This window comes from Anolis carolinensis, chromosome 5 (assembly GCF_035594765.1).
Source record: "Anolis carolinensis isolate JA03-04 chromosome 5, rAnoCar3.1.pri, whole genome shotgun sequence".
In the NCBI taxonomy this organism is placed as follows: Eukaryota; Metazoa; Chordata; class Lepidosauria; order Squamata; family Dactyloidae; genus Anolis; species Anolis carolinensis.
This window is the reverse complement of record NC_085845.1, coordinates 51,818,108-51,930,776: the sequence shown is the minus strand read 5'-3', so window position 1 is coordinate 51,930,776 and position 112,669 is coordinate 51,818,108. Positions and strand designations below refer to the sequence as shown.

At 38.5% G+C, this 112,669-nt stretch overlaps 2 protein-coding genes across 2 annotated transcripts; one reads left to right on the top strand and one right to left on the bottom strand.

Moving 5' to 3' along the window:
- Positions 1-10,538: 10,538 nt before the first annotated feature.
- On the top strand, positions 10,539-23,191 carry asic5 (acid sensing ion channel subunit family member 5; the record flags this gene model as incomplete). Its single annotated transcript, XM_016994191.2, has 9 exons — positions 10,539-10,855; positions 11,051-11,282; positions 12,339-12,461; positions 14,663-14,812; positions 15,438-15,585; positions 17,081-17,137; positions 18,992-19,160; positions 22,011-22,102; positions 22,910-23,191. Coding segments are annotated over 9 exons (1,479 nt in total), but the record flags the coding sequence as incomplete, so codon positions are not given.
- Positions 23,192-29,417: 6,226 nt separating this feature from the next.
- gucy1b1 (guanylate cyclase 1 soluble subunit beta 1) lies at positions 29,418-103,860 on the bottom strand. The gene is made up of 14 exons (XM_008111932.3): positions 103,710-103,860; positions 102,186-102,259; positions 68,621-68,721; positions 67,708-67,826; positions 61,935-62,132; positions 49,378-49,608; positions 48,819-48,935; positions 48,432-48,565; positions 46,230-46,427; positions 40,033-40,270; positions 35,115-35,255; positions 32,903-33,057; positions 32,616-32,742; positions 29,418-30,979 (listed from the first exon to the last, which is right to left on the bottom strand). The coding sequence occupies exons 1-14, from the start codon at positions 103,710-103,712 to the stop codon at positions 30,956-30,958; spliced, it is 1,860 nt and encodes a 619-aa protein (XP_008110139.2). The 5' UTR covers positions 103,713-103,860; the 3' UTR covers positions 29,418-30,955.
- Positions 103,861-112,669: the final 8,809 nt, after the last annotated feature.

The following is a 112,669-nucleotide window of genomic DNA, read 5'->3' as shown; positions in this document are numbered from 1 at the left end:
AGGGGGACTGGAACTCCACTCATGTGCTGTCTTCCTTTGAAAATGTTCCATTGGATTTAGTCCTCTGATGGGAAATGTTCATCAGAGCTCTCTTAGTCACATGTTTAGATTATAAATTAAAGTGATTCAAATACAGTTTGAAACTTAAACCATAAAGCCCATGTATGATATTTTGGTTTAGATTTTGCTCAGCCCTGTGAAATATAAATTACAGAAGAAAAGTCCACCCTGGACTTTTCACAGATATATAAACCTCCCTTGCCTAGTTTCCAACAGACCTCACGACCTCTGCCTGTCATAGATGTGGGCAAAACGTCAGGAGAAAATGCTTCTGGAGCATGGCCATAACCCGATGATTTATTTGTTATTACAGTTGACTTTTAATATTTGAGAGTTTTGCCCATTTGATTATTCATGGATTTGATTAATATAGTCTTTCTCTAACTCTATAGGTCCTCCAGTGCAACTCTCTTGTCAATGTCCACTGGAAGTTGTCCATGCAGTTGTGCTGGAGAACCTAGACATTTATAAAGAGATGTTCTCTCAGGCTGGGTCTACACTGCCATATATTCCAGTTTCAGAATGCAGATTAACTGCATTGAACTGAATTATATGGCAGTCTGCATTCATGTAATCCCATTCAATGCTGTTAATCTGCATTCTGAAACTGGAATATATAGCAGTGTAGATCCAACCTAAGTTTAAAAAAGCATATTGATTCACATTTTTCTACTTTGTAGGAATCCTGTGCCCCTAGCTTAACAAATCTGGATGGCTAACTGTATTGGTTTTTCACTGCCAGGGAAAGGGAGAGTATCGATGAAATTTTCTACCTCATGTGTCAATTTAATATGATTGACTGTGGACTTTGAACATTTGCATGCAGCAAATCATCTTAAACTAGCCCTATATAACTTTGTATGAGCATATCAAATAGCCCAACAAGAGTATCTCCTTCTGCCCTCATACTGAGTCGGAAAACTCAAACAAAGACTGAAGGGATAGTCATAGGCCTCTTCCACATAGCTGAATAAGATCTCATGTTATCTGCTTTGAACTGGGATATATGGCAGTGTGGACTCAGATATTCCAGTTCAAAGCAGATATTGTGGTTTATCCTGCCTTGATATTATGGGTTATATGGCTGTGTGGAAGGTCCCATAGAGCAACCATCCTTGATTTGATCCCTTTGAATTTCCAGATCTCAGAGGCGAGGCCTTCATTTTTTGGCCATTGAGGTGAAAGGATTGCTTTGAAAAAGGTGCTGATACAGCGTCCAAGCAGGCCGTCCAAATCCTGAACTGGTGCCTGGCTGCTGTGTCAGACTGGATGTGGAAGAACAAATTGAAGTTGAATTCAGACAAGACAGAGGTTCTCCTGGTCAGTCGCAAGGCCGAACAGGGTATAGGGTTCCAGCCTGTGCTGGATGGGGTTGCACTTCCTCTAAAGGCGCAGGTTTGCAGTTTGGAAGTCCTCCTGGACTCATTGCTGAGTCTGGAGCCCCAGGTTTCGGCGGTGGCCAGGGGGGCCTTCACACAACTCAAACTTGTGCGCCAACTGCGCCCGTACCTTGGGAAGTCAGACTTGGCCACAGTGGTCCACGCTCTTGTTACATCTCGTTTGGACTATTGCAACGCACTCTGCATGGGGTTGCCTTTGAAGACTGTTTGGAAGCTGGAACTAGTCCAACGTTATGCAGCTAGGTTACTAACTGGAGCACCATTCAGGGAGCATACAACTCCTCTATTGAAGCAGCTCCACTGGCTGCCTGTTAGCTTCCGGGCACAATTCAAATTGCTGGCTCTGGCCTACAAAACTTTAAACTGCTCTGGTCCAACTTACCTCTCAGAACGTACCTCCCCCTTAATCAGCTGTCCCGCAGATTAAGATCTTTGAGCGAGGCCCTGCTCTCAGTCCCACCACCATCACAGGTGCAGTTGGCAAGGATGAGAGACAGGGCTTTTTCGGTGGTGGCTCCACAGCCGTGGGACTCCTTGCCAAGGGAGATTAGGGAAGCCCCCTCACTAATGTCTTTTAGGAAGCAGCTGAAGACCTAGCTGTGGGATCAAGCATTTGGCCCATCCTAAGATATAAACTGATATAACCTGATGGATTCTATGAATTAATATTTATTCAAACGCGGACTGGCTCTGACTTTGACTGGAAACTTCCCTTTTGTAATGGTCACATGGTTTTAATTGTTTTATGTTTAGTTTTTACTGCTTGTTGTATTGTATGTGGCATTTGATCCTGCGATTTTGTAAAACTGCTCTGGGTCCCCCTAGGGAGAGAAGCGGTATATAAATTAAATAAATAAATAAATAAATACATACATACATACATAGGGTTGCTGTGAATTTTCCGGACTATATGGCTATGTTCCATAACATGGCCATACAGGCCGGAAAACTCACAGGAACCCAGTGATTCTGGCCATGAAAGCCTTCGACAACATGTTGATACATATTTTCTCATTTTGTTGGATAAGTTATTCATATGTGAATGACATGCTCTCTGCAGTTTTGAAGTGTATCATGTATAATGTTATCATTGAGGATTTTTTGTGTGTTTGTGAGGGGCGAATTGAGAAACTGTCAGAGAATCTGCTGTCTCCAAGGACATTGCCCAGGGGACACTGGATGTTTGATGTTTTACCATCTTGTGGAAGGCTTCTCTCACGTCCCCACATATCATTGGGGTTACATTTGCGATACCACCTTTTTGTATAATATGACCCAGATGGTCCCACTCCCCTGTGATATCACAAGGAGCCATCCTTAGATCTCAGGTTTAGCAATAGTTTTGACCCAACTAACCTTGAGATGGACATCAATATGCCTGAGGGCTTTGGACTGGGAAAGTAGACACAGAACATAATGGAACTTTTTCTCTCCCTCTTTTCATGTATGCAACTTAAATGTTGCCATTATCTTTGTGTACATTGTTATTTTCAAATATTTTGGAAACAATTGTATGTGAAACAGTGGTTTAAAAAAACTACTTTGGGAGTGGAAACGAAACAAAAGAAAGGATGTTTCTTGTAAATTACAGTATCAGTAAATAGTAAATTAAACCCACTATTCTGCAGATTCATTTGTAACTTATTTTCTTTTTGTGTTCATAAAATCTGGGTAAATCTGTAAAAGAAGATTTTATGGTAGCTAAAGTGCTCTCCCAATTCAACATTTCAATTAATTAGGGAGCTTTGCTGTAATAGTTGGCCTTTTCCCAATGGATCGTTGTGTTTTATAGCATTTTCCTTGCCAGATCATGATTGTTATGACAGTGCTGCTTGCAAAAGGATGATGAATATGGTTAGATTAGCAATCTCTCTCAGAAAATGAAGTATGGAAAATAATTTTAAAAGTTCAGCGAGTGATGTACCTTTATGAAGAATTTACTTCAAACAGCCTTTGTTACATGGTTTGCTTTTGTAGCTGTGAGTATATGCATCACTACTTGCAAAATGTGTACAAAGGGAAAATCCTACATTTAATCTTTCAAAAGAGAATACAATAATAGAATACACTTTAATAAACTTTATTTATAATCCACTCTATCTCCCCAAGGGGACTCAGCGGATTATAGGTACATGTATGGCAAACATTCAATGTCGTTATACAATTGATTGAGACAGACAGTACATAAACAGAGTCAAGGCTTCTTTCTTTTCATCTCCGGCATCCTGCTGTGTTTGACTCAGCCATGGGGAAGTGATGTTGTTCCATTTTTCTATGCTGAGGAGCTTGTAGTTCATGGATACTTTTCCTGGTCGGATTTTTGATGGCATGTTTTTCAGGGCACCTTTTACTTCCTCACCAAAGGAATATCTATTCATCTACTTACATTGTTGTTTTCAAACTGCTAAGTGAGCAAAAGCTAGACTGACAATGGGAGCTCACCCCGACCCAGGCTTGAACTCCCAACCTTCTGGTCAGCAGGATCTTCTATAGCAGGTGGTTTAAACTGCTATGCTTTCCTGGCCCTAAACAATGACACACAGAAACTGATCTAAAAAACTGTTACATGGCATATAATCATGGATTTTGCTAATCACTTTGGGGTGAAAAAGGGTTTTAAAAAGAATATGAACAGCTAACTTAAAAGTGAAAGAGATGGGGAATTGTCAGTGGACCAGTCAGTTACACTTTGGAGACTTCTCTCATGTCTTTCCTGTGATCAGAATATCTAAAGAGGCATATATATACATTGAATTATTCTGATTATTCTGAATATTGCTTTATTGGCATACTTACTTATTAGTAAAGGTAAAGGTTTCCCCCTGACATTAAGTCTAATAATGCCTGACTCTGGGGGTTAGTGTTCATCTCCATTTCTAAGCTGAAGAGCTGGCGTTGTCCATAGACACCTCCAAGGTCATGTGGCCGGCATGACTGCATGGAACGCCAGTACCTTCCTGCCAGAGTGGTACCTATTGATCTGCTCCCATTTGCATGTTTTCAAACTGCTAGGTTGGCAGAAGCTGGGGCTAACAGTGGGAGCTCATTCCACTCCCCGGATTCAAACCGCTGGCTTTTCGGTCAGCAAATTCAGCAGCTCAGTGGTTCAAGCTGCTGCGCTACTGGAGGCTCCTACTTACTTATTACTACTTGACAAAATACTTTTGTTCCAAAGTACTTGCACAACCTGGTACTGTAGCATTCCATAGACTATGATTGAATCTGGGCAGAAACTGTGAACACAGAAATTAATTATTCTAAACATTAGAGCTGAATTTTAATAGAAGAAGCATCTGATTTGTATGTATGATTATGAAAGCTGAACCATGAATAAAGCAGTTAGGAAGAAAGTCAACACATTTGAAATGTGCTGCTCAAGAAGAGGTCTAAGAATACCATGGACTGCTAAACTGCTAAATAGTGTAGGACCTGAGGAGAATACACTCTCTGAGAAGTGTGTGTGTGTGTGTGTGTGTGTGAGGAGTGACTTGAGAAACTGCAAGTCACTTCTGGTGTGAGAGAGTTAGCCGTCTGCAAGGACGTTGCTCACGGGATGCCCAGATGTTTTACCATCCTGTGGGAGGCTTCTCTCATGTCCCCGCATGGGAAGCTGGAGCTGACAGATGGGAGGTCACCCCGCTTCCCAAATTTGAACTGCTGACCTTTCAGTCAGCAATCCTGCCAATACAAGGGTTTAACCCATTGTGCTACCAAGGGCTCTGAGAAGTGGCAGTAAGCTTTTCCCAAGTCCCAGCGTAGGTCTAGAAAAAGACTTCACTATGTCTGTTATAGGTAAGGCCATTTGAGATGTGAGCTCCAGCACAACTGATGCAACACTTGAAGATATCAGGCAAAATTGGCCTCCTATTTATTTTTTTCTTGACTCTGCTTAACTGGCTTTTACCCAAATGTTATGCCCTCACAATGTTAAGCTTCTCTGGGTAAAAGGAGTGTTGCAGTCTGCCATAAAGATGAAAAGGCTAAATCTTTGGCATGCACATTTCCCCTTTCAATGCTTTTCATTTTCTTGTGTCCATCAGTCAGCCAAAAGGGGAGAATAGTAAGGAGAGAAGGAGGGGGAAGAGAAGAAAGGAGTTGTGCTCATAGAAAGACCATTTTATTTTGTCTGCCATGGTAGCCTGATTGCAGAATAGCACCTCTTCTACTGTAGACCTTGAGCCTGTCTCATTTGCCCAGCTCTGGGATGTCTGAGTACATCACATGGCTACTGATGACATTAAATTGGGCTCAAATCAAAACAAATCTTGAATTCCTAGTTGAGCAAGTCATTCAATAAAAGCCAAAAAGGGGGGAACCTCCCTCTTGATTAACCAATAGGAGCAGCAATAGACATTTGTTAGCAAAACATAATTTTACACAAGCAACTAAAGCCACATCTAATCAGAAATAAAATCAGTGTACAATTGTATCTTATCTTGTGATGATATTGCTGTAACACTAGTCAATGTGTAAAGTAGATGCAATGCAACAAATTTGAATGTCATGAAAGGCAAATCAGTTGTGCTATCAATTGTTGCTATTCCGTCTTTATAACTTTTTTCTTAAGGGGGTCATTTACCTGAAAAGTTCTGTGGCTTTTGAAGTTGTTCGTAGCCCATGCTTAAAGAATCCTTTATTTCTGCTTTGATTTAATAAAGCAATCCTTTAATACATCACAACGAAATGAAAACTAGTTTCTGGAGTTTGCTTTATGCTTTATTGGCATACTTATCTTCTACGATTTCTCCTCATTCTTTGAAATAAAACCATATTGTCAAAACCCAAAATTATTTTCTTCTAGCAGAGACTGGTTAAACATATGAATTAGCTCTGAAATTTGAAAGGGAAAGATGGGATATTTTGAACGATGCTTTGTCACGAAATATTAATAGCTCTATATGTTTCTCTATATCAGTTCTGCGCTTAAGTTTAAACGTTTCCTGTGTTCCCTGAGTATCTTGTAATTTCCGCAGTTACTGTGCCCTTTCCGTTTAACCTCCATTTCCAATTAATAGCCCACTTTAAGTAAATGGGAGATCCAATAACTCAAGGTTAGGCAAATACGGATAACAGTTGATGCAATATTAATAATCCAATCAGATACTCATTTTCAGTGGGAGGCATAAAGTTCAAGGTTTTACAAACTGGTTTGTAGCAAAGTGTGACAGCATCAGGGCAATTTCTGAAATGGCATTATTGCTTTAATTAAAATAAAAATGTATCTCTGTGACATGGTGTCCACTTTGTAGAAAGGGAAATATTCCTTGTTGCCTTAGGGCTGCCATGATGACTGGTTCCATCATCCATTTAATTTTGAATTCATAAATTGTTGTCCTGAGGAGCAGAAAGTAGGAATGGAGATTTCTGGAGAATCCTGTCCTTTTTTTGTTGAACTACTTCAAAAAGAACAAGAGTCTTCCTTAGGAAAAAAAAGTAAATGTTTAATAAATAATAACAATAACAACAACAGCAGCAGCAGCAACAACAACAACAATAGCAATAATAAGAGTCTTCTATAGAGGACCCCATCCCTTCCTCCAGGCAACATTTCAGAAATTTGAAATAAAATCAGGAAGTCTGCTTTATGTTATTGTCTTTTGTATTGTTGTTGATTTTATTGAGTTATGTTTTAATATATGGTTGGTTTTAATCTTTGTTGGATTGGGCATGTTCTTCATGTAAGGTGCCCCTAGTCCCTTCAGGGAGATGGAGGCAGGATGTCATCATCATCATCTTAAGCAGAAATGGACAACAATGACAGACCCTGCCTGTATTCCAAAGTGCTCGCTGTGCTTGTTCCTATATCATATCTTTCCTGATGGGCCATATACAGAATTGACACGAGATCTATATGTTATAAATGGGTACCTCGTGGCTTCAAAAGTATCTTTGATTATTTTGACTCTAGCAAAATGAAGGTGAAATATCAAGTTTAAAGGTTTAAACATTAGCTACTGGCAGATAGATAAACTTTTCAAGTTCTTCCAAGTTCTTGTTTTTTCTGCCCCGCCACAGACAGCAATATTGATATAACATTGTTTTGTACATTTTTCATTTGCACTTTCATCAAGTGACAGAATAATAAAATCATAGAGTTGGAAGGGAGCACAAGTGACAGTCTTTGACACGCAGGGATATATCCGGAAATATATATACCCAACCTCTGTTTAAAGTCCTCTGAAGATGGAGAACCCACCACTCTCTGAAGCAGTTCATTTCACTTTTGAATCACTCTTACAGTAAAAAGGCTTTCCTAAAGTTTGGGTGGAATCACATACTTGTAATCTGAACCCACTGGTTTGTGGTCAAGTCAACAATAAATAATGAACTTTGAAATTGTACATCCTGATTCATTATTTTGTTAATACAAGCATGAATATTTAACCAAAACAAAATTATTTTGGAACAGAAGACCTGTGTAGGGGAATAATGAGTAAGATGATGTTGATTGTTGCCAAACTATCTGCCTGCACAAATAACCTGGATAGTTCTGGATAGTCCCCTTGGGTTGAAAATACCAATAACAAATGCCAAGAAGGCAAAAGATTTTTAAAAGTGTTATTTGCCTGGACTGGATCCTGGATGAACATGCCTCCCTTATCACAAAAACCTGCTTAGCTAGGGCTGTATCTCACCCAGCTTTGCCCATCAGGGTTCTCAGGCCAGGAATTCTTTTGCACCTGTTCCACACATTCCTAAAGATGCTTAATGACCACTGTGGTCACATCTACACTGACACTATAATGAAATTTGAAAATTGTGTGGGAGGAACCATCTTTGCTGTGTGGGCAATTACACTGAGAGGTCTGGAACCAGTTTAAGGTCAGCTGGGTGATTCCATTAACCATGGAACCTGGCCTCAAACTGCTCTGTGGGGATTTTTTCTTCTAGTTCCAGGTTAGATGAGCATCAAAATTCTGGAGGCATAGGAAGTGGGAGGAAAAGCAAAAGTGACAGAAAGGAACCGAGGTAACCACTTGCCCATCCTCGGGGATTAATTCGCCGCCTGCTGCCCCTTGGGGCACTTTTCGGCAGCTCCCAATCCGGAGTCTATAATGTACTTCAGCAGGGTAAGTGTCTACATTGTGCTCCACAGTTTGCAGAGCTGATTTTGTCCTGAATAAACTGGCTGGTTATAGGGAGCACAGGACACCCCTGTTACAAATGCTCTGCTTCCAGGCACAATTCAAAGCACTGGGTGTGCTGTATGACTCAGAACCATTATCTGAAAGACTATATTCTTTCATATGAGGCAGTTTAGGTTTCAAGAAGAGGAAGGGGAGTAAAAAGGGAAGAAGAAAAAGAATCACAGCAATAGTCGGTAAATCTTCAAAGTACTTGCCTCTAGTAACAAAACATGGATTTGGTTGTCAGCAGCTTGCCACTATGCTCCCTCTAGTGTTATCCAAGGAAATCAGTTTAGACTTTGATCTACTTTTGGAGAATAAGTGGAATCTCAAAAGTGTAAAAAGGAAGGTCAATTACTTCCAAGAAGTACAACATGTATAAGACAATTAAAAGAATGTTAAAGAAGATCTAATTTGCCACACTGGATAGTATGAAATAACAACATTCTAGGTATCTCCTGGATACCTAGAATTTGCAGGGGAACTTTGTGGCCTGATGTGATCTCTGGGATGTTGTTGTCAACATGAGTACATTTCATTTGCTCTCTGAGATAGTTTCATCATTTTGTTAGTCCTAACTAGAGTACACCATTAAATATACTGGATTTACCTAAATGTTCACCTTCAGTTCAATAAGTGATTCATTAGATAAGATAGCCAGCATGGTTCAGCAGTTTGAGCACTGGACCATGATTCTGGAGACTAGAGTTGAAATCCTCTCTTGATTGTGAAAAGTCACCTTGGGCAAGTCACACATTATCTCAGGCCACATCTATACTGCCGTATAATGCAGTTTATAATGCATTTAAACAGTTAATCTTGCCAAGAAAACAATTTGAAGGTACACCATAACAAACTCTAGTTGGATTAACCAACAGGATTTCAGCTGATATTATCACTGAGGCAAATCTAATATGCAAGGTAGAATTCTTGTGTCACTATGTTCTCAAAAGAATATCTAATTGGATATGGTATTTCTGGTTTTTATGTGAGAAAAAATGTGAAATGGCAACAAAATGCAATATATTAGTGAAGTGTGTTATTTGAATACACAGGAAAAAAGTAGAAAATTCCATTCATTGATGAAAATCCCCAGTAGCATTTTGAAGAGTCTTCTGGTCTGCTGCTCTAAGAGTTATTTTTAAATTCCATTGACTCTCCCCTTGTATCTATTTTATGTTATTAGGCCTGTGCATTTGGTGTGTTTACTTTTAAGAAAATGCTACTAGTATAGCAACAGAGGTAGGTAAATTACCTCATGATGTGCATTTAATGTAATTTCCACCCCCTTCCTAATGTTATAAAAGCTATCAACTACTGGGCATTCTGTCACTGAATCATCTAATACATGCCCAATGGAGAAACTTAAAACGTTAAATTGTGTTCATGGCAAAGGTATGTAACCATTACAAAATTTTACCTTATATTTTTTGTGGGTGATTTTGATTGTATTCATTTGTTAAAGATATAATGAAAACAACACATATTTGTCTTACTTAAAAGAATAATATTAATCATAAGAGCCATAGAACTGGAAGACACCACAAAGGCCATCCAGTCCAATCCCCTGCTATGCAGGAACATTAAATCAAAACACTCCTGAAAGATAACATCCTAGTCTCTGTTTAAAACCTACCGTAGAAGGAACTTCCACAAAATATTTCTAGAAAACTTTCCCATTTCTACTTTTTCCGAAAAATCTACACTACTGGCTTTGGGATTCCTTTGTATCATTTAAAGGTGAAATGTAGTTATGTCTTTGAATATTTCCATGCTCTCATTCATAATATATGGTTTAGGAGAGTGTGACATTTGTAATAAACAAAATAAGGAAACTACACAATGAGCTGGTTCTGTGAAAGGGTCAGTATGCTAAATTATACAAAATCTACCTCAAGGAGTCTTTCTTATTTGGTCTAATAGGAAAACGATTTAACCATTTTTCTTGTCAAAATGTTCAGGGCTATTGGAAAAGGTCAGAGTATATTTAACCAGAAAATCACTGCCATCTTTGGAAGAAAGGAAGAAGTATGATTATGAATTTGCAACTTCCACCTCGTTCCATGGAGTGCATAATATTGTCCACACCAAGAGCAAGACACGGAAGGTCCTATGGATGTTAATAGTTGTGGGCTCAATTGTCCTTGTTTCCTGGCAAATCCGCAGCCGTTTCATCTATTATTTCAGTTGGCCCACCACCACATCAGTGGTAGTGCAGTATGTAGAAAACATTGAGTTTCCTGCTGTAACTTTTTGCAATATGAACAGGTAAGACATCTTTCACGTTCTTACATGCTATTATTTTCAACTTTCTACAAATACACAGTAGTCTTGTATTTCACATCTGTACAACGAAATGTTACAACATGTTAACTGCCTTGGTTCCTATAAGTCATTGATTATAACAGGTATTTAGAGCTGCCTAAGAGAATGTGAGATTTACACTGCATTTCTGGTTTGTAGGTTCCAAACCCAAGCAGTAGCTAACCTGGGCATCATTGTCTTCTTGTGGAGCATAGTGTCTGAGGTTCTTCATATGTTTCATAGCAGTGGCAAATTTGGTCAAGAGCTATCCAAGTTCCTTCAGGGCAATCAGAATTTCAGCATCAAAGAATTTACAAGGACTAATGGATTTTATCTGAATGCCAGCACGTTGCTGGATTGTGAATTTTTTGGCAAGCCATGTTTCCCAGAGGTAAGACCTTTTGCTTTATATTTTGGCCTTCCACTACCCACACATTGCTTTTGTTGTGGTTGTTGCTTTTATCCTAAGAGGAAATGAAAACACCATGTTAGGTCTGGAAAGAAGGGGGGAAAGCAAACATATAATTAATATTGACCTTGCTCAAGCTATTGAAGTGATATAATGCACCCATCGTGCCATGCAAAAGGGAAATGCCCATGTAATTTTCAGAATACATAATTCGAAGGATAGGAAAAGGATCACAGGCTTTTTGGGGATAACCATTACTATAATAATGGCATTTCCACATATTTATTCACATCAGGTTTTTCACAAAACCCAATATGGAAGGGCTTTTCTTTCTCTGCACATAGTATGCCAGTTTACAGCTCCCCCATCTAGACACCAAGGCTATAATTTCTTATTTAAAAATTGATAAGAGGATTACTGGAGAAACAAATCGAAATGCTTCAAAAACTCTGGATTCTAATTACTTGTAGTGATAATTATAATTGTATTCTATAGAGCCGAGGTAGGTGAATAAATAATGGTTTACAGCAGGTCTGTACAGCATATGGGCCATGGGCCACTTGCAGTCTGTCAAAGGATTTGGGGTAGCGTGAAGAGGCTGCTACTCTTACTGGGTCCCCTGCTGCCAGCACCCCTCCCACCCCTCCCAGTCACTTGGTGTTAAACTCTACCTCCCACAAGAAGCTGCACATATCCACGGTAGACATCCCTGTCTACCCCTAAGCTCCAGGCATCTCTCCAGCCACAGTTCGAAAGTGCAGAACACTGTCATCCTAAGTCATCATGAGCCCCAGCTACTGGGCGCTACTCTACTCATATGCATAGTTTGTAACCTAGAGAAGCCTATAAAAAAAACCCTGGAGGTGTGAGAGATGATGAAAAAGCTCTGGTTTTCAAGGAGAGATAAGAAAATTGATTTCCCTCTAAAACATTAGATTTCTGTTTTTCTGCTTACTCCATCTAGTACGCTATTGGCTACTATTCCCTTTAAGCAAAAACTATTAATTTCTCATTTGTCCCTTGCTTTCTTCATTAAAGGACTTTCAGCACGTGTTCACAGAATATGGAAACTGCTTTACTTTTAACCATGTTAATGTTCCAGCCAAAAGAAGAGTGACTCTTTCTGGAAGAGGCTTAAGTTTACTTTTTGATGTCAAACAGGTACAGATACCTCAGTGAATCTTGTCCTTTCATACCCAACATTTTCGTAACCCCAAGCAAAACCCTTGTTTTTCCTCCAGCAGGGCAGACAAATTACAGTCCAGATTTTGTTGAACTGTAAGTATCAATAGCCATAATCAACCTAATCAATAGTGAGAAATATTGTGATTGTAATTCATCAACATGTGGAGGACATATTTCACAGAGTCTTGTCCTACAACATAAGAAAACAAAGCACAAGACAACAAACAGGCAGTCATTAACATGTCATGATCTATTAAAGTTTTAAACATGTTGAGATCTACCTTGTTCATATTTTTCAAATGATACCAATGTTTGAATCATATGAAAGTTCCAGCTTTTTTTAAAAGGGACCTGTACACTGCATATTTTCTACCGTGTTTCCCTGAAAATAAGACAGTGTCTTATATTAATTTTTGCTCCCAAATATGCTCTAGGTCTTATTTTCAGGGGATGTCTTATTTTTCCATGAAGAAGAATTCACATTTATTGTTGAACAAAAAAAATGAACATTTATTATATACTGTACAGTAGTTGTCATCATAAACCAGCATGACCAGACAAACTGTGAATCCTATCAAGAATGTCTTGTTACTACCAATATTTCCATGTACAGCACTTTATGGTATGTACATTTATCGATCCTGCATGCTCTGGTGTTCTGTTGGGCGGGCATGCTTCCAAACAAAAACTTTGCTAGGTCGTACTTTCGGGGGAGGCCTTATATTTAGCAATTCAGCAAAACCTCTACTACAGGGGTCCTCAAACTTTTTAAGTGGAGCGCCGATTCATGGTCCCTCAGATTGTTGAGGGGCTGAATTATCATTTGAAAAAAAATGAACCAATTCCTATGCTCACTGCACATGTCTTATTTGTAGTGCAAAAAAACAAAACAACAACAACAACCCAGCAACAATTATTTATTTATTTATTTACTACATTTATACCCTATCCTCTCTCACCCCGAAGGGGACTCAGAGCGGCTTACAAGTTGTACGTACATACAATATATTATATTATTAGCATAGCACAATATTAGCATTATATAATACTATATTGTACTATACCATTATACCGTAATATTATTAGTAATATTACATTTAATATATAATATATAATTAATATTATCATATTATACAATATTATTATATTGTATTATTATTATTAGCTGCCCTGAGTCCCCTATTGGGTGAGAAGGGTGGGGTAGAAATACTATAATAAATAAATAAATAATATATTGTATTACATTATAATATTATTATCAATATTATATGTATACACAATATATTATATTATTACCATATCATTCATTTACAATATTTCATTTACAATATTAGTAAATGAAAGAACAATACAATATTTAAAAATAAAAATAATTTTAACCAACATACTGTAAACTTATCAGGATTGCAGTGGGAAGTGTGGACCTGCTTCTGGCCAATGAGATAATCAAGTAGGGTTGTTGTTGTTGTGCCTTCAAGTCATTTTAGACTTTGGATGAGCCTAAGTCTAAAACTGAGGGCGGGGGCCAGGTAAATGGCCTTGGAGGGCCGCATCCGGCCCCCGGGCCTTAGTTTGGGGACCCCTGCTCTACTAGGTCTTATTTTCTGGGGATGTCTTATTTTAGGAGAAACAGGGTAAGTAAGTACCACTACTTTTCACTTCAGTATGTAGGTCAGCTAAGACCAAACACCAGAAGCATGACTATATAGTTGTTGGATACTGATGTTAACTCAATGAAGAGTCAATAGCAATCCCTATGTCTTTCATTGATATTTTCCTATACCCAGAGGAATAGTCAGAACGAAAGAGAGATTGATCTTTTTTATATACAGATGGTAATAAGTAGATGACACATCATCCTGACAATGAAAGGAAATATTACTTTCCTTCTGTTACTTGCATGGAACATGGTTTATGCTATGGATAAAGGTTTATGATGCTTCTACCAAGAATGAAGATTTCTCTATAGCAGAATAGAAATTAGTATGGGAGCTTTTGAATTTAAGAAATGATAAGGAAAAATAAAGTGGTAAATTCTTTGAATTTGGCCGGCTGGTCAGTACTTGATATTGATAGTATTGCATCAGAGCAGTTTCCTACTGACTTCACTTGGAGATGATATGGAATTTCTCTTATTTATTTCTGCTATATGTTTGTAATGCCTTCTTCTATACTAGGCACAGTTCACTGATGATCCTGCTCTTGGATTTGTTGATGCTGGCATAACTTTTGCCATCCATTCACCAAAAGAACCTCCTAGATTTGATGGTTTAGGTATAGCTACACCAGTAGGCATGCATGCTCATGCGACCATTCGTCAGGTAAAGGTAAGCATTAAAATAAATCAAAGTAAATGGATTTCTATTGACTGAATGCATTGTTTAACCACTCCATAATAGAAGTTAAAATTTTCACCCATTTAAGAGTTTTATTCTCCTCTTCCCTTACTACCCATCCTCCCTACCTTACCATCATCCCTGCTGAAATGTTAATTTATGTTGTAGTGTGAATGATAGTGTGCAACCCATATATACATTCAATGAGACTTACTGCAGAACAGATATGTTTAAGAATGCATGATTTGGCTGCACTCCAAGTTGCAGAATTCAATTGAAATCAGTGTGTTTTGCTTTTGAAGAAATACTTTTAGTATTCATTGTTAATTCAATGTGCATTAGTAAATCAGTTTAACCCTTATGAAGGAAATCTTTTAAAATAAATGTAAGATGAGATATAATAAGAAAATAAAAAAAACCCCAGATCTGGTTGTATTGTGAAAAGTTTATCACCTCCTTTTAAAAAAGTGGTTATAATTGTTATAGTTTATGAGTTGGTTGTAGAATCTCCACCTTATTTGCCAAAATAACTTTTGTGGTTTTGAGCACTGTTCACCTAGGCTTGGGTAGGTGATTTGACTGAAGAAACATAGCACTTCTGTTTCCTTCATTCAAGACAATTATCCAAGAATATCCTTGGGGAGAATGTAATCCAAATATCAAGCTTCAGCATTACAAGATCTATAACACCTATGGATGTCTTCAAGAATGCAAGGCTCGGCATATACAGAAGTGGTGTAACTGTCTACCATTCATGCTACCAGGTAAAACTTGTCAGGTGCTGTACTTATTTTATAAAAGTTGTTCAAAGAAGTTCACTGAGATGATAGGAGTCACAATTTGGGGAAACTTTTTATCTATTTCGAAACTCATTCTGGGCACTATGACTGAAATGATGAGCCAGTTATATAAACTACAAAGAGATTATTATCACCATTACTATATTACTATGTATGAATTAATAAGTCATAATAGATAGTTTATGTAGACAAGGAGCAGTATCTAATAAAAGTATTTATTATAGATACTGCCTTATAGATCATTCAGATGTAGGTCTTTCATATTTAAGGGTATTACCCTTAGTTGTTTTTCTGCTCCTGCTGAAAGTCATCCCTCAGAAAAATAGACAAAGGTAATTTTCAACTATCCCATGCTTCCCACAATTTCCCATGTTGTTTCAAAATATTCCTCAATTCCAGAGAAAATCTGAGAGAAGATGTAAAGGGAGCAAGAATTGTGAAAAATTTTGTGCTACCGCTGATGGGTGTTTTCTGTCCATGAAAGACCACTAAAGTGACCATTTATTGTTGTTGTGTACCCTCAAAGTCCCATTCAACTTATGGCAACCCTCAAATGAATCTATCATTGGGTTTCCTGGAGCTGAGAATGTGTGACTTCTCCAAGGTCACTCCGTGAGTTTCAGTGGTGAGCAGGGGATTGAATCCTGGTCTTCTGAGTTTTAAGCCAATGGTCAAACCATTACACCATTCTGGCTCTCAATTGGATAATATTTGTATCAAATAGCAACTGGCACCTTCTGAGCTATGATACCAGAAGTCTATTTCTTGCTGTAGTACCCCAATGTTTGCTCATTGTAGAGGTTGAAATTCTTTACCTACCATGCGGTGATCCACTTTTTAAACAGTCCAGCACTCCCTCCATAACATGCAATAATGTATGTGCCATTGAAGGGTGGAGGGCTCCTCAGAGATACAGCCAGTTATTTTCCTGTAGCTGGACTGAATGCAATGATCTGAGGTACCTGTGGATGCATGTTGCAGGTTGTCCAGCTACCAAAAAAGCCACTCTCCAATGTCACAGAAATGGAGGAGCTGCATTGCTTAAAAGGTTAGGGTTAGGATTGAGGGGACAGATAAGAAGATAGAATTTTAGCAATATCCCAGAAATATGTTTTCTAATGCAAGATCTTAGTCAACACTATTATAGAAGTCACAGCTGAAGAAAGAAAGCTATTGGTGAGAATAAGATTGTTATTGATATGGCTCAAACTCAAAGGAGGCGTTTGATGAGCCTTCAGATGAAATAACACAGATATTTAACTCCCTTTGTTATGCCATAGAAATGTTGCACTGCCTTCCACTGTGAATGGAAAGAAAAGTATTATTTTGCTAGATAACTAGATTAGCAAAGAAGCATATTGAAATGTGTGTTATTTAAACCATTGTCTTTCTTTTCCTCCTCCTATCAATTCCCTTCTTTTCCTCTCCGTCCACACCTCTTCTGCGTTACGCTGGCTAGGAAATGGCACTGAATGTGACATGGAAAGATTTTATGATTGTGTTTCTCCTGCATTGTGTGAGTAAAACAAAATAGAAATAATAAAAATATTGCCCCAACTGATATAAACAATTGTGTCTTGAGTAATAGTTAGCTACATAGGTTGAAAATAGGTTGCCCTATTTTCATCTGTAGTGTTGGCAGTTGGCAACTACATGGATCAAGTGCCACATATATTTCATTTTGGCCCCAATCCCATTGAGCACTGGTGAAATGCAGAGCTAAAATCTAGTACAATATTCACAGAAATAGCTCAAAAGCATCCGCACTAGGCCAATGTAAAACATGCTTAAATTAAGCATAGCCTTGGCTGTCCCACTGTTGGTATGAGATTATGAAGCCAGTTTCTGCAAAATAGTATGGGGAGAAAAGAATGTTTCTCTCCCTATATAGTTTGAATGTCATGGTCCACAATCCCTTATTTTGGGTGGGGCTAATGGGAGCTGAAGTCAAATTCATCTAGAAAACCATAGCTTCCCCAACTATGATTTTCCCCACCTGTGGTTTCCCAGAAGATGTTTTTGTATTTATTTATTTACAGTATTTATATTCTGCCCTTCTCACCCCAAAGGGGACTCAACCACTATGAGGCTGAGCACTTTTTTGATCATAGTATTTCCTCCTTGTTCTTTGATCGCCAGCATTTTTATGGTGTCGTAAAATACTTCCCCCACTTTAAGCGGTGCCTAATTTCTCTACTTACAGCTCAGCTGTTTTTGAACTACTTCGGGGGACAGTAAGCTAGGCTTAACAGTCAGGTGTTCAATCCGACCCGGGCTTTGAACTTGTCATCTTCCGGTTGCAGTGATCTATTGATGCTGGCAATTAACCAGCTGTGCTCTCAACTCCCTAGAGAAATCATAGATAAGTGATTAATGACCTTATCAGATGGGCTTCTTTGCCCATCATATGCCGCTTCCTGCCCCCTTTCAAATGGAGCCCATTATACAACACACAGTGACTTCCGGCTGGGCTCCATGATGAAAAGGCAGAGCAAGTGGTGTACGCTGGAGCAGCAGCAACACGGGAGGCTTCCCATGTTGCCTTTGGAGCAATGGGGAGAAGCAGGACAGCAATGCTTCCCCTCATGGGATGGAGACAGAGTTGGGCAATGCGGGCAATGCGGTGTGTAGAGTGACGGGTTCTCCATGCTCCCTGCTGGGACCCCACAGATTCATCACAATGCATGGTGAATCCATAGTCTGTGATGAGGTCCTTAATCTGTGCTTTCATAAATGTATCATTTGTATGGTTTTGTTTTGATTTGATTTCAGATGTTCTGGGTACTCTAGAAAATTGAGTGGAAAAGAACAGCATTAATCTGTAATACACAGTCAAATCTTCTCATGATGTACTGTAAGATTTCCAATATAGATTCAGCTTCTCAAAAAAAGAAAGGAGGAAATGACTCTTGTGTTAAGTAGAGTGCATTATTTTCATAACCTCAAGTGTAAAACACTAGCTGCTTGCCAGATCTTTATCATCCTACACAAGATTACATTTTGGAACTTTCTGTATCTGATTACATTTAGAAAAAACTCACGGTTTTATTAATATTGCACTGCATCAGTGCATCTAAGGAAATGAATTAAAATTCATGAAAGCTTATGTTAAAATAAAGCTGTTAGTTTTAAAGGTGCCGCTAGATTCTTCCCCATTGTACTATCTTGTTTTATGCTGAAACGGATTAATGTGAAACAAATCCCAAAATCCTACACTTGAGAAAACATCCTCTAAAAAGATGCTTTATTTGATCTCTATTTTAAGAGGATAGGGAAACTTTTGGTTTTTCTGGTCAATTTTATTAACATTCTTTGTCAGATAAGCTTTTTTAAAGCAGACATTTATTCATGAAATTATTTCTTATTTTAGATAAAATAGAAATTATGGGATTGTGCTCATTAGGAACTCACAATTCCACTTGTCCAGTGCCGTGTGAGGAAACGGAGTACCCAACCACCATCTCCTATTCAACCTTTGCAAGTGAAAAGGCTTTGAAATATCTTTCTGCAAAGCTGAAGATAACAAAAGAGTATATCAGGTATTCTTATCATGGATTCTCATGTAAAGCCTGGCTGCCTGTGTTTGTATGTGTCTTCAAGTAGCCTGACAACTCACTGTGACACTGTGAATTTTAAAGGGTTTTCTGTGGCAAGGAATACTCAGATGTGGTTTTGCTAGTTCCTTCCACTGGAATATTATTAGTGTACATGGCTGAATCTGCTCAACTTCCAAGATCAGTGGCAATCTTATATCCCCCCCCCCCCCCCCCACACACACACACATTTATATTTGGCAGCAGACTTTCTGGTTTGGCTTGAAGATGTTTGCAGGAATGTTGTGTTTATGCAACATAGGACCACCAAAAATCAGGGAGGAGGGAAGGGCAGTGAAAAGAAATTGTGGGTACACGTACTTGGATCCATCATGGGAAACAAGGCAGAGAGTGCAACATTCTTGTTATAAAAGCACTTGAAGCATTATTTGCGGATCTGGAGTAGAAATTCCACAAGGGATGGTGATACAGCTTATTTATGGCAATAGTATGTGGACTAGAAAGACTCTGTTCTGTATGCTGTAAGTATGGCCTGGTGGGATGGAAGCCCTAGTGGAAATTGTGTCAGCTAATGCAGCTCTCATTCACCATTTATCCCTCATCAAGTCTCCCCCCAAATCTTCTGCTCTGGGTTGCCACATTACCTTGTTACTTGGATTTACCCAAATTTTGGGGTCATTTTTCCAGATATCCACAATCAGCTGACTCATTAGCATTTCCAACCAACTTCCCAATCCATGCCTTTCTCACATCACATGTCTACTGTCATGATATTCCAACCCCTGGGTTTCAAGATTTTGGGTTATAGCTTGATGGGATCAAGTAGAGTGCAAGTCAATAATGTTTTCTCCTTAGAGGCAAATAGCAGGCATTATTCTGAGAGTAACCATGACATAGAGACAAAGAAAATGATAAAAGTGGAAAAGTACCCCAGTGTGCTTATTCTGATTAAAAGTGTAGATACTTTAAATTAAAAAAGGCAAAAACAACATTCTGCTGTTACCTGTCATTTGGTTTTCCTAACATTTTTATTTAGCCCTTTGGCAGATCGATTATTATTCAGAAATGGAGCCCTATTTAGCAATTATTCAATGAAGCGTGACAAATTACCGGAAGATGTTTCTGTTCCCAAGTGATTAACCAATAGGAAGCAAGCAAACATATTAATGAGCGGACACAATAAATTATCTAGCAGTGTCACCAACTGATTTCTCAAAAATGTAAAAAGGTAGATTCAACTACGTGCAGGCTTATGTTAACGATACACAAGGCTTGCATTTCATTTATGTTTGGCAGCCTAATTAATATGTTCCATTAAAAGGGTGATTTAGGAAATTATGACACAAAATGTTCAGAATGGAGAATGTCCTTGAAGATAGAAGTGGTTGCATCAATTAATCCTTCTTTTTCAGGACTGAATAAAAATAGATTAATTTGCATTGTCCAGCAGGGTCTAATACCCACAAATAAAACTAAATTTAATTTATCTGAATTCAAAATTCAGGAAAAATGTAACTAATGGCTGGGGACCTGAACTTCTAAGGATGAATTTTGGATAAATAGCTCCCTAGCACACAAAGAGCTCACCAACAGCTCATTGATTTCTATCAAAGTCTCTGCTTCTTCAATTATGTCAATTTTGCCTATTATACAATATGGTAATTTCACTGTCAAGAACAATTTCCAACAGAGAAAGTGGAAGGGGTCTATCTCCAACATGCCCAGCAACTTACCTGTGCATCAATAAAACTTATTCCTGAGAGTTGGTTTTCAGAGCTGGTTTTCAGGCAGCACAGATGGTTGCAATAGAGAGAAGTCAAGATATTCCTTCAAGAATTATTACAACATTTAGTGTAGATCTTTATCATGTATACCTTTCTATTGAGTTGCTTTAAAAAAAGACAGATTGAGAGAGAGGCGATGATCCTGCTTCCCTGTCACCAACCCTTTCTCCCTGTTGGGGTTTGTCCTTTATGTAAGTCACCGCTGGGCCTTAAGTTCCTCCGAAAGGATCTTCTCTTATTTTCATGGCTGATGAAGATCTCCTTCGTGGCTGCTCTTTGACTCTGGAACACCCTTCCCAGGGAAGTTGGGGTGATTCTCTTTGCTGTCTTTTTATTGGTAGAAAAATACTTTTTTATTCTATCAGGCCTTTAAAACTCAAGGTTTTTAGAGTTTTGAGGATGCCATATAGTTTTGATTGAACTGCATTTTATCTTCTTTTTTAAAATTCTTTTTAGCTATAGGTTTTTAGCTGTTTTAATATCCTAAATAGTTTGATTCTATTTTAATACTGGCTTTGGAATGTTTTAGCTGTAGTATATTTGTTTTAAATTGTAAGATGCCTTGACACAGGGCGTAAGTGAAGATAACTGAGGGGGAGGGAGGAGGAGAAGCAGCAGTCAAGAGGCTTGTTGTCATGTCTTTCATGGGGAGTCAGCCACTCCCCTTCCGACATCGGCGAGACCAGTCACTCTCCTTGCAACAGTGTAGTAATGGTGAGGCCTCGGACCATATTTTACTTCTTGGGAACCACTGGTGGTCCATGGACCACAGGTTGGGGACCACTGCATTAGACCAATAATGCCAGTTAATCTGGACCTTGCCATAGTGTTCAGTGGTAGCCCATGTAGCTATAAGTTATGGATCTTCAGCTGGAATACTAAATAAAAACAACAACTCAACCAATGATGTTACTCTTGCAATTGAATTTAGGTAGTACGTTCAGGTAGTTTGCTTGATTTCTGTATTAAATGTGGATGGAGATAATTGGAAACAAGATGTAAATAACAAAAGTTTCAAGGATATAATTAAAAGTGTATTTTTTACCCCTAGGCATAACCTTGTATATATTGACATTAAATATCATGATTTGAATTATAAAATGACCCAACAACAGAAGGCATTGGGTGTATCTGAGCTGCTTGGTAAGTAAACCACAATCAAAAAGGGAAAAAAAGGTGTCAGCTTCAAAGTGCGTAATAATCACAGTCAAAATTACTTACAAACTAGAGCTTATTTGTTCTCACTGTTTTCCAAGTTTGCAGATAAATTTTGATATAGTACATAATCTTACTTTAATTTTTTAATAGTAAGTATCAATTTGTGTGCTAATATTGCACACAGTTATTCTCTTATGTTTGATCCACAGCATTTGGAAATATATTGTCTGGTCTTCATCCACAGCAAGTTAGACAAATGTGGTTCTCAATGAAATCAGTGGAACTTGAATTTGTTCCTGCATTTCAAAAGGATGCAACTGACCTGCATTGCATCGAACTCATTAGGTACTCATATGGGTTTTTTCCCATGTCAAGAGCGATTTGAGAAACTGCAAACCGCTTCTGATGTGAGAGAATTGGCTGTCTGCAAGGACATTAATCAGGAGATGCCCGTATGTTTTACCATCCTGTGGAAGGCTTCTCTCATGTTACCCCATGGGAAGCTGGAGGTGAAGGATGGGAACTCTCTCTGCTCCCGGATTCAAACCTTTCGGTCAGCAGTCCTGCCAGCACAAGGGTTTAACCTATTGCGCCACCGGGAGCTCCTACCCATATGGTAAGAGAAGCGTATCAACAGACTGGAATAGAAACACTCCTCATTCTGAATACATTTATTTGGAATCCAATCATGCTTATTTTGGTGGAACATCTTTCAGAGCAAAGTTGTGTTAACATTGCAAACAAACCAACAAAACAACTGTGAGACTGATGTATTTGTTGCTTTTGTTCCAGCTGATGTTGGTGGCCAACTGGGTTTATTTTGTGGAGCCAGCGTCATTACAGTAATTGAAATTGTGGAATATATTTTCACAAACTGCTGTTGGATGTGTGTCTTTCTTCTCCTGAAAGCACCCGAGATGCCGAATTGGAATGCTTCAAATGAAAATCAACAAACACAGAAGAGAAGAATACAAGAATGTTAAGTGCTTGGAGAGAAAGGATGAAAGACAAAAAAACTTTCTGTTTTATAAATGGCACTCATCTTGAAGATAAAACAAGGCAGAACTATGCAAATTGGACATTTAATGCTCTGCATTTGGACACTAACCTTATTGTGTGTCAGTGTATAATGGAGGCAGATCTTTATAAAGTTTACTTCTGGACTATTGTTCCCATAACCCTTTAGCCAGTATGAGGAATTCTGAGAGACATCATCCAAAAATGTTATTTTTCTCCAATTTCTGTGTTATGGGGCAGTGCAAGGCATGAAGGTGGAGATATCTGTTCATGAACAATCTCTGTCATTCAAGAGCATGAACTTGTTGCAAAATAACAAACCAGAATCTATCAGTCTCACAAAATTTGGGATTAATAAATGCTTTACTCTCGAAAGTAAACATGAAGTTCAACAATTTATATGAAAGAATGAATTACCTCTCTCTTTGCATAAACCACATAGTGGTGAGAGTAGATCAACAAAGCATATTTCATTTTGAAAGTTGTCTTTTTTCTGACTTCAAACAGACTTGCTGGCATAAGGGTTTAACCCATTGCACCACTGGGGGCTCCAAATAAAATTACATTATAACCAGGATTCTGCATCAAAAAATGAAGCCAGCTACACCAGTCTTGCATTCAATCCCGCTCCAACAAACTTGAGTTTGTGGCATAAATCTAATTACTAGTAAAACCACAAACCATCCATGCACCGTAGTGTGGAAAGAACAGCCCATAACCTTATTTGGTTTCAGGTGTAGGCAGACTGGCCTATATATGGGTCCAGATCAGTCATCAACAAACTCATCTATTTATTTGGGAGCAGGTCCATGAATGGAACACCGACATGGTCTCCCAGCCACCAGGGAGTGTAATTACTTTACATTTTATAAAAACCAACACTATGTTTACTGAACTGAAAAATAATGAGATATGACTATTATATAATAATCCATGCTTCTGTTAAGTCTTTCATTCCTCACTCATTCATTTTACAAAATTCTGGTATCACCATCAATTTCAGCTCATCACCAGCAGATGTCCTACTCGCCTTTCTCTTTTCCAAGCACAAAATGAGAAGAAAATTCATAAAGAAGCAAAAGATGTCACCCATAGGTATTTTTATGTATTTAATGATCCAATACATGGAAGCCAAGGTTATGATGTTTAGTGGAGGAAATTATAAATAATTGCAGTTCTTCTTTTACAGAGTTGATACTTTTGCCCACTTTAAAAAAGGCTTCTGTACACAGGGTCTTGGTATCAGAATCTGGAAAATATGCACCTGTACATGTAGTTTTATATCGAACTAGTAGTCCATGAGGATTCCCCAGTGGCATAGCAGATTAAACCCCTGAGCTGCTGAACTTGCTGACTAAAAGGTTGGTTGTTTGGATTCGGGGAGCGGAGTGAGCTCCTGTTGTTAGCACCAGCTTCTGCCAACCTAGCAGTTCGAAAACATGCAAATGTGAGTAGAATAGTTATCACTTTGGCAGGAATGCCGGCCACATGACCTTGCAGGTGTCTACGGACAACGCTGGCTCTTCAGCTTAGAAATGGAGATGAGCATCAACCCTCAGAGTCAGACACGACTAGGCTTAATGTCAGGGGAAAACCTTTACCTTTGCCTAGTAGTCCATGAGTTTTAGTAGAAGAAAAGTATGCTCATAAATAGTATCCAGATTTTTCATAAGGTACTCCCATTAATCCAAATTAATTTGATAAGAGACATCAGGATGGGCCGTACCTCTGAAACCAACAGCACTTTAGGTACCTCTCTATAACTAGGCTTCTGGGAACTCTATTTGCTTTGGGGAGGCCAGTTTCTTTTAGCATGAGAGCTTGAGTGTTGGAAGAGAAGGGTGTCTGGGGGACTGTTTGGGGACTTGCATTTGCCAACTCCTGTATTAGGCGAAGGCTAATATGATCATACATTTGCATGAGCATTTAGCTGGACAATGTAGAGAGAAGACTTATGAGAAGACTTCTTATGCTATAATGTTGAAATAATTGATTATATGAAAGACAAAATAAAAATACACCAATATTTCTGTGTTGTTGGCTTGATATTTTTTAGGTGGGGGGAATACAGTTTTGTACTTGTGACTCACTCCTTGAATTAACCAACAATTAGAATTCATAATATTTTCCAGGAAATGAAATTTCTGATAATTAAATAGCCTCAAACAATTAATTATATACTGAAGTGTTTATTTAAACCAATTAAGACTAATGAATGTGCTTTCTTGCCTATAAATATGCTCTCTATTCCCTCCTCTCCCAGCTGCACATCTCTTCTCTCATATTTTGACCATCCAACCTTTTCTATTCCATTTTCATGCATGCATCTTGAGCATCAAATCTAGATGTTTCTAGATTAGACAAATGCTCTAGATCAATTCAAATCTGTCTTTAGGCATGTTTATGGAACAGCAATTGATTTCCTTGGTAGACAATCTTTAGCACAAACTGGAGAGATGTAGGGCTTTATTACACAAAGCAGGTAACGACAATTATAGCAGAATGACAATGCCTTCATTATAAATGACATCATCCCTCTTCTGTTCTGTATGTGGGAGAGTGTTTGGAAAGTGTTCTTTTTTATTGACACCCACACAAATATGTTAATGACTTTTCCCCTGTTTCTGTTGTGCTATGATTTCCAGTATGAAAGTTCAATCATGCCTTTATGTTGATTTGGGGTGGTCAGGGGGGTACATTTTAAGTTGAAAAACTTCAACCCACCTCTAGTGATTGGGAAGGAGAAAGACTGAAAATTTCAATTTGATTTCCTTTCAATTAGCAGATAAATTAAAATTATTGAAAAAAATCTATAGAAGAAGAAAAAATTACCAAGTGAACACTCCAACCCCAACATCACACGGGGCTTGTCAGAGAAGCCAAAACTTTGCTCACTGTCCCTCCATCTCCATTTCCATCCTTGCTCCAGAGTCCTCCTCACTTGAGTATTCCTTGCTTAATTCATGGAGTTCCTGTAAACTGACAGATGATCCGAAGGCAAGCACACACACATATCCATTACACTTTCTGGAGTACCAGTAGTAAAGAGAAATGGTCTGAGGCCTAAAGGCTGATCATTTCCAACGAACAGGGCTCCATGATGAAATTTTGCAGCTGCGTGAACTTACAATAGTGAGGACAGTGTGTCCTTGAAAATGAAAAATGGAGCACAAAGGTCTCCATTTGCAGATGGACATTTGTTTTGCATCTTCTTAACCACATAAATGTTTTTGTCATGGTATTTATTGGAATGACTATTGCTCTAAAATATTTGCATGATTCAGATTTCACTGGAAGTATTTACAGTGTATTTGGGTATTGCTTATAGCAAAACATTGATGACATTGTGGCCCAAGTTTCTCTAAGTTAACTTCAATAGAAACTTGCATCATATTCCTTGCCAGGGGAGTGAAGAGTTAATTAAGTTTCTGTTTTGCTAAACATTCAGCCAATGTGGGCAATGTTATCTGATTTTAGATGAACTGACTTTTGAATAACATATTTGCATCATACCCTTCTTCTATGGAAATCTGAGGTTTCCAGCGAAGATTACAAAGAAGCAATATAGCATCTAATATGTAATTCTGTTCATACAGATGGATGTTGAATGAACACTAAGCCTCATGCAATCTCTGTGTATGATTTTACATGCAGCTGAATTAATAATCTGGCTTTATAAATATAGGCCTGAAGCACTATTTTAAGAAAAGCTTATCTTGTCACAAGACATTATGAAAATGGACAGTATGAAGAGAATAAGGCACATGAGTTAATTGTGGCAAAACTATAATGACATCTCAGATTTGTCAGTTACACATGCCTATTTCAAAACATATTGGTTTTTCCCTTTCTGGGCTGGTATGGAGCTTTAAAAGTGATTGTCAGTATTTAGCGTTTAATTATACATCATAGTATGAAGCCAGCGATACACCCTTCCTTGTTTGAAAATGAGCATTGAGAACTGGTGGGTAGTGGATTTTGTTCTTTTTGTTAGAAAAGAATAAGACAAATCTGGTCTACATGTGCCTGGTCTTTCTTCAGAACATCGACTCTTGAACATATGGCTTAATTAAGGTTTTGCATGAAAATTCTTGAGCGCAGTCAGGAAATGACCTTTTAAAAATAAAACTTGAAGAAATGATATAGGCTTCCCCTGTAAACTTCTATTTTCACACTAAGGACTTATTAACCTAAGAATCCCTATAAAGAAAGGATGTAGATCTTAGACCAAACAGTGCATTCCACCAAGATAGAGAAACATGAAAAATAATCAAGCACATTGTATGTATGTGTATATATATATATACATACACACAGAAAATTGGATCATACTTTGTGAGGTCAAGAGAGTGCAGTTTGAGCTAAGACCTTAACTATGATTTTTGCAAGCTGTTCTGACATGGGAGCCCCGGTGGTGAAGTGTGTTAAAGCACTGAGCTGGAGACCAAAAGGTCCCAGGTTCAAACCCCGGGAGCGGTGGGAACGGCCACTGTTAGCTTCAGCTCCTGCCAACCTAGCAGTTCAAAAATATGCAAATGTGAGTAGATCAATACGTACCACTCTGGCAGGAAGGTAACGGCGCTCCATGCAGTCATGCCGGCCACATGACCTTGGAGGTGTCTACGGACAACACCGGCTCTTCGGCTTAGAAATGGAGATGAGCACCAACCCCCAGAGTTAGACATGACTGGACTTAACGTCAGGGGAAACCTTTACCTTTTACCTTGACATTATATCTACAGACCTGTATAAACCTAAATACTACTATACTGTTATTTTTAATTTTTATTTTATATCCCACTCTTCAACTGTTAGCCAGCAGAATCTGCTTGCAAAACATGGCTGAAATGTGATCAGTTTTCTGAATCTGCTTAAATTTTTGTAACATACACAAGCTCACATCCCTGATCAAATGGGAACACAGTTTGTACTCCTGTGCATTTTTTATCATGTCAGAAGCAACTTGAGAACATACTGCAGGCAGCTTCTGATGTGAGAGAAGTTGCCCAGGGGATGCCTGGTTGTGTTAGCTGGGAAGCTTCTCCCATGTCCTTGCAAGCTAGTGCCGACAGACAGGAGCTCACCCCGTCTCGCAATTTGAACTGGCAACCTTTAGGTCAGCAGTTCAGCTGCACAAGGGTTTAACCCATTGTGCCACTGCAGCTCCTACTCCTGTGGTAATGCAGAGGGAGGAAAGAAGGCAGGAGGAGAAAGGCGAGAGACTTGGGAAGGGATGGAGGGAGGAGAAAGGGAGAAGAAGGAAGAGAGATCCGGCCAATTCACACAGAGGAAGCACTGTTGTGATGTCTGTTGGAATCAAAACAGCTGGTTGGCTCAGATAGGGGACGGGACTTGAGAGGTAGAAATGGGAAGGGTTGTTCCTCCTCTGCTGTTTTTGGGGCTTACATAGAGGTCTACAACATGGTCCAGCCTCTATTCTATTTCAGCCTTCACCACAAATAACAGCATGCCCCTTCCCCTCATTAATTTACTGACATACATTGATACCGCTGGGAATTTGACCTATAGAGATAACTTGGTAGGGAAGGGAAGATGCCTTCTTTATTGCAATGTCTACACTCTTGTTCTTTTGTGCACCTTGTTTAAATGTCAAAACTTCACTGTAAAGACACAATGGAACCCATCTCTCGAAGTCTCCTAAAGCGATCATGTGAGCAGGACCTCAAGGAACTGAGGTCTGGCCTAGGAGCTGATACACCTGTCTCTCACTCAGATCAGAGGCGACACTCCAGTGATCAGTTCATGCTGTAGGAACTGGATCCAATCCTTCTGCTGTGCCAATTGTCATTCCAAAGAGGAACTGCCTTCCCTTCTGCTACTTCATCTGCTCTGTAAAATGGTGTGGATGAACCTAGTGCTGGTGACATACATAAAGAAACAAGGTTGAGGTTAAGAGGCAACTCCTTTTCTTGCTCCTGGGACACGTCTCCATCTCTCCATCCATTCCCAATTTACTTCATATGGTGTACAGGCAAGGATGAAATTTACAGGCTGTTGGCTTGAGCTGACTGCCTCATTTCACTTGCTTGCCTTCTAATAATGTGGCAAAGGCAGCATATTGGGGGAAAATATACTTCATTAAGTGAGCTGTCAGAGAAGGGAGAGGTCAGCTACGGTAGGCTTCACACTGTGCAACTCTGTTCAAGTGATGCTTGCTGGTACCATATGGCTTCTTACTGTACTGTTCAAACAATCGAGGGAGAGTGGTAAGGTTTTTGGAAGGCAAAGGATATAAATACATATACAAAATAAACTGCAGCTGTTAGGGCAAGGATAACATGTATTTATTGTATCATTTTCAAAATTAACATACATTTTTTCACTGGGAGAATAATCCTTCCAAAGATCAGTAAAGGGGGAAGAATCCATAATTTAAACCTTTCCCTTTTCACACTAACATAAAACATCTATACATATATTATGTATTGATGATATATATCTATGTATACATATAAACTAATAACCAACATATTTTATACATAACAATTATATTTATGTATATATACATTTATGTACAGATTTGCATTTTATAAAGACACGCTTTAAAAAAGAAATTCATAACAAATGTATTATTCCTACAATATATCTAAACCAAACTTGTGAGTTCGGGCACATCTAGAACTCAGGATAGAATATGAGGAGTTCATAAAAATGCAAGTGTTGCTTACATGGCAGTTACATTTACAGAGGTCTATCTACATGTATGATCATATGATGAATTTGGACAATCAAGCTTCTTTTTATGGTGGTAAACTCTTTTGCTCCCTCCTACCCAATCATGTTATCTTAGTACAGAAAGAGTTCTTCTAAATATCAAAAAGGGCGCAGATGTTGTCAATTCCACTCTGGATGTTGCCAATTCCACAGGGCACTGGGAAATCTTATCTGTCAATCTTCCCTGATGTCTCAATTTCAGAAAAACTCTTGTTTAGAGGTCCAAAAATCTCTGATTATTCTGACATTCCTGGATGGGCACCCAAATTTTTGTTTTGATCACAATACGTGTATACATATATGTGCACAAACAGGGAAAATGTATTACCCCAATACAAAAAGTTGTCCAGCAACATACTATGCATTAATAATCTTTTCCACTACAAATAAGTAAAATAAACAGGAAATAATGTGATTAGATTTAGAGTGGAATTTGGCACACATCTCTCAATAACTTTACATTAAACAACCTACCCTTTTTTTCCAAGTGGGAAATGTGTATGTTGCATCAGGCAAGAATCACTACATAGCAAAAGAGCAACTGACAATGGCAATATTTCACAATGGCAGACTCAAGGGAAGCAGATGGATGACTATAATAAGCTTTACAGCAAAATACCAAATCATGGTTATAAAAATTTCAGTTCTCTGAGATCATGATTGCTATCAATTAGAATTTATTTCTTCACAGAAACTGCTGTGAGTCACACCATGGTAAAGCTCATGGAGGTTAGTCAGATGAAGATGAAAAGCATATGTGTGAAGCACCATCTTTCTCATGGTTAGCTACAGCACACATGGCTTAAAGTTCATTATTAGGTTAGATAGGGAAACAGAGACACAGGATCTTGGGCAATGCATACCCACAGCAGAGATACTACAATATCAAAAGCCAAATGTGAACAGAAAGCAGCAAAGTAGCTTGGGGAAGGCTAATGAAAATGTTAGTGTTCAGCACTGATCACATGAGCAATGGAAGAGGCACAAAATGGAGCAACAGCAGTCACATCTAATTACTACCAGACTATATTAGTGGCAGGACACAGTGTTCAATTCTGTTCTTTGTCCTCTTGTGTTTCACCCGGCTCAGTTAGCATCGTGTGTTACTTCCTTGAAGGCATGCAAGAGAAGTTTGGAAACAAAGGAGGTGAGTTTACAGTAATCATGTGCAGAGTGAAATATTCTCATGCAAGTGGGTGAAAAGTATTAAAATAGTGTTTAAGAAAGTATCAATGCTAAGCCACCATCACCAATGTTATATATTTTGATCATAGAAAGTACAGACACAAATCAGTTTTGTACCCATAGCGCATCTGATGATACAAAATCCCTATGAAGAACTTTTCCTCTCTTGCAGCTGAGTTATGAACCCTGGAAGACTGCAAAATGGGTTTTATGGAAATTGACAAAGTGCAGCTTTTGAAAGAAATACAACTATGGGGTCAAATATAATTCCTACAAATCTGGACTTCCTCAACAATGTTGTTGTGAGATAAGATTAGGATTGTAAAGATATTGTTGGATAGCAAACTTCAGCCACTCTAGCCAATGCTGAAGAATTCTGAGAATGTCATTGCAGTCCAGCAATATCTAGATGCACTTTACTCATCCTGACATAAATATTGTTGCTGTTGTAAATTTAACATTTGTTCAGCAGAGGAATCCAAACATTCTGTCATTTTGTAAATTCTGTTTATTAGAAACCATATTTACTACACACTTTAGTACTTGAAAGCAAGTAGATTGGAGTGAAGAGTTTTCAGCATTAGGATTATAACAAATACTGGCCTTTAATTCTATGTCAAGTTAATGGGCAAACATGTTTTGTTAAAATGGAAATATTTTTTAAAACAAAGCCACTGGTTGCGGTGTTACAACTAGTGAACCAAAACAAGACTATAAGCTAAAAATGGTACCTATTATTACAACTAGACATAGACACCATATACCTTTTAGTTCAGTAGTTGCAGGACTCACAGGAATTTCCATTTGCCTTCCATTAGTGCAGTGGTTCTCAACTTGGGGTCCCCAGATGTTTTTGGCCTACAACTCCCAGAAATCCCAGCCAGTTTATCGGCTGTTAGGATTTCTGGGAATTGAAGGCTAAAAACATCTGGGGATCCCAGGTTGAGAATCACTGCATTAGTGAGCCATCCGGGTTGGCCTTGGGGCACAGATGTTTCACCCATGGAAAGCTGATGTTGACACACTGCCTCAACTGCTCCCTCACTGAGTTGAACCCCTCTCACAGAATTTAATAGAGTTAAAAAGTTAATACCATCATGCTTCAATTGTAAGACGCCATCCATTGTAAGATGCACTCTAATTTTAGCACCACCACCAACAAAAATACATAAGATACACCTGTGATTCTAAGACACAGCCCATTTTAAAGATGTTTATATAGGGAAAAGTGTGTCTTAGACTTGAAGAAATACAGTAGTGAAATCACATGGCCCTTATTGAACCAAATTCCTATATCTCTTTAGTTCCATTGAGGATTAGCAAAGACTGCGCCTTGGCAATCTTGGCAATATTCTTCTGATACTGAAAAACTAATTTCTAACATATACACAAACACTGGGGACAAATAACAGACATTAATCTGCTGTCAAGATAACAAACCTATTAAGATAACAATGTTTTTAAATGGTATGTTTCTTCTAGGGAACATTCAGTATTGCAAGTCAAAATAGCCCTTATGATTTAGAAAGCTTATATGTATTCCTTGGTTCATCAGTCATACCTCCGTCTCTGTGCACTTTCTGGACAAAAACCAAACTTGCATTGGTTCTTTTTTACCCTTCATGGAAACAGGGCCTCTGTGTTCCAGGTGAAATTGTGGGTCTGAATTTTCTGGAGCCATTAAACATCTACAATTAAAGAAAGATATAATTAATCTATTGACAACAAAGATCACTTCTGTGAAGGGCATTCTGGCCCAGAGCAGTAAGAGAAAGTACACAATATTCTATAAAATAAAAAAAAAGCTTTTGTTTAGAAAGTGATCAGTTAGCAAACATAGTCCCTCACCTGTATGTGTATTCGGAGACATTGATCTTCCCTTTCTCTCCTGTGGTTTCTGTTCTGCTTGTTAGATTAACGGTGTTTCCAAACAGACAATAACGGGGCATCCTTTGGCCAATGACACCTGTGACTACTTCTCCTGTATGAATACCTATTGTTATCTTTTTAATATGACAATACAAAAGAAGATTAACATGTTGATTGGCAGGGAACAACTTAGGCTGTTATTAAAAAGGCAAGTAAATCATCATATTTCTTACTCAGATGATTAACAAAGCACATAAAGAATGTAATATATTCAGCATCTGCATGATTTTCTATCCATGTAACCACACCCCTTTCAGGACAACAAACACGGAATACACTAAAAGATACATAGATGCCTGCCAAGTATTTCATTTTATTAGTAATCCGAAGGTGATAAAACAGGTCCCTAGAAATCTTGCCATTTTAATTCAAAGTGGAACAATACAAAGAAAATGGGAAGAATCTTGTTTGATGTCTCTTTAAGCTCCGGAATGGTATCACATCTATACTACATGGAGGATTAAAAGCTACTTGGGAGAATGATAAAGGCACAATTCTTACAAATGAGAACTGTATGGCAAACACATGAGTCCCCGATGGTGCAGCGGGTTAAACCGCTGAACTTGCTAACCAAAAGGTTGGCGGTTCGAATCTGGGGAGCGGGGTGAGCTCCCACTGTCAGTCCCAGCTTCTGCCAACCTAGTAGTTCGAAAACATGCAAATGTGACTAGATCAATAGGTACTGCTTCAGTGGGAAGGTAACGGCGCTCTATGCAGTCATGCCCATGGCCACATGACTTTGGAGGTGTCTACGGACAATGCCGGCTCTTTGGCTTAGAAATGGAGATGAGCACCAACCCCCAGAGTCTGACATGACTAGACTTAATGTCAGGGGAAAACCTTTACCTTTTTATGGCCGACACAATCTATAAACTTCTTCTCTGGTGGCATTGAAGAAAATTTTTAAAATCAATTCACAGGTATTATTTAAACTCAGTCAAGATGGCTCAAATTACAGGGCTGCATTCCTCCAAGTGTTGGAGGGAGTGTGGAAAACTCGTGCCTATTATCACCTTGGGTGGCCTGGTCCGATAGTTGTCATTTGGTTGTTATTACACCCCTCCCCCAGCCCAAAAAAAACCAGGAAACAACCCCAAAGCAAAACCTTTACAACCTTTCCAGGTACTACTGAATATATTTAATAACACTTTCAAAAATTACTTCACAACGACCTAATTACTTTTTTAGCTAACTTCAGCCAGGCTGAAAATTATTAATAATGAAAAAGAACAGTTCAAATTCCCAATAGATGCAAACTAAGATTGAATTTGGGATTTGGAACTTGAGGAAAATCAAATCAGGATATTAAGGACAACCAAAAATCTGTGATGTATAACCACACACAATGAACATGCGTATTTAGGTATATTTGTATGCATGCACAGCCAATTTCATAGCGGAATCAAAAGATACATATGACACCAATAAGGCTTCAGCTATTGTTTGACAGGATAATACACATTCAGAGTAAATGTAAGTAAATGTAAGACTTCTGTTTCTGTTACTTCTGATAATAAGTAACATGGCAATTAAAAAACATCCCATGCTCTGACATAAAACAGTTCAGGTTTTCTTGGAAACGGTAGGACAAAACTGCCAGTCCAGCAGCTTAGACAATCATCTTCTGGTGGAGCAGGCAGCAAAGTGATAAAGCATGTTAACACTTGTGGACTGATAAATAGATGATACACAACATGTGGGAATAATGCAAAGCCCAATTCACATTGATATGTTTTTTACAATCTTTCTATCAACATCTTCTATTCCAAAAACAAAGGTAAACATTTACATCTGCATACCAATTTGTAGTTTCATCTCCTCTAACATTTTTTAGAATAGTAAATTAATTAGGCTGCAGCCATACAAGGATTAAACCCTATTATTTGTTTACACAACAACATTTTGACTATAACAATCATTTGTATGCATAGCCACAAGGAACAATTATGCAAATTATGGGCAAACTGGTTATAATTTGGGAGAATTATATTTAGCTAGTGTAAAAATCTATTGTCTGATTGCTGCTTCAGCAAAAGGACTCCCATGAAGCCTGGGTATTCCACAATGGAACAGTGTTGTGCTTTTAGAGAACTCCATTCCCACAAATCACAAAAAATAGTCAGATACTAACCTGTACAGATTCTCCATCAACTTGAACCTGTCCAGCTATTTCCATCATATCCAGTGCTAAATGGCAGATAGAGCGTGCATGGTGAATGCATGGCTCCGGCAAGCCACTGACGGTCATATATTTGTCTCCAACTGTTTCAACCTAACAAAATTGAAGGAAAGCATTTGTATGAAGAACGTTACGCATTATTGTCTTTGATCAGGAAGTAAGGTATTAATATTCATGTGAAAAGTGTGCATAAGGACATATATTAACTTGAGACTCATCATAGGATATTTTGCTAAAAGCAACTTGTTTGATCACAGTGATTTCCCCCCAAAGAAATAGAGAGCATAAATATAAAGAAAAAGAGATATACAAAAGCTGGTACTTCCAGATTGTTAACAAGTGGGTTTTCCAGCCTAAATATTCTAAAGCAGTGGTTCTCAACCTGTGGGTCCCCAGGTGTTTTGGCCTACATCTCCCAGAAATCCCAGCCAGTTTACCAGCTGTTAGGATATGTGGGAGTTGAAAGCCAAAACATCTGGGGACCCACAGGTTGCAAACCACTGTTCTAAAGGTACCAGATCCCACCTGATCGTGGAAGCTAAGTATGGTCAACCCTGGTAAGTCCTTGGAGGAGAGACTACCAAGAAAAACCAAACACTATAGCCTAAATTTCGGCAGAAGAAACTGACAAAACAACCTCTGAATATGTCTTGCCTAAGAAAAACCTGCAGAATTTATGGGGTTGCTGTTGAAGGCACATGCACACAAGCTCTAGACACTGCTGGGAGACTGCCTATGAATACCCGGTCCTGCAAGCTGTATTTCAGTGGAAGGAACTGGCAAAATTGTCAGAATTTGTAAGCTACTTAGCATTTCTTTAAGCGTTAAAGGGAATCAGTGTCTCAGGCCTAACCACAAGTATCATTGTAATTTGGGTGTGGTGGCCAGTGTTCAGACTCTTATCTATAGGCTGTAATAGTAATAAAAATAATCACAACAACAACAATAACAACAATAACAACAACTCTGTTTTTATATCCTGTCACCATCTCCCTTAAGGGACTCAGGACAGCTTACATGGGGACCAAGCCAAGCATAAACAAAGAATACAAGCTAAAACACAATTAATAATAATAATAATAATAATAATAATAATAATAATAATAATAATAAAACTTTATTTATATCCCACCACTATCTCCCAGAGGGACTCAGGCGGTTCAGAAAAAACTCAAGGTGTGACACAAAATACAGTAAGTGCAAAACAAAACATGGGCAATAAACAGTCAACACAACATCATAAATTCACAATTAAAAACATAACAACACATAAACTATCAATAATTAATTAAAAATAGCAGAGTAAAAACATCATAAAATATATCAACCAACATCAACAACCAGCAAACCAGGACATGGTGGGCATAGTCAGATCAGATTCGAGAGGGGAGGGCAAGGACTTGGGCAAAATTCAAAGTATAGGGCCAGGGCTGGGAGTAAAGTGCTGAGAAAACCTAATCAATAAATTAGGACTGGGCAGACCTGATCAGGGACTAATAGTAACCCTGTGTCAGTTTGGTGAGAGTAGGAGTTTGATGGATGAAGAGAGAAGAGAAAGCATTTGTTGTACATACTGTAAATACTATGTTAGTTTTTGTACTGTGTGTACTATTGCTGCAACTGAAGAAAGAAAAACCTTCCATTTGGAAAGAACAGCTGTTATGGTTGAGCCTTCTGGCTCCGGTACTGGGAGACGGGGTCGTAGGACTCCTCGAGAGTCAGACTCTTTTGAGGAGCGTGAAAGGAAACGGCTCCGGGACTTATTTGCAGAACCAACAGATGAAGACTCATTTGAGGGTTTTACCGAGGGCATGGAGGAAGAGATGGTTAGCTCAGAGGAGGATGACATGGAGTGGACTCGTGTGAGGGAGGATTTGGGTGTCACCGGCACTGATAGCATGGGAGGCGATTGGCGGGTTGCAGGATCAGACCCATGGACGGGCTGGAGGGATGGAGCGGGATCCGCAGCTGGGGATGCTGTGGGGCGTAGTCAAAGGTGTTTTAGCTCTGATGAGGATGATGATGATGAGGCACCTGGAATTAGGATAGCAGCTGACAGCGATGAGGAGTTATGAACTGGGATAAAATGGGGTTTAGGATCAATGGCTAATTGCGTTGGGCAAGGTAATCTGGACGAACGCTTGGGCTCTTGTTGGGGAACTTCCTGAAGACGGGTGTGATTCGTTGCTGGATACGTAAGTTACCAAGGACACTGGGCATAGACGGCGGGAGGAACTGTGTGGGGTTTTTCTGTGCAACTTGTGTTTAATCTTGATAGCTTGGACCTCCGTCGTCTTTTTGACGGACATTAATTACCTACTCTGGATTGACGCTGGACTGACTGACTGACTACGACCTTGGACTATGCCTTCTGTGGCTATCGGTGGAACTCGTGGAACTTTAGACGCTCGCACTTGGCTTTCGACCTCGGACCGGACTGGGACCCTGCTGACCGCCGTGATCCTGACTGATGTGCCTGGACCCGGATTTCGCTCGTTGCACGGAGGAGTAACAGCCTGAGTTACTCATCTGTAGCCTTTTGGTAGCAGAGAGGAATCTGCTGCCAGCTTTTGATGTTCATTTTGACCTTTGTTTACCAACTTTTGTTTGTTTAAACTGCCAGGCTGAAGTAAGCATTTTTGAGTTAATCCGGATTAAACTCCTGTTTAATCCGGTTTATTCCTTCGAACCGTTTTAGTTCAAACGGAGCTGTTTCTGTTACTTTTCACACTGAAGTCAAGTGTTTGCCTAGTCCTTTGTTTACTACGGGCATTTTTGTGTTCTGTAACTTTAATAAACTGTGTTGTACTCTATTTGGTGGCGTTCTGTCTATGACAACAGCTTTGTGTCTTTGTTGTTCTTGTTCCCGAGGACACCACTTCACAGCAAAAGGGTATTTGGCTCCCTAACAGGAGTGAAGGGGCCCTTATTTATTTATTTATTTATTATTTACAGCATTTATATTCCGCCCTTCTCACCCCGAAGGGGACTCAGGGCGGATCACATTACACATATAGGCAAACATTCAATGCCTTTTAACATAGAACAAAGACAAGACAAACACAGGCTCTGAGCAGGCCTCGAACTCATGACCTCCTGGTCAGAGTGATTCACTGCAGCTGGTTGCAGCTGGCTTGCTCTCCAGCCTGTGCCACAGCCCGGACCCTTCCGCTGTACATAAGGGAATTTCAAGCTGTTTTGATCCCCTGACAAAAACCTTCTCTATGAATTCCTTGTCTATAAAAACCTTCCTGAATTTATGGGATCACCATACGTCTACAGCTGTTTTGAAGACATATGCACACACACCAACTGGTTAGGCCTGGGATGAGTAATGAAAAAGAGACAGTATTGATATGCCGAAAAATGCAGGGCAGCAATCCCAAGGCAAAACCACAAATTGAAAATGCAGTAGAGTCTCACTTATCCAAGCTAAACAGGCCGGCAGAAGCTTGGATAAGCAAATATCTTGGATAACAAGGAGGGATTAAGAAAAAGTCTATTAAACATCAAATTAGATTATGATTTTACAAATTAAGCACCAAAACATCATGTTTTACAACAAATTTGACAGAAAAAGTAGTTCAATGCGCAGTAATGTTATGTTGTAATTACTGTATTTACGAATTTAGCACCAAAATATCATGATATATTGAAAACATTGACTACAGAAATGGCTTGGATAATCCAGAAACTTGGATAAGCAAGGCTTGGATAAGTGAGACTCTACTGTATATGTTATAACGTATCATGTTCCCAACATATTTAGAAGACGGACTTCTTCAGGGGCTAAAGAATGTTAAGTTATTGTATTCTGACAGCAATACCCATGACTCTTTACTTTGAGAATATTCAAGACACTTAATGTTGAGAACATAAGCACACTATAAATTACACCTCGTGTAAAAGGAATCCTAATAAAAGAGGCTACAAAAATACCAAGTACACACACACACACACATACTAACACAATTTTAGCTCTCAATAGCCTACAGTTCGATTATAAACAGCCTGGAGGACAATTTCAGTTCAGTTTTTGATAGCTTTGCTTCTTGAAGACAGGCCCACTAATGGAAGGAATTATGTTTAAAAGTCCCACTCCCAAATATCAGCATGTGGCCAAAGGGTATTCTGGGAATAGTAATCCATCTCTGGTATGCTCTGGTATGCTCTGTTAATTACTTATTCAATTGAACTATGTATGGTAGAGAAAATACCACTGGTGTTGCTAATGTATGATTCCTATCAAGGGCCCCTTCTACACTGCCACATAATCAGATCAAATAACCCATATTATCTGCTTTGAAGTGGATTATATGAGTCTACACTGCCATATAATCCAGTTCAAAGCAGATAATCTAGATTTTATATGGATGTGTAGAAGAGTCCTAGGGCCCCTTCTAGATTGCCATATAATCCAGATTATCAAAGCAGGTAATCCACACTATCTGCTTTAAACTGGATTATACATGACATGATCTTCACTGCCATTTGAAATTCAGATTATCTGCTTTGAACTAGATTATATGGTAGTGTAGACTCATATAATTATCCAGTTAAAAGTAGATAATATAGATCATCTGCTTTGATAATCTGGATTACATGGCAGTGTAGATCTAGCCAGAGTCAGATTCTGGTTGATATTCACATAAACATTTTCAGGATACATTTATCTGAGAGGTTTTTTATGGTCTGATACTGCATCTTGCTATATTTGTAGGAAATTCAAATAGGGCTAAATTAACATCATTTTATACAGGTGTTGATACTTTAATAATGACACAGTGTGGTTTCTTTTTTAATTTTTGATTAAAACAGCAATAACTAGAAAAAATACTTCAGGAATGGAACTGTGGTGTTTAGTGCTTACCTTGTAAACAAAGGGATTTCGGCGTGAATCAGTCAGAATATCAAATCTTGTGTAAAGATCATTTAGAAGATTGACAATTTTCATGGCTCCCTCTCCAGAGGCATGTTTACTGCAGAAGGCATTAAATCCAACGATGCCGCTGAATAGTATGGTCACATTATCGTAACGCTTTGCTGGGATGGGACGCTTGTGTCTCAGCTCATTGGCAACAGATGGAGGAAGCACAGAATACAACAATCTACACAATATTGGGTGGTAAGAGTAAAGAAAAGGAGTGGGAAAAATAGAAAAAGTCATTTTTATATTTTGAATATTCTAGGCTACCAGTATTCACTGATTACAGAGATTGTGGTCTTAAACAATTCTTAATGCAACTTAATACATGTAATCCTTAAATAGCAGGCATTAGACTGCATTAGAAATATTTCTAGAGTGTAACCAAATGACAGAAACCTTTTGAAAAATTGTAAGAGAACAGAATTAAATCCAGACAAGGCTTTCTATTTTAAGTTCCATTGAATAACAAATTTTTCAAATCCTTGTAAATTGATAGTTATTTTATTTAAAGATAATAATTGTATTTGAACTCTACTCTTAATGTGCTGTCGAAGGCTTTCATGGCCGGAATCACTGGGTTGCTGTGAGTTTTCTGGGTTGTATGGCCATGTTCCAGAAGCATTCTCTCCTGATGTTTTGCTCACATCTATGGCAGGCATCCTCAAAGGTGGGGCAGTCTGTTGGAAACTAGGCAAGTGTGGTTTATATATCTGTGGAATGTCTAGGGTGGGAGAATGAATTAGTCTGCTTTAGGCAAGTGTGAATGTTGTAATTGGTCACCTTGATTAGCATTTGATAGTCTTGCAGCTCCAAAGCCTGGCTGCTTCCTGCCTGGGGGAATCCTTTGTTGGGAGGTGTTAGCTAATCCCGATTGATTCTTGTCTGGAATTCCCCTCCACAGAAGTAAAACACAAAAACCTAATTTATTTTAGCAAGAATGACATCAATGGTTGGCTAAAGGTTGTAAAGAAAACAGCATCCATGGTATAAAACATTTATTTTGCCCATAGTCAAATAATGGCAGAGCAATGAATGTGACTATTTAAATAATGACTTTCAACTTGTGAAATCAGAATTATCTGTTTGTAGTATAATATGAAAATGATATTTAAGTAATGTATTCCTCAAAGCACATCCATTTGTAGATCTGGCTTTCAAAATTAATTACTTATCATCTGCCTTCAAGCCACACAATACAATATTTCCCCAATTAAGTTAAATGTTTAAATCCAAAGTTCAAACCCAAAAGGAACTTAGATTCTAAATTATATAAATACAGATTAATCACATATCTTCAAAACCAGCTATTTTCATGTATTTAACGATCATGAAAAACATTTGGTAATTTTAGATTGTTAAACCAGATAAATTGTTCCTATTCTGAAATGATGCAAGTTGGGGTCACTAAATTATGTCCCATGAAATAAGCATTAATGTCCAAGATTGTGGCATAAAAAGAAAAAAAAAACAACAACAAGGGGTTGGGGAAGACAAAGAAGATCACAAGGGAGGATAATAAAAGTAGATGCATTTCTTTCCAAGACAAGAACATGCAGTCTTGAACAATGCCTTCACATTTGAGTACATCAAAATACGCATTACATAACTGCTCTGATGTCAGCTGTAGTGCTATAATCATTTACCTTGCAGCAAATCATTTACCTTGCAGCAAACATTGCTGAATTAAATAGATTTACTTCTGAGTAAAGATGTGTGGGATAGAATTGTTAACACAGTTTCCTAGATAAGTGAAAACAATATGGTTTTACTTACAATTAACTAGGTTGGCCTCTTATTTTCAGAGATAATTTTAATTCATATTTCAGAAGGCATCTATTAATGTGGGTCAATTACACACATTCATCCAAAATAAAGACTAAACACAGTGAATTCTCTTCCATCCATACTATGATGCACAGTATTCTGGTTGCAGAACTTAGAATGGGAGTATTCTGTGCCTCGAACCACAAGGAGAGGTGGGTTGTTGTTGTTGTTGTTATTATTGAATTTTTGAATTTGAAACTTATTTTATAGTCCACCCTATCTCCCCAAATGGACTCAGATGTACTTAATCCTCCTCCTCTCAATAAACTAAGTTGCATAGGTGTGTTTTCAAGAGCTTTTTGAAGGAGAGAATGGAGGAGGCAATTTTTAATTCTGTAGGGAGGGAGTTCTAGAGGTGGGGAGCGATCACGGAGAAGGCCCTATTTCTCGTTCCCAACAGCCACACTTGAGACGGGGATGGGACCAAGAACAGGGCCTCCTTAGCAGACCACAGCGCATGTAGTGGTTTGTATATGGAGATGTGGTCTTTTCAATAGTATGGGCCCGAGGGGCAGTGAAGGTTATAACCAGCCCTTTGTATTTAGCCCAGAAGCAGATGGGCAGCCAGTGGAACTGCTGTAACATAGGAGTTGTCCACTCACTGTACAGTGCTTCAGTTAGTTATCTGGCTTTGAACCAGTTGCAGCTTCCAAACTGTCTTCAAAGCCAGCTCCATGTAGAAAACACTGCAGTAGTCCAAACGAGATGTAACCAAGGCAGGGACTACCATGGCCAAGTCTGGCATCTCAAGGTATGGGCATAGCTGGCGCACAAGTTTTAACTGTGGCCACCGCCGACACCAACATCTTCTGAACATAGTTGTCAGCTGATGACTGCTTTCCATGAGATCCCCATCACAACACAAATAATCTCTTATAGAAAAGCAGCAGAAACCAAGACCCCATCTACACTGCCATATAATGCCATTCAATTCAGTTAAACTACATGATGTGCATTTACATGGACAATATAATGCAGCTGCAAACTGCATTAAATAGCAGTGTAGATGGGGCCCAAAAGAGAAAGTCTAATTTCTAGAAGAAGGTTTAACAGGATTTGTATTTCATCACATGTGTAAATTATTTCCCTCTCAGGAATATCTATTCCATTTTATGCACACATACAAATTCCTAACCTTAAAGAGTTTAAAAATAATGTTTTAGAAACTGCTATTCTACTTAGCTAAACAAGCTCTGTATAGCTTCAAACAGAAGGAAAATATAAGAGCATAAATGGGCAATACTAAAAGACCAGAATAATCTTGTTTTGAACAATTAAAGTCAACACCATGTTTAGCTCCCCATGATGGCAACCATGTCCTGCATTCAATCTTCAAACATGATCCTGTGAATAACAACATATCTATAGTTCCAATTCTCTCTCAAACAGTGGTTCTCAACCTGTGGGTCCCCAGATGTTTTGGCTTTCAACTCCCAGAATTCGTAACAGCTGAAAAACTGGCTGGGACTTCTGGGAGTTGTAGGCCAAAACACCTGGGGCCCCATGAGTTGAGAACTAGTGCTCTAAGAACTCTTGGTATGTTCTTAGATTAACAAACTTGGCAAAGGTGGCCGACAGTCTGGATCTACACTGCCATATAATCCAGTTTCTCAATCCAGATGATTTACTTTGAACTGGATTGTATGAGTCTACACTACCATATAATCCAGTTCAAAGCAGACAATCTGGGTTCAGAAACTGCATTATATGGCAGTGTAGATGGGGTCTCAGATGTCAAACTGCAATTTCCAACATTCCACACTAATGGCTATACTATCTAGCACTACTAGGAGATGCAGTTCAAAAACATTTGGAAGGCTAACCTACATGAATGGCCATATAGAGTACATATGAATACATATGAATACTGCATACCTCATTGCTTACTAAAGTATTTTTACAGTGGAAAAAAAGGCTGGTTCTGGGTTGATTTGGAGCCAGATTGCAAACTGGAGGCATACAATTCCCTTGTAATAGCTCCACTGGTTGCTGGACCATTCCTGGGCATAATTTAAAAGTGCCGATGGTGACTTCTAAAGCCCTTTACAGTTTGAATCCATGCTATTTCAATGATCATACCTCTCTGTATGAGACCATTAGCACGATAAAATCTTCTGAAGAGACCCTTCGCTCTTTCTCACCAACTCAGGCTCATTTGCTTAGAAAAAGAGAGACGGCCTTCTTCTTGACTGCTCCTAGTCTTTTAAATCTCCTCTTCAGGCACTCCATTATTCCTCCTTGTCCTCCTCCAACAGCAAGGGTATAACTTTCTTATACCAACAGGGTTTTAGAATTCGAATGAGATGTTTTTGATTTTTACTCTTTTAACTTTATGAATGGTTTAATTGCCTTTTAGATAGTGTTTTTATTTATATTTTAATTAATGTTTGTATAGTTTATCACCTATATTGTTTGGGGATATGCTGTTAGCCACTTGGAATTTCATTACTGGGACAAAGATGGGATATAACTGAAGAAAATGAACAAAAAGTCACAATGTTGTAGTTCTTGCGAGAATTGGCTAAGGAACATCAAAGGAGTAAGCTAGATAATAGCCATTACTAGTAATATAATATCACTTCTTTATGTTTTGCCTTGAATGCATACAATCACGTTTTAGATTTTTTTTCCTGAGATATGATCCTTAATATAGAAAGCATAGAATGGTGGATTACAATAGAGTAATTTTTCAGCTCATTACATCAGCTGTGTGTGAAAGCAACATGAGTAACTTTGGGGACAGATTATATCAACTATCTTCTTCATTTGTTCTCATTAGATGAACTCATTTTATTTTTTTAAAAATCTGATCTCATCTATAGACCTATTTCCTTTTTTAAAATATCTGGTGGTTCACTTGTATAGAGTGCATGCTGCAACACCAGGAATTGGGTTGCTTTGAATTTTCTGGGCTTTATGACCATGTTCCAGAAGCATTCTCTCCTGACGTTTCGCCCACATCTATGGCAGGCATCCTCAGAGGTTCTGAGGTCTCTGAGGATGCCTGCCATAGATGTGGGCAAAATGTCAGGAGAGAATGCTTCTGGAATATGGCCATACAGCCCAGAAAACCCACAGCAAGCCAGTGATTACAGCCATGAAAGCTTTGACATCTCCAGGAATGTTTGTAGATTAGTATGTGTATATTTATATAATAGAAGATGTAATGTTTTTAAGACAAGGGGTTTTTAAAGAGTTGTTTATGTGTTGTCTCAAATATTGTAAATGTGCTTCTGTTTATTTTTAGAAAATCCTCTGAAGAAGACCAATTTGTGATAAAGCTGAAAAGCATTTGTCTCTTTAAAAAATAGAAGTTATTGACGATTTCATAACTGATGTAGCCTGGTTTGCTTTTATTCTTTGACTATGATTACAATTTTCCCATTCATTTGTTCTGTTCCTGTTTAGATCTCTCTAAACCTTGGCCACTCACACTAAATTCAAATTTCTGGTATTTTTCCTAGTGTAGAACTTAAGATGGCTTACAACAAATATAGTAAACATTCACATATAAAAGTTGCAAGGTTGTTTATAAAATTAAAAATCAAAATCAGTTAAAACAAACAAAAACCCATTCAAACAACAAAGAAAAGTCCAGCACGTTATACATGGTATTTTTATACCAAAAATCAATTCACAAAGGCCTGCCAGAATAAAAGGTATTCACTTGAGTGCAGAAAGATAGTAAGGAAGGTTCCAGTTTAACTTCTCTCAGAAGGAGCTCCAGAGTTTGGGGTTAGTCATGGACAAACCCCTTCCCCCCATATTCCCATAAATTATAAATATGAAGATGGTGCAACAGAGAGAAGGACCTGTTTAGTTTTTCTTTGGCAATACAGTGTTCCCTCACTTATTGCAGGGGTTAGGTTCCAGGACCATCCACAATAAGTGAAAATCCGTGAAGTAGGAACACTATATTTATTTTAATATTTATACATTATTTTAGTAGTTATACACTATTTTAAGTCTTTATCAACCAATCGTGTGTTGATAAATCGCCTCCTCCTCCTGTTGCCCCTTGGGCTCCTTTTCTCTCCCTTTGGCTTCTGCTTCCTCCCTTCCTTAGGCTGTAAATTTTTTATGATTTATAATAGTCTTTTACAGTTTATTGAAAAACTGCAAAACAGCAAATCCGCAAAAAGTGAACCGCGAAGTAGTGAGGGAACACTGTAATGAGAAAGGCTACATCCTCCTGTTCATTTTGTCACTGGACAATGCGGAACAAAAGAGTTTATGAAATTTTAAAATACAGGAAAACAAGACTAAAAAAATGACTTCTTTTTAATTTTTATTAAAAATTGTTATTTATGTCTTACGTGTCTGTTTTCTTCTTTTCATCTTCCAGTGCCCTTAACGTGTGCTGAAGCCTATCTGTTAGTATCTCCAATTCTTGTGTTAGCTTGTATTCCTCTCTAAACTGCTCCCCCAAAAGGACCAAATCACGGGTGGCATCATGAAGAGGGATGTCACTCAAGTACAGCCCTCTTCTGGTTAAATCATCTAAATTCATCACACTGTAATAGAAAAAGACAATTAAAGGCATGAGAAAAAAATAGTGGGAAAGATTAGATTTAGCAGTGGCTAAATATTACTAATTCCATCATTTTGGAAGCACCAGCATGCTTTACAGTTTGATCATGGGACTACAAATCCTGATACCAAGCTCTGACTAAGTCCTAAAAATACACTGTGTGACTCTGGGCAAGTCTCACTTTCTCAGCCTCAGAAGAATACAAAGGTAAACCTCATTTATGCCTCATAATTATAACATCTATTTTTCTACTTTACTAGCCCTGAATGAGGATGGACTATACATTTGTATGACACAGTACAGCCCCTATATCAATGGGTGATACGTTTCCAGACTTCACATTTATACAAGGAAATTTTGATAAGAGCGAACCATATTATTTTCAATGGGACAAATTAGGGAGGTATGAAGAAGAGGTGTAATTTGTACAGGAGGCCCTAAGTCAGTGGTTCTCAGCCTGGGGTCCTGTTTTTGACCTTCAACTCCCAGAAATCCCAACAGCTGGTAAACTGGCTGGGATTTCTTGGAGTTGTAGGTCAAAACACCTGGGGACCCACAGGTTGAGAACCACTGCCCTAAGTGAATAAGTGAAACCGTAAATAAGTAAAAGCTCATACGGGGGACCCTTCCACACAGGCATATAACCCAAAATATGAAGGCAAAACCCACACAATATCTGCTTTGAACTGGGTTACCCGAGTCCACACTGCCATATATTCCAGTTCAAAGCAGAAATTGTGTGGAAGGGGCTGGGGTGGCGGCTAGCACAGCGGGTTAAACTGCCAACTATGGGTTGGGGTGAGATCCCACTGTCAGTCCTAGTTTCTGTTTACCTAGCAGTTTGAAAATAGCAATGCGAGTAGATAAATAGGTACCCCTTTGGTGGGGAGGCAAAAGGTACCCCTGAAAAATATGCCGGCAAACTTCAATCAGGAAGTTGTCCAAGGACAACAGGCTCCTCGGCATGGAAAATGGAACAACAGCACCTTCCTATGGCCTAGTCGAGCATAGCCTTCAGATGCCAGAAATGAAAAAAGAGGGAAGCCTTGCTTCTCTATGTTGTTTGTCTTGTTGTTAATTGTATAACAGCATTGAATGCTTGCCGTATATGTATTCTGTAATCTGCTCCAAGTCCCCTCTGGGAGCTAGAGCAGAATAGAAATAAAGTAAATTATTATATTATTAATTCTGTGGACATGAGGGTTGTACTATAATTAAGAATGTGTAGAAAAATATGTATGATTGAATGCAACATACATCAGTGTGAGTTTACCTACTATGGTTTGGATATTAACCTACATTACAGATAAGAGGAAGAAATACAATAGGACCAGTCAGGGCTGTAGCCAGAAGGGAGGGTTTAAGGGTTCAACCCCCTCCCGAAAGGATTCAACCCCCCCCCCTCAAAAGCTGGTTTACTCATGATTTTTAATTGGTTAACCAATTTATGAGTAAACCAGGGTCTTTTTAACCTGACACATTACCGGGGGGAGGGGGGTTGAACTTTTAACCCCGCACCCCTGGCTACAGCCCTGGGAGCAGTTCAATACATTTGATAACAATCAGTGAATTAGTACTGCTTAATAAATGATGAGTGTCCAAGAAATGCTTATACAAAACTGCAAAACAAATGTGATGATTTATGACTGGATTTCCATATCTGACTGATATAACCACGTCTTCAATTCATTTTGCAAACTAAAGATGATATTCTAAAGCTGTTGATAGTTCTTAGAAAAAACACAAGTATTGGTTCAAGTGGTACTTACAGATACTACAGAACAGGATTCATATCATGTTGATGACGCAGAGAACAAGGTTAAATATCTTCCTCACCAAGCTCTACTGCTCTGATCAACATTAAGAGCCCTCAAATATAGCCATTTTGAAGTAGACATGTACACATTGTTTTCATCTGAGTTGTTTGGATCCTCAAAACACCAGTTTTAGTATAATAATGCAATACACTGAAATCTTGTTCAATTACCTGGGAGAACAAAGGAAGAGGATACTATCTGCTTCAGGTAAGTAGATCATTTGACCCTTCAGCCGTAAGCAACTGATCTCTGTGCCAGTTAATTCATCTTCACATTCCAACTTTTCCACATCCAAGAGCCCTTCCTTGTAAGGAAAAAAAATAACTTCAGCTCAAGTTACCTGTGATAAGTGTAGGTGCTTTCCGACACTCATCATTTTAATGCCACCCACAATTTAATTTGGATGTCTTTCTTTCCCCCACGATAACCCAAACAGAAGCAGGCCAAGAAAGTAGTAAGGAAAAGGTCTTTTTTATTACTTCAGAATAAAGTCAAGGTGTGGGATTTTGTTGTTCGTCCAATTGAAGCAGTCTTGTTTAGAGAAAAAAATAGATTACCTTGCTCCTCAACACAAAAACGGTGTTGATGTGTGAAAGGATTCCATGGAAACTAATATCAATATGAGGCCGAACCAATGAAAATACTGACAAGAGATTGCAGTATCCTGGCTGGAGCTGAAACAGAAACAAAACATGAATTTCACTTTACAAATTTAGTGCTAGACACTGTGATTAAATTTTGCCTTTGTCAGTTGTGTTAATTTAAAAGTACAATATTGAAAGTTGGTTCCACTTCTTTGGATTTTAGTAAAATGCATCTTTTTTTGGTCAGGAATCTTTTCTTTCAGAATAACAACAACAACAACAATATAATAGGTATTTTGTAATGCTAAAAGTTGCTAAAATAGCAAAGTAAGTTTAAAAGATTAGTGGGTGTTGAAAGACGAGTTTGTGATGTAAATAAAGATTAAATTCAATGAGAATAACATTGGGGAGCGGGGTTGCCAATTGAATGCATTCAAATGATTAGCTTACACAGGATACGAAGTGCAATCACGATAAACAAATTAAAACATAGAAATGGAATGAGGAGGCAATAAGGAAAAAGTATTCTCACCTGTGGAAGGACTCTGTATATTGCATTGCCACACTGGGTGACAACTAGATCTCTGTCAAATATAATATGAAAAGGGAAAGCCTTGCAAAAAGTATAAGGGCTAATGCGTGACTCTTGGGTACCATTCTCTTCAAATCTGTCCAAATCTTCATAAAAATCCTCTTCCTTAGACTCCTTCTCTTCAATTAAAAATTGAATATGATCACACTCTTCATTTCTCTGCTGAATAACCTGAATGAACACAATAAATGTAGAAATTATAAACCTCCCTTAAAAAAATATTTACATACATTATCAGCTTACACTGAAAACAATACACAAAACAATGAACATTTTACAAACACATAACCCCAATATCAAGGCCTGAACAAGTTTCATTTCCTTTGCCATAAATTTATGAGTCAATCAGTAAACAAATGTCATATCCATAATTCCTGACTAACAAAGTTGTATAGTTTCCCTTTTTCAATCTCTAAAATATATTTAATAAAAACTGACCAGTACCTTATTTAGTCATTATTCTCCACTAAGAAAGAAGAGTTGCTCTTACATTTCAAAATTATTTCCTTATTTTGGTTATGAATTTGAAAATTCATCAATCATCTAGGCCAGAATGAAGATCAAGGCTGATATGGAGTAAACCTCTAAACAGAAAGGGGCTTTGGCCCCTTCTACACTGCCAGATAATCCAGGATATTCAATGCTAATCAAGATGGCCAATTGCAACATTCACACTTGAATCAAACAGCATTCTTTCTCCCACCCAGGACATTCCCTTGCTTAGTTTCCAATAGACCTTATAACCTCTGAGGATGCCTGCCATAGATGTGGGCAAAACGTCAGGAAAGAATACTTTTGGAACATGACCATAAAGCCCAGAAAACTCAACAACAACCCATCCAAGTTATCAAAGCAGATAATCCACATTATCTGATTTGAACTGCATTATTTTAAGTCCCTTCTAGACAGTTGCATAAAATCCACATTGAACTGGATTATATGACAGTGTAGACTCAGATAACCCCATTCAAAGCACATATTGTGGATTATCTGCCTTGATATTCTGGGTTATATGCCTGTGTGGAAGGGCCCTAAGCTTACTGGATAAAAGGTCCAAGGGTCATGAAATCTCCAACTGACTAAAAGCAATGTTATCATTCTACTTTTGTTGGTTTGTACTACCAGCCTTGACTATTTGCATATTTATTAATGTTATTTTACATGGTCTTTCAAAAACAATTTTGAATAGTCTAATTCAGAATAAGAAGCAGAACTGTGACCAACCACAAAAGAATTATTTAACATAAAGCACCCTTTGACACTAATCATTGTCTAATATTGAAGGCTATTTAAAGGTTAGGTTTCTGTTACATAAGAAAATTTCTAAGGCCCCTTCCACACAGCTGTATAAAATCCAAATTGAACTGGATTATATGGCAGTGTAGACTCAGATATTCCAGTTCAAAGCAGATATTGTGGATTATCTGCCTTGATATTTTGGGTTATATGGCTGTGTGGAAGGGCCCTAAATTGGTAGGAATTGCATAAAGGATGCTTATATGGATTTAGGTTTATGCTTTTAGCCCTAATTACTGCTGGAACATAATCTACAACATTCTTTCCAACTCTTATTTGGTTTTCAAACTGAAAAGAAGTTCACTACATCTAAAACAAATGGTTGGAAACAACATATGGGGAAGGGAAGTTATGTATTATAGATGGAAATACTGGAAGTGTGTTTTGACATAGCTAGTATAATATAAATCTTGCTTAGAATAAATCAGTAAACTGCATCCACATAGGAATAATAAAACCTTTTGCATGATTTTGCATAGAGAAGCAGAAATATTGCATATTTATGTGTTTGGATTTTTCTGATGACTATGGCCTCCCCCTTTAATGCATGTACCTCACTGCTAAGGAAGCTTTTCTAATCTCAAGGTGGTTTGAAAGGAGAATAAAAACTGCAGAAAGAGGAGGAAATTGGTGACACACTTTGGTATAAAAACAGGCATGTTTTAGCTTGCGCAAGCAACAACCTGGACTCAAGCCAGATTTGCTTTTATTGTTGTGGCAATTTATTGGTGTCAGATAAGACAGCAGGCAGGACTTTCAGAAATTAATTTATGAGGGCTTTTCCAAAATTAGATAAACTGCTTGTACCTGTGTCTCACTTTTATGGAAGCAAGGAAAATATCCAAACAACAGATGTTCTCGTGACACCCTATGTGATTCTTGTTGGCTTGGCTACAGAAAGCCATACAAAAGCTCTATAAAGAGTTTGACAGAAGCAATTCATCTTCTAATAACATTTACAAATCTTCAAACAACAAGAAAAAACTGCTTGAAGAAAGATCAACCCTTTTCCACTTCTACTTTAATCATCCATTAGGGTTTAAAATAATTTTAGTGGGATTACTATATTAGTTTCAGTCCTACTAAACAATCAGGAGACTTAATCAGCAATAGTTTGCATAATAACATGAATAATATACAGGAGTAATAAGTATAATTTCTGAGCTTTTAAACAACCTCATATATCACAGCAGGCACCATTTTAGAAGAATCTATGGGGAATAAAAGTTATTTCTAAAATGGTGCCTGCGAGCCTCAGTTCTTAATTATTTTAGAAAAAGCTCTGCACATTTTAAAAAGTTGAGGGCCCTGTCATTATTCTATTTTTAACTTACGGAAATGGATGTTAACCAATTAATGTAATAAGTTAGCTAACTAAATGTTGCAGACTTCATCAAAACAATGCCCATCTCTAACTCCATTAGTGCCATCCAGCATAGCCAATAGTCAGGGATGATGGGAGCTGTTCTTATTAAACAGAATTGAAGTATATTAGAAGTTTCCACTGGTCAGCCTGCAAGCCTCTTCTCCCATTTTCTCTGCTTGCTGAGTGAAACAGAAATCGTGAGGCTATAAAATAGAGTTGATTTTGAATTGGTAGCCTGATAAAGGTGGCATGAGGATTCTATCTTAATCAGACATTAAATTTATCTTTTGCATACTCCTAACTTTGTTACTGGCCCTGTTCATAATCTGAGAGCAGATTGATGCTTACTAACAATTCTGATCTGTAGCTATGCCCTCTGTTATTGGAAACAAATAGAGGGAGAAAATGTGGAGGCAGTGACTGACTTGTATATCTAAGCATAAAGATTACTGCAGATGCAGACTGCAGCCAGGAAATCAGAAGACTTTACTTCTTGAGAGGAAAGCAATGATCGATCTCGATAAAATAGTGAAGAGTAGAGACATCACACTAGCAATGAAGGTCTGCATAGTTAAAGCAATTGTATTCCCCATAGTAACCTATGGATGCAAAAGCTGGATCATAAGGAAGGCTGAGCGAAGGAAGATAGGTGCTTTTGAATTGTGGTGTTGGAGGAAAATTCTGAGAGTGCCTTGGACTGAAAGAAGATCCAACCAGTCCATACTCCAGGAAATAATTCCCGACTGCTCACTGGAGGGAAGGTTATTAGAGGCAAAGATTAAATATTTTGGCCACATCATTAGAAAACAGGAAAACTTGGAGAAGAGAATGATGCTGGGGAAAATGGAAGGAGAAAGGAAGAGGGGCCAACTAAGGGCAAAATGGATGGATGATATCATTGAAGTGACTGGCTTGAATTTGAAGTAGCTGAGGGTGGCCACGGCTGACAGGAAGCTCTGGGTTTATCTCTGGATTGAAAAGATACTGTATGCAGCGAAATGAACAGAGCTTTGTATATTTTGTGGGAAAATGTCAAAGCTGGTAATAATCATATTTGAACTCACAACTTTCTTTCAGTCCAACCTGCATCTATAGCAAACTCACTGGTGGAATCCAGTCTCCCCAAGACCCTTTCCCAAATTAGAATTTGGTCCAAAAAAGTCACCTCTTCCATCAGTAGAATACAGGCAATTTCCAGGTTACAGACATCTGACTAATATCCAACTCACAATTAGGAAAGGGGGTGAGACACAGGAAATCAGAGGAAATCTACTTCTAAGAAGGGGAATTCATTCCTATAAGAGTTGTCATCGGAAAAAACGTTTTTCCACTGAAGCTTTCTCACCAATCTTTGTTTCTATGATAAGCCTAAATTTTCATATAATTGCCTGTAGTTACACTTTAACTTTAAATGGTGGCGCAGTGGGTTAAACCGCGGAGCTACTGAACTTGCGGACTGAAAGGTTGGCGGTGTGATGTCTCAGGGACCCTTGAGTCATGACCCGCAGCCATTATGGATCAGACTGAAGAGGATATGGGGTTTGTGCCAACTCAGCAAGATTCTGCTCCCTTCCAGATGTCCCCTGTTGGCAGTTTTAGCCCACAGTTAATTACAAAAGCCCTTGAAACAGAGCCTGGTTCCCTGGAGAGTGCTTCTTTTGATAGGAGATTGTTTTTGGAACCATTCCACTCTGAGAAGCAGAATAGGAGGAAAAGCGCGAGATTAGCGGAGAGGGCAAATGCTAATTAAACCGATTCCCTTGAGAGTTTCCAGGGAGGTTTGCATCTGGCAAGTTGTTGTCTTCAGTCTGTTTCCCTTGGGAAAAAGTGTTCAGGCACCTGGTTTGAGGGGAGATTCGAAGTCCCTTAAAAGTTCTGCGTGCAGGCTGGCCATCGCGGTGTCAACGTGTCAGTTGGGAACCCAACATCGTCTCTAGTTTCTGCAGCGCGCTACTCTCGAGTAGACCGGGCATTGCGTCTCGTCTCCCTGCCAAGTCTGGACTGCGATTCAGTTCCACCACGACCAACCTTGCCTTGCCTTGTTATCCTAGCCTCGGACATTGAACCTGGGACTCTTGAAAGACCTTGCTCATTTCCCCACTCAAACTGCTTGGAAGTTTGAGTGTGTTTCGGTTATTGGATTTAAAACTTTGAACTCTAATACTGGACATCTAACTACATATTATTGGACTATATTTGACCTTTCCTAAAAGGACTATTGCTGGACTATATACTCTGCTTATTTTTGTTTGACTCTTTTATTTCTTTAATAAAGATATTAGATTGTTTATTGGCCTCCGTGCCTGGTTCCCAGTGCTCTTGCAGCTTAGAGTCGTCACAGGCGGTTTGAATCCGGGGAGAGGGGTGAGCTTCCGCTTTTAGTCCCAGCTTCTGCCAACCTAGCAGTTAAAAAACATGCAAATGTGAGTAGATCAATAGGTACCACTCCAGCAGGAAGGTAATGGCACTCCATGCAGTCATGCCGGCCACATGACCTTGGAGGTGTCTACGGCCAGCTCTTCGGCTTAGAAATGGAGATGAGCACCAACCTCCAGTGTTGGACACGACTAGACTTAATGTCAGAGGAAACCTTTACCTTTAAAATGTACCTGTTCCAACTTATATACAAATTCTACTTAAGTACAAACCTACAGAACCTATTTTCACATTTAGTTCATTCTCTTGAACCTTCTAATTGGAATGATAACCAATTATCTTCACTTAAATTTGTAACATCTTCTAATACAGCAGAGAACATGGTCCCCAAAGGAGACAGTAGGATATAGATCAGAATAAATCCATGAAAGAATAGCTAAATAACTTCATTAAAAACAGAGTAAAATAAGCAAAGCAAATCTCATGAGTTTCATATGCCTTCTCCCACTTAGGTGCTTTTATTAAACAGTGAGACTATGAAATACTTAGTAAATGAAAGAGCATCACCAACAGCGACACAGTCAGGAATAAAGTTGGGTTTTTGTTTCCCCCTGTGGACCTAGCTTGCAAGTGACGTCAACCGGTTATGTCTACGAACTCCTTCACCATGGTAACCAAAGTAAAAATGAAGACAAATTGCCCTTCAGGTTTCAAAGAGATATCTAGCAAATTCTCCCTCCTGTGATTTGCAGCAAAGTGGATGCTACTGCTCAGCTATTTGAAAAATAATTTCAATAGGGAAGCAAGAGTTTTGAAAGTGCCTTTGTACTGCCTTATACAAGACTTTAAAATTGCCCTTTATAAGCTATAACAACAAAAGCCTGAGATGACATAAACTTTTTTCAGTATTGTTGCTCTTTTAACATATTTCAGGGTGCTGAATTCAAAAACCAAATAACAATGTCATATCACAGACAACTCTTTCACAAATTCAATTCTGATCAGTGCACTAGTTGCTCAGATTAAGTGCTGGTGCTGGCATTCCAGTGCAATTTCTTTTAGTGCTTTTAAGGGGATTGCAGTGTTTCATATCAGCAAATAAGTGTTTTGAAAGTCTATTAAAACACTGTAACCTCTTTGTTGCTGTTTGCTCTTTACTTCTCAAATAAAATTGACTCAGTCACATATTAAAAAAGAAAACATCACAGTGGGTTGTAAAAAAACTGCACACGATGGCGTAGATCTTAGGTCATTTTTGGATTGAGAATGAATATTCCTATAAAACAGCCTATGCATTAAAATATGATCCTCAATTTTACAGGTATGAGAAAAGCTTCTTCTTGTCAGCTATATTAGGTTGGCGACAATAAATGTTTCTTAAGGGTGCCATATCTCTGGGCTCTGATCAAACTCTTAAGAAATTGCTATGTTTCTCTGGGTCAAATTTCAGAATGAGCACTGCTAGAGGAAGAGGACATTTAATGTTTTAGTGTGAGAAAGGCTTAAAGCCTCAGCACCCATCGCTATCCATTCCCAGCTAGTACCAGTCCTGTGTTGTCCTTGTGCAAAAAAATCCATTGTTGAATACATGAAGGCTCCTAATGGCAAGTGGCAAAAAACTGGTAGCGGAACACTGGCATCATGATTTGTGAGTCTTTGTATTGTACAAGCCTGAATGGCAACAGCACTATTTCTGGAAGTAAAAAAAAATTGACTATATGTCATGTAGACAAAGCAATCCAAAATTCAAGCCCAATGAGAAAGGTTAAAGCTGCTATAGCTCTGCCAGCTAACTGGACACTGAAAATGCTTTGCTTCTTGCTTTATCATAGGCTTGGAGGCGCCTTATTACTTGGCCAGCTAAATTTACCCCAGTTTTTATGCCATGTCCATTTCCACAATCCAGGAGGAGTTCCAGTCTACTACGGGCTCTACCTTTGTCACAACACACATTACTTTGAGTTAAACGACTTGTGAATTTTTGTTCAGGTTACTAGGTCACAAATTCTTCAGCATGTGTTCAAGAGTACCCAATTTCTTATTTTATTTTTATTCTTGGCTCCAGCTGATGATAGATCTTAGAGTTCTGGGAGAAAAGCAAATTAGAATCCACAAGCCAATAGTAGACCTTGGAAAATTACAAGTTTTGGACTACAAAATATCCCCCAGACAGCATGGGTATTCTGTGATGGTAAGCAATCACATAATTATTTTAATTACAACAATAAATGGGGGGATTCTGGGAGCAGTTATTTTAAAAAGTGACTTTCACCAGTTCTGACATGCCAACTGTCCTGCCTGACAGTATAGTATAACTAACGTGTAATTTGGACGGACTTTAGCACAGCAGGTTAACCACCAGCTGCAATAAATTTTACCAATCAAAAAGGTTGGCAGTTTGAAGCCCGACCTTCAGCCCAGCTCACTGCTCACCTAACAGATAGAAAACAGCTATGAGTAGATAAACAAGTACTGCTTAAGTGGGGAGGTATTTTAATGGCATCATAAGGAAAGATCAGAAAAAAATGCCGACAATCAGAAAAGGAGGAAGTCTGTGAACAGAGCTCTTCGACATGGAGGATGAAGCAACAACAGCTCCCGTGGCCAGAACCGAGCATAACCTCCAGGACACCAAAGATGGGAAATGCCTATATACCTCTATCTGTACTGTTGTCTGTCTTATCTATGTATAACGGCATTGAACGTTTGCTGTATATGTGTTCTGTGATCCGCCCTGAATCCCCTTCGGAGTGCAAAGGGCAGAATACAAATACTGTAAATAAATAAAAAAAATTGTTTGATATCTCCAGCACTTTTGCAGAATTTACACTTGCTATCGGTATGACATACACATGGAAACAAACAGACCTCAATATAACAGTCATCTGTTCATTTATTGCTGTTGCCTCTCACTATCCCTAAAATCATCTGGAGTGGCATGCAACATTGTTAACTATTACTAGTACAAGTAGCAATAATAGTAACAGTATCAGTCTTAGCATTAGTATTATCTATTTTATATAACCAAAGACAGTGAAGCCAATTCAGTCTGAAAAGATGTTACGTCTCTGGTTTAGACAACTGGAACAAAGCTCCAAGCTATATTTAACTCTGTTCAATTACTGCAGTTTGGATCAATGACAGCTATTAAAAAGACACAACATTGATGAGCGCTTCATCAAAAGTTACCATAGTTGCACTCTGCAAATTCTGTTCAGATACAAAATAATTTCTTTCTCTTTAATGTCTTATCTGTTTAGAACACACTGCAAAGAAAATGTTTGCAGATCAAACCAGCTAATACCTTTATAAAGTTTCACTTTTCTATAGCGCATGCCACAACTTCCTGGCTTGAGAGATTAGCCATGCTTTGACTTCTATTTGGCCTCTATATCTATATATATAAAAGAGTGATGGCATCACGGCGACCCACAAAACAACAAAAGTACAGGCCCCCCAACCTCGAAATTTAACAACACAACCCATCACCCACGCCTCAGGGTTGATACAACAAAAAGAAAAGAAAAATAAAGTCCTAATTAGAGAGAGAGCAATAATTGTTTTTATCCAATGGCTGCCAGTTTAGAGGGCTAATCTCTGCCCACTTGGTCGCCTAGCAACCAATTCAGCCAAAGGACAGCCAGGGTTCAGTTAGGGGACAGGCAGATTTAGGCCTCACTTAGGCTTCTTCCACAGATTATCTAATTTGCACTGGCAGTGTAGACTCAAGGCCCTTCTACACAGCTATATAACCCATTTATAATCTTATATTATCTGCTTTGCACTGGATTATCATGACTCCACACTGCCATATAATCTATTTCAGTGTGCATTTTATACAGCTGTGAAGAAGGGGCCTCATATAATCCAGTTCTAAGCAGATAATATAAGATTATCAATATACAGTAGAGTCTCACTTATCCAACATAAAGAGGCCGGCAGGATAAGTGAATATATTGGATAATAAGAAGGGATTAAGGAAAAGCCGATTAAACATCAAATTAGGTAATCGTTATACCAATTAAGCACCAAAAACCTCATATTATACAACAAATTTGACAGAAAAGGTAGTTCCACGTGCAGTAATGTTATGTAGTAATTACAGGAGAGTCTCACTTATCCAACACTCGCTTATCCAATGTTCTGTATTATCCAACGCATTTTTGTAGTCAATGTTTTCAATATATCGTGATATTTTGGTGCTAAATTCATAAATACAGTAATTACTACATAGCATTGCTGCGTATTGAACTACTTTTTCTGCCAAATTTGTTGTATAACACAATGTTTTGGTGCTTCATTTGTAAAATCATAACCTAATTTGATATTTAATAGGCTTTTCCTCAATGCCTCCTTATTATCCAACATATTTGCTTATCCAACATTCTGCCGGCCCGTTTATGTTCGATAAGTGAGACTCTACTGTACTGTATTTACAAATTTACCACTAAAATATCACAATGAATTTAAAACACCGACTACAAAAACACTGATTACGAAAAGGCAGACTGCGTTGGATAATCCAGAACATTGTATAAGCGAATGTTGGATAAGTGAGATTCTACTTTAATATGAAATAATTACTGGGATAGAATAATGTAGAACAATATAATCTCTAAAACCAGGACAGTAAATAAAGACCAACGGTCTGAAAGCAGGAAAATTGGAAATTCCACAAAGGAAACAATCAGGGCCAGCTAACACCTCCCAAGAAAGGATTCTTCCAGAAAGGAAGCTGAGAAGGGAGTGAAGCACTGTGCATTACCAAAGTCATTATTATTACTATTATTATTATTGTGTTGCGGTCAACCGTGAAAATGAATACAATCTGGCTCCAAGTATTCAAAAACACTAAAATCAGAATATATAAAAATTAATGTGGTACAATAAAACAGAACAATACAATCTCTAAAATCAGAACACTAAATAAAGAACAACACTCTGAAAACGGGGGAATTCCACACAGGAAACAATCAGGGCCAGCTAACACCTCCCAACAAAGTATTCCCATCATCAAAGTCTGGCAAATCCTCTGTTTTCTCAGGGCCACAGACAGTAGAAGCACATAAAATATCACAAACAACACCACTCTGAAAACAAGGGAATTCCAGACAGGAAACAATCAGGGCCAGCTAACACCTCCCAACAAAAAATTCACTCAGAGGAAACAGCCAGGCTTTAAATCTGCAAGGCCATTACATCCTAATCATTTTTCCTAATTGCAGCATTCATACTTGCCTCCAACAGACAAAAAAAACAATCAGAAATATTGTATATTCACAACCTTTAGGATATAATATCCCCTGATGGCACAGCATGTTAAAGCGCTGAGCTGCTGAACTTCTGGACCGAAAGGCTGCAGGTTTGAATTGGAGGAGCGGAGAGAGCCCCCACTGTTAGCCCCAGCTTCTGCCAACCCAGAAGTTCAAAAACATGCCAATGTGAGTGCATCAATAGGTACTGCTCCGGCGGGAAGGTAACGCCGCTCCATGCAGTCATCCCACATGACCTTGGAGGAGTCTACGGACAACGCCGGCTCTTGGGCTTAGAAATGGAGATGAGCACCAACCCCCAGAGTCAGACATGACTGGACTTAATGTCAGGGCAAAACCTTTACCCTTTACCTTAACTACCACCAATTCCTCAATACTTTATTTCCCATACCACCAGACTTCGCCACAGCAACGCGTGGCCGGGCACAGCTAGTTGGTCTATAAAAATAGCCCAAACTAAACTAATATATTCAGGAAAAATGGCTGCAGTGTTCAGAACTGTTCCCTATAAAACAGAATTAAATTAGCAACAGAAAAAATCACTTTATGACTTTTTAACTGATTTGTGGAGTAGGAAAGAATGTCCGTCTTTTCCATTTATTCAAATTAAATATGTGTATTATACTGTTTAAGGAACTCTAAATTTGCAACTTAATTATATTGATATATATATATGCATAGTGAGAAGTGGAACCAATCTATGATTCCAGAATGGCAAGTTGTGCTAAGTTGACAAAACCAATATATATGAAAACAAGATGATGGCTGTCCTCTGAGGGCTTTTTTATAACTATTCTTATAAATAAGCAATCATAGCATATTACCACCTCTAAGCTGAAAGGAGGAAACTGATCCTAAATTTTATTAATAGACAGCAAGCACTTTGCAAGTACTCAGAAATAAGTTAGTGTTTCCTATGAATATTTGCTAGTATGTAAGTTTTGGAATTTAAAAATTTAAAATCTCCAAAAGGAACGTGTAACCTTACAGAATAAGACCAGCATCTGAGCCTATGCGGAGAGACAGGGGGAGCAGCAAGGAAAAGAGTTTTTAGAAAACAGAAGTCAGCAGGCTGTGTACATCTGTCAATTAAAGCTATGATTAAGAACAAATTGAGTCATACAATATGTTCATGTGCGCACAAAAACACAAACTAAAACAGGAAAAGAAAAAAATGGAAAAGGTCTCCATTTGTTGAAGTCCCTGACAACTTAACATTAAATGCTTTGGGGGTGGAGTCATCTCTTCCCTATCTCTAGAGCTGAGTGGGCCCAGTCTCCTACTCCTACTACGATGGGACTGGCAATCCACTAGTGTAATATTGAGAAAAGCATGGGAGGAGGAAGCGTTATTATTTTATCCCATCTCCATTGATGAAATAACCCTCGTTGAGGACTAAACAAAGGTTCTGTTCCAAACTATCTGTTCCAGTCACACTTCTTTTGATGCAAATTCAGCTTATTTACATTGCCATACTCAAAACAGGAGTTTAGTTTAAGTCACACTGTTGCCATTTAGGTTTATTTTTCCAGCATAAACCAATCTATGATTCCAAACTGGAAGGCTGTGTTGGGTCAACACGCTATCATAAAATAGTTATGCATGAAAAGCAAGATCTCATGTGGAAAAGGTCTACATTGTGAGCATAGAAGTATACAAACTTTCCACGAATGGTATCACCTTTGGCCAGGTAGAAGGAAAACATGATGGCACTGGCCAGGCAGCAGAGCTTTGCAACTGATCGAAGTTTCAGTTTTAGGAGTTCAGGAAAAAGGAGTAGTATTCCTTTTACTCAACTAGTATTTCATTTAGTTTTACATTGCTACATTCCTATTCATTTGTTGTCCATATTTCCTGTAAACACCATTCTCATTTATATCCTTTAATGTCTTTTTATCTGTGTTTTTGTTTTGGTTATTGAATAAATGACACTGCAATACATCAAATTTTTAAATTTTGAATAAGGGAGTAATTATGAGAATTACATATCAGAGCACTTTATCTGTCTGACAATGGAAGAACTGATGTTCTTCCATTGTTATTTTTGTTATTTTTATGTTGTTATGTTGTTATTTTTTTAACATAACAAGTATGAAATCCTGCAGAAAAAAACTTTTAAGGTAACCATGATTTCCTTAATATTTGTAGCATGTAAACTATTGATAAGACTTTACTTCAAAGCTTACCTTCATATCTATTTCTGTGCCATGGATTTGCTGAGCAACGGTTTTAATGATTCCGATGACGATGTCCTGGAGACCTTCTCTCTCTGAATAGTAATGCAGAATGAGCCCCTTCCCCTTTTCTGCATCAGTGCACCTAAAGGAAGGGGCACGCATGCCTGGGTATATTGTAGCCAGATGGTCATGCAGAGCATCAAGGTTCTGCAATAAGATTATTTGATAACAAGAAAAAAGTTAGAATCTAATACTATAATAGAGATCTATGCCTACAGGAGATCAATAGTTTCATTTTCAACCTTGTGTACGAGTTAAATACAGTTTTTGATGGCCAAATTTAGGGATTTTGATATTACTTGTGGATAAGATGATCATTCCGCAGAGAGGGTAAAGCACCAATGTTCCCTCAGGATGCCAGCTGACCCTGGCCATTTCCTTATTCAGGTATTCAAAAAGGCCACTGTGGAGAGCGCAAAGGGTGTCAATGCTTCTTTTAGGCTCTCCTTTGGCCACTCTTCTCAAAGAAGGGGATGGTTACTTTTTAAAATAAGAGTTAATAGATTGTAGAGATGTGTGCAGTATTTGTTTCATTTGTGTTTCCATTTTGTACCGTCCATTCGGATGGCACGAAACAGAAAGGCCCGCCTGAAACAAAAATGCAATTGAAATGAAAGGCAGGCAGGAGCCGGTATCGGCTCCAAGCCTGCATTTTGGATCAATCGGCTTCAGGCCCTGTGAGGCCCGAGTGCGTAGGCCCAAAGCCTGCACCGTAAGCCCAAAGCTCCCAGGCCTACAGGTGCAGGCTTTGGGCCTATGCACCTGGGCCTTTCAGGACCTACAGCTGAGTGCCGAGACTCGGATGCCTAGGCCGAAAGCCTGCACTTGTAGGCCTGGCTGCTTTGGCCCAAAAGAAAACAGATCCTTTAGCCCAGAAGATCTCAGGAGGTCAGACGAAAATGGAACAGGGCCCTGCCGAAAGCCGGAACACAAAACAAGACAAGGTAAGTCCCGAGAGCACAACGCTAATCTATAGACGAGTGAATGCACTGACCCAGGTTTTGAGGGTTGATTTTTTTTAACTAAAATTTCAAGACTTATATGTTATTAATGTAGGGTAAGTGCAGCCGAGTAAAATGTGAAGAAAATAAATTTGGATCTAAAAAGAAAGAGAAAATCGAGTAAATTCCAATTTGTAACCCAAACCTATTCATTCCTACAGACCCACTAATAGAACTTTTTTTAAAAGGAACAAAAGCAACATGTTAACCTTCTTGAAGAATACTTGTACCAAATCTGACTTCAGTGCAAGCATTGCTTTCCCCTTACTCCTTCAATATTTTTAAATTATCCACTTTTACTTTTTGGATGCTGATGTTCTTTCCTATCGAAGAACAAAGAGGTTTTTAAAGTGCAAGATGTATTTTGCCCTCTGTTAACATCTGCAAATTCTCAAAACTCTGGAACTTCATCTCCTGTGAGTTATGAAAAGTCTCAACAGCTGCTCCTTCTCTTGGGAGATTTCCAAAGGAAATGAATGCCTAGTAAATTAATTTCTGAGGCTGTATGCAGCCTAGAACTTCTGAAAATATACTTGCTTTACATTTTCATTGATATAGCTTCCCCCTAAAATCTCATTTTTTTTCAAATTAAAACCAACCAAAAGGAGTACATATAGCAATGAAACAAGAACATCAAAGAAATGTAAACACTCAGCAAATGCAGTAAAATAACCTATTATCCAAAGAAATCTTAGACACTCATTATATTTCACAGGTCATGATTGTAGTTAGGTGGGCCATCCTTGCATAGCAATTTGTTGCTTTCACTGAAAGTTTCTCTTATCATTTCATGATACTTCATCATTATTGGAATCTTTAACTTTGTTAAGGGTGCAGACATTTCTGGCTGCATGGCAGTGGCCACTCCAGGTTTTTTTTTTTCCTGCCCATACATTTTGCATAGGAATTTGGGGTGGGTGTCCGAACTGTCCAATCACAGGGGGAAGCCCAAAACCTAAAGCAGAATTCAGACTTTGCCCTGTGTTTTTTCATCCAGACTGCAGTCACGTTAATCGGTTTCACTTGGGTTAAATCACATCAACTTGTGTGCATTGGGAAGATGCCTGCAGGCTACTCAGACCCCACACAGATCTAAATATTCTGTGTAGAACCATCCAGAGTTGACTTAGAGTTGACTGTGTGCCCTTCCACACAGCTGAAAAAAATCTCACATTATCTGCTTTGAACTGGAATATATGGCAGTGTAGACTCAGATAACCCAGTTCAAAGCAGATATTGTGGGATTTTCTGCCTTGATATTCTGGATTATATGGCTGTGTGGAAAGGCACTTGGAATACGCATTAGAGATATGTGCACTATTTGTTCCATTTGTTTCATTTGTATTTCCATTCTGTACCGTCTATTCTGATGGCACGAAATGGAAAGGCCTCATCTGGAACAAAAACCAACTCAAAACAAAAGGTAGGCGGGAGCCAGTATCAGCTCTAAGCCTGCTTTTTGGATTGATCGATTGCAGGCCCTGCGAGACCCAGGTGTGTAGGCCCAAAGCCTGCAGCTGTATGCCCAAAACTCCCAGGCCCATGGATGGAGGCTTTGGGCCTATGCACCCGGGCGTTGCAGGGCCTGCAGTCGATTGCCGAGTAAGGAGCGCTCTTTACTCGGAACTCGACTGCAGGCCCTGCGAGACCCGGGTGCTTTGGGCCAAAAGAAAACATCTTTTGGCCTGTAAAACAAAACAGAACAAATATCTGACCTCTCGATTTTGGGAGGCCAGACCAAAACAGAACAGGGCCCCACCAAAAGCCAGGACACGAAACAGGACAAGTTAGTCCTGAATGCACATCACTGATGTGAATAACAACGCATATGTCTATCTATTTGTCCATTTAAAACCACCATTTTCTATCTCTATTTTTCAGTACAGGTGAATTGATATGAAGGACATGCATCTCTCCCTCTGTGAGTGGGAAAACAAGTTAGGGCATAATTTTGAATATCAGTGCTATGGTTTTTCCAGTCAATAGGTATTAAAAGGGAAGGAGCCCTGAATCAATTTGATGTAACAAATATTTGCAAGGATGGCGAAGAGTTGATTCAGACAAATGGTTGAGATAGCAATTGGGCAATGAAATATCTACAGAGCAGTACAGAATATTCCAGATGCGATGCAGGCAGTCCTTAAGTTACTAACAAGATAGTTTATGTAGCTTTGTTCTTAAGTTAAATTTGTATGTAAGTCCAAACATGTACATTTCTAAGTGGAACTCAAGCTTTGGGTAGCATAGGGAAGGGTTAATATCCCTATTGTGTTTGTTTTGCTTTCTGTATTCCTGTTCAGAAGATCTCGCCTCACTTTCTTCTCCTGTGATAATTGGATTTTGAAAAATTTGGCTTGTTGTGGAAACCAGGGCTGTTGAGAAAGTTTTAGTTGAGACACTTTTTCCCCATGATAACTCTTTCAGAAGTGAATTTACCTTATGAGAGAGATTTCTTTCACTTCCTGTTGTCTCACCCCCTATTTTAACTATCAATTATTTGTAAGTCTGATGTTGATAACTCGTGGACTGCCTGTATTCTATGAAGATAATGACTAGTGTCAACTGGTTGGTTGGATGGAATGGAAAAGGGTGTCTTATACCCTGGCTGGAGCCCTCAATGGTGCAGCAGGTTAAACTACTGGGCTGCTGAACTTGCTAACTGAAAGGTCGGCAGTCCGAATCTGGGGAGCGGGTGAGCTCCCACTGTTAGCCCCAGCTTCTGCTAACCTAGCTGTTCAAAAACATGCAAATGTCAGTTTGAGCTAGAAATCCCTTTTACACTATAGCTCACAGAATAAATAACCAGCATGGCCATAACAGAATATGGAAGAAGTAGTCCAAAAATTCAGGTTTTACTAGTTCTGAATATATGTAGTTTTAAAAAGGAGGTAAAACAATGGGCATACTGGTGGCCATTTTCTCTGTGTGACTCCTTTCTTTGTACTGTAAAATGTGAAGGAATATATCCTGTGTTGCTATTTTAAAAAAATGAGTAGGCAAATAAAGAGCTCCCTAAAGTGTCTTAGATTAACCACCACTTTGTGTTTGATTGATTTTCAGGGCAGTAATCATGTGAAATACACCCTTGGGATGTCTCAAATTGCACTTGTCTACTAGCTGGCTTTCTTTTACATGTTGCATTAGCAATATTTTCAGTTTCCCCATTATATAGAAAGGATCTTTCTGTAGCTTTTTAAAAGGCACATTATTTTTGATAGGTTTTTCATGCTTATATCCTTGAACTAAATGCATATTCTTTAAATAAAAGTCATTCCAACAATTGAAAGTTGGAAAAGTGAAATAATACCTGATACGTGTTTGGAATGTTTGTTCATTTCTGCTATACATACTGACTTGGACATATGGACATAGTTCTATAATCTGCTTATTAATTTTGATAAACAAATCAATAAAATGGGAGCCCAGTCAGCTTGGCGCTCGTAAGCAATTTTGTATTATGAATACGTTAGTATCATCATATCTCTAAGGACACGAAGTAATAAATTCTACGTAATTAATGACTTTAAGATTCTTCAAATTTCATCATTAGGAAAAAAATGACCATCCCATTTCTTCACTGATTAATCAAAATACAAAATGAGTAATTACATTAGTTTAAACTGGATTTAAAAAGTGTTCCCTCTATCTGCCTTATGTATTCTTAGCAACACTGAATTCCTTGGATTTAGTAAATACAACTATGGGATTTAGTAAATACACACAACCATATAACCCAGAATATCAAGGAAGACAATCCCACAATATCTGCTTTGAACTAGGTTATCTGAGTCCACACTGCCATATATTCCAGTTCAGAGCAGATCATGTGGGATTTTATTCAGTTGTGTGGAAGGGGCCTCAGACTACAGCTGTAGCCTTAATGACCCATAATACAAATGCAAAAAGGCAAACATGCTTTCCTTTTTGTACTTTTTGTACACCAAAAGTACAAAAAACAAAACACACACCTACAAATTTATACACACACAATTTAAACTAACATACAAACATGAAAACTATTATATGAATTCACTATATGACGGTTTTTATCCCTTGTTATTCTACCCTCTTTAAATGATGATATATAACCACACGTCTACATTTGTAACGGCAGTCATGCCAGCCACATGACCTTGGAGGTGTCTACGGACAACGCCGGCTCTTCGGTTTACAAATGGAGATGAGCACCACACCCCAGAGTCAGACATGACTGGACTTAACGTCAGGGGAAACCTTTACCTTTACCTTTTATATTTGTGAACACTGGTAAATATGCTTTCTCGAATGACAGCAATTATATACATTTCTATTCTGAAAGCATATCCCATGGGACTACTCCCATGTAAGATTATAGGATTGAAGTTTGAGTATGTTACTTTTCAGATTAAATGAGGATTTCAAAAACTATCTATATATGATACAAGTATAATGTAGTAAAACTCAATGTTTTTCTAATAAGATAAACACAAATAAGAAAAGTTTGGTTCTGGATCAAGAGGATTCTGAACAAAGAATCCTGTGTGCACTTGTGTGGAAGTAAAACTGACTTCTGAGTAAATACCCATCAGATTATGTAGTAGGTTGTTGTTGTTGGTGTTGTTGTTGTTGTTGTTGTTGTTATTATTATTATTATTTAAAACCCGCTTTTTCCCTTTTAAAGTAGACTCATATTGACTTTACCTTGGAGCCTCTCCACTGATGCTTTGTCATAGATCTCTTACCTGCAAAAATTCTCGGACATTTGAACCCAACACCCGCAGGATGGTGTCATAGCCAGATTCTTGGCAAAACACAAAAAACATTTTCCCAAACATCTGAAGGATTTCTCCAGCATTAAGGTCTAGAGAAAACATGAAAGCATTTCTGACTATTTAAAGATATCAACACCTCAAATGCTTTACAAAGCTAACAAATCACCTTGTTAATAATAATGTCAATTCAGCATTAAGTGACCAAAGGTATGGAAAAAAGCAAAAGGAATAAAACAAACAACAGCCCACCTATCCCAAGCAACTTGACAAATTACAAATGAGAGGCACACAAGTTATTGCCCACCCGTTATAACTTTCTTGACAAACAAAAATCCTGCAGATTGAAAATTCTCTTTTAAATTATTCCAGGTTCTGGAAGGGCCAACCAACAAGGGGGAAGCCCTTGGGCCGCATGTTTTGCAGGCTTGATTTGACAGAAGGTCACTGGGATGTAAAACATTTCACATTACATAGAGCGGCTCCTTAGGAAAATAGTCAATTTCAAAACTAAAATATTCTCTATCTTTGCATAAAGAAGCCTTCATAAAAATTGCCCAAGTACTAAAAACACATCTGGGAAAAGGAGAAATTTACACGTTCTTTTCTGTGGTCAATTGTAGTTGACATTTGCATTGTAATGAAAACACACTTCATAGTAGTCTAGTAGCCCTTGCATTGGGTAATAAAGCCACCATTTCAATAGCATCACTGCAGTTGCATGAAAAACAAATCGCACTGTCTGAACTATATATGTTGTTTTGTTATTTTGTGTGGGCTGGCACCACTGAAATATTAATGTAAACCAAAGAATGTCATATCCTAAGTACTTGAGCTTCAGTTTTTCCTTAAGAATTAACCTTAAAGAAAAGCAAAATTTACTTACTGAGAACTTTAGTTGCTGCAGCAACCAAATCATATGTTTTGGAGTCATCATAAATAATTCTGACTAGAAATTGCCCTTCTTCGTCCAACTGGGCTTCTCGTCTAGAACAAAGCACAGAGGGAAAAGTATAAAATTATATACATGGTTGAATATGTCAAAATACTTGGAATAACCTGGGCTCAGTAGGTAAAAAGACTAAAAATATGCTAGAAGTAGGGAAAAAACATAAAATAGTGATCATATAAAGGAAAAAGGAATTAAATTATGAAAGCTATTAGCAAATAAAATATTAATTGGTCAGAATTAGAAAATAATATCACAAGAGTAGAAATGTTGGTCTTTGTTGAAAAATGCAAAACGTATCGATTTATTAACATTTAGGAAGAGAAGGGTTAGATTTTATGTACACTATTAATACAGACAAGCAACATCATGTATAGTATTGGCTTACGGAATCGAGAATGTTAGCAGCTAAGTTGATTTTCAAACTCACATAGAGTAAAATGAATTTTAAACATATAAAATTCACTTTGAAATCATGTTTTGATAGAATTATGCGTTAATCTTCAGACACCATATTTTTTTTATTTTACATTTTGTATTATATTTTATTTTTCACAGAGTGACTGATGGGGTATTTTCTAATCCCAGTCAGAGTTCCTTTGAATTTCTTATTGTGTCAGGAGTGACGAGAAACTCCAAATCGCTTCTAGTGGGAGAGAATTGGCCATCTGCAAGGACGTTGCCCAGGGGATGCCCAGATGTTTAATGTTTTAACATCCTGTGGGAGTCTTCTCTTATGTCCCCAAATGGGAAGCTGGAGCTGAGACAGGAGCTCACCCCACTCCCTGGATTTCAACTGCCGATCTTTCGGTCAGCAGTCCTGCCGGCACAAAGATTTAACCCATTGTGCCACTGGCAATGGGTTAAAAAAATACTGCATATATTTAAAAATGCAAATATCCTTCTAAATGGTCCTACTGATAACCATAACATATCACTTATATTTTGCTTCATTGAAACTCACAAAAAATAAAATAAATGAAAATGAAAAATGACATATTTTTCCTGTACTAATACACTTCTTCAATTGAGATTCTACCAATGGCAAAAAGCAATTGTTGGGATTTTGTTGTTAAAAACTATATAAAACAAGTTGCTGAAAATTGGGGAAATATTTACAACTGTGCAAATGACAATGGTACAGAATGCATACATTCTGGTTCTGCAAAATGATGTGACTCTGGAGGATTTAAGTGCCCTGTCTTTATACTTTTCTTTTGACTATTTGTTACTTTTTGATAATTCGGTCAAGAAAATTGCTATTTTGGGAATTACAGCTAAATTACCATGCAATGCATACTGTATGTGAAAATGTGGGTTTACTGAGAGAGAAGAGTGGGTAGAAAAATGGGGACTTGTGTCTTTTTTTGAAGAAATTATTTAAGCCACAAACTGTATTCATTTTTATCAGAGTTAAAGAAGAGGAAGAGGAGAAAATGTTATTTCTTACAAGGCTGCACGAATAAGGACAACAATATGTGGAGTTAAATATTAAGCCAGCTATATTTGCACTTTTCCCCACCTTCCTCCATTGTTTCTCCTTGTAAATCAGCACCATGGCATGAAAAGCTACTGCTTTCTTTGTGTAAACATCTAGTCTGGAGGTAAGGTAAGGCAGCAATGAACCATGCAGAACATGTCACTCCCACTTGCAAAAAATACAATGCAATTATGGGAACCAGCAGAGTTTGGGAGGTTGGGACATGTAGGTGAATATTCACTTCTCTAAATATATTTCCCTTTGAGCTGGAAAAACCAAGCATGTACCGAAACCAACCATATCTCCCTCTATGAACCAGCCCAAGTGCTCTTCCCAGGAGGCCCTTCTCTCGCTCCCACCTCCATCACCAGCACAGTTGGTGGGGACGACAGAGAGGGCCTTCTCGGTGGTGGCCCCCTGGCTCTGAAACTGTCTCCCCTGGGAGATTAGATTAACCCCTACCCTGTCCACCTTCTGGAAAGACTTTAAGACTTGGATGTTCCAATGTGCCTTTGAATAATGGTTTAGCTAATTATTAAGTCTACCTAACCCTAATATTTTTGTTGGATCTCTAGCACTTTATTCCCAGCTCCAGACCTACAGTTTTGAACAAGCCTTTGTCCTGCCCTATTAGTTTCAAATTTGCACATGCCCATTCTTGACTGGTTGTTTGATGTTTGATGATGTTTTATATTTCATTGGCTTTACTGTTTTAATATATTTTACTATTATATGTTTTTAATTATGTTATTTGTCACCTTGTTTTTATTGGGCTTGGTTCCCATGTAAGCTGCTTTGAGTCCCTTTGTTTCTAACAAAGATCAGTTACTTTTAGTTTTGAAGAATTGGTACAAGCTTCCTTTATTTCAATTTTGCATATGTAGATTGTGTCATATGAATGAATATTTTAATATGAATAGCTTTTACATAATCGGTCTCCCACCTGGATTGTGAATTCTACATTGTCCCTTTGGCTCTTTGTCTGAAACACAGTAGCTCTATTCAACCATTCAAATATCTGCCCACACTACACATATACAACATAAATATCTCTTAAAACAGAGGCATATATGTGTATACAGCTGGGGTGCTTTCATATTCACAGTATATGTTAGTCAACAAATTAGATGTGTTCCTTTCTAGGCGTTCCTTCTTTAAGAGGGGGAAAAGGAAGGGGCCTGAGGCCAGGAATGGTGGGAGTTGAAGTCCAAAACACCAGCAGGAGCCAAAGTTTGCCCATACCTGATCTACACTGCTGAATGAACACAGTTCCTTACTATGGATTCCTGGGAGAAGCAGTTTTCCAAGGTCTTGAGCCTTCTCTGCTTCTGTGCCTTGGAAAACTACAAGTCCCACAGCACTGGGAAATAAAGGATGCCAAACTGCATTCATTCTAGGCTTCTACACAGATTTGGCACCATGGCTCTGTGCTATCGGAGTCTACACCGTAGAATTAATGCACATTCACACCAGTTTGATTCAGTGTTATGGAATCACTGGAGTTGTAGTTTTGCAAGACATTTAGCCATCTCTGCCAAAGAGTGCTGGTGCCTCATCAAACTACAACTCCCAGGATTCCATAACATTGAGCTATGGTAGTTCAAGGCATGTCAAACTGCATGAAATCTACATACAGTGCAGACTGTATGTGTTTTATTCATAACTTGGGGTCTGCCTTTGTATATATGTAATATTGATTTATGGATCACTATTTTCTAAAGTATAGAGTTATATCATCATACAAAATATCTCCTGTTTGATTCTAAATAAATTCAAACCATGTGTTAATTTATGTATACCGTGAGAGATCGTTTCTCTCCATTATCATTTATTTAATGTACATGTAGTCTACTGTTATTAAATGTTTCCCCAAACAGTCAATTGTCTCAGTAATTCCTGAGCTGTTCTGATTCTCTTTTTCATGCCTTGTAAAGCTGGTGGTATCCACATCCAGTCATGGATCATTCATTCCTGGAGTTTTGTCTGTCTCTCTTTTTCTGTTTGAAATATGGCATGGGCAAAGCTTCCTCCTCTGCTGGGATCTGTAATTAAGAAAAGGGGTTTTCTGTGGTGACAGTCACAACCGTATTCACAATATCATCAGTAAGTAATAAGTATAGGAGTTCCGGAGTATAGGAAGAACAAACATAAAGGAAACTGAGAAGAGTATTCACTGTTGCCTCTGTCAGGAGGTCCTGGACATAAACATAATCCATCTCTAGGCCTGGGTTTAAACTGTCATTTAAAGTCTCAGGAATTCATAGAAAATAGGCTGGAACAAAACCGGACTCATTTTTGTCCATTATAAAATTGCAAATTTGTACAAGTTCAACTCTTGAGGTTTTTCATTGAGGCATGAGCTCTTGGATAGCTTTTTTCCCGGGGTGTTTTCAATCTTTTGCATAATGTGATTCCACATCATGACATCTGTGCCTAATTCTAGATCTCCTCATAACAGACTATTTGTGTTAATATCTATCACCCTCTATCAGCTACCAGTATATGTGAATGATACAATGAGTTTGTCTTGTCTTCACTTTTCTAACAGCACACCCATGTTCACAATGAATTCTTAAGTGGAGTTTCTTCATCTGATATGTATGCAATACTTGGAAAGCATTTTAAGAATTAAGACTGTTTGTCATATCATGTGATGACTTCAGAACCAAAATATTTTACTGTCTTATGACATAACATCAAAGTTTATATTCTTCCTACGCTTACAACAACAGGTAGCATTTTTGTGCCTGAAATAACATATATTTTTCAAGGTCTTCTGTGTCTTTAGCCCTAAATATTATTGAACCACTAGTTAAGAATGGAAAAAGCAGCTTCTAGATCACATATTGATGAAAAACCAAGCTTGCTTTTTCAGGATACTGATTAATCAAGTTATATAAGAATTAACCTTAACTAATTAAAGCTGCTTATTGATATCAGTGGAGCCAGAATTACCTGGAAATTACCTCCACTGATATCAATGAGATTTCCAAGTAGGCATCTGCTGTATGCTTGTCCTTTAGATTTAAAAAAAGAGGTGCTGAGAAAAGCAATCATTAAGCACTCATTTTAAGTAATTCCAGAGGAATAAAGAGATTTTGCGTTCATCCAAAAAGAAAAACTGATGGATACATGTCCATAAACTAAATAACAATTCAAAATGCTATTAAGGCTAATCAACCATGCTATTCAGAAAAAATATTCATAGCTGTTCCTAAGCAACAATAATTTTATTTGTAGTCTGTGAAGCATTAACCTGACAGCAAATCATTTAAACAAAACATTTTATCTAATAAAATTTAATGTACTTTGGATCTATTTTACTTGCGTGATGGATTTTTCCCATCAATTCTTAGGCTTTTTCATGTGCTAGGTGTATTGCTATATCTAGGAGTGTGAAGTAAACCAATGTTTAATCCACATAGCTGGAGAGAATAAAATGATGAGAGAGGTACAAGTAACTTCTCAGCAACAACACTGGTAGCCCTCAAAACAGCATAACACTTGGGGACAAGACGTATGCATTACATTGAGCTCAAAGTCCCATGGATCTGATCTAAACTATATATTATGGATGTTTGTTTGTTTGTTTAAAAAAAAGCATATGAATTTGATTTGTATGGTGCAAGGAAAAGATACACCAATGAGCTATGTACTATTTGTTTTGTAATTTATTTTATTTACTTTGTCACTAATGTATTCAACCTATAGACATCCCCATCCCAAACAAATGTACTGGTATAAAAATGGCACTGAAATATATTTCCAATGTGAAGATAAAAGGAATTGCCACAGACTGTTTATATCTAACATTTTTGGGGCTGCTAAATATAGTAAGCTATAATGACACAATCCCACAATTTTGTACTGCAAACAGTCTAAGGCTAAGTACAAGTATTTTTAAGGTCTAATGTTAGCCTGGAATATTTTGCCAAACTATTTGCACACTTGGATGGCAGGGAGGAAAGGTCTCTCTCGAAGTATCAGGGTGCCGGAGGGGGGTGAGGTGATGCATTTACTTTGTTTTATGGCATGAGCTTGCAGAGGATTTTCTTACTTCCTTGGGTTGAACAGGCATGCTTATAGGAGAAAAACATGCAACTTTGGGCCTTTCAGATATTTTGAATTGCAACTAACAGAAGCCTCATTCAGGATGGCAAATGGTGAGTGCATAGACATATAGTCCAAAACAAATGGAGAAACAAAAGTACTCTTGCATTGGATATTCTTATCAGAACTTTAAAAGGGAAATGGCAATTTAAAATTATGCACCAACACAGTTGGTAATCAAAATATTATTTTTAATAATTAATAATGTATACAAACAGTTTTGTGTTACAGTAAATATTATAAATGACAGCCAACATGGTGTAGTGGTTTGTAGGCTTGTGCATTTTGGGTGAATCGCTATCTGTTTCTGCTTGCCAGTTACTGGAAAACCCCATATTTGTTTTCACGCATCTCCCAAAAATGGGTGTGCTGTCCATTGGGTGCTTTTGTTCCACATCCAAAAAAATGGTTCTTTTCAGCCCATTGGTGGCAATGGGGAACTTATGAGGCTGCCCTTTCCCCTGGGAGCCTTTCTTTTTTTTCCCTTCAAGGGAGCCTGGGTGTCAGCAATAGGGTTTAAGCTGTTTCTACTTTCTGCTCTAGAGGAGGGGAAGAGTATCTATTTTTGTTTGCTGGGATTACTATTAATTATTATTATCATTATTATTATTATTATTATTATCATCATCATCATCATCTTTTAGATGTATTTTCTGAAGGAGTGAAAGAGAAGGGGAAAAAGTTAAAAGGGTAACTCTCCAAATCCCCAAAAGCATGTGCGTGCACATCCCACCCACAGTCCCTCAGATCGCCAACTCCCAGTCAGTCCCACTAAATAAAAAGAATGAGGAAAATAAAAGAGAATCAAAACAATTCAACTGTGATGCTGAATAGGGGAGGAGGGTCCGTGATCAGCTGCCACATGGTCCCTTTTTTGGATGGGAATCCGTGATGGCTAGGCCCTTGCCATTATGGATACCGGATCATACCAAAGGAGCCGAACTGGCTGAAAGGAATGGCTAAAAATGGATCTAGGATCAAATCTAGTGGTCTGAGTATTGGACTATGGCCCTGGAACTAGGATACAATTACCTGCTGAGTCATGGAAACCCACTGAGTGACCTTGGACAAGTCACATACTCTCAGCCTCGGACGAAGGCAAAGGCATCAGAACAAATATTTCCAAGAAACGCCAATGTTAGGTTCTTCTCGGGGTAGTTCAAAGTCAGAAATGACCTTAAAGCACACAGCAATTGTTTGCAGTGTATTACTTTAATCATGGGGGAGGGAGTTTTGTCTGTTTCCTTACCAGGTAACCAGTGGTGTTCCCCATCTTACTATTTTTAAACTTTTAAAGAAGAACTGAAACCTTCTTCCATTACAAAATAAATACTAGAAAAATCTAACAGCAACAGCAGGAAGCGCGGCTGGCAACTGCTAACCGCACTTCCTGAGAGGTCATCTTCGTGTTGCTTAGGCACTCCAAACCGTTACTATTTTGGAGCAGAAGCAGTGGTATCCTGGGCTGCTCTCTGGCAGTGGGCCTTTGTTTAAAATATAAAAATAGGGAGGAGGGAGATATCTCTGGCTATCTCATATATAATGAGAAGCACTACTCCCCACAAAGTAAAATTTAAGCCTGTCATTTGTTACACACACAGACATGCACCAACAAAGACAACATTTTGGTAATCATAACATGAGTGCCACTGTTTCCTTCTTCATTGACCTCAAATAAATGTGTTAATCAGCATGTCACTTCTAAACTCCAGTTCATATAGCCATAGTGAGAGTATTTTGTGAGCAGGGATCATGCCAGCATAATCAGAACTTGCAAAAGGCTGAAACTCATTTGGGGACAAACTCCATCCAAGCAGGTGAAGCACTTTGAAAGTGCAGATTTGTCAGCTGATAGGCAAATACCCATTTTCAAAGGAATTTTCTCATTACTTAAAGAAAAATCGGATTGCAAAGTCAGGAGAAAATTATTTATTTACTGCATTTATATCCCATCCTTCTCATCACAAAGAGGACTCAGGGCGGCTCACAAAAAAGGTACAATTAGAGAAATATATTGCTTTAAAAAGTGCAGCATGACAACTTTATAACCAATTATTAATATTCTATGTTTTCTCTCCTTCATCATCTCCTTCCTCCCGCTTTCTCATTTTCATTTCACACACACAAACATTTTTTTCTCATCCTACAAATGCAGTCTAATTTGTAACATTCAAGTGGCAACATTAGTGTCTTTGAGTCTCTTTGTATAGAAATAAAAATCATCATGATAATAAAATTATAGGCTAGTCATAAACATGCTCCACTCACTGTGAATTTTGTCATAAGTAATGAAAGTTTGGTTTTACACTACAACTCAAAAATTAAAGAAATACTTTGGGGAATTTGTCTGTAAACTACATGGCTGAAAATAACTTGACACAAATAAAGATAGCAGGAAGTATAGCATTCTTGCATGTAGGTTGCCAAACCCAACAGAGCTTTTTAATTTTTATTTCATATGATGTCTGCATTTTCCATGGGAAAATTGACTTTTGTTTGTTTTTAAATATACTGGACACTACTAATTTCAAATGGTAATGATACTGAAAACTCCTCTTGGGAACACAGAAAAAGTACAGCAATTCCCACTGATAAGAACAGGGACTGCAGACCAAAATACCAATCTGGCTAAATAGTTAGACCACGTGATATTGCTCCCATCTGTCACCCTAGCTTTCCATGCAGGAACATGAGAGAAACCTCCCACATGATGGTAAAACATACACTTCAGATCCAGCCTATCTTCGAGACTGCATCTTCAGTGAAGGCATTGAGATCTGCTGGGGAGGCCTGTAACTCGGTCCCTCCTCTGTCTGAAATACAGTTGGTGAGGACGAGAGAGAGGGCCTTCTCAGTGGTAGCTCCCCAGCTCTGGAATGCCCTCCCTAAAGAAAAAAGACTAGCCTCTACCCTTCAAGCCATTCAAAACATGGTTCTTCAGACAGGCCTTTGACCCTGTGTAATCTGGCCATCTTGTTGAGCAACTCACTTCACACATTGTTATTGCATATAGCCAGCTTATTCACAGGTTTTACTGTGTTTTAGGACATTTTATAATGCTTTCAATTTTTACTGGGATTTTATTTGTATTGTTGTTTTTATACTTATGTTATGTATTTATAATTTAGTGTTGTTGTCATATGCAGCACTTGCAGTGCTTTTGGAAGCTGCCCTGGCAGGGTACAAAAAAAGATTTATTATATTATTATCCAGGCGTCCCCTGAGCAACATCTTCGTAGACAGCCGATTCTCTCACACCAAAAGTGACTAAATCTGCTTCTGGCACAATAAAAAAAATCGCTATAAATATAATTGAATAGTTAAGAATACGTATAAAGATTGGAATAGAGTGATAGATTCAGGATCAGGGCTTTGCAGATTCTACTCTCTCATTCTGTTAAGTAGAATTACTTTTTGTTTGCATAAACCAATGCATTTATACACTTTTATAATAACATATAATAGTAATAATAATAATAATAATAATAATGCATTTTATTTACTACCTGCCTCTCCTGATGCCTGCATCCCAATGTACCTTTATTTACAAGAAAGCTCTACTGAACAGGAATCCTAATATTACATAAATAAACAGAAATCCTTTATGTACATGCCTTTGCATAATGCTTAACTAGCATAAAAAATTTAAAATGAAAATATTTTTCTCCTCAAAATTTCAACTTCTAAAGGTCAACTTGCAAAGTTATAAATGATAGTATTTTGTCATGAATGTTTGTTCAAATTTCCATTCATTTCCCCATTTGGGTGAGGGAGATTTTTCTGTCATTTCAAAATATCTGAATTTTTAAAATCCCAACTTAAGTAACTATTTGCTGTACATAATTTTTAACAATACCTTGGTCACTGGCCACTGGCTGTGAGGTTCTGATCACTGCAGTCCCAAAAAGTAACTTTTCCAAACTCTCTCTTAGAGACCTTTCTCACAGCCCTATATCCCAAAATATCAAGGCAGTAAACCCCACGATATCTGCTTTGAACTGGGTTATATGAGTCCATCCTGCCATATATTCCAGTTCAAAGCAGATAATGTGGGATTTTATTCAGCTGTGTGGAAGGGGCCTTAGCCTTGGCTAAAGGTTTCACACCAATCAGCAAAATAAAATAAAACTCAAACCAATTTATGGTAATCTAATGGTTTTGTTTGCCAGGGGATCAGATTTGTGCGTGCTGTATTTTGTTTAAAAACTACATTCCTTTGCTTCATCTGTACTTTCTAACTTTTGACTATTGTAAACATGCCGTCACAATTTACTGATAACTAGGGTGAAGTATTGGAATTTGTATGCAAATTCTATGCTTTCACCACAGAGATATTAGCAACAGAAATTGTGTGGTAATTCTCTTAATATGGTGGTTGGAAACTAGCCTGCGGCCGCAATCTTTGAAAAGTCTCATCTGCAGCTGGGATTTGTTTCTCATGAAGTTCATGTAGTATAGTAGCAAGCCTTTAAGTACATGTGGGAGGTTTTCTTTGAAAATGGCTGCCAAGTCAAACAAACAGAAAAACAATGTGATTTGCAATTGATGTCATCCTTATCCCTTTCTTTTCAAAATAGGGTGTGCTCCATCCTAGCCAGGCCGATGTATAGAAGACACAGTAAATGCATAGATGTGGTTTCCAGATAAGAGTAAAAAAGCTTAGTGATAGCTCATTCTGCATAACTCAAAATTTGTTTTGTGTAAAAAACCCAGTTTTGAGAAAAGACCATATTGCTATTCAAACCATGTGTATTATCTGACTACTGAACATCTGCACGGAAATAACCACCTCCCAAATATATAAATACAGTACATATGTTTGTTGTGCTATGCCTTCGAGTTGTTTCCAATTTGTGGCAACAGAAAATAAAACATATTTTGTCATGAAAATCCTCTTTTGGGCTTTTGCACTCCCTTCTCCCCTTTCTTGTTTATGATACAATTCTAGCTTAAAGGCAATGGGTAAATTTAATCTGAAATAAAAACCATTTCGTAACACGATGTAACATGATTTCTGTTCCTGGGATATAAATGTCATTTCCTAATTGGTTCTGTCATAAAAACATAGAAAAGGTTTATTAAACTGCAAAAACTTTATTTCTGTGGCACATCCTGCACCACATTTTCCTATAGTTTTTCGATACATATCTCACAGAGTCTCAACCAATTCAACATAGTTTGTGGCAGCCACAAAAACAAAGTTTCTAGAGTATAACAACTACTTTCAAGTAAGTACCGCACAATTAAGCAGGAAATAACACTATCAAACCAGGAACAGGGTTGTTTTTTTTAAAAAAAAAGTTACATAGCATAATACATATTTGCTTAAACTCATATCAAAAAAATGAGCTATGAATAATTTGTCACTTCATACAAAATGGCAAAGCAAGGTTAAGCAAAAAGAAAGACAAAAGCTGTCAACTTTTCTTCCCAGCCAGGCTGAAGGAGAAGAAGGTTTCCAAGCCCATGGGGAGACTAATCGCATCTCAATTACACTAAACCATGGAGAGTTATTACGAAACCTTTTTGGTAGTATACAGCCACTGTCTGTCTTTCCCCTTGTTTATACCTTACACCAGATTGCTAGCTTCCAGTAGATACATACAGTTGAGAATCAACTTTCACAGTGGATAGAAGCACAGAAAAGTGGGGGGGGGGGGGGACGATAATTTTCTTTACTCAGGCATTTCTAAATTATCCAGCACAAATCTTGACAATAGAATCACACTTTTCTTTATCGTATTAGAAGCGACTGGAGACATACTGCAAATTGCTTCTGGTGCGAGAGAATTGGCCATCTACAGAGTTGTTGCCCAGAGGATGCCTGGATGTGTTACCATCCTGCTGGGAGGCTTCTCTCATATTCCCACAGGCCAGAGCTGACAAATGGGAGCTAAGCCCGTCTCACAGATTCAAATCGACAACTTTCAGGTCAGCAACCCAACTTTTAGGTCAGCTGTCCAGCCAGCATAAAGGTTTAACTCATTGCGCCACCACAACTTACGCTGTCTAAAGAAAATTTTATACATATTTTTATTTAATCACATTTGGGGCAGTGGTGCAGGTGATGGCAAACATAGTAATCTTTGAATAACCAAATCTGCAAATGTTAAACCCACAAATGTGTTGAGATGGCTGCATTTTTCTCCTTTTGGTCTAGGACAGAAGATAGTGTGCAGATCATGCTGGCATTATTGCTTTAACAACCGATGTGATCCAGTTGATGTATAAGTGCATTTAAGTCACATTAAAGCAGGGGTAGGGAACAACATTCTGCATTTTGAAATTGCTAGAGGTCCACGCCTTTTTTGAAAAAGGAAATTGTTTAAAATAATTTTTAAATTTTATCTAAGTTAATTAAGAACCTTATAAGTCCTGGAGGGTTTTTTTTTTGGTTTTTTTGTAGGGGGAGTTAATCATATATTTAAATCTCTTCAACTGGTGTTAATGATTAAAGCCAGTGGAAGAGATCTAAATGCACGCTTACCTTTCCCACCAAAAAACAATGGAACTTTAAAAGTTCTTAACTTTGGAAGAATGATAATCATGCAAGAGCATTCTGTAAACAAAACTGCTCCAACTGAAAAAAAAACAAAACAGATTTATAGCCAAACTTGCAAGGAACCCAACTTTCACAACCCAATAAATCTAGCGAGGGGTCTCAATACTATTTCCAAACAAGTTCACACCAATTTGAGAGTTTTCCTCATTATTTACTCTCAGAATCCATCTTGCATTTGAGAATTAACCTGCTTGCCATAGATATGAAGCTGAGTGCAAGGAACTTCATGAAGGTGAGCGAGAGGGCAAGCGCATGAAGACCACAATACAATATTCCATCCTTCCTCTGTAACTAAGGGCCCTTCTACATATGCTGTAAAACCCAGGAAGTAACTGGGTTAAAAGGGTGGGTGCCTAAAAGACATTTAGCCAAAGTGCGGGAGGTAAAACGTATGTGTTAAAAAGGTGCGCTTATAACCCGATACATCCTGAAAAAAGCGCACCTTTGCATGACTGTATATCCTTGAAGTCATGCAAAACACATGCTTTCCTTCCCTCCTCCAGTGTAGATTGCTTCATTGCACCTGTACTTTTGAGAAGCCCAAAACAGCTGATCAGCTGATCAGGCTGTCAAACACACACGCAGGTGGTTCAAAGGAAGCACAAATGGAGAGCAATTAGAACTGCCTGAAACTCTTTATTTTACAGTTTATAATCTTAAATGGAGATTGAATTAAGAATTGGGGGGATGAGAGAGATCCAAAGAAAGTTTGGTATGCTGTACCATACGCACATAGAAATCTGCTTGTGTTTATATTAAAATATTTGCATGTGTGCATATACAGTCCAGCACATAACGGAGTGATTTAAAAAAAAATTCACAGAGGAAAAATCTGAGGGTGACAGGGAACTATATCCTGGGACTGACAAGTCTGTGTGTCAGGTTCCAGGATTTTTTGTCTTAGATTTAAAATGCGGATTTTGGTGCTGTCTAGAAGCGCCCTAATATAGAAATGAAAGAAGTTGCTACAAGAAAAAATTCACCCTTTCCATCTCATCCTTGTGCCAGCCAGCCACATGCATGACAGTAACTTTTGTGGGGTTGTTTACATGGCTATTTCAATGTGAAACTATCTATATAAAAAGCAGACACTGATTTCTCTGTTTAGCAAGCAGCATTTCTCCTTCAGTGATTTATGGCAGTGTTGGAAGATTTCAATTTTATGACAAGAAACTCTTAACATTTTATCTAGATAATAATGCATATTCTACTCACTACGAAATTCTCAGCCATTAATTTTTAATATAAAGAGGAAGAGCTTGTTTATCGGGAATGCTCTCAAGAGAACAATTGTAAAAGTAGAATTGATATGCGGGGGGGGGGGGGGGGGAGTGGAAAGAAAATGCTACAAATCATCCCAGATGTAAATAACACTGAGTTTCTCTGGAACAAGTTATACACCATGCTGTCACGAACAATGAAGTATGGCACAGAAACTGTGTCTCTCGCAATTAAACTTTTTCCTGAGACCATGTTTACCGCTTTAAACACATCCCATTAAAAATACACATCCATGGCAGCCATTGTTTCTGTTGGGCTGTTTGCCACTATTGTGCACGAATAGTCATGCTGTTGAATGGAATACTGTCAGGTAGCCATTTCAAATGAGTATTTAAAATGTCAACTTGATTCAGATTAATGTGCATCTCAAAACAAATCCCAACATATCTGGCATGGCAGTACTGTTATTGTAGCTTTCGTTTCCTTTGCCATTTGCAGATACAGTAGAGTCTCACTTATCCAAGCTAAATGGGCCAGCAGAACCTTGGATAAGCGAATATCTTGGATAATAAGGAGGGATTAAGGAAAAGCCTATTAAACATCAAATTAAGTTATGATTTTACAAATTAAGTACCAAAACATCATGTTTTACAACAAATTTAACAGAAAAAGCAGTTCAATACACCATAATGTTACGTTGTAATTACTGTATTTACAAATTTAGCACCAAAATATCACGATATATTGGAAACATTGACTACAAAAATGGCTTGGATAATCCAGAAACTTGGATAAGCGAGGCTTGGATAAGTGAGACTCTACTGTAAACCAAAAAGCCAAAATTGTGGAGAATACATTGTTCATTGAGAGGGATCTGAGAAAACCTTAAACCAATATTTGCTTTTAAAATGTCTAGTGATGTTTTTATGGACTCTGGAAACACTGTTATTAGGAAATAGCACTTTGGAACATTTTTTTTTTTGGAATAACACTATGTCTAGTATGAATAGAACCATCAATATAACCAAGGATTCCAGACAATTCTCAAATAATAGGTTTCCACAAGAGGGTGTTCCTTTTTCTGGCAACCACCAGAATTTGGAAAAATAACCGGAGTCCATGATGGAATTCGTAGTCTAAAAAAAGTATTTTTCCTCATCTCCAGCAACCTCAAACTTTTCTATGCCTTCCTTTAAGGTGTGGCAGTAGCTAAGCAGGTGAACTATGGCCTCTTCTACATTGCCATACAATCCAGATTATCAAATCAGATACAGTAATCCATATTATCTTCTTTGAACTGCATTATATGAATCTACACAGCCATATAATCCAGTTCAAAGCAGATAACCTGGATTTTATATGGCAGTGCAAGGCCCTTTCTATGCTGGTATATAATTCAGATTATCAAATCAGATAATCCACATTATCTTCGTTGGATTATATGAGTCTACACTGCCATATAATCCAGTTTAAAGCAGATAATCTGGATTTTATATGACAGTGTAGAATGGGCTTTACAGGGGTCTATGAAGCATTCGTGTTTCCGTGGGGCGTCATCTGGGCACCCCACTTGAAGAAGCAAGAGGGTGTGCATTTTAGTGCCTGTCTGGATGGCCCCTAAGACACCATGTTTGATGTATCTCACTGAGTTAACCGAAATGGATTCAGAAAGGTTGTGAAAACAAATATCCTGTTGACTGGCCAACCTAAGTTCAGGTTGCAAAACATCTATGCACAAGATCTACTTATCACTGCAACTGCAGTTCTTACAATATACCATCATGCAGCTTACAATATACCATCAATGAATTCAGGCTGGCATACATTGTGCTAACTAACAGTTAGAAAAAGAGCCAGACTTTCATTCAGCTGATATACAGTATAACTAGTAGAATAGGCTTAAATCAACAACATGGTCCACTCTAAATAAATACCAATTGTTAGAAGTTCAGCAGGACAACACTTCAGTGTCTGACACACTGTGTAGCGGAGGAGACTTTAGCATTTTTAGTACCTGCATGCACAACTCCACCTGCAACCGTCCCTCTGGTATATTTTTAGATTTGTAAAATCCTTATTCTTTTTTGCCTCTGAGTTATCCATCATATTCTGGCATCATTAAGAAACAAAGTAGATGAGTATTCACATGAGCGTTGACTGTGTCATTCCTAGAGATGCTGCAAATGTTATAAACATTCAGTTAGTGGAAAAAATTATCATGAGCAACAAAAATTTTAAAAATGGGAATCTATCCAAGGCGCTTCCTTTGTGTATAAAGCAAACAGGTCTATTTATAGGACTCTGGATTTGTGGCTATTTTTATCAGTTCTGTGGACGAGTGTGTTTAATGTAGGATTTGAAAAGGCAATCTTCTGGAGATAAAATCAGAATTAACATACATAGATACGTTAATACACACAAAATACATTTGTTACTTTTACAAGACGTAACAACTGGAAAATAAATGCCATGTGGAAAAAGCATATATTATATGCCTTTTCTCATTGTAATTGATCTACAAACATGGAACATTTTGTCAATTTTAATTGGACATTTGGGGATTTGACAGAAATTTTCAACATGCAATCAACCTAAATCTGTTTAATAATAATAATAATAATAAATAAATAAATAAATAAATAACTTTATTCTTATATCCCGCCACCATCTCCTTGAAGGTATTTGGGGCAGCTTACATATGGGACAAAATGCACATAGACACAAATACAAAACAATCGATTAAAGCAAAAACACAATTAAAATAAAAAATAGTTAAATATAGTAATCCAGATAAAAGCGTAATTCAATAAAACATAAGAATATAAAATAACTATGTTTAAACTCAATCAAAACAATACTCAACGAAATCAACTGCTGTAGTACAATGGACGTAACCAGGCTATAAAAGGGCCGGGCATGGGATGATGATGATAATAATAATAATAATAATAATAATAATAATAATAATAATAATAATAATAAGATCTATTCTTTGCAGACGCTATGCAGGCAGACGAGAAAGCCTTCCCAGCTGCCCGCAAAGCCGTGGAGTAGGCCTTAATAGAGGCTCTAGCCCGTGTTCAGTCAGATAGACTGCGAGATGTCTGGCAGATGCATTTTAGTCTCCTTCTCGAGTGCTTTATCACTGCCAGCTCCTTGGAAAACCAGGGAGCTGGAGTGGCTCTACACAGCGAGAGGGGATGTTCGGGGGTGATCGTGTGAATTGCCCTCAACATCTCACTATTATAGCGATCCACCAGGGCATCGACAGGATCGTCAGCCTCCATGACAGGAAAATCCCCAAGAGACCTCAGGAATCCATCTGGATCCATTAGCCTCCTGGGGCAGACCATCTTAATGGGTCCACCACCCCTGTGGAGATTCAAGGTCACAGTAAGACTTAAGCTGATCAGGTGATGGTCAGACCATGACAATGGAAGGTTGTTTTGCTCTTCCACTCCAACCTCACCGTCAACCGCAATAAAAACCAAGTCGAGTGTGTGTCCAGCTTGATGGGTGGGACAAGATATCACCTGGGACAGCCCCATGGTTACCATGGCAACCATGAAGTCTTGAGCTGTGCTTGTTAAGGCGGTCTCGGCATGAATGTTAAAGTCCCCCAGCACTACCAGCTGCTGGGAGACCAACGCCACACCAGAGATCACCTCTACTAGCTCGGGCAGGGAGACTTCTGTGCCGCAGGGTGGACGGTACACCAGCAGAATCCCCAAACTGTCATGGGATCCCACCTTAAGATGAACGCATTCAAAACCTGTAGATTGCGGGACAGCGCACCTGACCAGGGAAATGGACTGCTGAAAGACCACTGCGACCCACCTCCCCGCCCTCCAGGTCTGGCCTGCTGATGCACCCCGAAGCCCGGAGGACACCGCTGGGTGAGATTTACTCCGCCCAGCTCATCCAGCCAGGTTTCGGTGATGCAGGCCAGGTCTGCCGCTTCATCCAAGATCAAGTCCTGGATGATAGCTGATTTACCATTAACAGACCTGGCATTAAGCAGCAGGACCTTCAACCCGAGGGGACTGCCACAGAGGCTACCATGTCTATCCTTCTCCAAGGTTGAAAGAACACTAATGCACTTATCCCTGGGAAAATAGTGACCAATCTTCCTCCTCCCCCACACAACCTCAATAGTCCCCCCCGGCCCCGATCCACCACCACCCCCCCCCCCCCAGGGAGACAGGCAGAATGGAATTGGCATCAGGAAGCCCTAGTCAGGTCTCCGTGATCGAAGAGCTACAGAGGATTCTATCTTGTCTACTACCATGGGATGGATCCTGCAGTGGTGAGAGTAAGGAGCTATTAGAGGGACTGGATTGACTAAGCAAAATCAATGGTGCAAGCAGAATATCATAGGGCCGGGTATTGGGTGAAGTGCAGAGAATGGAATATTATTGTACAACTTAGGGACTGGGCTTGTCTGATTTCCCTTGGGAGGGAGTTCCAAAGTCAGAGGGCCACCACTGAGAAGGCCCTCTCTCTCTCATCCCCACCAACTGTACTTGTAACGGTGGTGGGAACAAGAGGAGGGCCCCCCAGCGAATCTTAAGAGTACGCAGGTTCATAGGGGGAGATGCGGTCCCGAAAATAGGCAGGTCCTGAACCATTTAGGGCTTTTATAGGTCAAAACCTGCACTTTGAATTGGGACTGGAAACTTAATAGGGGTGTCGTGTTTAGAATTTAAATTAACAGAAAGCATCAACTGGAGTGCTTCTGCACAAGCCCTATATAAGTGATGCTTCAAAAACTGTATCTAAAGGTACAGAGCAGCTTTTCATAACAGCATAAAATTAAATAAAACTTGGCATGTCCTGGGTAAGATGCATTTCAGTTCTTGATCATTGGCGAGATCATTCCAATAATGTGAAGCCTTTTCTCTAGGATGTTCATATTACTATATTGAGCTAAACTCTAAATGTTAGTCCCAACTATGGTAAACTCAAAGAATGGGGCTTAAGCTGTGTTAGCTTATCATGCTCTCATTGATTGACAGTACATCTACACATGCCATATACTCCAGCCCAGTCCCAGAAGACTGTCAGCCTCAGTGTCACTGCAACAGTAGGAGAAAGTCTGCAACTGTGCAGGAAGGGAGTCCACAATGCTTAGTGAACTGGCTCCATGCATCATGTGGATGCCACAAAGTTCATGGTTATTTGGCCCATTAGATGGGCTTTTGGCGTGTCTATGCTAGCTGCTTAGAGGCAGGGCGGATTTACCTTTTAAGAAGGTACTAAAGTTTAAACAGCAGCACTGCAAATATGGGCATGTAAGTGCCATGCTTGGTTGTGGCTGGTACTTTAATTCATATAAAGAAAAAAAGGTGAGGAATGTGGTAGACTTTCATTCTTTAAGGTGTCACTAGATGCCTCCCTTTTTCTGCTTATAATAAAATATTTTTCCACTCAAGCAAACACACAACTTTTCATACTGTAATTAACTTATTAAAATACAATTACCGTACCTAATCCATAGACTCAATACCCACAGTTTCACTTAACCCCCTCTCTATATATATTGTGTATAGTGCTACTACAAACACAACATTGTACAAGCATTCAAAACATTTTCCATTGCTAACACATGTTTGTATTATTTCCCCTCTTTCTCCCTCCCTCCTCTCCCCAGGAACAGTTTACTAATTTTTCTGTAGTTATTATCATTGTTCGATCATGAGGATAATCTTGTTTAATTCCTTATATTTATCTTTCCCCTTTATTCTGGAAACAAGACCTTTCCATTTGGCCTCCCAGGTCTTTCCGATTTGGCCCTTCCTGTAATAACATTTCCTTTTGCTAAGATAGTCTTGGAGGAGGTAATCAGCTAAATATTTCTACCAAGTTTTTGTATCCCATTTCTTTTGGTTCTTCCAGCCTAGGGCGACTGACGCTTTAATTGCATCTAACATGTGTTTTCTTATTCCCGCCCCATTCTTTAAATCCCCCATCACCCTCAATTTTCTGGAGGAAAATTTTTGCCTTATTCCACTTCTCCACATTCAAAAAAATATTCCCAAAAATATTTAGAGGGTCTGCTATTATCTGAAGTTTCAGGTATCCATGGGTGAGCTTTGAACACATCCCCTGTGGGTGTTGAGATTATAGTGTATATGTTATGATCCTGTCAAAACAACTTTCTTTCTTATGCTGACATAAGAAAGTATGGTTGTTGTGGAGAAGTATGACAGGGAGGAACCCTTTCAGATCCCACCGCTGCCACCAATTGTGGAGAGGTGAGAGATGTGTGACAGAGATGGAATCCTTTTTGGTCCCACCACACACACAGATACCACCAATTATAAAGATGTTTTATGAATGATGATTTTAATTAATTATTTATTTAATTATCTTCTTCGCTGCCACCATTTGAGGAGACGTCAGGCAGATGGCACTGGTTCTTTTTAATGATTTCTTTGTTTATTTTACCTCAGATGATGATGTCGCTTAACTTGGTATATAATTGTGACAGAGACTTAGGTGGAATAAAATCAAAACAAGTTTATTGCTTGTACAGAGCTTGATGGTTTCTTATAACTTTTTAAAGGCACTTAGCTTAATGGTTACAAACAGATATGAGGTGTTCAAACTTTCAAAATACTTCTTCCTCCCAACCAGACTAAAACCTGATCCTCCTGGATCTACTGGGATTAACTTTCCCTAATCCACAGCCTCTATAACTGACCCTAAACAAGTCCCTAACTTGCTTAGTCTGGCCTAATAGAGGTCTGTCCCTCCTGGTTTCCTTCAGTCTTGAAACCAGACTGCTCCCTGTGATTCAAAACCACAGACTATCTAAAATAAATCCTTTTATTTTAGACCTGACTCAAATTCTTTTATTTGAGCCACCCTGATCCTCCACATGAGAATCAGTCTTCTTCCTGCGACTAAAAATCACAGACTGAAACTGGGTTTTAAAACCCCTTTTCCTTTCAAAATGGCGGTTGGCTCCGCCCCCGTTGTCATAGCAACTGTCCTTCATTGCTGAGCTGGCTACCTCCTGGTATTAACAGCTCTAATACTCACCATATTAAATTAACCAAACCTGACTGTTTAAACAAATCAAATAAACATATCATCATTAAGCAAAATAAAATCATACACTTCTTTACAGTTGTCTTCTTGAAAATTTTCATCATAGAATCATAGACTCATTGAATCATAGAGTTGGAAGAGACCCCGTGAGTCATCCAGTCCAACCACCTGGCAAAAGCAGAAAAATCACATTCAAAGCACCCCTGAAAGATGGCCATCCAGCCTCCAAAGAAGGAGCCTCCACCACACTCCAGGGAAGAGAGTTCCACTGCTGAATAGTTCTCACAGTTAGGAAGTTCTTCCTAATGTTCAGGTGGAATCTCCTTTCCTGTAGTTTGAAGCCATAGTTCCATGTCCTAGTCTCCAGGGCAGCAGAAAACAAGTTTGCTTGGTATCATTCTCAGGAATATTTGAGCTTCCATCAAGCTATTACACCCAGTCTAAAATTTCATTCGCCACCACCAACTCGGTTTCTGGGCGAAAATTGACTTCCCACCATCCATCTTTGTTTTTCTGCCAGAAACTATCAAAAGAACTACCAAACTTATGGGAGAGGTGTGCAAACTTTATTATGCAATTTCCCACTTTTGGAAAAATTGCAAAGTTATCCTGTGTGCTATTCACTGCAGTAATCAATTCACAATGCATGGATAACTGGAGAACAAATATTAATTTAGGATTATAAAAGGAATGGTGGAATTAATCAGATTAATTTAATCATTTTTTATTACAGGGGAATTGGTCCTGAATCATCTTTTTAAAATACCAGCAACATTAATTAATTTAGTCATGCTTTTCATGCTTCCATTCAGCCTTTCTAGGATCATTATTTTCATATGATATATCTGTATAAATCACAATCATAAAAGTCAATAAAAATCAATTTTCCAAAGAACAAAGCCACTGATTTATTAGGCCTGTAGATATGCATTTTGGAGGGTTTTTTAAAAATTAGATATTATAAAACTCAAAATAGACAGGTTCACTCCCTATCATCTCCGTAGAGCTATTCTCCAGCCTGAAACACTGGAGAGATACTATACTTCGTTATCAACAATAATAGATTGAAAAGAGTCTCACTCAGAATGAAGTATTTTCTAATGTTTTTAACTGTACAGCTTACAAACCAATCTTTTTCAGTATCACAGGTATCAACGTCTTCATAATATGCCATTTAGATTAAATGCTATAATATTATTGACAATAGACCAGATATGTCAAAATATCCCAGTCTTCCAAAGGTTACTATATTTAATTCAGCTCCACTCAAACTCTGAAATATTGTTTAAGTAAATGTGAATCTGACGTGAGAATAAGGGATATTATACTGAATAATTCAACACACAAGCAGCATCTTGCATAGTAAAATCCATTTAAAGATCACATTGAATATTACATGCTGTTGATTGAGTCTATTCCATGTACAGTTCTAAGAGAACCTCATACACAAATTACTAAACTGAAAATAATCAGTGAAACTTTCCTGGAAGCCAGTGATTATTAGTGTCACACATCTTTATGTGACATTTTTCTCATTTTGCCTTGCCTTTACAAAGAAAAGAAAAACTTGGCAGTGCTTCTTAAACAGTGTAAGACATGAAAAACAACCAAGTTCCTCCCATTGAACCCCAGGTCCCTGCAGTCGTTTTGGAGCATCACCTTGTCAAATGCGCAGTGCTGAGGTTTGTAAAAAAGCAGAATTTGTTATGACAGCAAATCTTTGAAAAGCTAAATCCAGAGCTCCTTTGAGTTTTCAGAAAAAGCAATTTTCTAAATATAGCAGCCTAAACCTACAGACTGTTACAAAATTATGTACGGAATTTTCTGCTCAACCCCCTAAAGGCTAAAGACTATTTAAAGAAGCCTCAGAGATATATTGTCTAGAACTAAATCCCGCTATTACAATCTCTCTTAGTTGTTTTGGGAATTTGGGAGAAAATTTAACATGGCTTTTATTGCTAGTGGAAGTTCAATGAAGTCAGTTATTAGACACCTGAAAACATTTGAAACATTTAGTATATATTATGCAAACTGGCAAATTAAATTGGAAACAACACAAATTACATTTAAGCTCTGCAACTTAAAAGGCAAACAAAGCAGACAAATATCTGGTGAATCTAGCACCTTTCCTATTCATACAATGAATAATATGTTTTATCTTAATTTACATATTCATAAAAACAGTGAAACAAATATACATATATATACGTGTGTGTGTGTGTGTGTGTGTGTGTGTAAGTATATATGCATATGTATGGACCAACACAATACTTCCTAACATCTATACAATATTTGTATTTGGTTATACTCTCTCCTCCTCCCACCCCTCCCAATTTAGTGAGGGGTGGGAGGTCCCTTGGGTTGGGTTGGGTTGGGTTGGAGACATTTGCATATGTGGCACAGCGTGTTAAAGCACTGAGCTGTTGAACTTGCAGACTGAAAGGTCACAAGTTCAAATCCGGGGAATGGAGTAAGCACCCACTGTTAGCCCCAGCTTCTGCCAACCTAGCAGTTCGAAAACATGCCAATGTGAGTAGATCAATAGGTACCGCTTTGGTGGGAAGGTAATGGCACTCCATGCAGTCATGCCAGCCCCATGACCTTGGAGGTGTCTACGGACAACGCCAGCTCCTTGGCTTAGAAATGGAGATGAGCACCAACCCCCAGAGTTGGACATGACTGGGGAAAACCTTTACCTTTACCTTTTTATTCCTCCTTTTGATCTGATATTATTTATAAATTCCCTACACGGATTCTAACAGGTTAAATTATGATGCCTTCTATAAAAACGTTTCCTTTCTTTTCTTTGTTTTAAATTCGCATAGTTTAGAATTGGTTCCCAGTCCTTGATAAAGTTTTTTTGAGCTTTTCTTTGTTCATCATTGCTAATTTGCCCATTTCTGCTATTTTAAAGACTTTAACCATCCATTCTTCTATTATTGGAAGGTCTCTCTTCTTCCAGAACTGTGTGTATGCTGTTCTTGCTGCTATTATCATGTAGTGAAATACTGGTTTTTTAATTTGATATTCCCAATAAAAATAATTTGGGTTCCAATTGTATTGTTGAATGAAAGATTTATTGCAGTGTTTTTTGTACCTTGCCCCAGAATTCTCTTGTTTTTTTACAGGACCACTACATGTGTAAGAAAGTTCCTTCCCATTCTTTAAATTTCCAGCACTTGTTGTTTCTTCCCTTTTGCTGGGGTGAGGTACCACCTGTTCGTCATTTTATTAAAATGTTATCTAAGATCGTAGCATCAAATTTTCTTTAAATCAATAATCCACATTTTTCCCATTTATTTAGTTCTATGCTCTGGCTGACATTTTGTGCCCATTTAATCATACAATCCTTTATCAGTTTTCAGTAATACTTTATATATTTTTCCAATAAGGTGTTCTTCATTAGTACACAATTCCATTTCAAATACTGATTGGTCTCATACAAAGAATATACAATCTAATTTTTAGATGAAATGGAGACTGAATTCAGATAAATTCTGTTACAAATAGTTTACGATGTGAGAAGCAGTAAAGCAAATACCATCATACCCAAGTCTCTCCCATCCCACCACTAGGTCCCTGCAGTAGTTTTGAAGCATCACCAAAACAACTGCATCCAGGTCAGCACTTGCCCTATTGAAATGCAATTTAGCTGCTATCATTGGTTAATGAGACAGCAATGTTAGTTGAATAGCTTGCTGTGGAAAGTAAATTAGGATAAGACATAATCTTTGGAGGTTATGGTAGTTCAAGAAAACCAAAGAACCCAATACAAATAGATATTCAGACTGGACATTGTTATGAAAAGTGAAGCTGACATGAACTCCCCAGACAGTACACTATTTCTAACCTTCCCTTTTGAAAATGTTTACTGAAAAAAATGGCTGTTTTGCAGTTTCAAACATCTGGATATGGTTTGTTTTCTGGACCTTTCCTAGCTTTTTGGTCTGGCATTTCTTGGCCACAACTGTAAATATCCAATTAGAAATCCATAGGATTAAATACAAGTCCAAGATAAAACCTCCTATCTTTTTGTAGTGAGATCAGATGGGCTTGCAAGTACAAATACATTAATAATATGTTGGCTTCAATAGTCATATATAACAGGTAAACAGAAAAACAGAAAAAGTTTTCCTTACTAACAAAAGAATTTCATTTGCTCAAGAGAAAAAAGAGGTTAGGATGAAAAATGAAATTTTGCATGAGTCATTTTTCCCATTTATATAGTCAACTTTTCCAGAATAAATTACTTCAATGGCACTGAGCAAATGTCTTGATGATAAGTAAAGCACTGCACCATCATTTCTTTAACACATTTAAGCAAAAATAGACAAGAATAGTGCCTTTAGAGACTGCACCATGTATGGAAACCACTGCTCCACAGACACGTCTCTAACCAAATTGAAGAACTGTCATGATATTTAAAGACCAGAATGACATGTTCCATTTTAAGAAGAGAATATTGATAAAACTTATTTCTGAATTTCAGTGATATTTAAAGCCTCTAAAAAGAGCAGAATGGCATGTTCTTATTTGAAGGACGTGGGTATCTTGATAAAAGTTTAGTTCTGAATTTCAAGAGGGAAGTGAAATTAATTTCCTCTGTTAGGGTCTTTGCAATATTAGGGCTGGACTGGGGCCATAACCTGCTATGCTTCAAGCAGAATGTAGTCTAGTCCAACAAAGACACAATAACTTTACACAGTTGCAAAAAAACCCTGAAACTTTACTCTTTTCAGCAGAGTAAGGAGTAAAATAAAACATAAACTTGCAGTGTTGCATCAAAAATATATCTTACAGTGTAACAAACTTTCATAGTCCTTGTAAGCATTACAAGATGCAAAGAGCATGGCTCTTCTTCCAAAGGAGAAAGAGCTAAAATGTATCTTAAAACACACAGTTATAGTCCGAGTATGGTCCAAACTTACTTGCTGACCTAAATTAGCACCTGCACATAATGATCAACAGTATGATTTTTTTTCTTTAATACATATATCCTTGGTGTTGGTCCTTTTAAAACGTACCCCATTTTCAATAAGCCTTAACAATGTCACCTTTGACTTGTTCTATTCTGATTTTTTGTAAAGTTTCATCTGTTCTTTGAAATTATTTTAATGTTTATTTATTTTTAACTTTCAGAGATCTAGAAAAATCAAGCCAGCTAATCCATTAAATTGATTTGTAACAGCTGCCACGACTGACTTGGCATTAGGCAAGGGGTCACTAAGTAGACTGTAACTGGGAATGATGGTCAAAGCTATTCATTCATGGCAACTAACTTCTAACACGATCAATTACACACCCTTCAAAATAGGTTATTGCTCACGGAGTGTTGTACTGTAATGGACAATAAAGATGTGAATGATGGGGTTGTTAGAGGGAAGAAACTTGGGGGAAAACATGTTCATTTCCATTGTTTTTTACAAGTATTTTTCTAGAATAACTAGAAAAACTAGATTATGTAATATTTTTGTATGGAAGAATTAATAAAATGTATAGAACCGTGTTTTGGTGTATTTATTTCCTTCACATTATTTCCAAAAAATCAATGTAGCAGGCATACTTTTATGTAAGACTATGGACAGCTGTGCTACTCAGGTGCAGTCTGGCGATAGTGCCTGAGCCAATGGTTACGGTTCTATCCTGAGTTTCCATATAAGAAACAATTTTATCCAATGAGCATGAACATGGTACTGACCCTAGGGGAAGGTGACATCAATTGGCCTATATCAGATAATCCAAAAAGAACGGAGGCACCTGATCACTGAAATCCTAGTCCTGGTTTCTTCTTCTAAGTCCTTTAAATAGAGATCTGTTTATTTCTATTTGGAACACTAAAGGAAAGAAAATAAAATTTCTTGTTTTACTAATGGTGATTGCTTCTTCAGCTCTTAACTTTTGCTCTCTCTTTTTTTTTTTTTTTGCTCGACTCTTATGGTAAAAGAAACACCGCAAGTTCCTTATTAACCGAGATGCTCTTTACAATCCATGTTTTTGCAGCTCCATTTGTGAGAAGAAATAAAATGTAAATAATTTTCTCCTAAACTATATTTTTAATATACCAAGCATGGTAATTGTATGTCAAATCAAGTTCTAAGTTATGCATTTCATGTTGCTGAAATAACTAAATGAAATATTTCATTTCTTAAAAATCCCTCCCTTCCAAAAAAACCCCCAAACAAACCCTGAAATAATGGCTTCAATATTTCCAGAAATGTTACATCTCTAATGGGCAGGTATACATGTACATGAAAGTTTTGTAGAACAGTACTTAAGACTTTCACCACTAGAAATCACAAACTAGCTAAAATGCTGCCCTACCTGTAACAGCTGGCCACACAGTCATGTTGCCATAATCAGTTACCCTTTTGAAATCCTGCCTCTTTTGTCAGATAAAAAATGAATATGAAAGAACCAGTCCTATCGTGCCCCATGAAGACCCCCACTGTTTACCCCTAGTTAAGCCCTTTTTAGTTAGAGGAATCCATATTTTATGTACAGTTTTTTTTTGGGGGGGGGGTCAATCTAGACAGCCTTTTTGTATCTGAAGCCTCCGTCACCCTGCCCCTTTAAGAATCCCCTTAGGGGCAGAGCGTCAGGCAAGGCACTTCTGGTTTTTGGAAGAGTCAGCCTTTTCGTGACTGGAAGGTGAAGAGAGAGGAAGGCTGGAGGATCTACAAAATAGCACGTCCAATCAGAGCTGTATGAGTTGTATTCAAGTCCAGTCAGAGTTAAATATTGAGGCCATCTCAGAAACAGTTGAACGCCATAGAAGAAAGAGACGATAAGAAGAAATAAAGATTCAAAAGCCTCAGTTAGGTCAGAACTGTGTCTATCTCTCAAAGACTTTACCTCTCCTCATAAAGACTTTGTAGTGAGACTCAGGAGGAGAGAAAGTCTAAAATTCTTGTCAGTTAATAAATTCATGTTTTGATTTAACTATATGGTCTCCGATCTGTTCCCTGCTCAGCAAGTTCACCCTCCAAGTAGTTAAGATAACGTGGGGGCAGAACAAGCCCCACAGTAATATGAATTTAAATGTATTCCCAGTTAAGTTGCAAGCAACACATTATGCACTTTCAGGCTGATTCCGATTTATGACTTTATCCTAGGTTTATTTTTGGACAAGATTTATGCAAAGTAAAGTTTACCATTCCTCCAAAGGCTGAGATCGTGGGAGCTGGCCAAGCCCATCATGGGTTTTCATGGCTCAGTGGGGATTTGTACCCTGGTATCCCAGAGTCCTTCTTCAACACTCAAATCACTGTACTATACTTGCTCTAATTTTATTTCACCTTTCTTTTAAAAATAAGATCTTACCTCAAGATGACTCTGGCAAATGCTGGCCAATTTATTCCCACGCTGGTTTTGTCAAGTTGATTAGCACTACTGACAATTAAAAAGATAATTTTTTTCTGATATTGTAGAATCTGGTTTATTTTCTAAATTCAGTGCGGCCCACTATTTAGCAACTGGACAATTTTAATAGCATGAGGACAAATCTATACCTGTTAGGAGCTTTTTGAGATCATATTATACCATCCCAACATTAAGTAAGAGGAGGCTGCATTCAGTAATCTCACACAAAGAGAAATGAGATTACCCTTGTACAATACTGAATGCTTAGTGGTTATAAGGTATGGTTGTTCTTCAACTTTTAAAAATGTTAGCTGATTAATCATAAAAACCTCAGGTGGCTAATAATTTACTGTAGTTAATTAAATGTGCATGGAATTAGGATTTCAAATGAAAAATTATTTGCTTTATTTGAGTGAGCATTCTTGATCTCCAGCCCTCTTCTCACTGCAAATCAGGTGTGTTTAATATTTGTACAGAATAACATATTATGGCAATTCTCATCACAGTTCTTAAACTCTTTTGTTTCTTTGAGGCAATTAGAGGTAATTAGACAAAGATGAATAGTTCTAAAATAACATAAGAACAATTGTGCTGGAAAATGCTGAAAGACTACCTTATTTCCAACAGTTAAGTGTCTCAAGTTCATCCTTCCCTCATTTCATGCTTCACTGTAAAAGTGATTCCTCCTGGGTCCAAGAAACAGATGATTAGTATCCCTTTCTCACCACCTTTCCAGTCCTAGGAGTCAACTTGAGTGAAAACTCATGTTAAAGGAAAACATAGAAAAATGCTACTTTCGGACTACAATATGCTGAATTCTTCTGGCAGCATGGCCACCAGTTGGGGAGACGTCAACATGACAGAGTTTGGATTGCAGTGCACACCATGCTCCATTAGGCTGAACAGGGAACTCTTCCAAACTTTTGTGCAATGAAACTGAATTTGCTAGAATCTCCCTGGGTTGCAATGCAACACTGGCTTGTGTTGCATGGTAATGATTTATCTTTGTTTAAACCACCTCATTGCCTAAGAACACCACCCTTCAAGGCAGCTTGACGGCACACACAGATCTGCACAGGACTGAACTAGTGCTGCTTCAAGCATGCATGTGTAGCAGAGGAAGGTTAGGGCTGCAATTCCCTCTTACTGGCATGTGCACTGGTTGTCTCTTGTGAAATATTTTAATGTCTTTCTGCTACAAGCCACGTCTTTGTCTCTAGGAAAATGAAGCTTAGTCCTCTTTCTGCAGTCCAAAATGCTACAGCTCCACATCCAGAGTTTAAACCACATAAGCAGCCACTTTAATGCTCTGGGCTATTTCATCTTTCCATTCCATCTTCTTCCAACTTCTAAGGTCTATGCACTGCTTCACTGCTGGGATGATGATGATGATGATAATACTTTATTTGTATTCTGCCCCTGAGGGGACTCAGGGCGGATTCCAGCATACACAAACACAAAGGCAAATATTCAATGCCTAGACACAACCATAGCACAGATAAAGATAAAGGCTTCCCCTTCCAGCTCTGAGGGGTGGTTCTCATCTCAATTTCTAAACCAAAGAGCATGCATTGTCCATAGAAACCTCCTAGGTCATAGACAGCATGGCTGCATGGAGTGCTGTTACCTTCCTGCCAAGGCAGTACCTATTGATCTACTCGCATTTGTATGTTTTCGAACTGCTAGGTTGGCAGAAGTTGGGACTAACAGCTGGAGCTCACCCCATCTGTGGATTCAAACCTTCAATCTTCTAGTCAGCAAGTTCAGCAGCTCAGCAGTTTAACCTACGGTGGCACCGCAGCCCCACAGGTAAAAGTTTGCAGATACTTGATTAGTTTAAACAGGGCTATTCTATAGATAACTTGAGCTACTCATTAGTCAAACCAGGTAATTTGAACGAAACCTTGATTTGATTAATTTAACCCTATACAGCAGATGCCTACTTGGAAATCTCATTGATATCAGTGGAGGTAATTTCCAGGTAATTCTGGCTCCACTGATATCAATAAGCAGCTTTAATTAGTTAAGGTTAATTCTTATATAACTTGATTAATCAGTATCCTGAAAAAGCAAGCTTGGTTTTTCATCAATATGTGATCTAGAAGCTGCTTTTTCCATTCTTAACTAGTGGTTCAATAATATTTAGGGCTAAAGACACAGAAGACCTTGAAAAATATATGTTATTTCAGGCACAAAAATGCTACCTGTTGTTGTAAGCGTAGGAAGAATATAAACTTTGATGTTATGTCATAAGGCAGTAAAATATTTTGGTTCTGAAGTCATCACATGATATGACAAACAGTCTTAATTCTTAAAATGCTTTCCAAGTATTGCATACATATCAGATGAAGAAACTCCACTTAAGAATTCATTGTGAACATGGGTGTGCTGTTAGAAAAGTGAAGACAAGACAAACTCATTGTATCATTCACATATACTGGTAGCTGATAGAGGGTGATAGATATTAACACAAATAGTCTGTTATGAGGAGATCTAGAATTAGGCACAGATGTCATGATGTGGAATCACATTATGCAAAAGATTGAAAACACCCCGGGAAAAAAGCTATTCAAGAGCTCATGCCTCAATGAAAAACCTCAAGAGTTGAACTTGTACAAATTTGCAATTTTATAATGGACAAAAATGAGTCCGGTTTTGTTCCAGCCTATTTTCTATGAATTCCTGAGACTTTAAATGACAGTTTAAACCCAGGCCTAGAGATGGATTATGTTTATGTCCAGGACCTCCTGACAGAGGCAACAGTGAATACTCTTCTCCGTTTCCTTTATGTTTGTTCTTCCTATACTCCGGAACTCCTATACTTATTACTTACTGATGATATTGTGAATACGGTTGTGACTGTCACCACAGAAAACCCCCTTTCTTAATTACAGATCCCAGCAGAGGAGGAAGCTTTGCCCATGCCATATTTCAAACAGAAAAAGAGAGACAGCCAAAACTCCAGGAATGAATGATCCATGACTGGATGTGGATACCACCAGCTTTACAAGGCATGAAAAAGAGAATCAGAACAGCTCAGGAATTACTGAGACAATTGACTGTTTGGGGAAACATTTAATAACAGTAGACTACATGTACATTAAATAAATGATAATGGAGAGAAACGATCTCTCACGGTATACATAAATTAACACATGGTTTGAATTTATTTAGAATCAAACCGGAGAAATTTTGTATGATGATATAACTCTATACTTTAGAAAATAGTGATCCATAAATCAATATTACATATATACAAAGGCAGACCCCAAGTTATGAATAAAACACATACAGTCTGCACTATATGTAGATTTCATGCAGTTTGACATGCCTTGAACTACCATAGCTCAATGTTATGGAATCCTGGGAGTTGTAGTTTGATGAGGCACCAGCACTCTTTGGCAGAGATGGCTAAATGTCTTGCAAAACTACAACTCCAGTGATTCCATAACACTGAATCAAACTGGTGTGAATGTGCATTAATTCTACGGTGTAGAATTACAATACCAATGACATTTAATTCTGATTGAATGTTTGTGTATTTGTAGATTTTAAATTGTATTGAAATGCTTTTAATGTAAGCCGCTTTGAGTCTCCTTGTGGGGAGAAACAGTGATGTAAAAATAAACATAATGGTGATGATGATGATGATATTATTATTATTATTATTATTAATAATAATAATAATAATAATAATAATAATAGATGAATAGATGCAGCCAGTTTTCTTTATCCTTGTCTCTCGAAGAGTGCTGTTGCCTCACCAGACTACAACTCCCAGGATTCCGCAGCATTGAGCCACGGCGACAGTCCAAGGGATGTCAAACTGCATTGATTCTGCAGTGTAGGTGCAACCTGGAATTCCTGGGCCAAGAAAGACAAATACCTTGTGAAACTATAACTCCCAGGATTCCATAACATTGAGCTTGACAGTTAAAGTTGATATGTCAAGCTGGATTAATTCTGCAGCATTGATGCACTCTCTGCGCATCTCCCCAGGGCAGAAAAGGAGGCCACTGTGGCACTTTCTGTACTGTTTAGTCAGAGCCTGTGATGGAGAAGCACTGAAACCTAGAGTTGAAAAAGAACACAAGGGCATCCAGTCCAACCTCTTTTCTGCCATGCAGGAACATGCAATCAAAGCACTCCTGACAGATGGCCATCCAGCCTCTGCTTAAAAAACTCCAGCAAAGTAGACTCCACCACACTTTAAGGCATCAGCATATTCCATTGCCGAACCATTCTTACTATCAGAAGACTTTGATTCATGTTTAGGTGACATCCCTTTTCCCCTGCAATTTGAATCCATTGCTCTTTGTCTGGGTCTCTAGAGAAGCAGAAAACAAGCTTGCAATCTTTCTTTCCCTCTCTTTCAAGGGTGGGAAGAGATTTTACTTGGCGCCTTGAAGGGCATGAGAACCAGGCTAAAGGCTAAATAAAGGAAAAGGCAGAAAAACAGGGAGGAAGGAAGGAGGGATTGCTGTGAGTTTTCCGGGCTGTATGGCCATGTTCCAGAAGCGTACTCTCCTGACATTTCGCCCACAGCTATGGCAGGCATCCTCAGAGGTTGTGAGGTATATTGGAAACTAGGCAAGGGAGGTTTATATTTCTTTTGAAAGCCCGGGGGGGGGGGGGGAGAACTCTTGTCTGTTGAGGCAAGTGTGAATGTTGTAATTAATTATCTTGATTGGCATTGAAAAGCCTTGCAGCTTCAAGGCCTGGCTGAGTCCCACCTGGGGGAATCCTTTGTTGGGAGATATTAGCCGGCCCTGATTGTTTCATGTCTGGAATTCCCCTGTCTTCTGAGTGTTGTTCTTTATTTACTGTCCTGTTTTTAGAGTTTTTTTTAATACTGTTGTTCATTTGCATGGTTTCACCATTTCTGTTGAAATTGTCAACATATTTGTAAACAAGTCTACATAGGGACCACCAAACGCAGCAATGTACAAAAACGCATCAAGGAACATGAAAGGTACTGTAGACTAACTCAACCAGAGAAGTCAGCCAGAGCAGAACACTTGATGAACCAAAATGGATACAGCATATTATTTGAAAACACAGAAATGCTGGACCTCTCAAACAATCACGTCATATTACACAGAGAAGCCATGGAAATCCACAAGCATGTGGACAATTTCAACAGAAAGGAGGAAACCATGAAAATGAACAAAATCTGGCTACCACTATTTTAAAAACTCTAAAATCATGACAGTAAATAAAGAACAACACTCAGAACACAGGGGAATTCCAGACAAGAAACAATCAAGGCCAGCTAACACCTCCCAACAAAGGATTCCCCCAGGCAGGAAGCAGCCAGGCCTTGAAATTGCAAGCGTTTTCAATGATAATCAAGGTGATCAATTGCAACATTCACACTTGCCTCCAAAAGAGAAGAGTTCTTTCTCCCACCCTGGACCTTCCACAGATATATAAAACCTGCTTGCCTAGTTTCCAACATACCTCACAACCTCTGAGGATACTGTGGGTGAAACGTCAGGAGATAATGCTGTGGGTGAAACGTCAGGAGATAATGCTTCTGGAACATGGCCTTACAGCTCAGAAAACTCACAGCAACCCAGTGATTCCGGCCATGAAATCCTTCGACAACACAAGGAAAGAAGGCATTTGGGGGAAAGTGTCTCACGGACTGAAAGAGAGGTGAAGAGAAGCAAGGGCAGGTGCTGGGCAGGTGAAAGGCCGCCTTGCTTCTGACTTACTTGATATCCTCCCAGACTTCAGGGCCGTAGTTCCGAATCACTAGCAGCTCCAAGGCGTGGTTGACGAAGCCGTACTGTAGGAAAAAGAGACAACAAGAAGAAGAGAAAGAAGCTTCTAAATAAATGAGGAAATGGCAACAGAGCCTCTATTAGTCTCCTTGTGGAGAGAAAAAGTGGGGTATAAATAAACATAACAACAACAACAAAACAACAACTGAAAAGACAGACAGTAAATAAAGAGCAATACTCAGAACATGGGAATTCCAGACAAAAAACAATCAGGGTCAGCTAACACCTCCTAACAAAGGATTCCCCAGGCAGGGAGCATCCAGTCCTTGAAGCTACAGGGCCATTCAATGCTAATCAAGGCAACCAATTGCTACATTCGCACTTGCCTCAAACAGACAAGAGTTCTTTCTCCCACCGTGGACCTTTCACAGATATAGAAACCCCTCTTGCCTAGTTTCCAGCAGACGCTACAACCTCTGAGGATGCCTGCCATAGATGTGGGTGAAACGTCAGGAGAGAATGCTTCGGGAACATAGCACAGAAAACTCACAGCAACCCAGTGATGCTGGCCATGAAAGCCTTCGACAACATAACAGCAGAAAGGGTGCTTTGACCCGGTAAAATGATTGCAGTGCAGTACGACACCATTTGTACTGCCATGGTTCAACGCTATGGGTTTGGTGAGGCCTCAGCACTCTTTGGCAGGGAAAGGTGAAGGCTTTGTAAAACTACAACTCCCCTGATTCCATAGCATTGAAATGACAGCTAAAGCGGAATCGAACGGCATTAATTCTACAATATAGATGCACCCATAGTCTCTTCCAAGGTTGTCATGCAGCTGCTTGGCTTTGAGGGTGCATGGGCAAACTTTGGCCCTTCCAGGTGTTTTGGACTTCAACTCCCACCATTCCTGGCCTCAGGCCCCTTCCTTTTCCCCCTCAGCCGCTTAAGCGGCTGAGGGGGAAAAGGAAGGGGCCTGAGGCCAGGAATGGTGGGAGTTGAAGTCCAAAACACCAGCAGGAGCCAAAGTTTGCCCATACCTGATCTACACTGCTGAATGAACACAGTTCCTTACTATGGATTCCTGGGAGAAGCAGTTTTCCAAGGTCTTGAGCCTTCTCTGCTTCTGTGCCTTGGAAAACTACAAGTCCCACAGCACTGGGAAATAAAGGATGCCAAACTGCATTCATTCTAGGCTTCTATACAGATTTGGCACCATGGCTCAGTGCTATCGGAGTTATAGTCCATTGAGGCACTCAGTAAAGGCTGCAGGCTGTGCAACTCCAACGATTCCATAGCATTGAGCCATGGGCTGCTAAAATGCATTCAAGATACAGTGTAGATGCATCCCTTCCAATTTCATCATCATCTCTCTCTCTCTCCCTCGGCGGCCTCTCTTTCCTCGCTTCCATTCCCCGCCGTTCTCCATCTTCACCTTTCCCTTTCTTATCTCCTTCTGTCTAATATGGTTTTTTATTTATTCGGAGGGGAAAGCGACCCCCCTCCGCCACTCACCATCGCGCCTTTCCTGGTCGGAGACTCAGCGGTCAAAAAGCTATTGAGACAGAAGGAGGAGAAGGACAACGAGGAGAAAGGTAGCGGCGACAGCAGCTCCTGACGCCAATCAGCCCCCGCATTCCGCTGCGCCTCGGAGTGTCACTGCGCCGTAGCCAATCACAAGCGCAGCCCTGAAGCTGGGGTCCAATCAGAAGCCGAGGTGGGGATTCTAAGCGGGCGGTGGCGGGGGGAGAGGGTTTGATAAATAGAGAAAAGCAGGAGAAGAGGGCGAGTGGTGCGTCTACACTGTATCTTAACACTCACGGCACCTTGGGAGTTGCAGTTTTACATTGTCCTTATCCTCGTCTGACTAAATGCCAAATTACAATTCTTCTTATTCCATACCCATGGCCATTCAAGTGGTGTCAAACTGTATTAACTCTATAGTGTAGGTGTATGGTTCTCAACCTCAGAATCAAAGAGTTGGAAGAGACCTCACGGGCCATCCAGTCCAACCCCCTGCCAAGAAGCAGGAAATCGCATTCAAAGCAACCCCGACAGGTGGCCATCCAGCCTCTGCTTAAAAGCCTCCAAAGGCGGCTTTATTTATTGCACTTTATTGTCCATTTCAACTGTGAAATTACCTTCCCCATTTCGGCACATTCTGCACTGGGTTCTATGAATTAGTCTCCTGTTTTAATATTGTATGTTTCATGTCGATTTTAACGATTGTTTTTACTGATATTGATGTTTTTATTGGTTTAATTGTTTTATTACTGTGTTAATTGATATTTGATTGCTTTATCGGGCTAGGCCCCATGTAAGCCGCCCCGAGTCCCTTCGGGGAGATGGGGCGGGGTATAAAAATAAAGTTGTTATTATTATTATTATTATTAAGGCGCCTCCACCACACTCCGGGGCAGAGAGTTCCACTGCTGAACAGCAGTCACAGTGAGGAAGTTCTTCCTGATTTTCAGGTGGAATCTCCTTTCCTGCAGTTTGAAGCCATTGTTCCGTGTCCTAGTCTCCAGGGCAGCAGAAAACCTTCCAAATGCCACGACCCCTTAATACAGTTCCTCATGTTGTAGTGACCCCCAAACATAAAATTATTTTCGTTGCTACTGCATAACTGTCATTTTGCGACTGTTATGAATCATAATGTAAATATCTGATATGCAGGATGTATTTTCATTCGCTGGACCAAATTGGGCACAAATACCTGATACACCCAAATTTGAATATTGGTGTGGTTGAGGGGATTGATTTTATCATTTGGGAGTTGTAGTTGCTGGGATTTATACAAAACAAAGAGCATTCTGAACTCCAGCAACAATGGAATTGAACCAAACTTGGCATACAAACTCCCATAACCAACAAAAAATACTGGAAGGGTTTGGTGGGCATTGACCTTGAGCTTTGGAGTTGTAGTTCACCTACATCCAGAAAGCACTGTAAACTCAAACAATGATGGAGCCGGACCAAACTTGGCATGAATACCCAATATGCCTAAGTGTGAACACTGCTGGAGTTTGGGGAAAATAGACCTTGACATTTGGGAGTTGGAGTTGCCGGGATTTATAGATCACCTACAATCAAAGAGCCCCTTGAATGATGGATCTGGCTCAAACTTGGCAGAAATACCCAATATGCCCAAATGTCAACACTGCTGGAGTTTGAGGAAAATAGACCTTGACATTTGGGAGTTGTAGTTGCTAGGATTTACAAATGAACAAAATCTGGCTACTAGTATTTCAAAACTCTAAAATCAGGACAGTAAATGAAGAACAACACTCAGAAAACAGGGGAATTCCAGACAGGAAACATTCAGGGCCAGTTAATACCTCCCAACAAAGGATTTCCTCAGGCAGGAAACAGCCAGGCTTTGAAGCTGCAAGGCTATTCAGTGCCAATCAAGCTGACCAATTACAACATTCACACTTGCCTCAGGCAGACAAGAGTTCTTAAATGACCTGAACATTTTCTGCAACTGGGTCATTTAATTCGGTCCAGGTATACACTTGCTCTGTGCAATAATGTTTTTACTGCGTGTCATGTCATGTTTAAATTTATTCTTTTTTCTAATTTGGAATTTTTATTATAATGAGTATGTTATCGTCATTGTATACTTTTGATGTTAAGTGAAGTAGTTGTGGCATTGAATGTTTGCCTTTATATATATGTTAACCACCCTGAGTCCCTCTGGGAGAGAGAGGGGGGTCTAGAAATAAAGATTTATTATTATTATTATTATTATTATTATTATTATTAATTATTATTCTTTCTCCCATCCTGAACATTCCACAGATATATAAACCCCACTTGCCTAGTTTCCAACAGACTTCACAACTTCTGAGGATGCCTGCCATAGATGTGGGTGAAACGTCAGGAGAGAATGCTTCTGGAACATGGCCATTCAACCTGGAAAACTCAAGCAACCCACTGATTCCAGCCATGAATGCCTACACAGGCACAATAAATAAAATTTTTGTCACTGTGATTCCAGGTGAAAAAATGAAGATGACTGTCGATATAATCCATGAACAGGCATACTCTTTTACTTTTATTAAGTGCAAAATTAATTTTGCACAAACTTGTCTTTTCAGTGGAGATCCCTCATATCTCTCCAATCCCAGATATCAAAACAAACAAACAAACAAACAAACAAACCTCATTTACTATTATTATTTGCCTTCAAGTCAACTCCATCCTATGCAAGCCTATCATAAAGTTTCTTGGAATGGAAGTTTGCCATTGCCCTCATCTAAGCCTTGCATCACTGGCACAGATTCCATGTGCAATGGAAAATAAAGATGATGTCCAAGTGTACTTGGTAATTTAAAACCAGTGAACGTACAGGGAAAGGGTAGAGAAATATCACGTGTTTTAAAAGATTTCCTTTACGTTGCGCTTAAAAGAAGCAAAAAGAATAAAGTCTTTGGGGACAATGAAAAAACAGGATGCTCATTAACCAAGGCAGACTTTTAAGGCAAGGGATTAATTACTGTTTTCTTGAAACGCAGACCCATAAGCCCCCAGAGGTTTTCATGATTACAGGGAAATGAAGGTTAAATACGTTCTTCTCTTGGCAGAAAGAGTCTAATTGGGAAAATATCCAAACAACTGGTGTCCGCGCTTTGATAAAGGTAAAAAAAAATGCAATGAATGGTCAAAGTGCAGTAGGGCAAATTTCAAAACAAATTTCCTTGCCTTGAACGTTGGATTTTCCCACGGATTGAAATGATTGATATCAATAACCATTCAGAGTCTATGAAGGCTGAAATGAATGAAGGAAGATAGCTGGAACTATCAGGATGCAGTCACGAAAAAGTTTGTACAGACTCATATAGTAACCTTCATTAAATGAACACTACAACATCAAAAAATCCCCCCAAACAGCAATACCTTTATTGGGCCAACTAAAAATGCACAAATATATCATTTATCCAAGCTTTCAGAATGCCACTGGCTTCTTCACAAGGGAAATGCCTTGAAAAATCATACAGGAACAAACACTTCACAGAGAAAACTTGAGATTTTGTGAAAGATTCATTTGCACACAGAGATAGAGACTTCTCTTTTGCAGCAAAACAAAAAAATTTGCCTAGGAAAAACAGTTCTTCTTACAAATATTTCAAAGTGAATCTTTACTACAGACCTAGGTTTCCAAGTGCAGATTAAGATATTTGAGTTGGGAATCTGGTTTTCCTGAATTCTTAAAACAAAATACAGATTTATGAAGTAATACTTCTTCAGTTTGATGCTTTGAGCATCTTGGAGGCTCATTCACAAAATCAATGACTGAACTTATGACATTTAGTAAGGATGTGTGATTCATTAAAATGGTTCAAAAATCATGGAAGGATGGTAATCAAAGAACTACATAAGATCCTGAAGTATAAACATTTATCACGAAATTCCAAAATCAGGATAATCCATTCCATAGTATTTCAAATGTTTATGTATGGTTGTGAACGCTGGTCTGTGAAGAAAGCTGACAACTGAAATGTGATGCTGGATGAGAGTTTTATGGATATAGGCCAGGCATGGGCAAACTTCGTCCATCCAGATGTTTTGGACTACAACTACCGGCTGTTAGGAATTGTGGGAGTTGATGTCCAAAACATGTGGAGGGCTGAAGTTTGTCCATGCCTGATATAGACTGATAAAACTACAAATAAATTGATCTGAAAACAAATCAAACCTGAATTCTCCCTAAAAGTCAATACATATAACATTTTGGGCACATTGTAAGTTGACATGTCATTAGAAAAGGCAGTAAATGCTAGGGAAAGTGGCAACAGAAAATGAGGAAGACTTCATTACAGGTGGATGAGAGAAGTTACAGATGTGAGTCTGCAAGTTTTCAGCAGGGCTGTTAATAAAAAAAAGTTTCTCAAATATCATAGGGTTGCCATAAGTCAAAGACAACTTAACAGCAATTAAAATATAATAATAATAATAATAATAATAATAATAATAATAATAATAATAATTCTATTCCTAGAAGCAAAAGAAAGGACTCAGTTCAAATTTATAAAATTACATTTTTGAACTGTATAAATGTAAACATTCAGAGCAAATTTTAATGCAGGAGAACCTTCAGTGGATCATAGACAATATATAACATCTTCCAAAAGACTGCCTTAAGTATATCTGATGTATTAAGCAAGAGCCAAAATAGTCACTGATGAAATGCTTGAGAAAGCACGGTTGCGAAGTCAATTACTTTTCTTACATCGATAAATCCCAGCGTTGTGATCTGTACCGGATGGAAGAGGAATCCATTCCAAATGAACTTCTAACTAGAGAACATGCAGATGTTCAGAAGCCGTAGAATCAAACAAAGCTGAAGTTTTAAAGGATGTTTGCAAGTAAGAAGGGCCCAGGGCTGAAAAAGAATGTTATAGTCTGGGAAATTTCAGCTGGCAGCAGATGACATAAAAGGTCAAAATGGAGCAGAGAGCTAAAGAGGCAGAAAAAAATGGCAGGAAAGCAAAGAGAACACAGGGAAAAGTTCAGCTTTCTGCCCTTTGCAAATAGCAAAACCAATTATTACAGCTGGAAGGGACAAAAATAGAAAAGAAAAAAACCTACAACCCCTTTCTTCCCCTGCCCTTCCCTGTGACCTAACTTTTGTTTGAAGAAAATTCAAGAGTTCAGGAGCAAATTGCATGACAAATATCACATTTATGCTGGCCATTACAGGTGGCTACTATAGCAAACAAGTGAATTTTTATTCATATTTTTGGCCACAAACATGTTCTTGTAGGGCTAAATTTAAAATTAGTCTTACCTCAAATATCTCCAAATTTAAATTCTTATTTAAATTGAGTATTATTGAAAACATATAGACCTCTCTTAGGTTTTGCTAACAAGCTTCCTTTATTTTCTTTTTTTATATATATATAAATATTTATTAAGTTTCAAACAAATACAATAAAATTTGGGTGCACTGAAGAAAGAGGGGGGGTGAGGGATGGGGTGATGGGAAAAGAAAAAAAAATTAGAAATAGAGAAGAAAAGACAAAACAAAACAAAAACAAAGAAAAAACCACAACAACAACAACAACAAAAAACTGAACGGTTGAATTTGCTGATTGAAAGGTCAGCAATTCAAATCCGGGGAGTGGGGTGAGCTCTAGCTGTTAGCCCCAGCTTCTTCCAACCTAGCAGTTCGAAAGCATGCAAATGTGAGTAGATCAATAGGTACCACTCTGGTGGAAAGGTAATGGCGCTCTATGAAGTCATGCTGACCACATGACCTTGAGGGTGTCTACAGACAATGCCGTCTCTGGCTTAGAAATGGAGATGAGCATGACTAGACGTAATGTCAGGGGAAAACCTTTACCTTTTAATGAATACCAGTGCTGTAGGGTATATTTCAGAATAAAGAACTGGCAAAACTGCCTCTTGAGTACGCACTGCTTGAGTATGCATTCATAGAAGCCCTATGAGCTTCATTGGGTCACCGTAAGCGAACAGGTGACATGAAGGCATGCATGCAGAAACAGCACAGGTTTATTTATTTTGTGTCCAAAGCATTGCATAAACAAGTATAAAACTGATAAAATAGAGGGAGCACAAGTGGCTAAATAATTTTAGACCAAAAATGGCACAGGTAACATAAACAATGGTTTTGGACAATGGACCTTCCCAAGTTTCCGGAAAAACTTAGTACATTTTGTTAGACCAGTGGTTCCCAATCAGTGGGCCATGGACCACAAGTGGTCACCAAAAACTAAAATATGAACTACAGCCTCACCATGACTACACCATTGCAACGAGAGCAACTAGTCTCGTGGAATCCTCTTATAGTGCTGAGGCAACAGGGATGTTAGAAGGGGAGAGGGTGACTACTCATGAAAGGTGCAACAACAAGCCTCCTGACTGCTGCTTCTCCTCCTCCTCCCTCCCCCTGAGCAGAGCTGTTCCATGTGGTGCCTGGAAGTGTGTGTGGGGGGGGGGGGCTTGGTGTCTTTTTTTTTAGGCCTGGGGTTATTTGGGGTGCTGATTCAGAAAATTGCATTGGATAGATCACATCAGCTCTAAATTATTAAATATGGTTTTCTGTGAGCGAGCAAATGGCAACTAGTGGATGGCATATGTTCTGTATCAGAAACTAGAGCTGATGTGGTCTATCCAATGCAATTTTCTGAATCAGCACCCCAAATAACCAAACAGAATCTAAAGTTGACCAAAAACTGATTAGTAACCCTTTTTGTACTAACGTTGGAGAGTGGTCCCTGGTCAAAGTGGCCCCTGGTCAAGTGGTCCCTGATCAAAAAAAGGTTGGGAACCAATGTGTTAGATCAATGACTCCAGTGTCAGTGTGTTGGTCAGTATGGTCTGGGGTTTAGTCCTGATTTTAATGACATAATCTGAGGTGCTGATATATGCTCAAAATAGATCCTTAAAGTTAGACTGAAATGCAGAGTGATTCCAGCAGCATCATTGACACCACAGCACCCAGTTGATTTCAGTGGGGATTCGAAATTCATTTCCATCCTCAGTCACTACAAAATCCTAGCTGTTTATGCTACCAGTTTCCTTGTCCTCTGACACAGGTTTCTTTTAGCCTTTAAATCACACTTTTGTTCTTCATGATATTCATTTCATTTTCTAATATCCTCTTTCCTCCCCACTCCCCCAGAGCCAGCTCTTCCAGCAGCTTGTCTCTATCCCCTTTGCTTTGTATCCCCTTGAGTATTATAAATCTTATGTGATAGTTTGACTCTAACTTTCTGTCTGATGCTGGATACAATGTGATCATAAGTAAGAGGTCCAAAGAAGCTCCCCAAATTTACAAGGGAGTGCTAATAGTTTTAAATCATATGGATCTAAGCTTCCTTCTCCATCTTTCTGGAGCCTTATGGGGAATTCTTGCCTTGCAAATGTAATGTTTCATTTGAACGCCAAGTATGCTTTGAATACATTAAGCTTAATTTTTTCTCCCCTTATCTGTAGTGTCAACAAATTGAAAATGTTAAATATCTTTCTTGCAATTTTTCCTAGTTCGGGTTATGGAACACTTTGGTTCTTGGTGTCATTCTACTATGCTGAGTAAAATGTTCTGATTGGAATAGACTGGGAATTCCAATCCAAAAAAGTAACCTTTTCAGGCTCTGCTCCTGGAAAAAGGAGTGAGCATTGCTCTTTCTTGTCACCATGGGGAATAGGCTCATGAAGGAGAAACTGCAAAATTGTTCAAGTTTCTTCTTCCCCTTTTATTGTCTACTTGGAAGACTCTCATTTATTCCAGAGCACAGAGAGCTTTTCTAAATCTGGGTCAATTATTACCATTATACGTTTCAAATAATCATTATGTGCTCAGCATTAAAAAGCTACAAGATATACAAATGTGTGCGGAATTAATTGGGAGGAGGATGATTCCAAATCGCAATCTTTACAGTATCTAGAAGAACGTAAGCTTTTGCAATGTAAGTATGTAAGTATCCGAAAGCCATTTTGTGATGAAGATTTTTTGGCAACAGAAAAGCGCTCATTTCCATTTGCTGGTACAAGCAGACCAACTGCTTTGCTCTCAGCACTAAAACCCTTGAAGCCCATGGGACATATATCTTTAGAGGTTTGTTTATTTTATTCCAAATTCCTGCACAGTTTATTATTTCTTTGACTGTATGTCTAACCTCATGTTCCAACATAACTGCATACTTAACATTCAGATCCGCCCTTTGTACTTGGGAGAAAATATATCCCAAACTGTTGTATTTAAGTACAACTGGGGAAAGTGAGGATGTCCAGAGAGATGCATTGTGTTAGCACACTGCAACATCCTTAAAAATAAAGTATCACAATTTTTAAAAAAAAAGCTAGCTGTGTCATGCAAAGGAAGGGAATACTCTTGGAAAGGGCTGTCATTTGCTGATGGCGACCAAGGCCTTTCCGTTTAAGTTCAGCTTTGGTTTTCCTTTAGTTTCCTTTCAATCAGGTTTTTCAATTCACAGAAGAAAACCTGGAACTGAAGCCATATTTATACAAACATTTCGAATTAATTTTCTGTCTCACTGCAACAAAAAGGAAGATAACAGTGTTTGACCATATGGTTATGTTTAAACAACAGTCCCTAGGACGTTGCTGTTACTCATAGGAGATTAAAGTGAAGAAATGTGAAATGCTTTATTGCCATCATTCGGCTTTACTATAAATGGCAGCTGAATAGCTAATTTCATATTTTCACATCCTAAGGTAATTTTTTACTTTCCTCTCTCAGCCTAAACTCTCCAAAATTTATTCTTCTAATGTTAGCCCCAACATCTGCCAACTTAGCAGTTCGAAAACATGCAAATGTGAGTAGATCAATAGGTACTGGCGGGAAGGTAACGGCGCTCCATGCAGTCATGCCAGCCACATGACCTTGGAGGTGTCTGAACAATACCCACTCTTCAGCTTAGAAATGGAATGGCAACCAATGATCCAATATCTCAATGTAAAATTAATTTTAAAATGTACATAGAGGA

Excerpts from the sequence above, each read along its gene's own strand:
- gucy1b1 (XM_008111932.3), bottom strand. Across the intron at positions 62,133-67,707 it reads ATGTCCGAGAATTTTTGCAG|AACCTTGATGCTCTGCATGA; the intron begins GTAAGAGATCTA and ends ATCTTATTGCAG. Across the intron at positions 46,428-48,431 it reads CTCTTCCTTTGTTCTCCCAG|TGTGATGAATTTAGATGATT; the intron begins GTAATTGAACAA and ends TTTCTATTACAG.